Raw genomic sequence first — 139,264 nt, 5'->3', positions numbered from 1 at the left:
GGCTCAATATTAAACCGGTAAATTCTTCGAAAAAATTATTAGTCAAAGAAGTTGAGAATTTGACTGAAAGGATCAAGAAAAAAATAACAAATATATGCACAAAAGATAAGCACTCCGTACCATAACCGAACAAAATAATTGGAACCTCAAAAGAAGATGGTCCAAACACTTGTGCAAATCAAAACCTATGTTCAATATGTATGTTATCTACCTTAGTGATGGAAATTTCCCTACAATTAACATTGAAGGAAAATAGGGTTCACATACCAGCTCCTAGCTTTGGAATTCATGAACCTCCAAGCAGATTCCATAACAACCCACCCACTAATCTGCCCTCTAAAGAGGAGGCACATAAGTTTTTGTTGTGCCCAGCTTTCACATGGAGCATGCTAGACTAGAATGGGCACACTCAAGGCATCTTCTACATGCCTTGCATCTAGCAGGTTTGACCTTCTAGTTTCTCTCCTTGTTTCTTGAGCGATTCTTGATTCGCAGTTTCTTCTTGAAGGGGGTTACTTGCGGAACTGATCAAGGCAGTTTGAGTGTCAATAGTTTGTGTCACACGTGAATGGACGGCAGCCCTTCTCATGAGAGGAACATAGAAGTAGAACAACATTATGCAGATGCTCCATGCACAGGACACCTGACTTCTTCCCATTCTTTAACATCCTCTAAAGGGGCCTCATGTGGAGACTGCAAGAGGCTCTCCTTGAGCTGCAAGGATAAGGAGATGCCTTGGATCGGTCAGATGATACAGAAGCCTTTTGCATTTTGGAATTTGCAGCAGTTACCACCAAACACTACGATATTCTATGTTGTTTAAACAGCAGCAAAAGAATCTAGTTTTCAAGCTCTCTGGTAATAGGCCATCAATCTTAGGCTCAATCTAAATAAATACGACGATAAGCAAAAACTTATATCAGAAGATGAGCTTCCACACACCCAAAAAACACACACAGATAAAGTAGAAGATATACTTGAGCAAGAGAGGGCAAGACACACTTTGTTGGTTAAGTATAGTTATCATCTTTACTAAAGCATATCTCTATTTTTTTTTTTGAAAATAGAAATACATATTTCTACAATGGATGGAGAAAGTTTACACCATTTAAGTAACTAATGCGAAAACAATATCTAGAATTATGGATCCTTTGTACTCGCGTAGTTTAAAACAACATACATAGCGAGCAACACCAATATTTCAAACACAGATCCACCAAAAATGGTGCATACGTACAGCCGTACAGGCTCATTATGCACAATACGGAAGGGCTACCTTGAATTGGAAAGAAGACATCCAGATCTTTTATTTCCACATCCAATTCACATTAAAAAAAAATCAATTACCCTAACATTAGAGTGGCTTTGAAATGACATCAAGTGAAAATTCGTTTTTTGCCTTCAGTGGTTGTGACTTGTCATACTATACGGACCACCAATAGGGTAGCTGAAAGTAATGTTGAAACATTTCATGTCGTTTGTATTCCAGCTTCTGTGATACTAATGGTTTGCTGCTCCATGCGTTAATCAATTGCAACAATATTTCAGATCCTTAAAAAGTTGAAGTTTGAATAATAGAGAGCAAAATGATCTCTAACACTCATTTATCATATTCATCTTTGTTTAGGGGAATATATATAAAGGAATGAATGCATCTTAGAGAAAAAAAATAAAAAAAAAATAAATAAATAAAAGAAAGAAAGGAAAGTAGTATGTCTTTATACGGCTTATGATGGTTAAGAGAAAGGAGAAGTTAACCTTACAACCCAATGAGCAAAAACGAAATGTGTGGAGAGACTTCTGCCACAAATTTCACAGATATGAGACACCCCTTTGTATTTCAGCCACCCTAACCACATCATGATATGAGGACCTCCTTATCTGCACCGACAATCACCCCACACACACAAAATGTATCAAAAACCAAATATGAAAAAAAACATTAAATCTACATTTACATCATACCAAAAATTGAAAATGAGATCATAACAATGTAAGGAAAAAAATCAGAAAATAATGACCTACTTGAATTACATAATGGTCTTTGCGTCTTGATGATCGACAATAGAAGCAAAATGCAGCAGTGCCATTGCAATCCAAACAATACATGTTGCATTCACTTCTTGCAGCATCCCCATGGATACGACATACAGAAAAGAAGTCCGTCGATAACAATGATTCTAGCCATGGAGGAACCAACATTGAGTACGCCTAGATGAACCAAAGAAACACACAGAAATGCATGAATTGAGACAATGTGGACTAATAGTACAAACTAAGAAAAAAATTGTATAAGTAGACCAACAACACTTACCATTATCAAAGACCAAGTGTGTGGTTAAGCTGAGTTCTTGAACCAATGCTGATGATCAATTGACACTGGTTGAATTTTGTTGATGAAGAATTCACAGATAGACGTGAGAGAAAGAGATTTGTAGACCCTTCTAAGTCTACAAACCCATAAATCCATAATACATAGTCATAAACAATAGAACGAAAAAACCAATTAAAATAAGACGAATTAAACTTTTTATTACTGCTGATGAATACGTTGTTATTAGGAGAGAAGTCTAACTTAGTGGGGGAGAAGATACAAGGAGGATCTAAATGTGCATAATTTTTTTTTGTTTATTGAATGCCCATCAATTTGGCTAAATGAATGCTATTACTTTTGCAAAATACTTAAATACTTTCATTGCTAACATCACAGCGTTATCAATAAATAGATTTTACTACTATGAATTCTTTGGTCCAAATGTAGTCATTTTCAAGATGGCTTCCAAAACCAAAATGGAAATGCTTAATATGGGTTTATGTCCAGAGTGCTTGTACAGGTTAGTTGGTTTGCTGGGTATATGTTTCTATGTAGATAGATATAAACTTTGTGTAATAAAAATGGGCTGGGGATACGCAAGGTAGCTGCTTAAGTCATGATATGGTACTGGCTGTCTGAAGCTTTTGTATTTGAGCATGCATACCCATGGAGGCGTGGATGAGCTAACGGAAGTGAAGTTAACTCAAGCAGGTCATTTCTTATACTATAGTACAGTCAGAGAAGTTGTAACCATTTATTAGTATGAAGGTTTTCGTACTCAATTTCTTTGAAAATAAGAAGTAAAGGAACTACAAAACATCTAAAAGAGCAATAGAAAACTAAGCCAGTTTTTCATAACATTGGCTGATACATCATGTATGCCCATCTTTTCTCCTTTGTTTATTTAGCATAAGTTCAATGGATGGTTATCATGCTTCTTCATTGTTCCCACGAAGGAAAGCAATCGAGGTCATACTTGTCGTTATAACATAGCCTAGACACATCTAATATATATATAACGTGTTAAAATGACGAACCTTTATGCCATTATAATTTCTATGCTCAGAAACATAAATAACTTCCAACACGCCGTGCAATCTTGCAGCTAGCATGTCCAAAGGCCTGTAGGTAGAATCATGTGTTTTTTGTGCTTCACAACTTTACAAGCTTCTTCCCCCAACCACCACGTTTCCCAAATGGTCTATGAAGAATATAGATAGCAACCGACACTTTTTATAATAGGCAGATAACTATCAGAGAATCGAGTATTTGAAAAGATTTACACGAACATGAAGTCAAAGTATCATCTTCACTAATTAACTGCCAGGAAGAAGCGAATCTTTAGTTATTGATGTGGGTATAGGGCCATTAACTTCAATGGAGCTACAGCCGGTTGCCTTTTGCACATAACTCTCCTTCATTAACTTTCTCATTGTAACAACTTCATCCCATCTATCTGCGCCTGCATAGGTGTTCGACAAGAGCACATAGTTACTACTATTACTGGGTTCCAATTCGAGAAGCTTTTTCAAGGCAATCTCTGCCAGAATCACATTCCCATGAACCTTACATGCACTGAGTAGTATCCTCCAAACAATGGCATCCGGGGTTATTGGAATACTCGTAATGAACTCATATGCCCTATCCAAAAACCCTGAGCGGCTCAACAGATCCACTATACAGCCATAATGCTTCATTCTTGGCTCTATTCGATGAACCTTCTTCATGCTTTCAAAATACTGCACTCCTTCATCTACCAATCCAGCATGGGTGCAAGCTACTAAGACACCAACGAAAGTCACATCCCTCGGCTGAACACCTTCTTTCAACATATGAGAGAAAAATCTTAGTGCCTCTTTGGCATAGCCATTGACAGCAAGTCCTGTTATAATGGAAGTCCATGACACACTGTCCTTCTCTGCCATCTCTTCAAAAACTCCCAATGCCTTTTTGATACACCCGCACTTAAAATACATATCTATTAGAGCGTTCCCGACATGAAGATCAGCTTTGATAGTATGTGCGTGGATGTAGTTGTGAACGGCCTTCCCAGTATCAAGTGCACCCAAATGCGCACAGGCTGACAGTACATTAGATACAGTTATTTCATCCGGTTTTACCTTAGCCACCATCATCTCTCGGAAAAGCGTCAACGCGTCGGAGAACCTATTGGAGTGTGAGTAACCGGTAATCATAGACGTCCAAGAGATCACATCCTTGACAGGCATCTTATCAAAGAGCTCCTCTCGCAGAGTCTAAAATTCCCGCTTTTGCATAAGAGGTGATCATGGCATTCCAAGAGACAATGTTTTTGTCACTCATTTGATAAAAAACACTCTGAGCGGACTCCACAGATCCACGACGGCCATACAAATCAATAAGAGTGTTCCCCAAGTAAACGTCCATCTCGACGTTGTTGGTTTGAATATAGTGAAAGACATAATCAGCGAATTGCCGGTCGCCCAAGTGGGTAGAAGCTAAAACAACCTTGACCATAGTGACAGCATCAGCCTTGACATTCTCCACTTGCATTGCCTGGAAAAGACTCAGAACCTCGCGAAACTGGTTGTTCTGACTGTAGCCACAAATCAAAGAGTTCCAGGAAACCAAGTCTCTGGCAGGGATACCATCAAACACTTTACGAGAAGAAGGCAAGTCAGCACAGGCAGCATACATATGAATCAAAACGTTAGAAACAAAGAGATGCGAGTGAAAGCCAAGTTTGAGGCAGTGAAGATGAGCCTTGCGGGCGTGGGAAATGTGGTGCAAGCGAGCGCAGGCCTTGAAGAAGAAAATGAAGGTCAATGGGTGAAGAGAGACTCCCCGAATACGCATTTGATCAAACAAATGAAGGGCATCGGCGGGTCGATCGCTTTGCGAGAAGGCGCGGAGTACGGAAGTCCAAAGGAAGGAAATGGGACGGGATTCGTTTGTGTAGTTTACAAGTTGAGAGATTAAACAAGGGTCTGTGTAGAGTCCATTTCGGATTATACGCGCATGGAGCTCCCTTAAAACTTTCATGGAGACGTGGATTTATTTTCTTTTACGAAACGAGAGCGAAGATATATCCTTCCGTCCAAGTCTGTTATAGGACCTGCATGCATGGTAAGCACTTTAAATAATAAAAGTGAATAAATGAAGGAGATGAAGTTGAAATAAGAGGAAGAACGATGCTTAAGAGAGAGACGAAATCAGACGAGACCAGAGAGAAAATATATTTCCCTTCGTAACCCAAAATATAATGGTGATTAAATCGGTCACTCATTAAATTGCATTGGGCAGCCTCCGGTCCAAGTCCGACACCTAAGTCCAACAACAATAGCACAATACACCTCCCACACCTCAACGCATACCGGCTACTCTTTTTTTCAAACCTTTTGTAGCATGTACCATCTCTCTCGCAATATTGCACCCCAAACAAAAACAAAAACAAAAAAACTTCAAGTTTTCTATCGTGTTTATACTTCGAGTGTTGAGTTGTGAATCAACAATGGGAATTGAAGTTGGCGACTTCACCCAATTCGAGTCGTGTCCCGTTTAAGTATATACTCAAACTTAGTTGGGTTGATTAAACTTAATTAGGTTGATTAAATTTGATTGGGTGGAAGATTGGGTTGATTAAACTTAATGATTTCAAACTTGATGTTTTTGAGTTTGGGTGAAAGATTGGGTTGATTAAACTTGAGTTCGAGTTTGCCCAAACTTGATAAAGTCGTTTTCGAGTTTGAGTTCGAGTTTGGGTTGATTAAGTGGAAGTTGATTTTTAAAATGAACATTGTGACAAACAAACCGAATTTTTTAAGTCCAAACGACCCAGCCATGTCACCCAAGAGAGTCCCCAAACGACCCTGCCATGTCGCCCAAAAGAGTGCCCAAACGACCCCGCCATGTCGTCCAAGAGAGTGCCCAAACGACCCCACCATGTCGTCCAAGAGAGTCCCCAAACTACCCCGCCATGTAGTTTAGCAAAAAACCAAAAGTTTTGTCTCAAACGACACACGCAGACCACTTGAGTGTATACTCAAACTACGCGGTGAGGTCGTTTGAGTATACACTCAAACTACGTAGTGAGGTCGTTTCAATGTACACTCAAACTACGTGGTGATCAGGTCGTTTTAGTGTACACTCAAACTACGTGGTGAGGTCGTTTTAGTGTACACTCAAACAACATGGCAAGACCGTTTGATTGTACACTCAAACAACCCAAGGGATTCATTATGGGGAGACCGATTGGATTGGTTTTTGGGCCTGGGCTTTGATGGCAAACTTGTAATATGGCAAATTTGTAATAATCTTTTTTTTTGGGGTTGCCCAATCCAATTTGATGAGTACCCAATACAAGACCCGATATAATTAGTTCCTTTCTTTTGGATATGGTTCTTTTATTTTGAAAATATATGGAACAGAGCCGACGAAAGATTTCTTTAGAAATATATGGTTGTCAGGATATAATGTTTATTTGGAATCAGTTTAGTCTCAAGATTTATGCACAATCTTTCATCGCATCATCTTGGAGCAGCCAATCCAATTCTTCGTTATATTCGGGCAACCAACAGGCTATGGTGTTAGAAAAATGGATTTATACAAATCTATTGAGATATGAATAAGTAATTTGTCTCCTAAGTTACCCCACTTGAGATAAAATGGGTTTCTCTTGAAACAGTATAAGAAAAACCTTTTCTAAATGGTGGACTGGTTCCAAACAGTATATTATGCCGAAAAGGTGCGATATTTTGAAATATGTACTGGTTCGAAACAGTGCATCATGCCAAAAAATATGTCCTTTCGAAATATGCACTAATTCGAAACAGTGTATAACACCCTGCTATTTCTATTTATTATTTTTATAATATATGATTAATATTAATAATAAGAATAAATAAAATAAAATAAAAATGATAAAGATTGGTGGAGATAGGAAAGATAAAGAGATAAACCTCCATCCCTATTTTCGGGGGTTTTGTAAAAAAAAAAAAAAAAAATTACACGAAAATTTTTAACAGAGAGAAAGGAAATGATTATAGGGATTGTTTTATGACGATTGTTACGGTGCGTTATTCGTTCTCAAGTTTTTATTCCTTCACACCGCTCGTAAACATAACAAAGGTGAGTAGATATTTTGTATACGTGTAAATTTATACGTGACTAGCGATGAAACATGATATTTATAACCTGTCGTGAATATATATGTTATGTTGGATGATTATATATTGTCATGTCTGCCGATTATTATTAGTATATATACTTATGATTTATTATCATCACAAATAAATACATACAACTTTAGAGAAACAATTTTAGATCTCGTTAAATTCATGGATTTAATGTATCATTTGTTTTTCTTAAAATTCTCTTTAAGGGATTTGAATGTAATTCCTTTGTTCTTCGATTTAACTGTCGTCAATCTATGTAAATGTATATTTATTATTTGGGTTACAATACTATGTGATGAACTGTTGGGTAGCTTACTGTCGGGTTATTTGTTTGGGTTGATTTTGGTTGTTGGTTGTTGTTTGAATTGGATATTGTGGGTTAATGGTTTGGGTGTTGTTGAAGCTTGAATGAGTTCATTGTTAATGGCGTCGAGATCGAATTTTTGAAGAGTGGTGAAATTGGGGTTTGGTTATAGCAAAATGTTGGGTTTTTTAGGAGGATCAAAACCAATGGTTTTGGTGTGGTGGGGAGTGAGAGTGGTGGTGGCTGATTTCAGTGGAGGTGGCAAGTTGTGAGGAAGAAGAAGAAGAAGGGAGTGATGTTGTTCCTGTTTTTGTTGGGCTTGGGCCGAATTTGAAAGGTGGGCTTGAGTTATTTTATAAATTTTTGGGCTTAAGTAGTTTATGGTTTTGGGCCTTGAGTTGTTGGGCTTGTTTCTATTATTTTTGTGGATCGGGTCCTTTTTATTTCAAGTGTACCGGATTCTATTAATTTAGATGGGCTTTGGGTTAGAGTTTGTTTTGGGCCGAATTTGTGCCTGGTTTGGAATTGAGTTTTCGCCTAATTAGGATTAGATTCAAACTCTCACCAAAACATGAAAAAGTGAGTTTTCTGAGTCTTCTTTCCAACCCAATTGGGCTCGTCGCATTCCGAGGTCTGTGGTGATATATTATGATATGATGCATATAATTTCTTACGAAGGAAGGTGAATATGGTTAGCGTGATATGATGGATATGGTAGTGTGATATAAATATTAGTTAATATTGGTGATATATTATGATATGATGGATATGGTGGTGTGATATGAATGTTAGTTAATATTGGTGATATATTATGATATAATGGATATTATGGTGTGACATGAATGTTAATATTGGCGATATATTATGCCAAATTATATATACCCATGATGGTTGCAATGAGAGTGAAATAGATGTATATTATAAATGATTACGTTTGGAAAATCTAACTTTGTTTTGCAGGAGGGTAGAACTTATTAACTTTTTATGTAGAGACGTTGTCCTACCCTAAGAAGATGTGTTGGCTTAAAGGTAAAGTGTATCAAACTCACATTTAAATAAGTTATCATATATGTATGTAATAAGTGGAATATAAGTGGTAATTATACTGTGAGTTATTTCGGAAAGTGAGAATGATGAATAATGTTATATGAGATTTATTGGAAATATATATTGGGGTTTGAAATCTTATTTGGAAAGAAATTGCATGCCGTTTTGAGAATACGGAACTAAATTGTCTTCCAAGTTGAAATGTTTGTAATAGTATATTTCTTGATTTGAAAGATTGAACATATGCTATACTATTTTATATTTTTAGTCTTACTCATACCAATAAATTCAATTTGCTGACCCATGTTTGTTTTGTTTTGCAACGTGGGTGTGTTATTGGAAATATAGATGGTGGAGTGCAATGGATGAGGACACGTGAGTTGGAGTTGTTCTTGGAGTATTATGGTTTAAGTTTTTCTGAAGTGTACGATTTTGTTTTGAGACAGATATAATAGAGTTGGTTAGTTTCTTTGTAATTTAATAATGTGATTAAAAGATTATTCATTTTGGTTTTAAATTTGATATTATATTTTAATATCGTGGTTGATAATATGTTATTAGGGTTTCATTTCATCTTGGGTTTTCATATGATTGAATAGGGTGATGATTGAAATAATTATATCTTAGATAATTCCCTATTTTAAATTTTCTCTAAATTTGGGGTGTGACACAGTGTTTTATGTCGAAATGGTGTGTCCTTTCGAAACATATGACTTTTCAAAGAGTTGCTTACTTTTTCCTCACTGTGTTGTTTCGAAGAGGCACAACTTACCTATAAATAGTTGATGAATTTGGAGAGAAAGACATCAGATTACACAAAGTAGTTATGATCTTTCTCTTCTCCCTCTGTTCTTAGTCAAATACTATGTTGTGTTCGCTAATTCTATAAAATTGAAGTGCTAGGTTTCTATAGAAGGAAATATGTTCTATCTTGGGAGACAGTTTCTCATCAACCTTCAAGCACCGTGAGGGGGAATATCTATCTTAAGGACATAATGTATCTATACTAGACTTGGATTTAACTAAAAAGTACAAGACAATTACAAGACAAAAAGTTTATATAGTTTGGTAATTAGTGAAGAGTAATTACAATTAAATTGTATATTCCTAACAATATAAACCAGCTCCTCATTTCAGTTTAGTCGAGTCTATTGATAGTGATTGGCCAGGTTTGGTAGATGACCGAAAAAGCACAAGTGGGTTTGTTTTCAGCCTAGGATCAGTAGCTATTGTGGTGGCCAATCTCATAGTTATATCATGGCTCTCAAAAAAGCAAGCGACTATAGTATTGTCATCATCTGAAGCTAAGTACGTGGCAGCATCGTCAGCAACGTGTCAAGCCATTTGGATGCGAAGAGTTTTGGAGGACTTGCACCAAGTACAAGCAACACCAATAGATATTAATTGCGACAACAAAGCTACTATATTCAATGAATAAGACCCAACTTTCTAGGGGAGTACAAAATACATTGAGCCTCGTCATCACTTCATTCGAGATGTAGTTGCAGAAGGAACAATTGTGATGAAGTATTGTCCAACAAATGATCAAGTTGTAGATGGATTTACCAAGGCACTCTCATATCCCAAGTTCTAGAAGTTTTTGCATCAAGGGGAAGTGATAAGAATTGATGTAAAACAAGTGGGTTTAGTGTTTGCAAGTTAGTAGTCTAATTGTCGTGTCTGCAAGCTAATATTCCAAGTGGTAGTCTATGTAATTGGGCGTAGTGTTTGAGTGGTTTCGGAGTTTGTTAGCTATAATTCAAGAGTTGTGCTAGTCTTATGGAGTCTTAGATTGTTGCTCAAGTATAGCCCATGTTGGTTATGATTCTGTTATAAATAAGTCAGAGTCAGTACAACGTAATATCAAGTATATCTTTTAGTTTTCAAAAAACCAATAACAGCTGCAATCTCTTCTCTCTGGTTTGTACTTGTTCTTAAACTTTCTACTGCATTATTCCAAGTTTCCAACAACAACAGCCTCCCCACAACAAGCCAGAGCTCACAATTGAATTTTAGTAACTCTGAAAAAGTTCGGGATATATATTTCCAACTCTTATCTTTGGGATGGAATTTTAGGCATTGTGCTTTCATAGTTGAAAAATAAGTGAAGGTTTCTTACTAGGCTCCTAGCATAGAAGTGTTGTTTTGTTTGACTGTCGTCGTATACCCATTGATCACCATAACTTGGACTAGTTTTTAATGAGTTTGAACAAATTTTATACTTTTTCAATTATCTTATTTTTTATTTTGTCCTCTTGTTTGTGTGTAGGGTGTGCATGGGTATCTGATTACCCGAAACCGATTCAAAACTGGAACTGTTTATAACGATTATGGGTTCTAAAATGTTAGACCCATTAAAAGTTTACTAATATATTGCACTAGAAATGTTAGAACCGAATAGTTAAAAACCCCTAGGTACCCGAACCGAAACCATAACCGATTATTATGATTTTGATATATAAAATTTACTAATATATTGCACTTAACAAATATGAACTCAAACATTATAGTATATTATAGTATTTACTAAAGTGTAAAATTCTATTAAACAGATATAGCATATAATGAATGTGTTGGATGTAAATATATGTTTTATAAGAGATATATTGAATCTGTAGTTTGTGAGTGGTGTATTTTTTAGGTTCACCATGGAATGAATTGGGTTTGCAAGAAGAAGATGACTTAACTTAAAATGAATACTTGAATGAAAACAATGAAATGAAGTGTTGAGAGAAGAGTTGAAATTAAATGAAAACAAACATAAAGACTTGAGATGAAAACTTAAGTGGAATGAAAACATTGATTAAGAACTTGCAAAGCATAGAGAGTTTGATTAAAATTTGGAATGAAGAAGTTGAATGACAATCTTGGAATTAAAAACTTGATAAACAACTTTAGATTTAAGAACTTAATAAACAACAAATTAAATAAAACAAATAAAAGACTTGAATTAAAATTCTACACTACCACTAATGACCATACACTAGTTATAGGTGCTCTTTCTCTTATCACTTTTTAGTTTATATACTACACCTTTTACAAGTTACAAATTTGCTCTCCTCTTTTAGATTTAAGCCACCTTATGAGTTTGATTTATGTTTTTTTCTAAATGCAACTTTTGGTTTTCTTTTTGAGAAAATTTTGGTTGAGCAAGGCTACTTTTGCGACAAGACTATAATCTTAAGTCTTTTGGGTTTGAATCATTAACTGTTGACTTTGATTTTGACTTTTCTACACTTCCTCAGATAAGCTCGAGTATTCCTAAGCAGCGTTATTAGTTTTTTTTTGGCAATAAAGTGTATCTTTTACGATAAGTAGTCTGAAAAAGGCTTGTAATCTGCAAATGGTAGCAAAAACTATGAGTTGTATGTTTATTAATAAGTATAATAATGACATATTTGAAGCATTATAAATATAATAAAATACACATTTGTGTTATGATCATATACTATGAATTAACTAATACACTATATATTTATAGGGCTGGCTACCTTGACATACTATTCTAACATACCATCTTAATATACCCAACCAACCTTCAGATCTTGTATAATCTAACGCCCAAATTTGTGTTTCTAATCAACAAACCAAACAAATAAAAAAGATGGACAAAACTGATCATTTCACCCTTTTCCACAAAAGAAAAACTCTTTTGGTATTCTTCATTCACGTGGGTTTTTTACGTTTTTCTTCACTCACGTTTCTTGCTGATATATAAATGAATAGTTGAATACTTATAAAGTTTCAAATGGTAAAGCTAATGCGGTCATGATGATGTAGTAAGATTGGGTAACAGGGTGAGGTTTGTTGAAAAAGATTATTTTAATTAAGCTCGTATAGAAGAATACTGTAGTTGAGGAGGAGGAGCTCCTATTGAGGACAAGAGCCGCAAACTTCCCAACTAATATAACTGCAATATCCCCACCATATGTCATATTTAGATCGGTAATGGGGACCCGCCCTTCACCTTCCAACGTACCATCACATAACGTCAGCTGACGGAACCCTACATACCTTTCTTAGAGTTGATTGTACCCGGCCAGGGTACGTGGTCAGGAAATAGATACATACGGTGACCTACGATAGACGCAGAATCTGTTCGATAACAAAGATCAAACGGAAGCAGGAGAACTGGGCGATCGATTAAACTGGGGAATTGTTGGCGACCCATTCTTGGGAGACACAATGATCAAAGGGTATCAACCGTATGACATTTTAAGGTGACTGTCAGCGCAGCTGTCGGGCCATCAGCACGTGTTTTGCCAAAGATGTTTGCTAAGAGTCACACGTGATTGGTAGGGGGTCCGGCTTTCATGCAAGAAATCGAGAGAATATTGATGGATATAGCTGTCCGGGGAACCTTCTTTAAGTTTTCTGCTGCACAATCATTAGTAAATCAATTCCATGAAAAAAATATTCGGGGGAAGGGGTGTTAGTCTTTGCTGCAAGTCATCAGTTGACACAAAAGAAAGCTTTGCTTTCAATAGAAAGTATGTTAATGGTTGGAAGCAAATCCCATGAAGCTTTCTTCTCTTCCAATAACAGCACCCCCTCCCCCCAATTTATTGCAGATAATCTTCCCTCAACTTTAACCGTCTCAAGTGTGCCCGCTTCGAGTAGAGGTGTCTATATGTGTTTTTAATTTGTGTCTACATTATTTTACATTCTTGCCTTCAACTAAGCCAATTAAACTACACATGCATTTCCATTTGATCCGGCCACCAATTTCATTTGTCATGTTACTTAAGCAATATTTCAATTTAATACCAAGCCATCTCTAGAATCGATCAATTTAAAAAGAGATAGTTTTTAAGCGACAACGTTATGTGGGTTGTGTAACTGTTCAATGAGAATCTGTGTGACGCATCTCATTGGGTAGGTAAGGTGGTGAACAATTCATGAGGTTCCTGAACTGGTTTATTACACGGAGATAAGAAGTTAAGAACTATCCATGTAAAGGATTGTGTTGACTGTTGAAACATGTAAAACAAACCCCCAATGTCATGTGTGATAGTTCGCAATATTCAACAGCCGATTAAATATAATGGTGCAATGCAACTAATCAAGTCTTTTACTTTTACAACATTATTGCAAATTCTAAGCCTTGGGAATTATCTATAAATGATTATTCCAGCTCACGAGATTCAGTGTCTGTTTTAATATTTGACGGTGACCAAATCACAACAATATATTTATCATGAAAAGTTCAAGTAATTGGGAAAGCCACCAATAACAGAAGTACTAGATTTTCACATTCATTTAAGTTGTTGTTGACATTTCAAGTGAAAAACTGCAATAAGCCTCCCTAACAGGAGCATTGCTAGACGCATTGAGTACCAGCATGAACAAAGAAAATAATCCCTGCAAATTGCTTAGGACTATCATACTAACAAGCAAGTGGGAATTGAGTTGAATCAACCCACTTTTGATAGTTGGAGAAGGGGGGTGGACGACAATTTAATAAATGCACTAAATCGAACAAAAGAATAGATACATGTACATGTACATGGCAATTATATTTCATCGAATCACTCTAGCTAGCTAGTATTCGTTTCTCATCTATAAATTTGAAATTAACTAATTTGTATGGTCTGGATCGGAAATGATGTTCTGAAACCCAACACTTCTATCATGCCAACTGGGTACAGGACAAGTCTTCAGAGAAAGATCTTATGTACAGATGAGATTGATTGAATTCATCTTTATCCTTCAGTAGTTCCACAGACATTCCAAATCGACCACTGGACCAGCTGAAGAAGGACACTCAAAGTCTTCATAAGGCATACTGGCACCCATGTCATGCTTGGATGCCATTGAAGAAATCTCGGTTGTTATATCGGTGCTTAGCCCGGTATCTTGTGAGAGGCTGACCATAGACTGGTTAGATGAGAACTGCTCCACCTTCAATTGCCTCTTCGAATCACAAGTACCACTAGTTACAGCTAGTGCTCTCAAAATCGCTTGGTCAGGATTAGTGATCCCGGAGCTTCTTAAACTTGGAACTAAACTATTCATCTCCTGTTGCAAATAACCAGAATTTGAAGAGCGCGGTAAGAAGAAAAAGGGATTTGAGAATGGAGTATGAGAGTAGCTGCTAGGGGAGTTATTACTGGCCAAGGTATAATTGGTGGATAGTGTGAAATTTTTCTTGTCTTGTTGATGAAAGTTACTGTCCTCCGAGTTTGTGAAGTGGGAGAAATGATTTCCATCTGTTGTTCTCAACAGGGATGATGTTCTTGGTGTTCCATTGAATTTGTTGTCATCGTTGTTGTGGATAAAACTTGGACTAGGCCGGCCTGTATTGAAGTAAGGAGGATCCATGAGAGGCGGGAGTGAAGGAGAATCATAATATTCGCCCCCAAAAGAGTTCATTCCCAACAGACCAGATATGCCAGGACCTCTCTTGGTACCTGTGCTCTTATGAAACACCCTACACACGACCCATTCATCCTGCCACAACAAAACTTGTTTGTTCAGTTTCTTCACAAACAAATGAACAATAAAGAAGGGGCTGGTCCCATATATATCATATAAGATCTCAGTCATGCTATGCCCAACAGAAAGAGAAAAGGGAAAAGCAATCTACCTTTGCAGTTTTAGGGAGGTTGTGATATGAAAATTTTCCTTCTAGCCTGTATTCATGCATGACCCAGTTTGTCTTCTCTCCTTTCGGAGCTCGGCCTGTATAGAAAACAAGGGTCTTCTTCATCCCAACAAGACAATTTCTTCCCTTGTAAATTTCTTTATCCTTTCCTGTGGCCTTCCAGTATCCGGCTTCGGTCGCTCTATTGGTTCTCATACCTGTAGGGTACTTCCTATCTCTTTGGCAGAAGAAATACCACTCCTTTTCCCCCATCCTAGCTCTCTCTGCAAGAAGAAATCACATAAAATCAGTAATTAAGAAACTTGACCAAAATACTTGAAAACAAGAAGAACGAGAAAAAAGGATGCATGATGAATACAAGTAAGAGGAAGAGGCCAAATATATATACTTACTGGGTAGATCCCATGGCTCACACTTATTCAAATCAACTTCTCCAATAGCCCTTGCAGTGAAGCTGATATTCACAACCTTCTCTGATAGATAGTGGGTTATTATCTCTTCATCAGTTGGATGAAATCTAAAACCAGGAGGCAACTCGATTGATTCATCTGAAACATCAACCATGATGAAACCTGTGATTCTATAGCTATAGACTAAGATAAATCCTATGTACGTATATATGTATCTCAAATACCAGCAGTGAAAATAAAGAAGAATAAAGAAAGAGGTTTAATAAATGTGAAAAGGGAAGACAAAAGAGATATGGTTTGTTTGTTAAAGCTGGGGATTGGATGAGCAGTTAAGAAAGAAGAACAATTTTAGGCATGGGAAAGCACTTAAATAAGAGGTTCCTTGGCTTGCAAGGCACTTGTCAAAGAAGACTCTTTGGCCTTCCTCACCTTAATTTTGTTTTCTTTGTATATCTGCTGTTTACATATAATTTACTTAGTTATTCGCTTTGTTACTGTCATGTAGTTTCTTCGTATCTACCAATTTGAATCCGTTGCAAGAATAGACAAAGAAAAATGATATTTTGTAGAAAGGGGGCCATGCTTCCGGTAGCGTTTCACATTTTTAAAAGCTAAAAAGGAATGAGACTTTAGAGAACTGAAAAAGTAACTAGCTAGGGAATATCCATATTCCAGCTCAGCCTCACTAGCTTCACAGTTTCACATTGTCTCTCTCTCTATTATTCGAAGCTCCGAACTAAAAGTTCTGTTTGAGCTCACTAGCTTTAACTGTTATACAATGAAAAATAAAACTTATACAATGAAAATACCAACCTGGTTAGTCAAGACTCAAAAATACACAAAATGTAAAAAGCGGCTAAAGCTTTATTTAGAGTTGAATTTCGTCTCCCATTTCATAATTAGCTCTTGCATTGGATTGGGTTCAGAAAAGATGGAAATGATATGGAAAGTTGCTGGAATTTAAGCGTATCCCCAAATCAAGATTCAACAAAGACTTTATAATCAATAATTCCAGTGAAAGTAATATTGTTGCACTAGTCATTTAAAAATAACTACTTGTTTAGCAAAAAAACACGTTTTATATGAAGGTACTGTTATGCAATAGTATCAAGCGGACAAAAAAGCAAAGCTAGCATCACCAAAAAAATGGTACTTCTGTTTCACTACATGGTTTATGGATGTGAACCGCTGGTTTTTTGGTAGTTCGGCAGATTAAAGAAGCGAGCAGTCCGATTCTGATACGTCATACGTGGTCAGAGTACATCCTGCCACTTGTATTCTTCTTTTTACTTGAATTAATCTCTCTCAAATCAAATATTAAAATATAATCAATCGCATTAAACGGAAGAAGTTTCACAAACTGACCTCCAAAATAAAAATGAAAGGAGGCGTGTGGAACCCACCAAAAGCGCGGATTGGAAGCAGCTTAAAAAAACAACCTAACTAACTACTAAACTTACTATTGACTTTTAGGGCAGCTGAAGAACCTTCTGTAGGTGACCACCCCCTGACGTCATTTATTCAATATCCTCTCTCCCTTAACTTATTACCTGGACATGATAAAATGCTACTGGAATTACGAGCATGCTGTATGAGCCGTCGATGTGCCTGCAGTCTGCAGATGTATAGCTCCTGCGTACAAGTTGATTTGGCTGGATTTCGAATTCAAGAGAAAAACTGCTTCCATCTTCAAAGTTGGCGAATCCATTGAGTCCATCATCCCAAAATATTAGGCCGCAGTCAAGATTTGGCAATAACCAGTTAACCACATGTCCGCATGATGGATTGACTAAGTATTATTTCAAGATGCTTGTTCACCTACTACGTGGTAACTGGTGTCACTCCGAAATCTGATTGTAGATCGGATGGCTTATATTATTTGGCCGGTTATAGGACCCTGACAGCTGGACACTGTCCCCAGGCTACACGGCTCATCAAGACCAAGACCAAAAATCCTGCATGTGATGTGAGGGTTCCATTTGCTTACTCGGTCCTTCCTATAAAAACACCCTGTGCCAATTATATATGTTGGAGCCTTGGAGGTCCCAACTAAGCAAAAAAAAATTATATGATTTTATACTCCTCTTGAGGGCCCACCTTGACAAATTGACAATGTGTTCAGTCGTACTTCCGTTACTCTTAAAAAGTGCATAATTTAATTTTTGTGTGGGTTAATCTGAAGTTCTGAACTGAGACACTGATTGCAGATTTGCAGTGCCATTCATACGTGTTTGAACTTTGGAAGGAATGGCCAATTTAAAACAATTATGCTGTGTATTTTATGACCACAATTAGTTTGTGATTCCGAACGAAACTTTGAAATTTTCGGTTTTTAAAAAAAATGGAATTTCAAATATAGAGTTGAAATATATGAAATTCCAAAATTATTTAAAATTTCAAATGTGATAGGAGTCGAAATTTAATAAATTTCGGATTTTAGATTTATCGGAATTTCAAAAATTCTTAAATTCTGAACTATGACCACAACGTACTCAATTTCTTCTCTATATTTTTTAAAATTTCAACAAATTCACTAGGTCGGAATAATATCCCAACCAATAATAACCAATAAATATTATACACGTGTCTAGTACAATAACACAAACTCACAAGATTGCATCGGGGGAAGACAACCTGTCCAAACAGGTCACCCATTAGATTTGCATACAACATAATGTCATCATCAACTGACCTCAGTCATCCGTCTTACGAGCTCGCTTTAAAATAACTCGAGTCGGTCGGACAATATCTTCAAGAGCGACCTCCACAAAGCCCAGTCTTTTAGGAGCGTTCCATAACGGCCATCAACGTATGCCACAGCTATCACCATCAAGATCAAAGCTCTAGATGCGCACTTCTTTACTCCACGACTACTCACCATCATGACATTTAATGACCTCAAGTCCTGAATTTGACCTGACACGGGAGAAGAAGAAACACAGGCAACTTGCCTATATAAAGAGAATATGAACTACGTCTGACTTGATTTAAGTTACACCAAAAACTTAATACGTAAGCAGTTTGCATCTATCGTGAACTCAGTCAAACTCATATCCAATACACATTCCCATTCACAATCAATACTTGTAAAACATACACCAAATCGAGCTTTTAAATTCACTTTGGAATAGAATCTATTTATTCAACCGGTATTATTTATCCTTGAAATGAAAAGGAAAAATGAAACACCAATAGCATTACAATATAATAATACTAAACATTTATAATAGCTCGATGACCAATCAAGTGTTACAAGATAGGTTTTAATTTATTTTCTAAGTGAAGTTTTACTTACGTATTATACTGATAAAATAAGTATATATTTCTAAGATTCGAACCATGTGGCTAAGTCGACATACAGAATAGACATACACAATTATATCTATCTATGCGATAAAATAAGAGTTGATTTTTTTGGAGATGTGATCTCCGCAACATAGAGATCAAATCCGGAAAAAAATAGCTCATTTTAACATGTCTAACCCAACCAAAAATTGAATTTAAATTCAAAATTTATCTAACAGTCCAGAATTTTAACATTTTTTTGACAAAATTATACACATCTAATTGATTTTTTTTTTTAGAAATACTATTTATGGTAAGAATCTAAAAAAAAAAAAAAAACAGACTTTTAACCAATGTGCAAGTTACGGTTTTAGATTGCGTATGTCATTTTCGTATACAGACGTAGCCAGTGACTAAGATTTGATGTTTATGCCCCGTATAGCCATGTACTGTTTCATAGGATGAGACAGTCTACCACCATTAAGACAGAGGAAGTGCAGAGTAGCTTGCGTGGTTGACTACAAATCCCCCAACACCAGGTCACATGAAGAATAAACAATAACTTAACCGTTAAATAATTCATTTTCGATTTTCCTCGGTGTTTAAAGTCAAAGACGACTTTTAGGTTTGGTAACCTAGTGATATAAGCACAATACCAATTACCACATAAGGTTTTAGGTGAATATTCTCTATTTTTTTTCTCTTTTAATTGTATGAATTACAATATTTGAGACTTGTTAGCATTTAGCAAGATACATTAGCAGTTTTCCACACTAGGCGAGCAAACTGGTTCGGCCCAGAGTCGCTGCAGTCAGAATTTGGATATTTGAAAGCCTAATATTATATTTTTATTTTTTCCTTTGCTTGAGCAGCTTGTAGCGTAATTTTATCTGTACAAACAATTTCCAGTTTCCTTTTCCTGAGTAGCTTGTAGCCATAGTTCGGGATTTCAAAATTTTCGGAATTCCGATAAATTTAAAAATCGAAATCCAATAAATTTCGACCCTATTATATTTGGAATTTCAAATTTTTCTGAAATTTCAAATATTTCAACACTATATTTGGAATTCCGATTTTTTAGAAAACTGAAATTTCAAACGGAATTCCAGAGTTTCGTTCGGAATCACGAACTATGCCTGTAGTGTAATTTTATTTGTACAAACAATTTCCGCCGACTTAGAGCTTTATCTTTAATTTTTTTAAAACAATTCTCCCAGCTCTACCATAACACGATTTTAAGTACGATAATAAGGCCAACATTATACTTTGACACATAAATTTTTCACAAACATGGAATTGCAACCGTTGCTAACTTGTTTTTATTGCAAGTCTACTTTTAAAATAAATGTGAATTATGGTTATGAATAGAGGCATAGGTGTATGCATTTTTTTTTTTTTTCCAGATAATATACATTTTGGGATCAAGAAGTATACATTTTTGTTTTCTTGGTCATCCAAAATGAATCAGCCGATTGAGCCAGTGACAATGAGCTTGTCATTCATATATATATCTTAATATTAAAGCTCCTATAAGAGGTATTTTTCGAGCTTTATTCAAATTCTACGTCATTTCCTATTAAAACCTATATTTTATCTTATTTGAAAATGGAAATTTTTTTTTATAATGAGAATTTATTTCCTATTATAACGGGAATTATTTTCTTATTAAAACAAATTCTAACACTTTTAATTAAAGCGAAAATTCTTTTCCTATTAAAACAGAATGTCTCTCTTAATTGGAAAAACGGATTTTTAAAACTTAATTAAAAATACTTTGTTAGAAAATTATAATAGAATAGTGACTAAAACGGTAGTAAAAAAAATTTAAATGTTTTCAAAAGAGCTGGGGCCTACAAGCTAGTATATATATATATATATGAGCAGATTCTATTTACTATAGTTTATACCATGTCCCATAATTTCACCTACAATGCAAATTATAACTTAATTTTTTATAAATGAGTTCAATAAATATAATTTCTATAAAATTTTAACTTATTTAATAATATATCATATCAGTCTTTGTAAAATTGAAAGAGCGCCAATAATCTCTAGTTCTCTACCATCAAATCCCACCGTACCCCAAATTGGCAGTACATAACTAATTTGAATTTGAAGTGTCCACAGTGTTTGAAATATAATTGAAATAATGTGCGATTTACTTGCAAACGTGACCTGCAGCCCTACACAGTACACACTGCTACACGCAACACGATCGAAAAGAGAAAAACGAAAAAATTAGTGAATCCATGTCTGTTAGAAATACAGAAAATACATCAGCAATGTCAAAGGAATGACACTTGTTGGGCTGTTACACGTCTGACAAAATATGATTTGATCTTCTGCGACCCTCGTAGTGGATATGCTTAAATTATTGGACTTGTGATTACGAGAACGCAAATGATAAAGAGAGATCGATCTCTCCACCAAAAGGAGAGATCTAGTTTGTTCTCCATTGATTTGGCACGTGTCTCAAAAAAAAAACAAAACAAAAAATAACATATTTTTATTATTTGACGAACTATAAAACTAAATTTATGAGTTTATGTATTTTTTTCTTTTTTCTAGTTGCCCAAAATATTGCTAATATATCTAATATATCACCGATATATATCGTTTTTTTAGTACACCAATATAGATATATTGAATATATCTCAACCGAATATTGATTTTTTTTCCGATATATATTACAATTTCCGATATATCCAATATATCCAATATAAATTGTTGACTTTGACTAAAAATTGTTGACTTTGATCGCTATATTAACGATATTTTTTATATAATCGACAATATTTTCGATATATCGACATACAAAACAAAATTTTAACGGGTCAAAAAAAAATATATATCTCTGATATTTTCGATATATTCAGTATATATCGATTTTTGGGTACATTGAAATATTAATCGAATTTGATATTTTGGCCTTGGTTGTCTCCATTTTCAACAATGTCCTCCCATACAATAAAACCAAGTTTTAAATAATCACAAAATCAATAGTTTTAAAATATATTTTCACTCAAATACATAATTGATTGAAACAAGCAAACCCCCATTACCACATTAAGAGATCTTTGATTTGTTTGAAAAGAAAAATGGGTTACATGTATCCTTTTAAATATCATAGCAATATTAACTCCAACTTAATAGAAAAAGAAAAATTGTTTTATACACACTAAGCAAACGCTATTTGAATTTATTTTTAAGAGAGATGGATCGGCAATTGAATTCACTTGTGCGATTTGTCAAAATTGTTTCAGAATCATGACACAATCAATAACACAAAAGAAAGAAGAACATACATTTTATTTTCATTTTAATTTTTCTTAATTTATCCAAAAATCATAAGTGAATTTAAAGGGGTTGTTTGTTTTTTTGAATTTAGAAGCCTCTTAAACTTAAGTTTTAACATTCAGAGAGGTTCAAAACTTGTTTTTTTTTTCACTTTTTTCAAAGACCAAAATTTTTCTTTGAATTCTAATACTTGAAACAAAAAAATCTTTTGCTCTTTCTTTAAGAACCCAATCTTAAGAACCCATCTACTTTTACCTTAACTTTTCCAAAATAGGTTCTTCAAAATTTGATGTTGGCGTCACGGTTTTCATTTTTTTTTTGGTGAATAATATCCACTTTGTTAAAAATAGAATTACATATATATATATATATCGAAAATAAACAAAATATGAAAATAAAGTTAAAATATATTTTGAAAGCATATTTTAAATAAATTTATTTATCATTTTTTGATAATCCATCTCTTCTCCTCAAATATAATATATATTTTGTTTAACAAGAAATCAAGTTAGTGTTTAAAAAAATAAAATTGTCCGAATGATTTATATTTAGCGAGCCAGGTTATTCTAACGAGAAAACAAACATGTTTTTTAGAATTCAGCAATCAGCATTTAGCATTCAGAGGATGAGCCATTCAGCATTCAGCATTCATAGGCTAAGAAAAACAAACGACCCCTTAGTAACTATTAACTTTTGTTCCCTTTTTTTAAGATACGTGCGTGCCCAATCAACAGAGAATAAACTAGATCTCTCGTCTTAGTGGAGAGATAGATCTCCCTTATCAGGACTCTTATGAGAAGAGAATATATTATACTAGGCGGTTTCCTTTTACCTACAATCATCTAAAACATTGAGTCGCCACTGCTGTCACTTTGTCATGCCATTTCCTTGCGTCCAAAGGCTACACATGTTGAACTGCACGCATTTCATCCATTTCGAGTTGGCAAGAGTGCAAGACGTACACATGAGTACATGACACCCATGCATGCAAGAATTAGAATCAGGGTCAGCTACGTGGCTACCCGCATTTTTGCCTCTCTCTAAAACATTCAATCGTAGTTCAACTCGTTTCTAAATAATGGTTCAGAGAACTTACTTAAACTAAAGAGAATGCTCGAGTTAATTTAGAAACAACCATGTCATGAAAAATGGAGAAAGAGTATTGAATTTTGAACTAACACAAGTAACACCACTCAACTCCTCTATTTATAAACCATGCAAAACTCATCACCGGAGAATAGATGTCATGTACATTAATTATCACACTGAAGTTCGTTTGGAAATCGATAGATAAAACACACTAACTCTATATTTGGTCACATTTTCAGCTGAGACTTTTGCACAAATCGACTGAAACTTGAGGAACTTGCCCACATATTTGAACGGTAGAAAATTTCATTCCTATGTTACGGAAATACCAAACCACACTGGGTGCAATACTACAATTACAATTCCTCCGTACAGGCACACACGTTGACCCTTTAATAAGCCTAATTGGCTTATTCAAACCGCTTGATACTCGAATTTAATAGACATTTCAAAGATATGTAACCACGCACCAAAATTTATACGTTGCACTGCCCCTAAAGACCCAGTCCAGAGTTCTTCTCTGACATAGCAAAGTGAAAATGCTCAGTTTGAAACAGTCCCCCCCCCCCAAAATACACAAAGTTCACGTCTTCTACCTCCAGTAAAAGTTTTGACACCATTTACCATTAGTCATTTTGTGAACATCAAAATATCAATCCTTCATAACACACAAGGAGTTTCATTTGAAAGCATGAATATTAATATTCTCCACGTACTGGCTAACTACATTCTCAATGTAATGACATTGCAATTATCCTAACTCATTCTCTAAACTTGCCAACTTGGGTTGGTTCACTTAGTACAGAGTTCTCTAGAAAAAAAACACTTTGGTTTCATCTTGTTTTCAACAAAAACAAATCAAGTAAAATTATGCAGGGACAAGATAAGCTGACAGCGTGTTCGATGTGCAGGTGGGCTAAACACGAAACCAAATTGGTGGACTAAACTCGATCTTGATCCACAACGAGTCAAAGCAGACTGTGGATAGAGTTCAGCTTAGATTTTTATTTCTTGGTTGCAATCAACCCAAATAACTACTGTTTGGTTTGGGATGTCTGGTGAACAGACTAAACCGAATCCCGGCCAAATTGTAATTCTCACTTTTAAATCACCCCTACAACTTTCTAAAGAGAAAATTAATTTTGAATAGTAGTGCCCTTCACTCTAGAGTGATATACCTTTCACACTGTTAGGTAACAATGGACTAACTTTGATGGTGAGAGGTGTATCCACAATGATGGGTCTCATTTCTCCTTTAAAGATCACAGAGCTATTTTATAAAATAAATAAAAATAGACAACAAAAGTTAATGCTTCATGTACATATTTTTCCTTCTAAAACAATTCAATGTTTTACGTCAAACTGCAAAGCACTTAGGCAGTTCTAGTTGTTTCTAATTTCTCAAATGAAAGATGTCTGAGTCAAAGCAATGTGCTCAAAAGAATTGAGAGGAACTATGAAACAAGCCAACAAAAAACATGCACCTGGACTGACCCAACCCTCCCCCTCAATCAAAACTTTGCTGACAGTCTGACACTTGCTAAACTGCTTACATATAGTTGTTTACAAGTAACAACCACATGCATTGCCAGCCGGAAAAGTACGTCAATCTACCAATATATTAACTCTTAACTTCTTAAGTTATCCAATGAAAGTACTAGACAATAGGCTATATATATGTTTCATACATATCAAAACCAGTTATATATTGGGGGGAAATACATCACAGTGTTCACATAGATTAGGAATGAAAGCATAAACGCATAATACTAAAGTACTCACATAGAAAACAGAACAATTAATTCTTCCTCACGCCGATATTAAATAAAGCAAACTCCCATATACATCCTGCATTCAATCCAATACAACAAAAAAAACACATTAGGCACTTTCTTTCTCTCTCTTTTTTTTTAAAAAAGGGAAAAAAGAAACAGGAACAGCCTTGTTTTTCATTCGACAGACACATATTTTCTACAGAGAAAAAATCGGTGGACAATCTGATTTGCACTCTTAGTTCGAGATAACAAAACTTACAATACGGAGCAATCTTCCAGCGCTGGTTATCACCTTTCTTCCACTCCCATAGTACAACAATAGTGCCATCACGGACTCCTCCATGGTTTTTATCTCCATTGAAAGCATCCATGTTCAAGCGAATATTGTTTACCATTCTTATGCATCTGAAGGTATCACCAAGGTCCTTACTTTCTGTCCACAGGATAGACTCATCGAAAACATTTGGATTGTACGGAATTAGCTGTACCTGTTCAGCCACATTAAGAACGCATTAGCTCTGGCAGGAAATTCCACACATACACATAAATAAAATTAAAATAACAGACATCCAACATTCCTTTCTTCTAAATTCTTTATGAAGTTGTAACCTAAAAGTAAATTTTGTTGTAAACACATTGGACTCTGGCTACTCATGTCAAAACACTCTCAAGTAACGAGATCTGAAAGAACCTTTGATAGGTATGAAGGAATGGCCTCCGAACATGGTAGAAACTGATTGGAAAAAGTGAGATACACTGTTCGCCATGTTTCTTGCGAAAAGTCAAGGAGGAATTTTCAGAAATAATTAAAGTTTATAGTTAAAACAAACAAAACAATGACCATCTTATTAGTAAATCAGTAACTGTTCACATGGAGTTGTTTAAGAAATCTTTGCAACCGTACAAGTATTTTCAACAGAGCCAAATAAGGCTATGATGATGATATGGCTTGGTAAGATTGGTGTAGTATCACTATGCCAGTGGTAGTAAAGGTTAAAAATTCAACATTTCAGAGCTTGCTTAACTAGACATCAAAGCTAAGTGTGTAATATTATCTTGTAAGGGAAGAAGCCTTTGGGAACTTGTCTACAATTGAAGATAGATGCAGAAAGGAAAAGGCTTTAACATGCAATTCATCAAAAGATAAAACATTACAGGCTGAGTGGCTCCAAAGGAATGCTTGATGGCCTGACCAGTAGCTTTGTTGACAAGAGCAAAAGAAGGGAAACCCTCAGCGTCCTTGACCCTTATGCCGTGCCTCTCGTCTTTGATCCAGTGCTGCAACAGCCAAGAAACGAAAAGAGATGGAAGTTAATAAGACATCCAAAGAACAGAAACTGGTTGATTGATTGATCGATCGATCGATCCATGCCTGAAAGTCGTCCCTAGGGTCGGACGGTGCGAGGACCACTTGGCCATCTCGAATGGTGAGAGAGTAGCTGTCCTCCGCCTTGGTGTACACCCTCACACTGGGTTTATTACTATTATTATTATCAGGTAGCAGCTCAGGCTCATGGGTGTGATGATGGATGAAAGACGGGATGTGGTGATGGCCGTGCTGCTGCTGACGTGGAGGAGGTTCGTTGTTGATCTCGTGGGACACGTGGTGGACAGCGGGAGGAGGAGGAGCAGGATAACCAGATTCAAAGCGAGGAGGATCACCGTAAGTGTAATTAGAAGAAGGAGGTGGTCCTCCTTGGTATCCGGGGCCTATATCACCTCCGTAGTTGTCGTTGTAATTGGGAGGAGGAGGCATGTAGTGGTGGTGCGCCTGGACTGGGTTGAAATCCTGCTGATAGTTGGGTGGTTGTGGTGGTGGGTAGTTTTCTTCTTCATCGTCTCTGTTGCGATGATGGTGCCTGTTATGATTTGGGTATTCGTCCATGATTACACTCTCTCAGATCAGTGAGAGTGAGTTATTGTTTTCAGATTCCAAATATAGACAAGGCCATATTGTCATTTCTTCCAGGATGTCCCACCAAAAATGATGATCAAATGTCCTTTTCCTATTAACTACATGCCACGTGACCCATTAAAAACGATTCTATTCTCCATCAGTGGCATTTATCGAAAAAAATAAAAAAAATCGGACAGGTAATGCCTGCCTCACATAAATATACGTACTGCGTGATGACATACCTATATAATATCTACTAGCAAACATGCACGCTCGATGAGCGTGGGTGGTATGCAGAGTGGTGTTGCATTCTTAGTCACCAGAATGTCAAGCCGGAGCGGGAGCGCGAGAGTGCCTAAGTTGGAGCTTATATACACTAGTATAATTTATTAATTAATGAGTTACTAAATCATGAATATTAATTATCAATGATTTTTCAATTAATAAAAAAATAAAACAGATTAAAAAAAAAGTGATCAAGGAACAAAAGAACAAAACAATATGCAGTAAATCGTGTAGTATACTACATTTTAACTCTTAAACAGTAATCTATATAATAAAAAACAATGGTGTAGAGCCGCAGGGCTTCCATCCAGTTTGTGGTTGTCATTGTTTTTTAGTAAGTTGTGACATGGCAGATCCAAGTGTTTGGAGAGTTTGTGTAATTTTGTTAAATATAATCAATATCATAGGATCTGTCTAAAAATCAACCAAAAGTCAACAATTGTGGCTGGGCTTATAAATTGTTGGGTTAGCCCATAAACTGTTAGGCCTCCAATTGATTTGGACTTATAAATAATGGGTAATTGAGATGGCCTTGCGGTTGGACTTATAAATTGAGTTGTTTTCACCTGGCTTTAGAAGAATATTTTTGACCTAAGATGCGTGTATGTCTTGCGAACGGCGCGCGATGAATTGTGAGGTAGTGCCGCATGGTAGCGTCGAGGAATCTCATAAACCGTAGGCACGGACATACCCTAGTAACTATATAAGGGACCAGTGGTCCTACAGACTACTAACAATAGTTGTACAACGTACAAGTACTAACTAGTTCTATGTTGGGATGGGGAGTATAGAATAATGGCCTTAGTCATTTTCTCCTAACATTTGCAAATTTAATTTAGAGCAGCTAAATGCATACAAAATACCAATTTGGTTTATTATTTTCCTTCAAAATAACACGGAACTTGTGAAAAAACTCTTGCTAATTAAATATTTATCTCTTCAATTTTTCGATTGGGTTTTAAATCATACATAATTTTGTGGAACTTCAATTTGCTCATTTGGGGTTTAGAATATCTGATAATACTCCAGATTTATAATTATTATTTCTTTAAAAAGATTGATTGGGTTTTAATCCAATTATAAACTTACCAAATTATCAAAAACTTATAAACCTGCATATCTCAGCGTCAATAGCAGCTTTGAAAATTGAGAGCGCGGTTTCAACAAGATTTTGCTCTAAAACCGCCAAACCGCGGTTTGAGATCATGAGCTCCATACCATTACCACGGTTTGTGTGACTAAGGTTGCATTCAATAGTTATTCGTTTTAACTATTGTGTCAACTCCATTAACTTTTTTAACATATCTTAGTTCAAGATTGCAAACTTATTTTTTGCTGTAAAATCTAAATTGAACTGCTGCTTAGTGCCTACAACATCCACTTGCTGACCCACACTAAGTACCAGCTATAACAACTTGGTTCATAATTAATCTAGTCTTCATTCTCATTCCAACTAAATTGAAGAAGAAAAATAGTCTGATCAATAATTCAATAGATTCTGATGAATTTCAAAATTTATAATTTTTTGATTTAATATTGTATTTAAAAAAAAAAAAAAAAAAAAAAAACCCCATTCCAGACGGTATTACCACCAATTTTAATATATTTATAAATATTTTAAGAGAATTGCTACCATCCTTCCTTTAAGGGGGTAGGACCATCCTAAGATTCCTAACCCACATAAAGACAAAATAAATTACCCATTCACTTGTTGAATAAATTGCACTTTAAACTATTTAAACAACAATAAATCACTGAGTTAACTCAATCTTCTTCTTTTCCAAAGTTCAAAACAATAACACGACACATCAACACATGAACCACCCACATGCGATGGCTCCCTCTGCATCAACCAAAGCGGTTTTTATCCAGTGGTGACACTAACAGCGGTTCCCCAAAACATCGTCAGAATCATAATTTTGAATGTATTTACATATAAAAAATTCACAAATATTTTGCTATTAAATTCACAAATGATAGTTGACTACTTCTAATTGAATTAGTTCAATCTAGTGGTTTCATCAGTTTTCTTCTTCATAAATTAAAAACAAGGTAATACATACTACATAGATGAGAAGTTGGTATAATGGGGTTAGTGCAAAATAAAAATTGTTGCCACTTTTGGAATTATACATGGGTTATTTTCACCATTGCCACTTTTAGAACATTAATCCCACTAATTGATAGTTAATTCAATTAAACCAAATTCTATTTCCATTGATTAAACTTGTTAAACTTAATGAGTCAAAACTTGTTATGTGTGTTAGTATTTTGTTCAATTTTGATGTCCAGTCAACCATTTTACTAATTGTGCTGATTTGTTTTACCGGGGAGATTGTGATAACTATTGAGAAGTGAGAACTGGGAAGCGAAAAAAGAGAGGAAAGAAGAAATATTCACTTTTTTAAGGTTGAAGAAACATTACTGAGTCAAGAGTTGTTGTCTATGGGTAACACCCCCACCCCCCATAAGAGATATGTCGCTAGCAATCCTCATATATATATATGGCTGCCATTTTTCTTACCGATGTCGCCATCATTTATTGAATTAGTTATTTTGTGATTGGTTAAACTTCTTGTATATATTTTTATTCACGTATTGTTTTATGTTAATTTGAAAAAAATGAGAAAATATATAGATTAATAATTATGTTTATGCTTGATCATTGTTTCTTTTTAATAAAGTTTTTTGTTGGACTAACCGGTGTCATAAATTTGCCATCTTTATCAACTAAAACATTTATAATGAAACCTTTAAGGGCGGTTAAGGGCTTGGTTAAAGTCAGACCCCTATGTTTTAGAATCTTAAAATATTGGGCCAAAGGCATTTAGGGCGGTTTGAGATTAAACTATGTGAGGGCTTTAACTTTATTTTGTTTAAATCTTTAATTTTACCCAACTTCTCAATCATCTTTTTAAAAATTTAACACATTTTTAATGTCAATCTCTTATATTGTTTTTCTAACTCATTGAACTTCCGCAAAATAGTTTGTAAAGATACATTTTATTTTTGAATATATTCGATTCTATCATCATTTTATCCTCTCATTTTACTTACCGATCTTCTTGTTCTTTTTTCTTTATGTCTTGATGTAGTATGAAAATTGTTTTATTAATTTGTTATAACTTGACTGGTTATGTTTCGTTTGGATGGCATCTTGAAACTGGAAAAATGATAGAAATATTGAATATGAACTCAATTGATCCCAAAAGTCTAACTCATTTGTTCAATAAAGTTTGAAAAAATTTATTTTTAATATTCTCATTGATGGACTTACTTATAGTGCTTTTTTTGTAGTGATCAATTGTTTTATTAAAGATTAATTGAGTATGTAAAAAACGAACCTTTATTGTTGATCTTTAATGGAGTTACAAGAATAATCTTGTTTCTCATGCCAGATATAATAACATATAAGATATAATTTAAAGATATTGATAGAGAAATAAAATTTTCACTCATGTAGGTTACTCATACATTGCTTACAACTTTAATCTCTCATTTGATTAATGGAGACAAATCAAGTCCATATAATAACATATAAGATATAATTTAAAGATATTGATAGAGAAATAAAATTTTCACTCATCATCATTTTAAAGTATGAAAAGTTTTTCGAAGTTGTGATCCCTAACATGATGAACTCATATCTTATAACACCTTGTTAGCATGAGGAGTTTAACAAATACTTCATCTTTGAGAGTACCTTTCAACTCCCAGTTTAACCTTACACATGTCGTTAAAAAATGGGAGTATGATCTTAAAAAAGAGTTGTGGGCGCTACTACAATACGTAGTCGCGATCTGCTACTAAATTTGGAACCCAGGTCTTCAAATTTGGCCAGTTGCTATCATTTTGCGATATGATGTACGATCGATCAAGCTTGAACTCTCTTAGCAAATGACCAAAAGGTAAAAACAAAGTTGGATTTCTCACATGAGCTCCATTAACCCCCTACAAAAGAGAGTTTTAGCTTACGATCTTAGGAAATCAATAACTAAAGAATAATGAAAATGAAGATCGAAGAACTTTTATTCCCATGGAGAGGATTCAATTAACAACTTATAAGGTTTTTCAAAACTAAAACACGATATGATTTATATATTTTAAAAAAACTATCTATCAATACAATAAATTGAATAAATGCTATTTCCATTCTCTTAGTACTCAAATTAGTGCTCTACTTGCCTTTGTCTCCATCAGTGCTAAAATGATGGAAAAACCAAATAAATAATGGGTCCACATGTTTTTACCAGTGATGAGTCTATATGAAGTGACTTTTATAACTCCACATCTTTGTGTAGAGCTGGTCGCACTCATCGTCTTGACAATTTATGTACTGAATTTAGAGTCTATAATCAGAATATATAATCGTCAAATGGCCTACCCCTTGTCTGCACTGTTGTCTATATTTGACTTGTAACTAATCGGTGTTGAGTACATGGGATTTATAATAGTATTTTCGTGCTTCAAATGGGCTGAGAGAGAAGACTCATGTTTAAACACTATTTCGTACAACATTTTCATAATAAAACACATATTTTGCTAGAATAGCTGACTAAAAGATATTTCGTACAACATTTTTCGATAATAACTGACTAAAACATCTGACCATCTCTATTTTGCGTCCAGAGCCTGAGGGTTCACGGGATAAAGTAAAAAAAATGAAAAGAAAGAAAAGGAGGGAGAGTACCCCACTTGCCCAGCAGAGCAGAAGTGAACAGTTAAAAATAAAATAAAAAACAGTAGTCAGTACAACCAGACCGGCCAGTTACACTCAGAACACCAATGCCTCTTTTTTAATTTTTTCTCTATAATAAAAGGCTAAAAGAGAGAGAAGAAATAGAGAGGATTTTGCTGAACAAGTACGATTCGTCGATTCCTCCTACATTTAGAGACAGCACCGACTGCTGAATGATGGAGTAGAAGAAAGAAGACGCACGGAGTCTACATTTATTTAGTATCCCTTTCCTTGATTTAAAAGTTAAAAAGAATAATAACAATAATAATGCCCGCATCAGCACTCTTTGTTGCTGTTCATCTCACATTCTCACCACTATTGGCAGTGCCTGACCTGGCTTAGAGTCCACTCCATCTTCCACTTTCTCCCACTCCCTCTTCAGCTACCCACCACACTAAAACCTATTTCCTACTCCCAGTCTCCCACACTAGAAAACATTATTATTATTATTACAAAGTCCGTGAAGAAAGGAAAGGGGGAAGTGGTTTTTTCTAGGGTTTGGATCTACTCGCATTGATTCTCTTTTCTTTTTTCTACCCCACCGAGGATTTCAGCTCCACTCGACTGCATAAAGGTTCTTCCTTTTTCTCTCTCTGCTCATACATACATACATACATATATTTATGTCAATAGCCAACTGGTTTGATCCGGAAAAATGGATGAACTATACATGTTTTGCTACTGATTTTAGTCAAGTACAACACTCGTCTCATTAACTTTACACTGTTACATTTATTATCTAAATACATTCATGCTTGGAGCTCGGGGTTTCTTTTCTTCTCCTGTTTTAATATGAGATGAAATGCACCAGTGCCAATTACTTTAATGTAGTATCTCCGTAACATGGCACTTGACAGTACTTAAATAAACTGTGATCTCAACATTCTACACATCTTGCAATGCCGTTTGCGAATAAAATTGTAAACTTGGTTATGTTTACCTACTCTCTCTCCCCCCCAGATAATGGATGAAAATGCAGCGGATGTGCATCGATTTAGAAGAATACCACACCAATCCTTCACCAGGAGTTTGGAGCTGGACTCGTTGGTAAGTTTTTCATTTTCATTGTTTTTATGCGAATAACAAGGTTCTCGTACCAGAAAGTCAACATGGATTAAGGAATTTCGTTCCAAGACCATATCAACTCAGTTGGCTTCAGTCGTATTCTATTACTAGTGCTTGTGCACGCACTGTGTGCATGATAATCAGATTATCATTTATGCTGTATAAATATATACTACTATATATTTCACTTAGAAAGTTTCGTGCTTCAGATTGAGTTAGGGAAGACATTATGTAATCTAGGATATTAAATCTTGTTCTATCATATAATAACCTTCACAAAAAGCTCTCCAGCCTGTTCTCATACATATGACATTTCCTCTTGCTAGCTTTGAACTCGAGCATGTGTCATCATTTGGGCCCTAGTGTGAACGTGAATGACTAGCTAGATATACTGAGGCAACACTTTTATTGTTTGCCTTGTGACTTAAGGTATAAAATTGTAATACCAAATAGTGCCTAGGGGATGTTCACTTTCCTTCTGATTTTAGAAGTAGCAAATATGATGTTGTGGCTTGGGGAATTTTTTTGGTCTGTGACCGTGTTCCATGGAGATTTTCTGAAGAATAATGGCTTTGTAACCTTTGTTAGTCTCTTCTAGTGCATGTTGACGCTAGGTCTACATTATCAAATAGATTTTCTTCAATTTATGCATATATATTTTTGTAAACCTACTGTATTATATAACAATATCAAGGTAAAGGATTGATTAAAAATTGGGAAGTACCAAATCCTGCTACTTGTAACTAATTTCCCAAGCGTTTCACTTTATCATTTTCTTTGGTTCATTTGTTTAACACTTGTATCAAGTGTTCACTGAGATCTATCATGTACATGTATTTCATGACACATAGTATGTATTTCAGCCGTGTTAATGCTTTCTTATATCTGAGGAAAAGAATTAATCGGCGTTTCTTTCTCATTGCTTACTCCGTCTTTGTTTTGTTGCCAGCTCATTGAAAATTTAGAACCGTGGCCACATCTGAATGAATTGGTTCAATGTTATAAAGCTGATTGGTTTAAAGACGAAAACAAGTATGGACACTATGAAAGCATTGTTCCTGTTGCATTTCAAAATCAAATTTTTGAGGGCCCTGATACTGACATGGAAACAGGTGAGAATGAGATCTGTGGGATGTCCTTTTGAAATATCTTGGCGAAATATGTAAAGTGAACATTGCACGTAACGCCCATAGCTGTTAGAATGTCCAGATCCAATGGCTTCCAAGGCCCTGAGTGAAATCCGACTGGAATTTAAATATTGCAAGCATTCCTAGATTCTCTTTGTTGGCTACTTTAGAGTTTGTATGCTAGTGCATGTATTAATTGTGGAAAGGTTATATTGTGGATGTTTTCAGAATGCTGTGTTGAGTATTTTAAAAAAGAAAAGAAAAATAAAGGATAAAAAATTAAAATCTCTCAAGCAACTCACTGATGAGTCTCTTGTGCCTTTTGATCCGGTTGCAGAGACATGTCTTGCTAATGCAAGGCAGTCTGGGAATGAAGATGTTACTGATGATGATATACCCACTACTTCAGGAAGACAATCATCTGATGTAAGCTTATCTTTAAAGGAATGCTCAGAAAAATCTAAGTTACATCATTTGAACATAATTTCTTTCTGCATTTTGTTTAAAAAAGTTACATTGAGTTTGATTTGTTTCTTAACAACTAGAAATGTATTGCAGCACTTCGGTGAATCCCCACTGCCTGCTTATGAACCAGCTTTTGATTGGGACACTGAAAGGTCAATGATCTTTGGTCAAAGATCCCCAGAAACTCAACCAACACCATATGGAAGGTTTAGTCTTCTTTCTTTCATCTTTTTCCTTCAACGGTAATGAAGGTTCAGTCATCTACTACCCTATGAAAGTTTTACCGATAAAAAAATAAATAAAAAATCATCTACTACCCTATGTGATACCCCCCTTGCATATAATGTGCATGCTTGATTTTCAAGCTTCATCATGGGTCATTTTGCTTCTGTGTACACTTATTATCTGTTTTTATATCACTTTGTGTGCCTCAGTGGGTTGAAGATTTCTGTGAAGGTTTTGTCCTTAATCTTTCAAGCAGGATTAGTTGGTGAGCATTCTTCCTCAAATCAATGATTATGGTGCACAGTTCTTCTGACTTATATATGCTCCAAATTAGTTACTGCACCGTTACTTGCTCATCACAACGCAGTATCAAATCTCAACTTTGATCTGTTTGTCTTGTAGAGCCCTTTTATGGTACAATTTGCTTATATAATAGAGAGAGAAGAGAGAAGTTGTCAGAGGATTTCTATTTTCGTGTACTACCAAGTGAAATGCAAGATGTAAGCCCTGAATGCGATTATCATAATTATAATTGTTACTATTACTATTTTGCGTAAAATTGAATACATATGGTTGCTTGTCCAGTTATTTGAATTTATTCCAAACTGTAAAAATTTACTTTTCCTATCGTCATTCACCAGGTGAAACTGTCTTCTGAGCATCACAGTATTTTCTCTTTAGATGCTCCATCAGCATCAGTTTGCCTACTTGTGCAGCTAGAAAAGCCTGCCTCAGAAGAAGGCGGGGTTACCCCATCTGTATATTCACGCAAAGAGCCAGTAAGTTTGATCTCCCCCTTGCAGTTTCTTTCACAAATGATCTAGCTTCTTTAAATTGGAATTTTATGGGCGTGGGATTGAAATTCTAGATGAGAGGACATCTAGGTGACAGCGGTCGAAAAGTCTAGGCCTAGATGCCAAACTAAGGATTTGTCTGACTTCTAACCATTTTTTATTTATTTAAATTTCTTAATATAATTTTATGTTTTTACAGGTTCACTTAACTGAAAGAGAAAAACAAAAACTTCAAGTTTGGTCTCGAATTATGCCTTACAAAGAGTCCTTTGCTTGGGCTATGGTTCCATTGTTTGATAACAATGCTTCAGCCTCTGGTGGAGTTGCCTCACCCAGTAGTCCTCTTGCTCCTAGCATATCCGGGTCAAGTTCCCAAGATAGTGTTGCTGAACCTGTTGCAAAAATCACCCTAGACGGGAAGAGGTCCCAATATTCAGATGGAAGTTGTATGGTTGTTGAGATATCGAACCTAAATAAAGTTAAGGAAAGCTATACCGAGGACTCACTTCAGGTGTGGAAACCAGTTCATCTTTTGTGGTCTGCACTTGTTACTTTATGCTTGATTATTCTACCTCTTCGTGATTTTTCAGTGCACACAATGAATGAGGTTAATTTTAGTCAACAAATTTAGGCACCCCTGTTTACCGTTTTACCATGTTTATTGTGATAGTATACTGTTGAATCCCACAACACACATCTTTCCAAGAAGCACAGGAAAAACAACTTGTGATAATTGAATTCAGTCAACCGTTGGCAAAAGCTATGGATAATAATAGCAATATTACCCAGTTGTTTTTATTGTATGTTAAGAAGTTTTACATTTCTTCCTGTAAACAACTGAAAGCTATAATATTTCTCAGATGTTGCCTATGGTGGCAGAAGTGGCTACTCACATATTTCATCCTGCAACTAAGCTGTACTTCTCTGACATAATTTCTGTAAAAAGAATTATTACTTGATATGTTCCTTCTAACTGATACTTGATAGTAAAAAATGTATGTAGAGAAGTGATGTAAGCGTACTGATAGTTTCCATCCACAAATTTGGATAGTTCAGAAGCAGAAAGTGGTACGAACTAGCCTCCTTTAAGAACTTTAAACACAAAATGCAGTCTAATGGCATAATATGGATAATTATTTTAATTTGTCACATTTTCTCCAGTGTGTGAGTACATATAAAGTGTTTCTTCTTATCTATGTATTATATACTAAATGCATATGGAAAAATTTCTTAGCTACAATTACCTTTTCATGTTTATGTATTTATTTACTTGATTCAGCAAAAAAGACAATTACCTTTGCTCAGTTAGGTTGATTTTCTTTGTAATTGGTATTATAACATCCAAAAAAGAGATTTGTGTACTCAAAAAGAAAAATATTACCTGTTATTTTCTGTACTTGATGTTTATTTATTGGCAGGATCCTAAGCGGAAGGTTCATAAACCTGTGAAAGGTGTTTTACGGTTGGAAATTGCGAAGCACCAGACAACCCATGCCGATTTTGATACTATTTCAGAAAGTGGCAGTGTGACCAATGAATCCATTGATGTCGGAGATCATTTTACCGACTCTGCAGTTACAAAAGGTCATAGCAATGGTGACACCGGTTCTCATAGTGGACATTCCAAGTCAAACTTGCTTGAAAGAAAACAAGCAAGGAGAAACGGTTTAAATTTTTCTGGAGATGATTCAGATCTCGGCTCTGATGATGTGAGTAGTAATCCTTTTCTATGAATGTTAATTGATGCAAGATCTATATACCTCAATTGATAATATGACTACATGCTGATGCGAAAAGTGATTAATGCGGTGCAGCATGATATTTATGAGTATTTTTTGGAAGAAACTGACTATGATGATAAGCCCTTGAGTTGTTAGTGTCGAATGAACAATACTTATCTTTGAACAAAGAGTGAGTTTCCTGCTTCTAAGTTCTAACATAGTTTGCAGAGGTAATATAAACCCGTTAGTGTTTTTTCAAAGGATCAGTACGGTCGGGTCGATATATGTTATTTATTAATTTTTGCATGGAAACTGCTGGATTTACGTATATTAATTTGTTTCAGAATAGGGTATGGACTCAGTGCACAGTGAATTGCATTTTTGATATAAAAGAAGAAACAGACACATAATAGGGAGAAAAGGGAAAAATTAGTCATTAGAGTATAAGATACCAAGGAATGGGATTATATATCCCTCCAGAACACAGCATTAAGAACACAGGGTGAACTAAAATTGAGAAAGAATAATAGAATTAAAAGGAATAAAGATAAAATTCCAAATTCTGAACCACAAGGAATACACAGTTTTGTCAAGTTGGTTTCCTGAAACCAGCAAGTGGTTGAAAATTTAATTAACTGATAAAATCTCGGGATTGCTGAGACTAAAGAGTAAAGACTATATAAAGTCTATGTTACCAGGAAATGATCCGTTTCGTACGTGTTGCCTGTGAACCATTCCCACGGGATGGTGTTAACTTTTTTCCTTTTTGTTTTTATTCGGTAGTGGTTTGATATAATTGGTCAACTCCTTTATACGTGAGTTTTGGACTCATCATCATCATCATCTGGACCTTGTTGTATTTACTTGTTGGCTTTATGGAGTATGTATCCCCATTTGTGTATCCTATCCAGGACGACATTCAATTATTTTTTTGAATGCAAACAAGACATTTCCTAAGCTATAAGTAACATTGATATGGGTACAGGAATTGGTATCCGACACGGTGAAGTACCAAAAATTGAGGTACATCACCTTCGTTATGTCCGTGTGCCATATCTGACACACATTTCTTCTTTAAATAAGGAGTGCCTCAGGCGATAATAGTACTTACTTACTGCCTTTTACAAGTACTTGATATGGTTAATTTCTCCTGACCAAATAAAACCAGAACTTTCAGGTCTGGAAAATCCTTAAAAGTCTAGTTTTTCGGACTCACAAATTATTAGCTAACAGTATTATCTTTGTACAAGTGCCATAAGTTCTGACTATTATCTGAATTTAATGTGGCAGTTTCAAGCTTTCGATTTTCGTACTATGACAAGAAGCGAGCCTTTTGCACAGCTTCTTCATTATCTTTATATATATCCATTGACTGTCAGTTTGAGCCGGAAAAGGAATTTGTTTGTACGTGTAGAACTGAGAAAGGATGATGCTGAAGCCCATAAACAACCTTTAGAGGTAATGACAAACTATTTCTTTATTTCTATCCTGATAGAAAAATACTAACATGAGGTATTATTGTACAAGGTGATTTTTCCAAGGGACCAAGGTGCACCACTACAGAAATGGGGTCACACGCAAGTTGCTATTGGAGCTAGGGTGGCTTGCTACCATGATGAAATCAAACTTTGCTTGCCTGCTGTTTTGCTACCACAGCAACACTTGTTATTCACGTTCTTTCATATTGACCTTCAAACTAAAGTAGAAGCTCCAAAACCAGTAAGTGTTTGTAAAGTATTCTTGTAAGTGTTGCAAGTCCAGACTGTTGAGTCAGGATAGACATTATTTGGATATGCATTCTTTTGAATTTACTGCTTTACATTCTTGTGCATACTTTGGTGGTTCTTCAGTTATTTTCGTTATTATTGCATTTGAAAAAAATATATATTGGACATGGGTTTTATTTTCTACTTAAACGACTACCTACTGTGTTACCTGGATACGGCAAAATAGTACTCAACTTTTCATGGATATGATAGCCTTTTTGGATATGTTACCTCATTGCTTCAGTTATTTTTTATGTACTCTCGTACTTCATTTAGTAAATGGTTCTGGCAAATTATATATTGCTGCTGCAATCCAGTGTATGAAATATAGGTTTCTACTTTTCTGTGATTTGAATTTGCAGGTGGTAATTGGATATGCTGCACTCCCATTGTCTACGCATGCTCAGTATGTATTCTTTTCATTTACACCTGATATCTCACTTCTCATAACTTCTGAAGAATATATAAACACGTACTTAGGAACTATAAGGACCATGCTTACTCCCATTGCATTCCCTTCCCTCCTCTCTGGAGCTCGGTAATCTTATGGAGTAAAGTCTGATAGACCCATGCACATTAAATGTCGTTTTGTTTCTAATAGCATTAGATATATTTCTTTCTTACTCACTTCTATGAAACCTTTCTGATTTTCAGAAAGTTTTTAATAGTTAGTGTACTCTGCTAGTTCTTAAGCAGTTTTTCATTTTCTTCTAAGTTGATAAAATTATTAGTTTCTGATATTCTTCGTCCGTGTGGTTGATTTCAGGTCGCGATCTGAAATTTCCTTGCCAATTATGAGAGAGCTGGTTCCGCATTATCTCCAAGATAGTGGCAAGGTATGATTATTATCAAATGATTCAACAATTTCTTTTGTATCCTTTGTATACCTTTCATAATTTGAAGGTGCATAATTTTGAAATTATTTTGGTCGTCCCCTTTTTACTATAGTTATTACAATTCGTTGGCCAATTTCATTGTGTAAAATCTGAAGATCAACCAAATAATTTTTTTTATGTGAATTGTTTTCAGAATTTGTGGACTTGGTTTTTCCATTTCAACACACGCCTTTTATGTTAGTTCCCCCCCTCCGAATTTAAGATTTCTTGTTTTTAGGAGTTAGTCACTTTTTGTCTATCGAAAAGCATAGGTAGTTCTATACTTCTTTGTGCGCGAGATGCGGTCTTAGTTCTTCACTTCAGTTTAACCATTATACACCAGAGACCACATTTAACCATTAAGAATTGTTGTCATATCCATATTCTCCTATACTCCTCCGGAAAGTTTGCACTTGCTTGATAAATGACTTGGAATAGGTGGAATAGCGCACTAAACTCATCGGCTTCTCAATCATATGCTACTTTAATCAGTATATGATCCCAATTCCTAATGGCCATATGCTTGAAGAAATAGTTGGCTTTGCTGGTTCCTTTATTTCCAGCTGTCTTATATGTAGATTCAAATTTTAAGTTGAGCACCTAAGGATATGTCCTCATTAAAGGAGTTGAATATGCCATTCCCGAGTTGATAAAGGATTGTTTTGAATGCTTCCGCATTACCAACAATGCCCCTCCATAAGTGGTGAGGTGAAAAGGATGGAAACATAGTCTAGATTCTTTATGTCAATTATCGGTTGCATATTAGTAGTGATCTATGCCTCTATGGTACTCCAGATGTCATGCATTTTCTCGTACACATGGGGATATTATTTATTATTAGAAGTGTTATGTTTTCACAATCTGATTACCATTTAACTCGATGGATTGTGTCGCAGGAAAGACTGGACTATTTGGAAGATGGGAAAACTGTTTTTAAATTGCGGTTACGATTATGCTCTTCATTGTACCCAATTAATGAGCGTATTAGAGATTTTTTTCTGGAATACGACAGACATACTCTACGTACAAGCCCTCCTTGGGGTTCAGAACTTCTCGAGGTACTTTTCTACTTGTTTTCTTCGTACTGTGCGGTTCATCTTTTATGTTCATCGTGTCAGCATGGGCACCACCACACCATCCTTATGTCTGAATTGTCTGATTCCTGATTAAAGTCGTACAACTTGGATTGAGTCGACAGGTAAATGAAACAATTTGATGTGTTCTTGAAGGTGGACATAACTTCAATTGAACATCAATGATAATTTAAGGCTAATTAAAACCCTATCCTAATTTAGAAGAACCATAAAATCTACATGCTTTAATCCGAAAATCACACTGTTCTTTTCAATAAATCAACCAACTAATTAATGAGGCCATAGGCCTTAGTTATACAAATAAATCCTTGGAGTATAAGGAGTCCTAATTAGAAACCAACTAAAACTTAATTAAATCCGACTATAATGCCAATAACTAAATATAGTATATTTTAAAGATTCTTGCCATTTTAAGATCCTGAAAAAGTGAACTTTTTCTGCCAAGTCTTCATCGTCTTCCTCCATGTTACCATTGAATTTGCTTGCTCCCAACTGTTAGTCACTCTAACAACGGTGCAAGTTCTGATCCTTGGATATCGTAGTGGAAACACCAAGTCCCTGACTTTGAGAACTGTTCATTCAAATTCCTGTCCTGTCATCTCATGTTATTTGTCTTTTATTATTGCGAAATACAAGTACCTGATGGATATAACTCCTGTTTGTTAAATTGCTAATTTCTCCATAAGCTCGAACTCATATGAAATGTCAATTCTATTAATATTTTAGAGTTGGCTCGGAGACACTCATATATGTCAACACTCCCTCTCAGCGGGACACTGAAAATACATAGGTAGAAGGACTGGACATTTTCACTTGGTAAGAGTTGAACTGGATATACACAGGTAGAAAGACTAGACGTCTTTACCTGGCAGGAGTTGAACTCTAGACCTCTCAGAAACCAGTGGTTCCGATACCATGTTAAATGTTAAATTGTCGATCTCTCCATAAGCTCGAACTTATGTGAATGATTAATTCTATTAATATATTAGAGGCTCATTTATGTCAACATTCCCTCTCAGGGGACACGTTGGAAATACACAAGCAAAAAGACTAGACATCTTCATCTGATAGGAGTTGCCGAGACCTCTCAGAAACCAATGACTCTGATACCATGTTAAATTACCAATTTCTCTATAAGCTCGCACTTATGTGAAAGGTCAATTCTATTAATATATTAGAGTAAGCTCGGGGACACTCATAAATGTCAACACTGTTATCCTCACTGTTCATATTGCAGTACTACTATGATTGAGTTATAATTGATTAGTCTGGAGTTTTCAATCATTAACCTTTACATAACACTAAAAGCTATGTGATACAAGACTCTCATTCTCAAATGATAAAGTCACCAACTATGTGTTTCCATTTGAGAACAATATCCTCCAGTCAGTGGATATGGTAAGCATGCATGTTTGGTTTAGAGGTCACAGAGTCCATATAAACTAACAGTGCCGATTAAGACACTTATTTGATTGTCTCCACCAAAAATTTGCTATAGTATGATTTTCTTATTGGTCATTCAACTTGTGTGTATCAAGGAATTGATTTTCTTCTAGTATAAAATAGCTACCATTTGAATAAAAGAGCTTTTGAGTTCCTTCATATTTTCTGTGCGGAGTTATTATAAGGAGAGTACAACTGTTTAATGCAGGCCATCAACAGCTTGAAGAATGTTGATTCGACTGCCTTGCTGCAGTTCCTACAACCAATCTTGAATATGCTTCTCCATCTAATAGGCGATGGCGGTGAAACCCTTCAGGTCTTTTCATATCCCTGTGCTTGTATATTATTTCTGCTTAATTTTAGTCGACTATGTTTTACAATAGTAGTGATTCCATTTCTCCTTTGTTTCTTTGTTTGGGTGCTCTTTTGTATGTATGTTTCAGGCACAACCAAATTGCTTATGTGCATAAGCAATAATCTATTCAAACGTTTTTGTTTTCAATTTTTTTTAAAAAATATCTCGTATATGATTTCACTGTGTAGTAGCTGACTTAATATTCTTACTCTGCATGCATCATTCTGTAATCCCTTAAATTAATCTAAAATGGTCAGTTCACATGATGATGTATATATTTGATCAGTTATCTGTGTTCACTGTGGACGAGTAGTTGCCTTGAGTTTGGAATCCAATATTCTATCTAAATGTTGCTTTCATCTTGTTATTGTTTGTTTCGAATTTAATCAGGTTCCTTCATCTAATTATTTGTTTCTTACAGGTTGCTGCCTTTCGAGCGATGGTCAATATCTTAACTCGGTATGCCTTGGTTATGGTTATTAAATGCATGGCCCGATTTGTTTGAATATGCTTTTCTTTGGGTCGATGTTTTTTGTATTTTGGGCGTTGTTTTTACTGGTGTCTTGTTCTGGGTCTGTTAATTCCCTACTTCTGTCTTTGATAGTTGGGCAATGAGGCAATATCATCATGTATGGGGTAAGGGGTAATGGTCTAAGTCGTTAGCTGCTTCGTGTTGATTTAATTGATCTTTGGCCACATCAGTAATATATCTTCCATCTTTCAAAAAAAAAAAAAAAAAAAAAAAAAAAAATGCATGGCCTGATTTACATCTTCAGGAAAGATATACAAATTCAGTTATATACCGGAACTTGTTTCCAGTGGGATGCTATGTTGACTATTCTAGGAGAGCAGTTGTTGACCAACTTTGACCATTTGAACTGGAGTTTGACATACGTTACCACATGACGTTTATGTGACATTTCTTTTCGGGTGAGGAGCTCAAGCTATTATTATCTCGCTTGTATGCAGGGTTCAACAGGAATCCTCAGATGGTGTTGAGAGAAACCGTTTTCTCGTTAACTATGTTGACTATGCTTTTGATGACTTTGGGGGTCGTCAGCCAGCAGTTTATCCGGGCTTGTCCACTGTTTGGGGAAGTCTTGCCCGCAGTAAGGTGAATTTTAGATTGTTTTCATGCTCATGTTATTTTACCTAAAGAATCGTAATTTTCATTTTCAAACCTCTATAAGTGTCGTCACATGTTTGTCATGTCACTCATGTTTTTATCAATTTCTGAGTGTGACACTCATGTTTGTCATGTCAAATCCTTCTTATCTTAGGATTGGGCCACTCGCTTATGGTTGACATGTTGGCAACTTTGTCTTCTTGTGTTCAACTCCAGCTTGAGTACATTAACAAAATAATAGTATTTGCGTATTTCTATCCACAAGTGATACTTCCTTACCATGGATCTTACAATATCAGCAATCATACCAGGAAAATATATGTTTGGATTGAATGTAGTTAAGTTGATGTTGATGCCCTGGCTCACTAAAGGGTTCTATGGCCTTTTGATCTTACATCCTCAAGAAAAGGGGTTGGTGTCGTCAATTTAAGCACACCCATTAGGTGGCGCTACTTCTGTTGTTGGCGACAACTTCTACTTCCATATCATGTTTATCACCCACAACTTCCTGCTTTTCCAGATTGGTGGTGTGTTTGAGGAGGATAAGGAAGTCATCGCAAATCTTGTTGTACAGTACTATGAGAATCTTTGTAGAGAGCCACGTAGATGGAGACCTTGCCTTGAAGGTATTCATTTAGATAGAATCTCACTAGAGGCTAAAACACGATTGGAGGTTCAAGTATTGGAACATCCACATGCTATCCCCCTCCAAAGGGTTCTCCCATAAGAAAAAGGTACTTTCCCATGCCACTTACTCTCCCCTTGCCCATACTTATCTACCACCACTCTCCTCCAAAGATGGTCTTCCTTCAAAGATGGTCTTCCTCTTCTCCATACCATTATAGCCATTTTGCATACAAAGCTTGGTTGCAAAATGTGTTTACAACCCATTTCCCCCTCTTCCTTTGTAAGACAATCTATCTCATTTTACCATATGCATCTTAGCCTTCCCTTCCTCCCATACCTCAAAAGAATCTCTGACTAATCTTATCCAAGTGTCTAGCAACACCTTTAGGGATCAAAAACAGCGAAAGATAGTAATTTGGAATATTGGCAAGAGCAGACTTCACCAATCTGGTCCTTCCTCCAGCAGAAAGACATTTTGTTTTCCAACTCTATGGTGAAATGAGATATATTGTCTTACAAAGGAAGAGGGGGTAATGGGTTGTAAACACATTTTGCTCGTGAACCAAGCTTTGTATGCAAAATGGCTATAATGGTATGGAGAAGAGGAAGACTGTCTTCGGAGGAGAGTGGTGGTGGATAAGTATGGGCAAGGGGAGTGTAAATGGCATGGGAAAGTACCTTTTCTTATGGAAGAAACCCTTTGGAGGGGCATAGCATGTGGATGTCATAAATTTAAGAAATGTGTTACATTTGTGCCCGGTACCAGAGATACTATTTCCTTTTGGGAGGATGTTTGGATGGTCAGAGCAATTTGCTAATATTTTTAACTTGGTGAGTAGCAAAAATACTTTGGTTTCAGACTATATGGAAAGGGTTAATAATAGTGTGGTGTGGAATACACAACTAAGAAAAGGCCTAAATTATTGGGAGTTAGAGAGCTATGAGGCTTTCTTAGCTTCCAATTACCTAATGCGGAATACTTTTGGGGAGGAGGACGCTAGGAAGTGGCTTTGGGAGGAGAAAGAGGAGTTCACGGTAAAATCCTTCTTCGTAGTCTTTGCCAATTTTTTTTGCTTCGATGTCCCTTGGAGAAGGAGAGGTAATCATTAAATTTTTGTACAAAAGAATTTGGAGGAATACTACTCCCTTCAAAGTTGCATTCTTGTGTTGGCTAGTTTACTTGGGAATGATCAAAACTATTGACAATCTAACTCGGAGAGGATTGAATTTAACAAACCTTTGTGCCCTTTGTAAAGGGGAGGAGGAGAGTGGGGATCATCTTCTTGTGACTTGTCTATTTGCACTTGGAGTTTGGGATACTTTCTTTACGTCTTTCAACAAACCTTGCGTACCGCCCTCAAACATCAAAGAAGCTTTGGTAAGCGATATGATAGCGGGATCACTCACAACCAAAGCTAAGTGGTTAGCATATCATTTTCCAAGCGCAATTGTGTGGACACTTTGGAAGAGGAACTTAAGGATCTTCAAAGCAAAGGAGACGACCTTTCACAAGATAATGGAGGAGATCATAGAGGCTTTGTAGGATTCCTCTTGTGCTTGTCTGATATTTAAAGGGGTGATGTTAGTGATTTCCTATGCAATTGGAACACTCTTGTAACATAGGTGTTCACATTTGAGTGGTCTACTAGCTCTTTGCAACTTAAGACTCATATATAATATTGTATCATGTAACCTTTTATTTTAGATGGAATGAAATGGATTTTATCGGGAAAAAAAAACTTTCTGCTTTTCCTGTGGACACCTGGGGTGCTTCCTTTGCCTGTGTTTTGTGCCAAAAGCAATTCCTGAGCATTGGTTATAATTGAATCAATCTCGGGACCTGTGCTTAACATCCAGGATGGTCTCTCCAATATTCTCTACGTGGGTTGTTTACTACAGGAGGGGGTCCCTTACCTCTTTTCCCAGCCATAGGGATCTTGACAGTGCAGATTGAATTAAAAAGTAACTTTTCAATTCTCCAAGGAGCTATTTTACACTGATACCAAAATTGACAGGAACCCCTTTGCTGGAAGAAATAATAGGGATTAGACCAATGAATTTGGGGTTATGGTTTTGATCTAGATCTCTAATTCAACACAAATAAATAATTATCTCTTTCCAAAAGAATGACACAAAAAAGCACAACTTTCATTTGTAGCTTTATACTTAAAAAGTGCTTGTCAATTTAAGTTACAGGCACTTAATAATAGCGGGGATTCGTTGTGTAATAAGAATCCGAGCGAACAGAAAAGTCTTACTAAAGCTGAAATTTACTGAAAGTAGTTCCTAGCAATAAAATTAAATAACAGTAATGAAAAACTTTGAAGTGTACTTGGACTTGGTTTTCCCGTGCCTCGCTTATCGCAAGTTATGATGACCACATCAACTTGACTATGTTTTAAGTCATCACTTGGTCAATCACTGCCAAAGGAATAGGTAGTAGACTAGCGGCTCGTATCTATGGCCTCACCTATGGACCAGCCAAGAAATTTCAAGAAGCTTGTCCTCAATAAAATCTAATTTTCAGGATCAGAATGGTCTGGAAACGATAGAAAGTCCCATTAGGCAGAAAAATGGATTTTATTGGCAAAATCTTGATGTTACAATCTACTTTTTGTCTTTTTATTGATAGATGTCACAGGCTAGTGGGCTACTCTCTACCACTGCATTTGTTGTATATATTTTCTCTGTGATCTTATACAGAGATTGATATCAAACGACTTTTTGGCTTTTCTTCCCACAGTTGGAACTTCTTGTATTGCATTATTATTAGGATAAAACATTCTATATTAAGGCCTTGTTTATTCCATCAAATTGATTTGTAGAAAGTCTTTAATTTTATGTTATGCAGGCTAAAGGCTACCGTGTGGGGCCAGTTTATGACGATGTCTTGGCAATGGCTTGGTTTTTTTTGGAGCTTATAGTAAAATCAATGGCATTGGAGCAAAATCGCCTTTTCTACCATAGTCTTCCTCTAGGTAATTGTGAATCCCTCAAAATTTTGTACAGTTGATCTGAAAGAATGTTCTTAAATTTGGTGTATGTTACTTAGAGCTCAAATTCTCTTAATTTGTTTTGGTGCTGATTCAAGGGTGTCTAAGGTCTGTTTTGGTTGGCATGATTCCTTTGGTACTGTTGTACGCTGTACCAAAGCTCTCTGCTCCTGTTCTCATATCTGTGCTTTGTTGGCACAATCCTATCTAAGTAACTTAGATAAGGCCTGAGGGTGATAGAACATCTCTTTGATCAGAGAGCTTCGGTTACTAAATGTCACACCAGTGCTTGTTGCACTTTGTTCCCAAGAAGAGTAGTAGGGAAGCTGGAGGGAATATGAGAAACATTTACTGTAGTAGTGTAGTATATGGCGAGGTTTGATATGCCTTAATGCTTATTTCACCTCTTCTCTGTTTTATGTAGGTGAAGATGTTCCACCATTGCAACTGAAAGAAGGTGTGTTCAGATGTATCATGCAGTTGTATGATTGCCTTCTTACAGAGGTGCATGAACGTTGTAAGAAGGGACTAAGCTTAGCAAAACGCTTGAATAGCAGTTTGGCTTTCTTTTGTTATGATCTTTTGTCGATTATAGAGCCCCGTCAAGTCTTTGAACTGGTATGTTCTCTTTGATCAGTCTTTAAATGACTATATGGTAGTGGAATACATGGTTATCTTTTGCTGTAGCCTGTAGGTAAGAATTATGGAACCCTTCACCATATTTCCATTGCTATTATTGAAAACTGGGGTTTAGTATGTGAAGGAATCTGTACTTTCTATTTTATTTTTGAAAAGTTAAGCTGGGGTTAAGGCAGACCCCCACCTTTATATTAAAGCCAAAGCTTGAAGCTTACATTCCTCCCTAAGAGTATATTTATTAGAGGGAGGTACTAGGTATATCAGGTTAAATGTCTTAATGAAAGATGATGATTGTTATTATTATTATTATAGTCGTTATTGTTACTATTATTGTTTTTGTTTTTGTTATTGTTATTGTTAGTATTATTATTATCTTCAACATTTTCAATGGTATGTTGATCAAGTCGATTCTTTTTATGAAGCTGTGGGAAAATGTTATTGGTTGCAGTTGTTTACTTCAGCCTCAATAGTAAGGTCTTCTCATTTTCCACAGGTGTCATTGTACATGGATAAGTTCTCTGGGGTTTGTCAATCAGTTCTGCATGATTGCAAGCTTACATTTCTACAGATAGTATGTGATCATGACCTTTTCGTGGAAATGCCAGGGAGAGATCCTTCAGATAGGTATCTATTGAATGAATCTTCGTCCTATTTTTTCGATACCATTTTTTAGATTTGATTAACAAGCATATTTAAGATCCCTTCATTGGCCAATTTGTATATAGACATATTTTCTTTTGTCGAATCGGGCTTTACAAACTTGCATTTTTTATACTAATAAATCAACAGAGGAAAAAAAAGAAGAAAAAAGAAAATGAACTTGAGACCTAAACAAATTCATCTATCGATCCTGATTCCCAGCTTCTGATGAAGACAATGCAAGATGATCACAACTCAGAATGCATTTGGATAGATCATCATCTTGAAATCATGGGCTTCTGATCTAATCTCACTTATTTATAGTGTAACGTCAATATGCAAGAACTGAGAAGTAAGCATGTTAAGGGCAGAGAGATTTTTTGTTTCCGAAACTCCAAAATACCATATTTGTTTCCGAAACTCCAAAACTACAAGTCAAATTTTTTAGTATAATTGGTATGCTTGGGAAATTCTGAGATCTTTCTACTGAGACATGGTTACCAAACCCCAAGTAGTAGTTGCTAGACTTGTGTATAAGGCTTGCCCAGAGATTTTTCAAGGGTCATGTAATGTGCCTAAAGCGTGCGGATTGTGGACACGTTTCAAAGGCTGGTTAACACGTGTCAACATTGTCATGTTTGTAAACATACTGCTTTTCATATCAAACTCCTTGCTTTTCATATCAAAGTAGATTTACTTTTACGTCTCTTCTTGCAGGAACTATCTTTCATCAATTTTGATTCAGGAATTATTCCTCACGTGGGATCATGACGATGTTTCTCAACGGGCTAAGGTGAATTCACTAGTTGATATGTTTAGGGTCCAAACTAGAAAATATTGGCTAGATTTACCCATATATGTCGTTAATGGGAACTGAGAAAAATATTTACGTATGTTTCTCCCTCTTTTTTATTTCTAATTTTTTGCCTGAATGTAGAAATGTTCCAATCAAGATATATATTGTTTTCTTGGCTTCCAATGTATCAGATTTTATGGATATTTTGAACCTTGAATATGTTCCATCATTTCGGTGTAATCTTTTTCAGTGGATGCGTATATTCTTTAGTAAACATTTTATAAAGTCGATATGGTCTTGTATGATTATTGCTCGTATCTAACACTATAATGTCTCCTTGTCCTCAGGCGGCGCGCATCTTAGTATTTTTGATGTGCAAGCATGAATTTGATGTCCGATACCAGAAGCACGAGGATAAATTATATATTGCTCAGCTATATTTTCCACTAATTGGACAGGTTATATCAAACCATTGAACTCTCTATCACAATCCTTTCATTTTGCATTGTGGCTCATATCTATGTATGCTATGAAAGTTTCATACCTGTTGCACACTATTTCAGAATATTAGCAATAGCATGACTTACAACAGCAATGGATTTTTTATAATCCAGGTTCAAAAAATTTGTTGGCCCTCTGTCCCTGTGTGAATATTTTGAGGGAAAATGTCAGATTTCGCCCATGATGTGTTAAAATATTGGTAAGTAGCAAAAAGAACTAAGAGGGGGATCGGTAGCGTCTAAGAAGAATAGAAGATAATAGATTGGACCTTAGAGTACTCTCGATTTCTTCCTTTTTGAACCTTACTCAAGAATCTTGAGATTTTCACGAGAGTTTGTCAAGTTGTTTTTCTAACCTTCTATTTTAATCAACAAATATCCAAATTGAGAGAGAAATCTCAAGCATTTCCCACTCTGAGGTCTAGAAAGACCATTCACATTTGAATCATCTCGCTGCTATTACTTGGAGAAATGACGAGTTAGAAGTGGATGTGTTTGCGGTTTTGATTTTCTGCTGTCTGAGCTAGAGATTTTGAGAATGATGATTGTGGATTTGGATTATGAAGAAACAAAAGACACTTGGAAGTATGGTTGGCAGCTAGACAAAGGACGCTTGGAAGCCTGGGAGATGATGGTCTGGCAGCAAGAAGATTGAAGGGGATTGTGTGAATCATGTGCCTGTGTTGAGCATCAGTATTCAGTAACCTTTGTTGTACACTTTCTTAACCTTCTCTTGGTGGATTTCCACATCTGTACAAGGCCTCTTTTCCACTCAGTGATTGTTTGTGGGTTGAACTGTCTAGGCTATTTGTTTGAAGGTGAAGTTTTTATTTATTAAGCAAAATATTGAGAACAGTTGTAAACCTTTGAACATATTAAAACTTCACCTTTGCCCCATCCTGAAGTTTTACATATATAGCAGTTGTAAACCTCAAAAAATTGTAAGCTTTGCTTACATCGTCTGAGGATCTCTATGGTAGGTGCTGTAGTGTAGCCTCAAGGTTTGTTCCTGCTCTTTTGAATATGAATACATGAAATAGTAATCTCCTGACTGAAGCTTCTGTTGTAAAAAGTTGAATCCATTGCTTATAGCTTGATTTTTCTTATGTCACTTAGTACAAACGACAAGGAGTAGATTGACACTGCAAACCAGTTGTTTCACTGAGACAATTATTTATCGTACATGTGTGCCATCAAATTATTACATTCCTATTTATTCAGCACTCCTCTAGTTCCTGTAGATTTTCACTCACGTGATTTAATTTTTTGTGCTATTTGTTTGCAGATCCTAGATGAAATGCCAGTCTTTTACAACCTGAATTCTGTTGAGAAGCGTGAAGTACTAATTGTCATTATGCAAATTGTCCGCAACCTGGATGATGCATCACTGGTCAAGGCATGGCAACAAAGTATTGCAAGGACCAGATTATTTTTCAAACTCTTGGAGGAATGCCTTATTCTTTTTGAGGTTACACCTGCGTACAACTTTGACTTCTTTAATATTCAGCTTGAAAATTTAGTTGTAGATTCAATTCTGATTAAATGTGATTTGATTGGAGGTTATGGATTGCCTTTTGTATGGGACGGTAGTATTACTTTCATTTCAACAAAGGTGAAATGCTTGTTTTGAACTTTGGAGCTCGAGCCTAAGTTTCTAACAGTTTTCCTTGAATGTGGATGAACATGTTTCCTATTTAGCCAATAAAAAGTAAGGTGCTCCGTTTCCTTTTTCTTTTCATAAATCTAATTCCATTGGAGTAAAATGTACCCCATCACATTCCTTTCCAAGCCTCCACTTATTCTTCAACTACACAACCTAATTGCTATGAATAGATATATCTGTGTAGATAATGGAGCCACGAACAGTAATTGGCACCTTGGTATTAGTGAGTTGTTTTCCTTCATTTTATGCTATAAACCTTATTACATTTTCCGTTACTTCATATCATCTTTATATGTATTTTTGCCAACTATTTATCCGAGAATTAAAATAGCTTCTATGCTCCTTTCTTTTTATTTTAATATAAACCAAGTTACATTGACACAGATAGGTGTGTCCGTATCCAACATGGATACGTAGTGTTTGACTGTGAAATATAAAAAAATGAGGTATATCACATACAATATGTTTCCGACACGGACACGTGGATACGTATCCGACACGGATTATTTTCAAAATATGGCGTGCCATGTAACATAGCATAACCATTGGGCTCTAAACTATGTTTCAAAGTTCTTGTTTCCTGGATGTTCTCTTTTTGACCTCATTAACCTACACGGCGTTATTTATATAACACTAACTCACTTTAAACCTAAATAGTCTTCAGTTGTAGATGCATTCTCCTTTTGTTCTCTTTCTTCATATCTTTTGTTATATATGTATATATTCTCTTTTGTTACTGCATTTCTGACTGTTAACCTTCATAAAATATTGTATCACATATTTTACAGCACAAAAGACCAGCTGACAGCATGCTTATGGGGTGTAGTTCTCGTAGCCCAGATGGAGAAGGACCTGTTTCACCAAAATACTCTGATAGACTTTCTCCTGCAATAAACAATTATCTTTCTGAGGCATCTCGACAAGAAGTTAGAGTATGTTTGCCTTTTCAGTTTCTTTTCAATTCTGCATACATCCTAAATCTCTTGTTCTTTATCATATTCAAAATTTGTAGACAATAGCTCATGGCTTCATGGTACCCAATACTTAGCAGAGTCATCCATGAGATCAAATTAGAACTCTTCCAAGGATAGCGTAATTGTTATGCTGAATCGTTTCACTAATGTAAAATATTTTTTTTGGTGTTTTAATTTGGTGTATTGGAAGAACCATTCTAAACCTCTTTAACATAGCCTCAGACGACACCGGAGAGCAGTTATTTGTGGCAGAAAGTCAGTCCACAACTAAGTTCGCCCAGCCAACCGTATTCCTTAAGAGAAGCTCTGGCACAGGCACAGTCTTCGAGGATTGGAGCTTCAAGCCGAGCCCTAAGGGAATCATTGCACCCTATATTGAGGCAAAAATTGGTATGCGTTATCATTGTTGTTACTCATTATATTTAGGGTTAGCGAGTATTATGCCCCCACTAGATGGCCACTTAGGGTCTCTCCCCCAAATACGCACAAAAAAAACATGGTCAACCCAATATGACTTTTTTTTGTGTATATTTAGGGGAGGGAATCCTAATTGGCTCATCTAGTGGGGGGGTAATATGCGTTAACCCTTATATTTATTGCGTGTAGTTGGAGCTTAAACACTTGACATATTATCCGTTCATTCAGGAAATGTGGGAAGAGAATTTGAGTGCTGCTGTTAGTCTCCAGATTCTGGAAGTAATGGAGAAATTTTCAGTCGCTGCAGCGTCTCACAGTATTACAACTGATTATGGGAAGTTGGATTGTGTTGCATCCATATTTGTGAGCTTCTTCTCTAGAAGCCAACCTCTAGGTTTTTGGAAGGCATTAGTTCCTGTCTTCAATAGTGTCTTCAGTCTTCATGGGGCAACTTTGATGGCAAGGGAGAATGACAGGTTCCTAAAGCAAATTGCATTTCATCTTCTTCGACTTGGAGTATTTCGTAATGATAATATCAGGAAGTGGGCAGTAATTGGGCTTCAGATACTCATTAGGGTGGGTCATTGATACCTAAAACCATGGTGACTTTGTGTAACTCTTCCTGACTAAAAATCTTTGTGTTCACTCACAGAGTTCTTTCTACTACTTCATGCGAACAACAAGGTTGAGGGTCATGCTGACAATTACCTTATCAGAGTTGATGTCTGATGTACAAGTGACTCAGATGAAGTCTGATGGATCTCTGGAAGAGAGTGGTGAAGCTCGGCGTTTGAGAATGTCTTTGGTTGAAATGGCAGATGAGCTTAGGACTTCTGACCTCTTACAAGAATGTGGACTTCATGGTAGCTCTCTTATGGCAGTTCCTGAAGGTACAACAGAGGATCGATGGTCTTGGTCAGAAGTGAAACATCTATCCAACAATCTTCTTCAGGTCCTTGACGCCAACCTAGAGCATGCCCTTTTGGTAAGTCAAACATATCTTTGCAGTGTTGTCAGCATTAATTCCTATGTGAAAAGTTGTCTAAGTTAATATTGGATCGATTGTCATTTCTCAGGCATCTGTGATGACAGTCGACAGATATGCCGCTGCTGAGAGCTTTTATAGACTAGCGGTTGCATATGCCCCAGTGCCAGATCTTCATATAATGTGGTTACTTCATTTGTGTGATGCACATCAAGAGATGCAATCATGGGCTGAAGCTGCGGAATGTGCAGTTGCTGTTGCAGGTGTTATTATGCAGGTAAAGATAACCTTTTGTTGCAGGTTCTTGTAACCGATATACTTTAAACATGCCTCTTTAAGGCTATAGTGTATTTAAGTTTGGAAAGCTAAGCACTTCACATTATGCTTACAGACACCTTATCCTTTACTTGAAATTTTATATTATTTCTTCAAAGGCCCTTGTGGGAAGAAATGATGCAGTGTGGAACAGAGATCATGTGGCCGCTCTGAGAAAGGTTTGCCCTATGGTCAGTGGTGAGATAACTACTGAAGCTTCTGCTGCTGAGGTAGAGGGTTATGGTGCATCAAAACTCACAGTCGACTCTGCTGTCAAATACCTACAACTTGCAAATAAGCTTTTCTCTCAAGCGGAACTCCATCATTTCTGTGCGAGCATACTGGAGCTCATAATTCCAGTTTATAAAAGCCGCAGGGCTTTTGGGCAGCTTTCGAAATGCCATACATCATTAACCAGCATCTATGAATCAATCCTTGAACAGGAGTCTAGTCCAATACCATTCACCGATGCCACATATTATCGAGTTGGGTTCTATGGAGACCGCTTTAGCAAGCTGGACAAACAGGAATATGTATACAGAGAGCCTCGTGATGTACGGCTGGGTGATATAATGGAGAAGCTTAGTCACATATATGAAGCTAAGATGGATGGCGATCATACCCTGCACATAATTCCCGACTCAAGACAAGTTAATGCTGATGAGTTGGTACCTGGTGTCTGCTATCTGCAAATAACGGCAGTCGACCCTATAATGGAAGATGAGGATCTAGGTAGCAGAAGAGAGAGAATCTTCTCTCTTTCCACTGGAAGCATGCGTGCTCGTGTCTTTGACCGTTTCTTGTTTGACACCCCTTTTACAAAGAATGGTAAGACCCAGGGTGGATTGGAAGACCAATGGAAAAGGCGCACTGTACTACAAACAGACGGTTCGTTTCCTGCCTTGGTGAATCGGCTCTTGGTGATTAAATCTGAATCTCTCGAGTTCTCCCCAGTGGAAAATGCCATCGGGATGATTGAAACTCGGACTGCTGCACTACGAAACGAACTTGAGGAACCTCGCAGCTCTGAAGGTGATCAACTCCCACGTCTCCAGAGTCTACAGAGAATACTCCAAGGCAGTGTTGCAGTTCAGGTAAGCTTCTAAAGTTTTCAAGGTTGACAATAGGAGGTCTATTTCTTGTGATGGTATATATTTAAGCAAGAATCATGCGTCCCTGAATAGACCCTAAAGCTGAAATTCAGCTGGTTGATCTGACTAGTGTTTTTTATATATAAAACTCGCCTAGTTTCACTGAACTGCACAGACCTTCTTCATATGAGATTGACACAAAATAAATTACCTTATTTGCAGGTGAATAGTGGTGTCTTGAGTGTGTGCACTGCTTTTCTTTCGGGCGAGCCTGCGACCAGACTGCGGTCGCAGGAACTACAGCAACTCATTGCTGCACTCCTCGAATTCATGGCAGTTTGCAAGCGTGCAATAAGAGTTCACTTTAGGCTGATTGGCGAGGAAGATCAGGATTTCCACACGCAGCTTGTGAATGGGTTTCAGTCCCTCACAGCAGAGCTCTCTCATTACATACCTGCCATTTTGTCAGAACTCTAATTCCCCGAGGATTCAATACATATTATTTTATTTTTTCTTATATTTTTTGGGCTGTTGGGAAGTTGCTCATATATGCAATAGATTATTTGGTCATGAGTACTTTACGCTACTTCCAAGGTTCTCTGCGTTTGAAATGCGGTAATGTGCTTTTTCTTCAATGCTACTGCTGTTATTGGAAGCATGTCGTAGATTATATGTTTTCTATTCATATATTTTGGAGGAATATTTTGAGTATTCTTCTATTAACTAATCCGTGAGCACGAAAAACCACTTCATACGTGTCACTCTTCTATGTGTCTGTCCGTATTCCTAAATAACCCTTACTTTGTGTCTGATTATACTTCCTTTTTTTCATTTTCCCGTCTTGGCTTTTCCAAACTGTTTTCACAATTTAAGAGTGATTTACACAGTTTCAATTTCTTTCATTCACTCTTTTTTTTCCTCTCTTTTTTCTTTTCAACCAAATCTAACTCTCTCTTCCTACTACAAACTCATTTCTTCTTTTTTCTTCTCCACCTCGGCTCACGCCCCCACTGCCTTGCAGTGGTCTAGTTAACATATGGTGATCACCCTTTTAAAAAGACTTAGCAAAATGAAACCTAAGTTTGGTGGTCAACTGTCGCTCGCAATAACGTAAACGGAAGAAGTGACGTTCCTGATAGCGTCAACTAGCCCAGCACGCCACCACACAATATTGATGTGGCAATCTTCCGGGTTCAGAGGACCTTTGTAAAGTTCCACATGTGGAAATTTAATATTCTCTTCCGAAAACAGATCCAAATCTAAAGCAAGCCGAAAAAAGGCAAGGGGTGACGTATGTGCTTGTATCATTTTTAAATGCTCCTTGGGAGTATGTCTCCTCGTTCATCTCAAGGGACAATTTGAAGGTAAAGACAGCCTGATTACGACACAGTCCTCTTAATATATGGACCACAACACGAAATGAAAAGGAGAACATGAACGTCGGCGGTCTCTGCCTTGACTCTTCCAATGACAAGTCTCAGAATCAAAGGAGCAGCACCTTCGAGGAACGAGGTTGATTCTGTGTTATTCATTCATGCACGTGCGTCTATTCTATATATAAATATATATTCATGCTTCACTGCTGCTTCTTCAACACAGAAACACTGACCAAAGCCAAGTCACATAACAGGAGAAGTATTTGTAGTACTGAGGTGTATACAAAGAGCAATCGTCATGAGAAGGGAAAGAGATGCAGAAGCTGAGTTAAATCTGCCACCGGGGTTCCGATTCCATCCCACCGACGAAGAACTCGTTGTTCACTACCTGTGTCGCAAGATTAGCTATCAGTCCTTACCCGTCCCTATTATAGCCGAGATTGATCTTTACAGATACAATCCATGGCAACTTCCTAGTATGTCTACCAATTTTCATTCTTAAGTTCAATAATGCATTGGTTCTTTTTTGTTTTTGTTTGTTAGAATCTCCTCATTACTAATCTAATGTCATAATGCAAACAAACAGATATGGCATTGTTTGGAACCAAAGAGTGGTACTTCTTCACTCCGAGAGACAGGAAATATCCAAATGGATCCAGACCTAATCGTGCTGCAGGAAGCGGATATTGGAAGGCAACAGGAGCAGATAAGCCTATTCGACCAGCAGGAAGCGCCAGGCATCTTGGAATAAAGAAAGCCCTGGTTTTCTATTCTGGGAAAGCACCAAAAGGGGTCAAAAGTAATTGGATTATGCATGAGTATCGACTTGCAGAACCAAGTCGCCCCATCAACAAAAAGGGCAGCTTAAGGCTGGACGATTGGGTCCTTTGCCGGATTTACAACAAGAAGAACAACTGGCACACTACTCAAAACTTGAAGGAGGAACCATCCACTGAACAAACTATGGACGCCTCGGAACCAGTAGAAGACGGCAGCTCAGAGAGTTTTACTACCACAGAATCTGACATAGATAATGATCCACAAATAGTAATCGATTTTGACAGTATGACCCGAGCCAATACATCTTTAGCCACAAATAGCGTACAACCAACAAAGGCTGAATCAAAGAGGGTATCACAAGTGGGGGAGTTTGTGAAAGAGGAAGACAGTGACTGGTTTATGGATTTGAACCTAGATGATTTGCAGAACTCCCTCGCAGCATTTGGACCAATGGCTACACCAGATTTGAGTTGCCAGGAATACACTTCACTGGGACTCAGTTCTCCACATTTTAGACCGTATCAGACAACCCTACTACCCTTTTGGAGTTCATGATCCATTCACCAATGGTACAATATGGCAGAAAAGTCTCATGAAAGAGAAGAAAACGATTCTTTTGTTATTTCGAATATTGAAATATAAGGAATTTTTAACTCAGTTTGGAACCTCGAGAATATGAGTGATCAAATGTACATAGCATTGCTACATTTACAAATGATTGAAAATATCAACACACATGGCTGTGCATATCTTTCAAACTTGATCTTCAATAGTTCTAGTTATTATTAAGAAGTTATTCAAACTTCACAACAGAGTAGAGGTTCAGTTAACACTGTACCTAACTAAACAGGGGACCTTAGCTTGCCCATTGCACCCAAGTTGCAAAGCTCTTCTTCATCTGAAAAAAAAAATCATCTCGTAGGGGTGGTATAACTAATATTTTTGAAAATGAGAGAGGGGGGTAACACTAATTGCAACTAGGGGGGATAAGTCTAACTAACCCAAAAAAAAAAAAAAACAAACAAAAACAAACAAACTTCTTAAGAGCTTTTAATACTAGAAACAAAATACCTAGAGATAGCAAAAATTGATCCTTGGTCTCAAGGATTAACCTGCTCTCTTAAAGATATACACAGAGTTGGCTCAGCCTGAAATCCCTCTCCCTCTTCTTTGGGGGTAGTACAATCTTTATTCAGGTATTGTGTATGAACTAATATTACAACCACCAATCTCACTCGTCTCTCTCTCGATCTTTTTTCCCTCCCCTCTACTTTTCTCTCTCTATCTCTCTTTTATATCTTTTCTCTTCCATGATCTCTCATCTTTCCACGGTCGCAGTTTACCCCGGCAGTTAAGGTTCCGCCTCCATCACTCCATGTCTCGCAAAGAATTCTGAACGGTTGAGATACCGCGGATCGATGCAGTGCGACACGGCTCCCCGGCCTATACCGCAGATCCGGTCCCCTTGTGCCCACTAACATCCTATGTCATGTATACGCCCTATACAGATGCCTCTCGATGGGTCGTGATTGATGGTCCGCTGAACTCAATGTGGCCGAACTACCCGGCCTCAGGCCATACCCCTTTCTTGGAATACTTCTCTTTTTCGCCCCATCTACTCGTCCCCCTTATCCTCTTTTCCAAGAGCACGTGCTCCACGTGTTTTCTCTCTCGCTAACGGAAATACGGGGCGATGCGCCTCGTTTTCTTGTTTCTTCGAAAATCGAGACCAACACGCGTCCCCATTTCCTTGGTCCTCTTTGTTAATACCATTGTGGCTCCCCGCCTTCAAATCCGGGCTCAAATCTCTCTTCTCTCAAAACCCTCAACACCCTCAAAACCCTCATAACCAGCCAAACCCTTATTACCTCTTCAAATTCCCTTTCTCAAACTCTTTCCTCATCGTTCCCCATACTTTGTTTTCTTCAATAGCTCTCCATTCCGGGTGTTCTACGCCTCCATAGCTTTGGTCCTCTCGTTCTGTGTTTGTCTTCCCCTTTTTAATCGCTTTTCTTTTCCTCTCATTATTTGGTATTCACTATTTTTGGACGATTTGCTTCCATCGGGTTCTTCTTTTCTAAGATTGCGCTTCTATCTTTTTGTAAACTTCCTCCTTAGTAAGATTGTTTCCATTATGTCTTCATCGGAATGTGAGGCTATCTCGCTTCCACCCAATCCTCCGCCACCAAACCCGCGAATCCGGACCTCTACCCATAGATCAAGTCTCCTCCGCGGACCGATCCGAGTCCATGGACCGATCCGATTCTACCGATCCCAATCATTTGTTCCATCTACTGGAAGGAAACCTTCTCGCCACCTCCGCTTCTTACTACCCAGCGGACCAATCTAGACGCCGTTAAAGCGCTTATGGCATACCTAGTGACGTAATTTCGAACACGGTTCGGTGTCACACATTTTCCTCACTTGGTACCACCGCTGGTCCGGTTATCTCGCCGCCATTGTAGGACGATTGCGCCGGGTCATGCGTTCCCCTTGACTCTCCTTGATGTCGAGGTCCAGAACCATTTCAACATTCCTCCCCGCCAAGGCATAGGTAACTTTTGGCGTGTTATGTATGCCGCCAATCACTACAATTTGACTCACTCCCCAAAATCCAACTCCGCGATATCCTTTCCCACTTCTATATAAAAAACACTAAACCGGGGAGTGTGGGATATCAATCCTTCCTCGACTCGCCCCACAAAAGAAGTCTTTCCTTCTTCACATCACCACCTCTCGACAAGGTGTGGCACCCAAGCATCCGTTGTATGTGTCCGGTAGTTTTTTATCCGCGGACCTCCCTCCAGAAGTTTCTTTGAGGCATCTCCATTTTCTAACAAGCGGTAAGTAAGCAGTTTTGAGTCGCGGTATGTAGATTTCACTTGTCGTTAACTTGCCCTTATTCTTGGTGATGTAGGTTGGAGACCCGATTCGCGATCCCAGGTATACAACGATGTTTACTCAGAAATTTTCCAATCCCTCCGCGAACTAGGGAGTGCACAGTGTGAAGTCCTTGGTATCGATCCGGAAAAAGCCACTCCTCTCTTACTTGACCCTTCTCTAAAAGACATTGGCAAATACCAAGGCCCTCTATCGCTGCCGCCCCAAAGAAAGAAAGCCCAAACCATCCCCCTCAAAAGAAAGCGTCCCGCCTACAAGTCATTCAACTATACAACCAAAATCTCTCATTCACGAAGCCGTTGCCTTCAACGTGCGCATACGCCGCCAAAAAATAAGACCCACTACCGCCGAGACGCCTAACCTTTTCGTACTTTCGTGGTCGACCGGGAGGACGAAATTGTTCCTACTTCGCTCCCTCTTCGCCCCTCAAATGGACGTGAACAAGTATAAGCTTTGGGGACGGCGACTCGATGAAGACGCTTCCGGTCGAGATGTCCCACAAGAGCCCTCCCACCAAAAGGGCTAAAGTTTCTTCCACCGCTCCTCCACCTACCTGGCCGCGAATGAATGAACCACCACGGCTGCGCTATATCTTCGCCCGCCCAGACAGAGTCTTCTTCACTGGTCCTTTAACGTCGGCCCCTGTTGAAGTGTGGCATCCCAAGTTCAAGGCTAGGGACCGCGATGTTACTTACGCCGAGACTTCGGCTTTGGACAATCCAAATTGCCGCCGCTCCCTATTCTTCTTCTCATCTTCCGGGGATCAAGCTTACGGAGATTCTCGGGTACCGTTGCTTCCCATAGGGCGCCCATTTACACCGGATGGGAGAAGGTACAGCGTTTTTGACTCTATTGGCCACTATCTTTTGTGTTCTTACTTCATTATCGCTATATTTTTGGTGTTACCCTTTAACCCGGTATGTCTCCGCAGGTTAAGCCTCCAGATATCGGCTATGTGCTTAGCGGCCTTACCCAAAGACAATGGAGAACTTGGGAGGCGGCTAATTTTGGAGATTAATGGTCCCTGATGGTCGGAAAGCGAAGTATGCCCAAACCGAGAAGGAAAGGGATGACTTACGGATCAAGGGTCAAGATCCATAAGGAGCTTCAGCGGCTGAGGACAAGCACCGCGACTACGTAGCTGGTGTCAATTCTAAAATGGACAGCCCAAAGAGAAGGAGAAGCTTCGCCATCCAATCCTTTGAGACAAGGCCGCCCAAGAGGCCGCAGGTCGATTCGAAACCTCGCTACCAAGAAAATTGCACGGAATTAAAACAACAACTTGATCAACTTAGCGCCGCAGCCGCCTTCTCTCCGCCCATTCGTTGCCGATCCCTCCTTGGTATTACCAACCGTGCATCCCGGCCGCCAAGACGCTTCACCGACGACGCGACGACACCTATGACTAGCTACCGACCCTCACCAATGGAAATGAATGAAAACCCCAAAGATGGTCGTTGGTGAAAATGAACATACTTCTGTTGAAGAGCCGGCGACTAATCCTCAACAATGATTTATGTCGGATTTCTTTCTTTGTTGATGCCTTTGGATTTGTTTATTTTGAACCCTTTCTTTATGCGTGTAAGAAACAATGTCCTTTGTGTTTGTGATGAACAATGTCTTTTGTGCTTGATCGAGATATCATTATTGTGTAGTATTTATCAATTGATTTTCCTTGTATTCCTTTTTATTTGCATTTGTATACGATAGCGTAACATTCGCAAGGGTTGCCCCCAGTTTGATTCGGACACGAAGTCCGCGAAGGGCTCTCCCCCCCGATCCTTCAATTGTATAGCGGTGAAGCTACTTAGGGTTGCCCCAAGTTTGATTAGGACACGAAGTCCGCGAAGGGCTCTTCCCCCCCGCTCTCCTCAATTGTATAGCCGCGGAAGCTAATTAGGGTTGCCCCCCGGTTTGATTAGGACACGAAGTCCACGGCGGCTCTTCCCCCTCTCTTCTAATAGCCGTGAAGCTAGTTAGGGTTGCCCCCATTTGATTCGGACACGAAGTTGGGCTCTTCCCCGGCTCTCTTTCATATAGCTGTGAAGCTAGTTAGGGTTGCCCAGTTTGATTCGGACACGAAGTCCGCGAAGGGCTCTTCCCCCCTCTTCATATAGTTTGTGAAGCTAGTTAGGGTTGCCCGGTTTGATTCGGACGAAGTCCGCGAAGGGCTCTTCCCCGCTCTCTTCAATTGTATAGGATTTGTGAAGCTAGTTAGGGTTGCCCCTTGATTCGGACACGAAGTCCGCGAAGCGGCTCTCCCCGCTTTCTTCAATCATATAGGTGTGAAGCTACTTAGGGTTGCCCCAGTTTGATTTGGACACGAAGTCCGCGAAGGGCTTTTCCCCGCTCTCTTCATATAGGCTGTGAAGCTAGTTAGGGTTGCCCCAGTTCGATTCGGACACGAAGTTTGAAGGCGGCTCTTCTCCCCGCTTTCTTCAATTGTTTAGCGTGAAGCTACTTAGGGATTGCCCCGGTTTGATTTGGACGAAGTCCGCGGGCGGCTCTCTTCCCCGCTTTCTTCAATTGTATAGCCGCGGTCGCTTTGTGCGGACAGTTATATTCACCCTTTTATTTCATTCTACTATCTATTTCTAACTCATTTAGAAGAATGCTTGTTTATATCATAGTCAAAAAGTAAACAATACAAATAAAGTACTATCACATGTAAAAGATTAAAGAAAGGTCCTAGACATGGAACTCTTTCAAAGATTCGATATTCCACGGTCTCTCTATCTTTTCTCCCTTTCTGATACCGCAATCCATAAGTTCCCCGATGTACCCTTTTTATCGATGACATATGGACCTTCCCGGTTTGGCCCCAACTTTCCGTCTTTCTCTATTTTGGTGGCCGGAGTAACACGCCGCAAGACATAGTCACCCACATTGAAATTCCGTGGCTTCACTCGTTTATCATATTGTCTCTGCAGAGTCCGGATGGTATTCCTCCAACCGAATCGGGCTATGTCTTTTTTTCTTCAACAACATTCAAATTCAAGCGCCAATATTCTCTCATTCAGGCCACTTTCCACCTCCTTTGTTCTTGTTGTGGATTCTATCATCTCTATTGGTATGACTGCCTCTACTCCATACGCCATTGCGAACGGTGATTCATTAGTAGATGATCGTGGTGTAGTTCGGTATGCCCCACAAAGACATGAGGTAAGTGTTGACCCATGCTCCCCTTCCGCTCCTCTAGTTTTTTCTTAAGGTTATCCATGATAACTTTGTTTGAGGCCTCGCCCGCCCATTCCTTCCGGATTGTAGGGGGCTGAGAACCCCTGCTTCACTTTGAACGCTTGAAGGAATTTCCGAACTTTCTTCCCTGTAAATTGCGTCCCATTATCCGCTATGACTGTATGCGGCAATCCAAACCTGCAAATGATATTCTCCCATAGGAATTTGATCACATTTTCTTCCTTGACTGTTGCGATTGCCGCCCTCAACCCACTTGGTAAAGTAATCATTTGCCGCTAACATGAACCTTCTTTTTACCGCTTGCCATTGGAAGCGCCCAACTATATCCATTGCCCACATTGCGAACGCCAAGGGTATCGAGTATTAATCGCGGTAACATTTCAGCCGGGCGATGAATCCGGTGCAAACCTCGGCATTTTATTTGCGCATTTTTGGCATACTCGTGGCATCTCTTCATGTGTGGCCAAAAGTATCCCCGGGAGAGCAATCGGTGTGTGGTTGTTAAGCCCCGCTGAATGACTTCCACAATCTCCTTCATGCACTTCGCCAAATAGTTCTCGAACATCGCGGCCGCCCTATGCATTTTAGCATAGGTCCACAAAACTTCTCTTATATAGGCTCCGCCTAATAGAGTGTATCTTTGGCTCATCCGTTCCATTCTACGCCTTTCCCTGTGTGTTTTCAATTTCCATCCCCAGGAAAGTTTTGATGGCGCTTATCCGGTCAAGATCAATCTCGGTGGTGAGACAAACATAGTCCCCTTCCGCGGTACTTGGCTTGTCCAACACCCTTTATTTCAATTGATCGCCCCTCGATCCCGGTAATACCGCCAAGAACATAAGCTAATGCATCGGCATGTCGATTTTCTCCGCGATTCAAATGAGTAAATTTGATCTATTGAATTTGCTCGCTTTCCTTTGTAAAGACCTCCGTGTATCTTGCCATCCTCGGCAAATGAGCCACAAAACCCCGTTCTCACTGGCACACCACCGGGTTAGAATCAGAGTAAACAGATAATTCTCTCACGCAGAGGTCACGTGCCAAATCTAATCCCGCTATCACAAGCTTCATACTCGATTCATTGTTTGAAGCTGCGAACCCTAGTTTCATTGACAATTCCAAACCTAGTATTCTCCGGGTCACCGGACTACGCCAATTCCGTTTCTCAGATCCTCAGAAGAGCCATCTGCGAAAAACTCTCCATCCATTCCGTTCATCCCATGGGTCCAAGGGGTCGTGGTTAATCTCTCCTTCGCGGATCCATTACCATCTCCTCACCCCGTTGGGTCCTCGGCTGGGAACTCGCCAATACCTCCGCCATTGCTTGTGCCTTTTCTGCAGATTCGACTTGGTAATGAATTTCATAGCAACTCAAAGCATTACCGCCCATTTTAGCATTCTTCCCGACTTTCTCGCCCCTCAAGGCTTGCTTGAGAGGCAAATTTGTTACGACAACCATCGAGTGTGCCTCAAAATAAGGCTTTAACTTTAAGGCGAGAAAATACCAAAGCCAAAGCGTATTTCAATTCGGGTCAGATCGGCCCTCGCTTCTAACATGGTCTTGCTTTGAAAATACACTGGCTTTTCTACTTTGTCAACCACGCGCACCAAGACCGAACTCACCGCGTACTCCGAAACTCCCAAGTACAGATATAGTTTTTCCCCCTGTTCCGGTCGCGATAATAAAGGTGCTTTCCCTAGATAACTCTTCAACTCTTGGAAGGCTTCTTCACATTCCGCGGTCCAATTGAAGTCTTGTGATTTCCTTAATAATCGATATAGAGGTCGACATTTATCCGAGGACTTCGAAATGAATCGATTAAGTGCCGCGACTCTCCCTGCTAAGCTTTGCACCTCTTTCACATTCTGAGGGGACGGCATTTCTATCGTTGATCCGATCGTTCAGATTTGCCTCTATACCCGGTGTGTAACTATATAACCCAAGAACTTTCCGGAAGTTACCCCAAAAGTACACTTCTCCGGGTTGAGTTTCAGTTTATGTGACTGTAGTATATGAAAAGTTTCCTGCAGACCTTCCAAGTGTTCCTCTTCCGACATACTCTTTTCCACCATATCATCAATATATATCTCCATCCCCTTCCTAATCTTCCCTTGAAACATTCTTTCTCCTAATCTCTGGAAAGTCGCCCCTGCATTTTTTAAACCAAAGGGCATCCTGGTGTAACAGTATGTGCCCCCCTCTACCACGAAAGTGGTCTTTTCCTGATCCGGGCCGTGCATCGCGACCTGATTATATCCCATGGACGCGTCCATGAAAGAGAACACTTTGAACCCTGCTGTTCTGTCCACCAGCTCGTCCACTCGCGGCATCGGGTAACAATCCTTTGGGCACTCCTTGTTCACATCCGTGAAGTCAACACACATCCTGACCTTACCATTCTTTTTCGTGACCGCGACTACGTTAGGACAACCATTCGTGTATTCGACCTCCCTTATTATTCCCGCCCTTTCAATCGTGCCACTTCTTCGCGAATAGCCTCAAAGATATTTGGGACGTAAACTTCTCATTTTCGTCCTAACCGCTTTGGCATTTTCATTCATATGTAAATGGTGGCATGCAAACTCGGGTCTAAACCCTCGATATCCTCAATAAACACTTGAATTTTCTCGTCAAGAATCGCACTAGTTTCTTTTTCCATTCTTCGGGCAAATCAGTCCCTATGGATGTAAATTTCTCTTCAACTTCGACTCCTAAGTTCACTACTTCAATCGCATCCAATGTCTTTGGTCCCAACGGCGATTCACACCCTTTTGTCATCGTCGCTTCCTGTAACTGCTATGAAAATCCTGGTTCCTGTGCTGACCCTTTCATTGTACCTCGAACGAAACTCTTCACCGTGATCTGTTGGATGTTCTGCGCTGCCACTTGATCTCCCCTGATTTCATATGTTCCCCCATTGGTAGGGAAGCGGATCACTTGGTAATATGACGATGGAATGGCTTTCATTTCGTGAATCCATTTTCTTCCTAAAATTGCATTATACTGCGACGCAGTGTCCACCACCATGAATCTAGTGAATACCGTCGACGGGCTGCGATCACCGGTAACAGACTTCCCTATGGGCTCTGTCATACCGCCGTTGAACCCATACAAGTTGGTTTGGGAACTTTCAATGGGGCCGTCGATGTTCATCTCCTCCATGGCCCCTTTAAATAATAAATCAACCGAATCAGCCGCAGATCCTATTAACACCCTTCGAACTAGATAATTCCCCATTGCTATGGTGATTACCAAAGCGCCCCTCACGCGGTGTAATTATCGGCTCCAAATCTTTTGGGGTGAACATAATGATCCCTTCGCCATCGCGGCTCCACTAACTAACAGCGGTACACTCACCACCTCATTAACCCGTGAGGCTTCTTTGTCTTCCTTACCTTTTCCCGTGGGCATTCCTCCCCGAGTCTCTCCACTAAAGATGACATTGATCGTATCTAAAAATTCGCCGGCCGGCACTCTATCGGCTTGACGCACCTCCGCGACAAACTCTCTGAGCATTCCTTTTTCAATCATCCTCTCTACTAACCATTTCAAGGCATAACATTCGTTCGTGGCATGGTTTCGGATTTGATGATACTCGCAAAATGGTTTCCCTTCTATCTCTCTTGGGATACTTCGCGGCCCCTCAAAATTTTGGTGCTCCTTAATGAGAGCCAAGATCTCCTCTAATGGTCGGTTAAGAGGAGTCTGCTCCATTTCGCGGTATGGCCTTCTCTCGCGACCTCTCTTTTGCCCCGATCAAGTTGTTCTCTCGCCCTCTTCCCCCCTCAGAAGATCCTCTTTCTATGTCCTCTACTCTACCTTTACCCCTTCGATCATCTTTCTCAACCTCCTGCACTGCCTTTCCCGACCTCTTCTGTTCCTTAGCAGTTCTCTGCATTATATCCTCATATCGTATATACTTCTCTACCTTCGGGTATAGGGCATGCAATGTAGTAATTTCAATCTTAGACCACGGACTCATGAACTGAACTCGGTCCCCGATCTCAAACCATCTTTGGAAAGCTATGACCGCCGTATGTTCATCCGGTGGTTTCCACTCTCGCGTCTCCTCCTTGAATCTGCATAAAACTCCCTCAATGACTCGCGGCTCTTTGCTTTATGTTAAAGAGGGGCCGCGATATCAACCACTCTTCTCTTCGGTGAATGAAGTGATCAATTCAAGCGTTCGACTCTTGAACCCTTTTATGCTTCAAGGGTTAACCGATAATACCAAACCGGTCAGGCTCCCCCTTAAGGCTGGCCGGGAACATCATACAACGTAGTCCATCATACTTATTCTCTTGCCATAACGGCATCTGTTGCCGAAAATGATGCAAATGATCAGTGGGGTCTCCTTTCCCATCATACCGTTCAAACCTAGGTTGAGAAAACCTCTTAGGAACTTCGGAATTCCATATTGAATCCGCCAGCGGATTTTTGTTGAGGCTAGCCACCTCTTTTCGGTCTGTGTTGCGCTCTGGATCACTCTTTCTGCTACCCGATTCACTTCCCGATCTTTCTCGATCATAGCCTGAACCACCCCTAAAGTAATGCCCACTGTTGGTTCGACGTCCGGTAGTGGGCACTCTATATTCTCCCCTTCCGCTTCACTGCCCCTGGGTTCCCCCTGCTCCGTTCCACCCCGTGTAATCTCCCTCTCCTTTCTCAACTCGTCATTCTCCTCTCTTAACCTAACTATCTCCTCCTGTAAGAGTCTGGTGGCGTCTGCCGCCACATCTGATACTTCTTCTTCTCCTATCACTCCCATCCCAGCACTCTCTACTTCCTCAATTGTTTCTCTGATTGGTCCTTTCTTAGGTCTTCCTACTCCTCTCTTTATTACCGTAGCCATTTTCTTCTCTCCCCACAGACGGCGCCAAAATGTATGAACTAATATTACAACCACCAATCTCACTCGTCTCTCTCTCGATCTTTTTTTCCCTCCCCTACTTTTCTCTCTCTATCTCTCTTTTATATCTTTTCTCTTCCATGATCTCTCCTCTTTCCACGGTCGCTGGCGGTTACCCAGCAGTTAAGGTTCCGCCTCCATCACTCCATGTCTCGCAGCGATTCTGAGAACGGTTGAGATACGCTGGATCTGATTCAGTGCGACTGGCTCCCCATTTATACCGTGATCCGGTCCCCTTGTGCCCACTAACATCCTATGTCATGTATACGTCCTATACATATTGTCACTAGATATCACTTTTTAAAGCCTATTTAATGAAATACTTGCAATTGAGTGCCTCAATCATCTGGACGCGATATCAATATCTTCCATTTCTAGGACCAACTTCTAATAGCCAAGTAGAACTGTAGAAGAAAAAACTAAATCTGAAGTACAAGTTGTAAAGAACAATTTCTTTATGTGAAAAGACAAACTAACGGACTTAAATATGCAAATAACAGTGAGAATCATAGTTAAAAATACTTGCAAAATAATTTGATGAGAAAGTTACGCAAGGTTATATAGCAACAGGAGAGAATAAGTCCCAAGCTCCCAGCGCGAGAAAGTTGAGAAGAACTTCAAAACCATGACAATGACTATAACCTGGCACAAAGGAACACGCACTATGAAGGAAATAAGCCATTAAAGGATAGTCCCAGGTTGACGGAAAGGTCTCCCTCTCAAAGAGCTAAACGCACTGGCCATATTTGGTCTCAGTACGAGCACAATATCCTGACCTCCTAATCATCTAAAGTAACTCATATTAATTTTGACAAACATTCTTGACACAGATTCGTATGTTCTTGACAATCATTCTCGACATAGATCATGTTAATTTTGACAAACATTCATCTCATCTAAATGTAACGCAACTGGCCTCTTAAGTTATAACCACGTTACAGATTGGTGAAAGAACTTCCATCAGGATAAACAATCAATGTTCGTCTGAAATTTCACATTGCGTGTCCAGAATGTTTTGCCTTGATTTCCAATATATATGGAAATCATTTTTTTTTTCGTTAATCATATATAGAAATCACTTGGTTCATTGGTCATACCCTTTTTCCAAATAGTGTGAACATGTCACATTGAGTTTAAACTGCAGTTGCAATGGTTTCAATTCAGAGCAACAAACAAACAAACAGTTAACAAGAAAAAATTCAGAGCAACAAACAAGTATTCTTCGAGTTCGATATTTGTGTATTACAGCCTCATAGGACCCACTCGCGTTAATTTTACTTAGTTTCTTGCTTAGCGGCTTATTTGTACATTTTCCGGCGTGTTTATGTGCTACATGCATCGCTTATTCCAAGTCCTATAAATGTTCGAGCAAGACACTGATGTGTTGAGTTAAAAGAACCCCTCTTTATCCTTCATATACAACAAGTGGATTGTGTATTTTTTAATGGTTGATTGTGAATTAGTCTTAATGATTGTTAGTTATAATCTGCTGATGTTGAGTTGGCTACTACAAACAGTATTATGGATAAGGAGTTCGCAATTTTCTCCAACGCTACCAGAGATTGAGGATATTCTGACACTGTTCTTGAACTCGTCAAATCCAAGCACTAGAATTCCACACTATTTTTTTTTTGGAAGTCAGCTCTACTTAAATTCATATATTTAGCTCAATCCGAGTATTTATCTCAATCTAAGTAATGTTATATGTTTTTTTTATGCTTATGATTTATGAGTAACGAATGACAAGTCTATTTTCGGTGGAGCACTTGCAATCTGCATATTTTTAATGTTTTTTGCACGTCTCCTCCTGCTTGCATGGGATAGGCTCAATAGAATGTTTCCGCATTCAGCATTGGCTCACAAAATAGGATTTTTATTCCGTCTAGGGCCATTTTAGCCACAGGACTTAAATCAAGGCGCCGTTTAAGTAGCAAATTGTGCCCCTACGAAAATGGTTGAAAATTTAAAAACAGGAAGTGACATGAATTTAATTCCTAATGACATTCAATCATCTATTATTAAGAAGCCTGAAAGTGAAGGTTGTGTTGGAAATATGAAGCACGAAAACACGATCTACTCATTTAACACAAAGTACATTTTGTAGATTAAGAGGAGAGAGAAGGTGCTGATAATTAATCCGACATCCCACGAGTGGCAACCAAAAATAAGACATATGACCATTGGAGGACCCCCTCCCCCCCACACACAAAATAGTTGCATGTAATGATATATACGGATTCGTCTTGTCATATATGGCTTTGGTGAAAAGTCTGGCTACACACCCTGCCCCGACCTTTAAAGCCCGAGTCCAATTTCGTTATCACTATGCTGGTACCCAGACGGGTGCGTTGGGTGATAAGTTACCTTTTTTATTGATATGTTTTTTTTTTTGTTTTTATTTCTTCATAAGCTGGAGCCTGAGACTGTCTACTTACTCAAATCACTTTCTCACTTTTTGGCCCGCTTGAGTCTTGATGTCACATGTAACACTGCATAACAAGGGATAGGAAGAGTTAGTGATACAATAATTTATTCTCTAATCATTCATGTTTGAATAATGCATACATATAATGCATACATATTTAAATCCTCAGTGAGAGGGAGATGAAATCATGAAAGGGAGATTTGCAGAGAGACAGAGAGGTTCATATATTTGTGGTGGGGTATCCTCGAAATAGACAGACGAGTCCCCATAGTTTTCATAGTTTTATAATTTTCTGCCCAAGAAGACGTTAGTATATTCATCAACAAACGACATGATTATAATAACCCTAATAACAGTACTAGCAATGCAAATGTTTATAGAGTTAGTCTTCAGTGTGCGAGATGTATGGTGCGTAGGTAATGTGGGCCTTTGGATCAGTACTTTTGTCATGCAATACACACGCACTCCTTGGTATGAGTGGCCCAGATTTGATAACATACCATATAATCTGCGCACCATAGATTTAGCCATGTTTATAAACCTTATTATTAAATTAAAATTAAAAAAAAAAAAAACACTGCAAAGTTTAACAAGAAAATAGTATAGATAGAGGACCAATTTCACGCCAAAAACAACTTTAGAAGACACTATTTTTTTTAGTAACTCATAAGAACAAATTTCATCATTAAGTAACCAATGAACCCGCTATTTTAATTTTAATAAAATATATATATTTTTATTTTTTTTAATATCAGTTTCACCCATCTATATTTTATTATAAAGCATAAAAATTTGGTGATTGTTCTTATCTAAATAGGTGAATATACCTCGTACTCTATATTGATGTAATTGTTCATATTCCAGTAGATGTTTTTTACTGATCACACATTATATGTTGAGGTATGAACAATGATTATTCATACTCCAAATATATATGAACAATGATTATTCATAGTTTATGTTGAGATATGTCCCAAATAGGTTGTTCATAACTTATGTTGAAATATGAACAGTGTTGATGTATGAACTGTGATTGTTCATACCCCAAATAGGTGTTCATACACTATATTGATGTATGAACAATGATTGTTCATACTATATATCTCGGGTCGTTTATTATTTTGCATCAGGATATATTTGATATTTCGTCTACCCGACCCGTTAATTATTTTGCATCAGGGGTATAGTTGATATTTCATCTACCCGAGCCATTTTTTTATTTCGCATCAAGAGTATACTCAACCTTTCATTTACACAGTCCTTGTGAGTGATTAAAAAAAAGTGGTGTTGAGAGTTACTTTTTCAACCGTTTTACCCTTGATAAGATATAGGGGGAAAAGTGAAACTATGTGTTGGAGCAGAAAAATGAAAACTTCAATCTATTATGTCTTTTTGGCGTACTTAATTACAATTATTTTTTGTGGCAATTTCAATTGATAAGTTATGATATTAAAGCTGTTTTTTTTAAAAAAAAAATAAAAAAACATTGTGAGAGAAAGTTAACTGGGGATCATAGTACAATATATCAATATATCATGATATGTGGATATATTGACTTATGAAACTACGATATCAATGATATATCAATAAATATCACCCCAATTGTTGTTACTTTTTGATATATCATCGATGATTCGTTAGAGTTTGGAATCTAATGACAAGTACTTAATTAAATTGTTAGAGTTTGGAATCTAATGACAAGTACTTAATTAAATTGTTGTTGTCAACCACAAATGATATCATCGATATATCCCAAAATATTTATAATACTATGAATTTATTGTGGTATTTATGAATATATCAATAATATTTACAGTGATGAATTCTATAGAGTATCATATTGTGATATACTAATATATCTATGTCTTGAATACTCATCGACACTGAAAATAATATAGTACACATTAAGAGCATTCCCAATACAGGTGACTTTGAAGAGAAATAACAATTTATCACCCTTATAAGCCAAAAACAATGGCTCAATGCAAATGTGACTATAGATGTAACTCTTCACTATGTAATAACGAGGGTAATATTTGCTACTGAGATTATCACTAAGTTGTGAATTTTGGATGGAATCTTTTATTCCGTCTAGTATGTTTTTAATTTAATTTAATTTAATTTTTTATTTTTTTTTGGACGAGATATTTTATTTCATCCTGTATTTTTTTTTTTGTATATTTTTTTTCCGGACGGGAGTCAAACATCTTGTCTTGCGTGTTGTGTGAGTATTTTTTTATTCTTTCAGACCGGATGTTTGATTCCATCTTGGTATAAAATACAATCAGATGGAATAAAACATCTTGTTCGAAGTTTAAATTAAAATCACTTTTGTGTTGGGCAATGTTTGGTAGTTTTTCATCAACAAGATAGTTATGAGGAGAAGAGAAATAGTCTGCGCCTATGTGGAAATAACAAGTTGCTATTTGCATTGGAAATGCTCTAATATACTAGATTTGTAGAGTGTATGATATCGTTGTATGTAGGAGAAAGATACAGCTTTATTTGAAAAGATAAATAAATTTGAAAATAAATAGAAAAGAGATCTAGAGAAATAGAAAATTAGATGAGTCATGGTGTCAGGTGTAAGAACAAAAGACATAAAGGAGAACGTGCATCAATATTTGAAACAGATCTGGATCCACAATCAGACAACCCCACACTCACTCACTCCTGCTGCAAAAGAATTTAAAAGAGACCACCCAAAAAACAAGAAAAAAAAAGTTACAGAGAGAAAGGCAAGAGGACACTTGAAATTTAGAATCTTAAGGAGACCTGACGGAGTAGGTCATCCATCCATCCCATAATCCAATTCACCATTCAGTCAGAAAAGGCCAGGAAGACTGCACGCACTGTATAAAGGTTATCCTTTTGAACTTAAATGCAGTTACTTTTGGTATGGCCTGGTAAATTGCCACTTAAAAATGCATTGCAGTGGACAGTGGTAGATGAGATATCTTAGTTCTCATCACCTCAGCGTCTCAGCAGCAGTACTCCACGCAGAACAAGAAAGGACATGAAGTGTATTTTTCCAACTTCCCTTTCTCTGAACAATTTAACAAGATAAAAATCATAATCATCAGTTCATCACCTTTTTGTATTTCCCATTTCGCACACGAGAATACTCTATCATAAAACTATTTTCATCTCCTCTTTTATCATTTCTTTCCTCTCTCTCTTTTTTTTTTTTTGCCCCTCTCTTTTTCTTTTGCAGTACTGCAGTGAGTCTCAACTTTGAAGTACTGGCAAAAGGAGAGGATGTTAGGTGGGGTTTGAGATATCTCAAGATAAATACATAGATGGTAGCTTCTACTTATCACTTGACTTACTCCCTCTCTGATGCACTCTCCTCACTGCTGAGTAGGTGTTTTGTGTGTGTGAGCTTGTGAAGAAGAGCTCAGAGAGTGTGTGTGTGCACGTGCCGGAGAGGGGTTGTTGCAACCAAACCCATGGATGCCTATGAAGCAACGAGGATAGTGTTCTCAAGGATTCAAAATTTAGACCCAGAAAATGCATCTAAGATCATGGGTCTCCTCCTCATCCAAGACCATGGCGAGAAGGAGATGATTCGTCTTGCTTTTGGTCCCGAAACCCTCGTTCAATCCGTCGTCCTCAAAGCACGCAAAGACCTTGTTCTTTCTCCTTCCACCCCTTCTTCCCCCTCCCCTTTCCTTGCGAACAACAACTCTAATTCCCTCTCTAGACAGAATTCTTCCTCTTTTTCTTCTTCAAGATTGCTCAGCAATCTCTCCCCTTCTTCGGCTTCATGGGCTCCTTCTCCCTCAGCAAACTATTCTGATACTCATAACCTGGACAATCTCATGAGCCCCACAAATTCAACCCCCACCACCACCTCCTCAGCTTCCTACGCAGCAGTAGTAGCAGCAACTGTGAATGGATTCAAGAATACCAAAAGCTCTAATAGCAATATGGTTGTTGGCTCCCATTCTACTTCCCCTTCTGACCTCGTCGACGAGTTCCAAATACAAGATCAATTATCTTTCCTTCATGATCACGGACCCAAGAACTCAAATTCGTTCTACCCAGCACCACAAGCAGCTAGAAGCCCAGCTGGTAGCAATAACAACAGTGATGCCATGCTCTTCCCTCCGTATTGGGAAGCTTCTGGCATGAACGATGGAAACCATAGAAGGAGTTGCTCTGTAACAGATATGTGCATGGGGTCCTCTGATCCCCTGGGTTCCAGCTTGGGGTGGAAACCTTGCCTTTACTTTGCTAGGGGATACTGCAAGAATGGAACCAGTTGCAAGTTTCTTCACGGTGTTCCTGATTCCCCAGATTCCAACTCCCTTGTTGGCTCCCCACTTTCCCAGCTTGATGTCATGGAACAACAGTGTCAAGAGTTACTTCTACTCAGATCCAAGTCCCAACAACAACAACGGCAGCAGCAGCAGCTGAGATCCCAGCTCATGGCTTCTTCCACTTTCCCATACTCTCCTACTAGTGCTGGCAGTAGAAGCATGAATTTATTGCTGCAACAACAGAACGACACTCGGTACGAAAGGATGAAAAAAAAACAATCTTTTTGAAGATTTGGCTTGTGAGAATTTTGCTAATTGTTGTTCGAAGTGTTATCTTTCAGGGCCGCTTTGATGTTAGGTGAAGATGCTCACAAATTCAGCACTAGGAATCGAATCGAAAGAAGCGAATTCTTGAACTCACTTGGAGGAGGGATGATGATGAACCCAGCTTCCAGGCAAATTTACTTAACTTTTCCAGCTGACAGCACCTTCAGGGAGGAAGATGTTTCCAATTACTTCAGGTTTGTTGTTGCTGTTGTTTACATGCATGGATGAACAATATCACTATTTAGATTTTGTTCACTTCATCAAGTGTGGTTCGTATGAACTGATGATAAAGTTTGGATTATTTGGGTTGAAGCATCTATGGACCAGTACAGGATGTGAGGATTCCATACCAACAGAAGCGTATGTTCGGGTTCGTTACTTTCGTCTACGCGGAGACTGTGAAACTCATCCTGGCAAAGGGTAATCCTCATTTTGTCTGCGATGCTCGCGTCCTTGTCAAGCCATACAAGGAGAAGGGCAAAGTCCCAGACAAGTACGGTCACTCAAGTCTCTTTTTTTCCACCTTGTTTGATTAATTACCACCATATTTGACATTCAAATTGTATTGTTTTCTTGATGTGCAGGAAGCAACAACAAATGGAGAGAGGAGAGTTCTCAGTGTGCACTACCCCTAGTGGCCTTGATTCTAGGGATCCTTATGATCTTCAGCTTGGTATGCAAAACAAACCAATTGCTACAAATTGCTTATTATTTTTTCAAATTTTGTCATCATGCATGTCAAATTGGCAGGAGGGAGGATGTTTAACAACACCCAGGATGTGTTGTTGAGAAGAAAGTTGGAAGAACAAGTGGAATTGCAGCAAGCCATAGAGCTACAGAGTCGAAGATTTATGGGTCTACAACTCCTCGATGTTAAGAAGCACCACCAGCGAAACCTCTCTTCCCCTTCCCCAACTCACCCATTTTCTCCTAATATTAGTCATAGTCCCATTCATCAGTCCTCGTCAGATCGAAGTAGTCCCGACCCCAATGAAGGTATGCAATCATGCATTACTCATTTTGTTGTTGTTTGAGATCAATTTAAGGATGTAGAGATATATATTCAAATCAGTCGCAGTAAATTATGTTAGTTCTTTATGGATAATTGTGAATGAGATGAAGAACTCTATGTAATGTTATTGAGTGTAAATTATGTAGAGAACTTCCTAAGCCCTGCAATTGCTGATAAACAAGAGGTGAAATTGATTGTCGAGAAAGAAGAATTCAAGCCAAACGGCACTGGCAATAGCAAGGAGAGCCCCAAAGATGATGAATCCGTTTTCCATAATGGGTAAGACTGAAAGTGAATTATATAGAACCACTCAAAACTAGTAACTGTTGGAACACAAATGAGTTTGATCTAATATAGTTAACGAACAAATACCCCTACGTTCTTCTGTTTTGTTGCATATCCTTTACCAACTTATGCTAATTTTGGTGCTCTACTAATGGTTTTTAATTCCATCTAATTTCGTTTAATGAATGAAGCAGATTGGAACATAACCTCCCTGACAGCCCCTTTGCATCGCCTACAAAATCTGGTGGCGACGCTCCCTCATTCTTTTCCACCACTGTGGCCTCTGCAGCATCCATGTCATCCTCTTCTATTAAGAGTAACAGCCTAATTTCTGCAACATCTTTGCTGCCTGCTACTTCTACTATGGACATGGCTTCTTTCAATGCACGCTTCTTTCAAATTCCAAGGTGCCCAACCTTCCTCACCAGCCGTTATTAGTATTAATATTAGTATTGTGTATATCAAAATTCAACTCCTTTCAGGTTCTCTTCTGATCATGGAGCCATAGCAATGTAGGTGAGGTAATGGTGGACTCCTCGTCAATGTTGGCCAAACCCTTACACAGGTGACTTTTACTGAATCAAACATTGAAGTCGTCCATAAAAACTTTATTTGAATTATGAAGCTTAAGCTCTTTATCACAAGCATGAATTTCTGACATGTTACTTTTTGCAATTGGGATGTTTTTCTTCTTCTTACAGGAAAAGTTGATTAAGAGTAATACCAAATTATAAGTACAAAGATGAGGATAATAAGATCACATCATCCACGCCATCCTCTTCTTCTTTGTCAACAATGTTTGTTCTTGTTGTAGTCGATACTCTACTTACTGAGAATACGAATGCATATACATACACCACTCTCCTACACACAATTATGTAGGTGAAGGTGGACCACAATGGGAATGAGTCAAAGATCCGAAGAGAGTACTAGCAGGTTAGTAGTAATTGTAGTGTAGTAGCTGCAACTACATCATCTGTGGTAGAATCGTAGAAGTAGAGAGCAAGAGAGACAGATAACAGAGGTAGAGCAGAATCGAAGAGAGTGGTAGCTGCAGTAGTCACCCGTGATGAGAGGAATCAATCACAATCCAATTCTTGGTTCAGAAACAGCAGCACTAAGATCATAAGAAACAACCCCAAATACGGAAGTCAAAAAGGGAGGGTGATAATATGCCTACACAGCCTATGATGTAGATTGCATGTTCAGCACCTCCAGCAGTAGCAGCATTGGCGTCAACTTGGACGGAATGATTTTCCACAACTCAACTTTTACTTTTGTTTTTATTGTTTATTAGTAATCACAGTATCATCTATCATCATCAGCCGTGGCCATGAATGATCAAACAAAGATGAAATTTACTTATAATAGGAAAAAAGAATAGAAACAAGTTATGGAATTATGTGCCTTCAAAGGAAAATTAATTTCTCCCTCCCCTTTTTCTAAATATATATATCAATTTAAAAAAATGATTGTCTAGTGGATCTTTTGATGTCTTTGTCTTTTCTTTGTTTCTTTAAAGTAATCAAGTAGCAGTCAGTGGGAGATAGGCTGTTTTTAAGAGGGAGTCACATGGGTGCTGACATTTAGTGGCTCCCCCATGGCCCCATAGCTACCTCTTTGGTTCTTTTCCCTTGCCCTTCTCTAAAGTCTAAGGACCCTCTGCTGTTTTTGGTGGCATCAAAATATTATTAATTTATTTATTACGTATTAAAGTTTGTAAGAGGAGACAAGCCCGAAGTCAGTCAGTACACTTGTGGGCCAACTAGCTAAAACTATAAGGAGCCCATTCCATCTCTCGTTACCACTCTCCCTCTCTGGAGACAGTGGGGCTAAGGGGCTCACATGACATTGGTACTGCAACTTTCTTATAAGTGTTTTCGGAGCACATTTAATTTATATTTATCTCTGTTTGGTAGTAGATATACATGTGTGGTTTCAGAACAAACATTACCCCGTGACGGGAGGTTAGATCCCCTGTGCTATTTAAGGAAGAAAACACTAAGGGGTTGTGCTGGATTTGTGCTGGATGGCCCATCCTCTTAATGCTAATGTTGATTGCTGAATTCTGAAAAACATGTTTGTTTTTTGTTAGAATAATTTGGCTCTGAAGGCTGAATATAAATCATTTGGACAATTTTACTCATGTTATCTATTTTAAACACTAACTTGATTTCTCGTAAAACAAAATATATATTATATTTAAAGAGGAGAGATGGATTATCGAAGAAAAAAAATGATAAATAAATTTATTCAAAATATGTTTTTACAAATATATTTTAATGGTTTATTTTCATATTTTGTTTCTCCAACAAATTTTGAAAAACCTATTTTGAAGCCATAAAGGTCAAGATAAGAAAATAGATGGGTTCTTGAGATTGGATTTTTAAGAAAAGACATCTTCGTTTCAAGTATTAGAATTCAGCATTCATGAGAAACTTTGGTGTTATGCTGAATGTTGAAAGTACTACTAAATACTTAAACTACTTTAAAAAAGCAAACAAATTTTGAGCCTATGAATACTTAAAACTTAAGTTTAAGAAGCTTTGAATGATGGATTTAAAAAAAACAAACAACCCCTAAGTATTTTAGGTTAAATCTTGCTAGATATTTTATGAGAATGGAATTTTCCACACTCACTTTTCAGACTTGTATTGTTAAAGACTTGTATTGTTAAGGAACGTGACCAAAATGCCCTAACATTTTCCCAAACACCAAAAAATCAACCTATCCTCTCTAGTCTGTCACCCACCTTTTTTCTTTAAGACCTTAACAGTTACACCCCAAAAATAAAATCACAATAAATCCTACCTCCATCATAACCCAGTTTTCAAAACCCATAAAAAACGGATTTGTCAACAGAAGAAGAAAAACGTTGAATATGGTGGCTTGAACTCACACCTCAACGTACCTTCATATTCATAAATCACACTATATTAAAGCTTCGTTTAAATAAATGAGGTTTTTTAATTTCGGCGATTGTCCACCCCTAATCATAATTCAAAACCCATAAAAATGGATTTGTGAGAGAAAACTTGAATATGGTGGCTTGAACTTACCTCAACGTACCTTCATTTCATAAATGGTCTAGGCGGAAGAAAACAAGTAGAATGGTGCTTGTTAGCCCAGTTTTCAAATGGTTAGTATTGCTAGCCTTTGTTATTGCTACCTTACTTTCTTGGTGACTAATAAAAAACATAAAATATTGGCAGAGTTTCATCACCCATGGATCGGGATTGCTCAAGTTTGTGAACGTCTTCATCAGTGGAACAAAAATACCTAACCTTCACTGCACGACCCTTATTTCCCTGATTATATTCACAAGTTAAAAAATTAATGTTCTTGCATTGATGGATTGATTAGGTGATCAAAGAATGCTTCAATTAATTAGAAGATGAAAGAAAGGTAATTGCTTGATCGAGTAAGCTTTGGATACCATTCGAGCAGCATCAAATGAAAAATTGATAACCAACTTGAAATAAGAAAATGTTAAAGATGGTGAAGATTTTAACATCAGAATTTTCAGTACAAATGATGATGATGGAGCAGCAGCTAGAGAAATTAAAAGTAAAGACTCAAAAGTCAAAAGTATATTCAGGAAAAAAAAATATATATATATATTATATATAGCCGGTTTCTAAAAGGACCTTAAATAAGTATTAAATCTAAAATACCCACAACTTCACCTACAAAATGATTTAAATCATAATTTTTTGTGCATATGATCTACTAACCATAAAGAACATCTCTACAAAAATTCAACTCGTTTGATATCCTCTAACTTAAATAAAATTGTTTTCCACTTTTGAAAATATATATAAAGTCCCAGAAATTTATAGTTTTTGCAATCATCTTTTGCTAGTGTTAAAAATTATCAAACGAGTTAAATTTTTGTAGAGATGTTATTTATGGTTAGTAGATCATATGCACAAAAAATTATGTTTTAAATCATTTTGTAAGTGAAATTGTAGGTATTTTAGATTTGGTACTTATTTAAAATCTTTATTTAAAGTCCTTTTAGGAGCCAGACTATATATATATATATAATTCTCACTAAATAGTAAATACACAACACGTACTGACCATGCACCTAATAGGTAATGTTGGGTTATTAAACATAAAAATAAGTAGAGAGACAACTGTTGTAGGCGCTTGTAAAAGGTAAGGACATTTGGTCAAGTTGTTTTACAATTCAGGGAAGTGTAAAAAAATGGGTGTGGAAAATTTTATTCCCTATTTTATATTTAAGAAAGTAAATGTGTTTGCACATATATGACTAGCTGAAAATCTTTTAGAGGAAAAATCAACAATGACATTTTATACCTCACAAATAACAAGAAAAGGAAAAGGGAAAATAATTAAAATCGGGATAGTTTCGTCCAACTATCTGAGTAGTAGTGTTGAGTGTGCTCTATTAACTACTCGAGATCAAAAGAAATGAAAGAACTATTAGGTGTTCCTCACAAGAATAGTAAAATTTCAGTTTTTTTTGTTGAACTGAAATTTTGTGGCTCACCGAAATTTTAATATAGTATATAAAAAAAGTTAGGATTTCATACAAAAATAAAAGAGAGAGAGATAGATCAAAATTGAGATAAATCCTTACAAAGAGATAAAGTTGTAATAAGAGAGATACAAAAAGAGAGATCTAGTAAATGCGTTGGAGAGACTTGAGATGAGTGATTGTAATCATCTTTTCCAATTTTATAAAATATTTGTTCTTGTGAAAATATGTATTATTGGCCAAACCACGTTACATCTTGTGTTATGGTTTTACTCTACATTGATATTGTTTATTGTGGTTGTTGATTCCATAGTTTAAGTTTGTGTTGTAGTGAAAGCTTAGATTTGTTAAGAGTTTAAAGTATCCATAGACAAGCTATTTTAGCAGGAAATGATTAGCATTATTTTCTCCAGCAAGAACAAAGTGAGAACATTATATTTTATAGTGCCCACATCATTAAGTGTCGTACTCGTGCAACACTGACCTATTAAAAGCATCGCAAAATAGGAAATGGAGTTTAAATAGATGTAAAGACACTGGTACTGCAACTCCCTCCCCAAATTTAGGTCGTGAAAGTGAGGCATTTCAACTGTATGCCCTTCAATTACCAAAAAAAAAATTGTATTCCCTTCAATTTTCTGATGAAAAAGAGAGAAAACCCAATTTTATGAGCGGAAAAAAAAACATAATACAAGGATGTCTCAAACAATCCAATAAAAGAGAAAATAAATGTGTTACATAGTATAATGATGCTCGACCCATTTTCCACTGCACATTTGCTCCATCAACATTTCAACAAGTCTTCATCTCCACTAAATCAACCTTCTCTGTGCAAAATTCAACATGTCTACGTAGATATCACACAAGTATAGAAAAAAACAACGAACTATTAATTTGTTTGCATAGAGGGCTGCCGTCAAATTGTCGTTCGATCTCCATTGTGGAGAATATTTGAAAACTCCATCAAATTTGGATGATATCTACTTAAAATGAAGCTTCGTTTTTTACCGACATAGTAAAATACCAGTAATGATGCACATACCTACTAATTCTTAACCGATCTACTAATATTAATTAATTATTGTTTTATATAGAGATACATATTCGTGTGTATTGTTATTTAAATAGCGAGTAACATAATAATAGGTCTAAAAAGTAAATCCGTGTAGTAATAATCATGAAATACTAGTTCTTCTCTCAGAAACCCAAATTGCCAAAAGTACCACATCCATAGTCTAAAATCATATCAGGAGGCCCAATACCAACAACGTACAAAAGGCTACCAGGCTGTCATAGAAGTACGGGACCCTCAAGGCTTCAACTACGCAAAGGACGCTCTCATGCTCGGCAAGTTGATTTCTTTGTCGTTGTGTAGTGTTATAGTTTGCTTCCAGCCCAACCAAAGGTGACGCGTGTACAGTTATACACCCAACAACTCAAAACAAAATTAAAAAACTGGTGTCGTTTTGAAATAATAGACTCCTCATTTTGCCCTTGCTTTCGGCCTCCACTGTCTCCCACCACTACCACCACCCAAAACAATTTACTCAGGCGAAAGAAGGGGCTCTTTTAATCCCCATTCAGAGCATATTTTTTTATGCAATTGAGCTCCATTGGAAACTCAATGAAATCCAAAAACCATTCCTCACAAAGATGCTAATATGAGACAAATCAGCCCACAAAGTAAACTTGGGCTTGTTTAAATTCCCATATTGAACCATAAGAACAAGTGTTTTTATTCACCCAATCAAGAATAGTGATCTAAATAGAAGTAAACTCAATTTTATTAACACCCAAAATCCCAATTTGTCACAAATATGCAATTAGCAAACATACACGCATCTTCCAATTGTTTTTTCTTACAGGCGAGAGAAGACGAGGTGGTGGTGGGGACTGGTGGGAGGTGGAAAGCAAGGGCAAACTGGGGAGTTTATTATTTCAAAACAGTACTAGTTTTTCAATTTTGTTTTGGGTTGTTGGGGGTGCATATGTGTCATATTTTTGTTGGACTGGAAGTAAACTAAACATTATAAATGAATCCGTGTTATATACTACTCATTGGCTGAGGACTATAACCATTTTTTTGTTGGGCTCAACTTATACAAATAGAAAAGAGTTAATATATCTAAAAAACATGATAGTCCCGTTTGTTAAGATTATAATTTCACACGGGTGTTTAAAACCTAACAAATCAATATATAAATTCTAGACTGTTCTACTTATTATCAATTGGTTTTAAATTGGATGTCCATTTTTAATATTGTAACCATACAGGCTATTTATTTGGCCCAAAAAGCCCATATTATTTTGTGTCATCTATTTAAAAAATTATCCATGTATTAGAAATTACCCCACAAGTAAAGGAGCGTGTTGAGATTATAATATTTGTCTAAAGCCAAGTCATTCCATATATAAATCATGGACCACACCACTTATCACTAATTGATTTTAAATTAGATGTTCATCTTTAATACCATATTTTATCATTTTTCCCGTTTATCACGTCCAAATATGATGAGAACAATAGCCAATAGATAAAAAGATGGACAAAACTTGAGAAAGGGGTTAGTTGGCAATTTTGGTGCGGTGGTGCATTAAATGGCTTTGATTATGAGTGGTTGATCCGAAATCGTCATGTGCACAAGTAATCACGTTTAGGCTTGAGCTACCACAAAAATATTCTCATAGGAATGAGGGTTCTTGAGACTATTGGATGTGTGATCCAACGGTCCAAAAATCAATTTTTTTTTATTTTCAGACTATTAGATCACACATCCAACGGTCTCGGATCTCGTCGGTATGAGTATATCCTCGGGGTGGGTAGACAAACTCTCACGTTTATCCTCCCAATACAGCTCACACTCCCACGTATGTCGAACAATTAATAACGAAAGCCTGTTAGGTCCTGCGCCGACCAGATATAAAGTCCACTGGAACTTTTTAGAAGAAAGTTTCAACCCAGGATTGACAGTACATTTGTCATTTTTTTTTAACAGAGTGGTGCTTCACCTTCGACTGTGAGTTTGTAAGTTTGATACCTGCGCTTAGAATTAGTTGAAGACTTGAAGAGTAAACTAAAGATGCGGTTGGTTATATATTTTTTTCGCTACAAATGACAAATCTAATTTGTATTTTTCTTTCTTACCAAAAACAGGTCTCGTGGAAACATGGATGCTTACCTGTTTCAATGTTTCATAGTATTCCTCTTCTCCTAGATCCACCTTGTACACTTAGATTTAGATGGTGCTCAGTAACAGCATATTCCTTAGTTATGCTACTCATTCAGATTGCTTCTTATGAGTGTAGTGGACATGCATAGTATTACTTGCGTAGATTACTTGCGAAACAAGTGCATACTCGAAATAAATTAAATGTAGTTTTTGACATAGAAACAATGATCTACTCTTCATACAAGCAACTATAACATCAACCTCGATTTGTTATTGATCATACACTAGAGTGGGATCAGAAATCAGACCTCAGGTGAAGAAATTGAGACGTGCTTGCAACTAAGATTCCAACATAAAATGCTTATCATCATACTCGTAACAAAATGGCACCTACAGCACTTGATAAGCTGACAAAAATGACTAGCGAAAAGCGGTTAATGCTTGGAGCGCCATTGGTTGGTGTACCATTCAATTCTGGCGCGAGTGACGGGGTCATCCCTCCTGCTGGTGAAAGACCTACAATATTTTTTTCAAAAGGCTTTTTATTATCTATCATCTCTAATGTTGAGAAACCTTAAAGTACAAAACAGAGACCAGGATGGTGGTGAAAAGGTTATTAGCAAGTTTTTTTTCTGATCGATCACGTCGCTAACTACTCAAGAGATAAGAAACATGGTGTGGATTTTACTAGTAAATAAACCAGCTTATGCAGGTAAACTACATTCATCATTGACCATAATGAAATGCTGTATAATGAAGTGCCAAGCGCCGATCTGGTAATGCTTATAGATGGTGTTAACTGTTAAGCGCGCAAGCCGAACTGGAGATTGATATGATGCTTTCACATTAACCTTGTTTTTACAATTAATTAAAAATGTTAAACTATATAGGAGAGTAAGTCAAGCAACATGAGCTACCTTAACATATATACATTCAAATCTAATGCTGCTAATGCTGGCAAAGTGTTCCTTTGAAAAACCAGAAAAGATTATGATCGAAGATAGTTACCAGGCATAGTTGGCCCTTCACTTGCGGTGGGAACACTAACAGGAACGCCAACCGCTGCATTTATAAATAAATTAGAGATGGTTTTAGCACAAGCGATATTGAAACAGTCAAATATACAATGGGCTGGTAAGATCAGAGTCTAATTATAAAATTAACACAAAGATTCATTGTACCGACATATACCTTGTAGTTTACGATGATACCCAAGTTAACTGGTACGACAAACTATAAGTTTATTTTTATTTTTACCTTTTTGGTAATTATATCCATTATGTAAACTAAATAACAGATTCATGAGGTCATAGTGCTAGTAGTACCCGGTATAACCTACTAAAGGGGAGGGTTGTAGTAGGGAATTTTAGACAGATGAGAATTGAAAATCAGGATTTTCAAATACCGTTATACTGTATATAGCTATCGATTTTCTAATCATATTACATTGCAATAACAATTATCAAGCACTAATTTCTCATAGTAATTGCTGCTTAAATAACCGGCGCAGTGATAATTCTAATTAAAAGTCCCGAAAACAGAAGTCAATGGTTAACCTGAGCATAAGCTGACCGGAGGAGTAGTAACACGGCAAACCTTGGGGAGATTGAGAGCCTTGCTGACATCAAGTTTGACACCAAAGCTATTAGAGCTGCCGAGAAGCTGACAGAGGCAAATGGGACTGCTCTCCACTAGGCCAGCTAGAGAAGGACAACATCCTTTATCGGGTGCCGTCAGATTGCTACCCAGTTCAACATAAGTCAAGCAATCTGACATGTTTAGTAAGTTGTTGAAGCAATCCAATGATGGAGCTGGTGCTCCTGCTGTTGACCCACCTTCTGGTGCTGGTGCTGCTGGTTGTGCGGACACACCACATAGTATAACAAGAAACACCAGCAGGAAAACACTTGAAGTTGAAGCCATTGCTCTAACTCCACCACACCACATTGAGAGAGATATAGATATAGAGGTAGGAGTGAAGAGGAATCGAACATGAATAGGAACTTCATTTGTATATAAATGTGAATTGGATCGAGAGGCACACTCCATCATAATGGCTCAACGGCCATCAGCATTCGTCATTATGATGATTATAACTGTCCCACTAAAGTCCAAGCGTCGCAATACCGCCCCGAATTTATGTTATCCGCAAAACTATGCCTCCATTGATTTATAGCAATTGAGTTTAACACCCAACCAAATCCTGCTGCTTATGAATAAATCTGGCCTATGGATATCTAGCTGGTGGACCCCTAGATATAGACCAAACATACACAGGATTCACACTGATCTCGTTTAATCAATCGCATACCTTTTTCGTTTTGGAGACTAAAAATAACATTGATGGTATTCTCATTTTATTTTACTTTACTTTTTCTTTTCCTCGTTGTTGCAGAAAATGTCCCATAATAAACGCCAAAAGAGAAAATGAAACGAGTATTGTTTGCTTCCAAAATATGCTTTTATTTTAGATCCCAAAAACAAATACAATTTAGTCTAGGGATTTGGGTTTTATAGATCTCCACATTTCTATTTTGAAACGACATTAGACTTGTCTCTCCAAATTTAGGAAAATTCAACTTGCCCTCCAAAACTCACACACTGAAATTTCTTTTTTATCTCGTGGGGGTGTTTATTTTGTTCTAGGTTTGTATTAGGGGGACAAGTCTAAATAAAATATTAATATTGGGAGTGTTTATCTAATTATAGGTTTATATTGAGGTGCAAGTCTAAATAAAAAGTTAGTAAGTAGTGTAATTCAGGTGTAAGAGCATTTCTAGGTGGTAGTATAACCTGTATTTTTCTTCATATTTGAAGAAAAAGTTTGAAATTTTTCGGAATCCCATCTCTAGGTGGCCTCAAATTCGGTCGCATCACCTGCTTGTTCGCAAATTTGACAATTTGGATGCGGATGCGGAGCGACATTGGTCATGTCGCGCGCCATTGCAAATGTCGCCTTTTTTTTTTTTTTTACTTTGATCAACACCATGCACCAGTGATATTGTTGCGTGTCACTCCTAATGTCGCGTGGGTTGTTTTGGAATTGTACATGTACAACACTCCAACTGTCGCGCGACAGTGGTAATGTCGCATGGGTTGTTTTTTGGTAATCGAATTTGCGACCACCTTAGAATTGATCGAAATTTGCGACCAGCTATTTCAAAAAAATTATTCAAATTTGAAGAGTATGCTACCACCACCTAGAAATGCTCTAATTATTCTAGTTATACTTGCAGTGTGTAAAAGATTTTTGGTCTTGCAATTGTGAACGTTGATTAGAGTGAATAAAATGCTAACACGTGTGCTCTGTTTTTTCTTAAAAAACAACTTGGTCTTTGAAGTAAAGGGGATATATAGGTAATTTTACACATGCAGGGGTATTTAAGACATTTCATTTCAAAATAATAGAGACTTTTTACGGTGTGTGTGAGTTTGGAGGGTAAATCTAATTTTACCGGTGTGTGTGAGTTTGGAGGGTAAATCTAATTTCATTGAATTTTGGGGGAGGGCAAATCTAATTTTGTTTCAAAATAAGAATGGAAATCTATAAAACTCTATATTTTGACCCAGAGATTTAAGCAAATCGTCTTGGTTGCCCAAATTTTACGAACAAAAATCAAAGGAAAATGCTTCAAAACTAGTTTTGCTAATATATTATACATTTAGACTATCAGATCAGATCTCCAAGACTCAAACAATCTAATACAAATTGGATATTTGATTGCATTGATGCACATTCTAAGAGTGTGAGTCTAATTGCAAGGACACAATAATTGTCACCATAGTTTAATTTAGGTTAGTATTCCACTTCTTCATTTTCTTAATGTTAGCATGTGCTTGATTGAACCGGCCGATAATTTTATATGAGAGTAAAGATCTTGTTAGTAAAGATCTTGTTAACTTGTTGGGTTGCAATGCGCTTGCATTTATCGCCCGCAGTCTTTGGTGAATTTTCTGATGAATTATCAAAGTGTCCAAGAACAGATTGCATGCATATGCTTCCCACTGTACAAAAAGTTGAGATGTACTCGTGAGTCGTGACAATTCTTTATGCAATAGAACGCAATTAACAATCTTACACTGTTACACAAGCTAAAAAATACATTTAATCTGTGGCTGCGAACAAATTGGTATTTCGAAACATTTAAATTGCAACACAAGAAATATATATATACTTGCAAGTTGCAACTGGGTGTGGTTTCAGAAGAAGGGTCAACTTGATTGCTTGTGGTCTGAAAATAAATAGTAGAGCAGATGAAAGGGTACACCAGTAAATTGAAATGCCAGATTCAAAGGCGGAGGAGGCATAGCACGTTGGGGACGCGGTTCCGATGGTGTAGGACATAAATGTTGTTCCCTCCAAGGCCATTGTCTACCCGCGTAAAAATAAATTTGTTTATGTTTAAGTTTATAAATTAATTAAGGAAGGTTAATTAAGTAATGGTATTAATGAGTAAAAGTTTGATCAGCCATTATGAGGAGTGACCGCGGTTAATAAAGAAACCTGACCAGAGTTAAATAGACCCATAAAATGGCAAAAGTTACCGACTGTATTTCATATTTTGATTTGAGTCAGAGGATTAGATCGACCCCCCACACACATACTAGATCCTCTCTGGTTGGAGGGGAGGCTTTTCGCTTATTATTATTCTTTATATTATTATTATTACACCAAACAAAAACAAAGAAGAAAGAAGAAAGAAAGAAGACTTTTCTTGTCCTTTAATGGGATCAGCAGCAGCAGCAGCGAAGGCGGGCGATTATCTACTGGTATAGTCTAGATAGAAAGACGTAGGATGTCTGGGTCATACTAGTTCTTCAGGGCTTCTTGTAAGTGATAACCATGCATATTACAACTTTCATTTCTTTCTTTTTATCTTCTTCTTCTCATACATGTACTCTCTGACTAACTCTCTCTGTGTTTTCATATTTATTTCATCATCATAGATCTCTAATTATTATTCTTCTCAGTTTCTACAGTATCAACATGTGCTTTTATTCCTCAACTCATAATAATTATTATTTTGTCTTTCTTTACTTTTGTTTAATCTTCCCATGTTCAGATTCGACGTATTCATTTTTATTTTTTTTATAGATACATGTATACAAGTGTAATTGATCGCCAACTCTTACTGTTCCTGAGTTATTATTGTTCTTCAATTCTATGTTTGCAGGAATAATAAGGTGGTGTCTGTATTTTTGTTTTTTACGTGATTTTCAATTGTTGATTACCGGCGGTGTTTCAAGATGATGGGAATATTTGAAGAAATGGGCTTCTGCGGGAATCTGGATTTCATGTCTAGCATTCCATCTTCTGGGGATGTAGATCTGGCCCGGGAAACTGAACCAGAGGCGACTGTTGAGGAAGACTATACGGATGACGAGATGGATGTTGATGAGCTGGAGAGGAGGATGTGGAAGGACCGTATGCTCTTGAGGCGACTCAAGGAACAGAACAAGGGGAAGGAAGGGGTCGACAATGCTAAGCAGCGACAGTCTCAGGAACAGGCTCGAAGGAAAAAGATGTCACGAGCACAGGATGGGATCCTCAAGTACATGTTGAAGATGATGGAGGTCTGTAAAGCTCAGGGGTTTGTCTATGGGATCATCCCTGAGAAAGGGAAGCCCGTTAGCGGGGCGTCCGACAACCTTCGTGCTTGGTGGAAGGAGAAAGTCAGGTTTGATCGCAATGGCCCCGCTGCGATTGCCAAGTACCAAGCGGATCATGCCATCCCAGGGACGGATGAGGACTGTAACTCTGTGGCGTCAACCCCCCATACCTTGCAAGAACTTCAAGATACTACACTTGGTTCTCTCTTATCGGCTCTGATGCAGCACTGTGATCCACCCCAAAGGCGATTTCCTTTGGAGAAGGGTGTTGCCCCGCCTTGGTGGCCTACTGGCAGTGAAGAATGGTGGCCGCAATTGGGTTTGCCAAAAGATCAAGGCCCTCCGCCATACAAGAAGCCTCATGATCTGAAGAAAGCATGGAAGGTCAGCGTCCTTACGGCTGTCATCAAGCATATGTCCCCTGACATAGCTAAGATCCGCAAGCTTGTGAGGCAGTCCAAGTGCTTGCAGGATAAAATGACAGCCAAGGAGAGTGCAACATGGTTGGCCATCATTAACCAGGAAGAAGCTTTGTCTCGAAAGCTCCATCCTGAGAGCTGTCTTCAATTACCGTCAGGTGGGGGGAGTGGATCGTTTTCAATGAATGAAAGCAGTGAGTATGATGTGGAAGGGGTGGAAGATGATCCTGTCGAGGTGTTGGATTGCAAACCCAGGGACATCAATTTGTTTACTTCTGGAATGGGGGCATCTGAGAGGCCACTGGTTCAGCCACCGCCCTCTTCAATCAAAGGTGAGCTTAGCAATATGGATTTTATAAGGAAGAGGAAACCGTTCGAGGAGCAGGACATGGTCATGGATCATAAGATCTATGTCTGTGAGTATCCTCAATGTCCATACAGTGATTACCGCCTTGGATTTCTTGATAGATCGTCAAGGAACAATCACCAGTCAACATGTCCTTTGCGAACTGTCGCTTCGGGATCAGGAATGTCAACAAATTTTCAGATTAATGAAGACAAACCACAAGTCTTTTCTTTGCCGTTTGCGCAATCCAAACCGGTGGCTGCATCAACAAACTCCAACCCACCATCCTTCAATCTTTCTGGAATTGGACTTCCAGAAGATGGGCAAAAGATGATTAGTGATCTTATGTCCTTTTATGATACTAATCTCCAGCGCAACAAGGGCTCTAACCCTGGAAATCTCGGGGTTATAGAAAATAACGGTTCTCAGCAGCCAAAACTTCAATATAACAACAATTTTTATGACCATGGGGGTGTGATAGGGGTTAACCTCTTTGAAGAAACCAATGGATCCATGAACCAGGCATTATTCCCAAGAGAGGAAATTCAGTTTGATCATTGTAAGGCATTTGATCCACTGATCGAAACTAATCCCAGTGATGTTACTGCTGAATTCAGATACGGATCTCCGTTCAACTTGTCAGCAGTTGATTTTACAGATGTATTACATAGAGGGACAGCAGAAACTATGCCGAAGCAGGACAATTCAGTATGGTTTCTGTGAAGAAAGGAACAACCGTCTGGGGCTCAATCAGTATAACCTTGAAGGTGGTATGTTCATATACTATTCTGTTCTGATCATCTGGAGCTCAGTCAGTATAATCTTGAAGGAGGTATGTTCATATACTATTCTGCTCTGATCAGGTGAAATGTCTTCCTGGTGGTAGTTGTTGGGTGAACCATCGATCTTAAAGCTGATCGTTGACTTGTTTATCTTGATTGTTAAAACTCCTAGGCTAGGAATTCTAGGATTAGCTTTCATTGCAGGTTTGTAACTGGATGTGTTTATGGATTTATCTAATGTGTTCCTGCTCTTGAAAAGGTTATGTAGGCAGCTTGGTGTTGCAAAACTATGTACCGTTGTGTTATAGTTAAAATAACATGTGTAGCTATTTAAACTTCTTCAGTATTATGGTGTTGGTATACTATCTGTTTTGCTCCCAATCTCTGTGGCTTGCTTACTGTTTATATTTCTGCCATTAGAATCCTCTTACCATGTGTTGTGTGCTGTTATTATTAGAAAAAAATGTTTAATATTTGAAATCACTGAAATGGTTAATATTTGAGACTCAGATACTTATATCTATTATAGACAGGAACTTAATGAGTGATTCTTGTGGAGATAACTGGTTGACATGTTCTTTAATCATATAGTCCTGTGTTAGCGCCTTTTAACACTTCTCTTCGTCGCAAGAGAGAAATAGAAATGTATAATGATGAAAGACCATTGAAACGCTTGGACCTTAACCAGAGTAACAGACTCTTTTTCGGGTTAAGAGGTAAAATCAAAGTCGCCCTGACAAATGCGTTGGGCATGACCACTTTTTGGTCATAGCTCCTTGGACTGGAGTCACATAGAGGTTTTTGTTCCGTTTTTTGTTCAATATAACTTCTGATTTTGCTCTACTTCGAATGGTCCTAAACATGTAAACAACAGTATGGATAGAGATGACAGAAGAGGCAAATATGACAAGCTGAGATCATTATTAAATGTTGATTAACATGTGCTTAAAAAGAACTGTGAAGGGGGTTATTAATTATTTTGAAAGCTCACAAAGGTAAGAGGACCCACCATGACATATCCAGAGTTTTGGAAGCTCACAAAAGTCAAGAGCTTCAGACGCCAGATTTGAACAAAGCTCTAGTGTTTTGTGGAGTGTGGACCAACCATGGATTATTATTTAACAGGAAAAGTAGAGAAAAAACAAAGTGTTCTTATCAAGGTGCCAGTTGAGTGGGAAAGTACCAAGACGGCTCATATATATATATATATATATAGTCTTCTGTGTAATGGGTTAGGTGTTGTTTAGGATTTGCAAGAAAAGATAAAAAAGTGTGTCAACTAGGAAGGCAAACTGATAACCGACCATCAGCGAAGTTCTTATTATCACTCAACAAAATAAATAAATCTTTGCTCTGTAGAGAAAACTCAGGTAACAGTACCGTTTGGGTCGGTTGGATTTTTATTTTTCCAATTTTATTCTCATTGTTTTCTTCTATTTACAGCTTCCTATACTGCATCTAGAATGTAAAATCTGATATTTAGTAAAGATACAAATGTCATTAAAATTTAATTCTTTAAATTTCAAGTCAACAATTTCTGCTGCTTTTTATGGACAAGTGTATACAGATACAATAGTATAAATAAATCTATCATGTATTTATGTGATTCGCTGGTAGGAAAATAATACCCGTGGGTTCTATTTTCCCAGGGTCACACCCTATGGGGTATTTTTTACGAAAAGAACTATATTTATTTTTGAAAATTAATCTCAGTGATGACTGATGAGGAGGTGATTTTGGACGGTAGGACATCAATAAAATATCTCTTCTCGAGTTTTTGTGGTTATTTTGTAATCGTTGAGCAGGAAGAACACATTGTAGATTTAGGGGCGCATCAATGATCAATGGAAAGAGACTGGTCATCGGATCTTCATCGTGGTGAAAGATCAATGTCAAATATTGTACCATTTGGCACAATATTAGGATAAAATTGGTTACTTCTGTTTTTTGGGATTTTGAAATTATTGGAAATATGGAAAACCGAAATTTATAATATTTCAACCTATTTTAATTAATTTCGGAATCATCAATATTTCGACCCTATTTTGTTTTTTCTGTTTTTTATAAAAACTGAAATATCCAGTGGAATTCGGACATTCGTTCGGAATCGTGAACACTGGCTCAAACTAAGGGTGGAATTTGGGTCGGGTTAACCTAAGCCCAATGAATTAAAACCCGATTTTTGTTAATCTTGGGTTAACATGTTAGATCAAAACCCAACTCGATTTTGGGTTGGGCTCGGGTTAGAATATCAAAAAATTGAAAAACCCAAGCCTGTGTGCATATATGTACGTATATATTTCATTCTTTCTATTTTTGTAAAAAATAAGATTGAAAATCTCTATTTTAGAGAGAATAATGTAATCAACAAAGTTAGTTTTACTTTCAAACAATCAAATCTCTTTGATTTCATTAGAAGATTTCAATTTCAGTGTTTTGTTTAGGGCTAGCAATGGATTGGATTGGTCCGGATATATGCAAATCCAAAACTGATCCGTTTTTCAACAATACAGACCCAGAACCAGACCCGACTCGAATAGATATTTAAATTAGAGAACCAGAACCGAACCGAAAACATTTTTTTGATTCCTAATCCGATCCGTTCCGAACCAATAAGCTCAATTTCAACCCGGTGAACCGAAGTTTTTTATAATTTGATCATAATTTTTGTTATATAAATATTAAATAATTTTTTGCTAAACACAAAAACAAAGTACGCAAATCCAAAAGGCATAATGAATAATTTAAAATCCAAATTTGTAAGGGAGGATATTTGTTTAGATAGAAACCATATTTTTATTATGTAAAAAAATATCGTAATATTACATATGTATTTTGCATATCTTATTTTGGAACTTTAAATATTGTAATGTTGCATAAGGTAATAAAAATATATGGTAGAGAAAAATTAGGAAGAATAAGACTAAAATTTTAATTGGATCAAGCCCATAATGGTTCGGTACATATTTAATCTAGAAGCAATCCAATAAGAGTCCGGTTCTGATTTTCAAGACCCAGAACCAGTCCAATATGCTAACTATCTGTCTCAGACCCACTTTTATTGGTTCGGACCGGATCGGGTATCGGTTCTTACCGATCCATTGCCAATCATAGTTTTGTTACTCATAATTTCAAAACAAATCTAACCAACCCGATCCAACCCTAATTAGTCGGGTTAAGACTGAAAATTTAAGTACCAACTAGGACTTGGTCTCGACTCGGTTTAAAGCATTTGAAATTTGGGTTGGACTCGGGTTATATCTCAACCCGACCCAAACTGCCCGAGTTCCATCCCTAGGCCTCAAAGAAATGTGTGTTTGATTGTGAAGGACAAAAACCATAACCTGTTTGCGCGAAATTTGAGTGTGTTAGAAGAGGTTGAGACGTTGAGTGGGTGTGTTATGGCGAGTTCTCAAACTTGTAGAAAATATAGGAATGGATCACTTCTGAAGTTTCGGTGTTTTGTTGATACTTGATAGCTCCCGTTCGAAGAAACTCAACTTCATTTCAAAAAGTAGGATTTAAAGCCAGATAGGCTACGATTGGTTTTTGAGAAGCCGACGTGGGGAGAATGGAGATGGTTAGTGTAAGATTGTAAGCTTCGAAAATAAAACCAGAGTCGGATACCCTTTACTCTTGAAAGTCTTGAGGCACTGTGCCCGAATTTTTCTACAAAAAATTACAATGGTGTAATTCTTCTATCAGTTCACAACACATGAACATACATCAATACATGTTGAGATGTAAAATTAAACCACTGCGGCTTGTATGTTATATTATTGTACCAATAAATAAAGTAAACGGCGAAATCTTGGAAAATATGCCCATGACCCTAATTCAAGCTCCAAACAATACGCACACACAGAAGAAATGAGAATGTTAAGAGGAGTCCCCTTATTATTAGACAAAACCCAACCAAGAAAATGAAACGCGTATTTCTTTTCACCAGTTTACACCAGCGGTATAACCTTACGTCCTTGCCATACCTTGTAAACAGCACGCCATGTATAATTAATGGTTGCACAATGTAGTGCTTTCTCAGTGTGTTGTTAGGGCTCGAGACATGCGAGCAGAATGCGACCTTGAAACTGGAATGTGCATGGTGCTTAACCTTGCTGCCTGGATTCTACCTGATTCAACAGGTAACGATGGTGCACCAGCGCAAGACCGTTGGTGATTATTTTGGTCAGGCACATTTCTAACTGGGCGAGGTCCGACGTTAATTGCCTTCTCGCATATACAGCTCATTAATAGCCCTCCATTGCCCCTCCTTTTAGTACCATTGAGCACTACCAGTTTCTTGGAATGATCAGTCTGAATGTCTTGGTAATCCAATGCTGATATGGACGTGTTTGCAACACTGAAACCCTCTGCTGTTGTAACACTCCAATCAATGCTTGCTTCGCTTGGTTCGTACCCCTCGGTTGGTGCTATTGATGGTGTAGTTGTAATTGTCGTCTCATCCAGACTACGTCGACCAAGGAAACGTCTTCCCTCGAAACTTGACAATTCGTCAAGGGAATCTCTTCGACGATACATAGGGTACATTGTCGATTGAGTTGAGAAGCTTTCAATCTCAAATAAGTCCGAACTTGCATCACTCGTTATGTCACCGTCATCATCGCCATCATCAACCAGTGTTGGTTTCCGGGCTTTAGGACTAGTTAAAGCATTGAAGCTCCTCAAGTTGTTGTCTCTGTCTAACGACATTTGGCCACGCCGTTCCATGGACTTCCTTTGGAGTACCGAGTCGTCTGGCAGCCGAAAAACTTCCAGCGACTCCCTAGGTGGATCTTCAAGAATAATACTAATGACTTGCTTCCCACTCTCTTGGTGCAGTTTTCTGGAACTAGCAGCCGGCGGAGGATTTAGAATCGGAAAAGAGAATCCTCCGCTATCACCAAAGGGTCTTCCAGAGGTCACTACTCGATGACCTATCTCAGTGGGAAAATGGTTTTCGGTTGAATATGAATCAGCCGAATGACCAACGAGTACTTGGCCCTCTTCTTCAGAACTGACGGTGACCAATTTCATTATCTTTGGCCTTCCATTATCGTTTCTCAAGTCTTTATCCTCGAACTCCTCTGCTTCCTCTCTGGGTGCTTTATCCACGCTAACCTCCTCTGTTTTGGAGCTCTGTTTGCTGTGGAGATTCAATGCAGCGCTGGAATTACAATTGGAATGTATGGTGATCTTTGGTTCAGAGCATTTCTCCTCAATTTGAACGGATTTCTTACCGGAACAAGGACATCTGCGTCTAAAAAACCATCTACCTGGAGACCCTTTGTTGTTCTTCTTTTTCCCATCTAGACGAAGATTTCTCATAGAAACTGCAATTGAACCAGGAGGATTGGATAACAAACCTGACTGACTGTTCCAACTAGCTTCAGATGAAGCTGTTGGAGTTGCATTAAAAGAACCACTTCTGTAATTCCTTGCATAACCATCAACAGATGAAACCGAAGAGTATCTGGGAATCGTTGAGATGTCGCTTTTCACAACAGCTCTATCAACGTTTGAGTGGCATGTGGCCTTATTGCTCTCCTTGTGATCCTGCCCTTCGTTGAAGTATCTCTCTGCGTCGAAGATGCTAATTTCTGCTTCTTCAATGACTTGTTGGACCAACGGTTTTGGTTGTTCTGGAGGATGATAAGTAGAGAAGGATGCCTCTCTGAGCTGGTGTTTAAGTGGAAATGAAGAGTAAGCAAGAGAAGTGTGCATGCCTTCTAAACTAGGTCGTTTCGAGACTGTAATTCTTTCCATCTTTCTGAACAAGCCTCTTTCTGTATATGCCCAAGTGAAAGAACTTCCTGACCACAACTTATGACAACTGCAAGCAAATTCTACCCTTAGTGGTATATGTAGTTAGTTTTTTTTTTTTTTTTACGCTGTTCACTTTCTTCACTGATTGAACAAGTATGTATATATGAACTAAGAATAAACCTGGAGTTGGATGCCTTTTGTCGGATCAAACTAGAACAGTGTCAACATTAACCATTTTGCTCACGGAGAAATAAGGATTGACATATCAATAACCGTGATATGTGTTTTTGCAAATAATGTTCTCACCGGCCTACACATAAAATCTGTCCACATCATACTTCTATTCATGCCAAGTTGTCAGCTTCTCTGTGATAAGGCCCCTACCAGGTGGATCTAAAGACCAAAAAGAAACACCAAGCATGGGTCTCGAACCCCATCCACCATTCTTCCAGTTAATGTACTCTTCCATGCAAACGTTATACGTCTCCCAGCTTCAAGTTTCATCTTGTCCCATGGTTACCATATATCGCTTAGATTTTTTTTTTTGTTTTTTTTATAGTATACGTGCGTGAGACACACAAAATTCGTTTTGTTCTTCTTCTTTTTTTTTCTATTTAATATGAAAAACATATAGGATATGTGTAGTTTAATTACTTCAATTTGGAGATTAAGAACCCTGATCTTGTCTGGATTAATTACTTCTAAGATCCACAACACGACTCGATAAGTCTGGTATTTGTTGGTAGTTACTAAATGATTTTCCAATAAGACTAGTGCAGGGTTATATTATACGGTGACTACACTTCCAAAAAGAAAATAATAATAGATACTAAAATGTGGATTTTGGGGACCGACCATGAAGATTATGGGATGCTGCAAAAAGAGTCTACAATATACGCATGTTAAATAATGACATACTTTGCACATAGAATGTAAATCTAATATATTGTATTATCTTTACAGTGATTGGCATGCGAGGAACAACGAGGACAACAACCCTCACCACACATTATGTGAAAGCGTCCAAACGTCTATCTGTACGGATACTCCCAAAGGTTCCCCACTTACACCAACACCACATGGTGTGTTGATGTAATCTCTTAATTTCCCCCCTAACCCATAACATGACACGAAGAAAAATGAGTTTTACTAGACACAAAAAAAGATGTTTCCAGATGAAAGTTGAGAGTTTCACATGGTTAATGATGAGATTCCCAAAGGCCAATTGTTTCAATGATAAAGGGCCTGGTTGGGGGCCCGATCCAGGCCCTGGACTTTGATAGGTCGAACCGTTAAAAAACAAAAAGCACGTGGCAGTTCGGGAAGGGTAACACGTGTTAGAAGGAGTAGTAGGGAAAGCAGTAAGTTTGATTGTTTGTTTTCATTTCATGAAATCCCAAAAAAAAAAACAGATTGGCGCTCGAATTCCATCATTTTGTATTTCTAGGGTTTACGTTGTTCAATCAATCGTTTAGGGTTTAAAGCAATAACAAAGATTGAAGAAAATGTCTGCTTCGACGGTCGCAGTGGCTGCGGCAAATCCAAACAGCGCCACCGCATCACTGACAATGGGTACAAGAAAGAGAAATGTGGTCGTCTCCGAAAAGAAAACATCCAACGTGGAAATAATGGTCTCTTCTCAACAAGAACAACAACAGTCCAGTGATCGAAGCCATTCAACATCACTTGTTGACAAACCACCCTCAGCCTTACAAATCAACAACAACAACAACAACAAGAAAATAGGGGGGCTCGTCACTTCCACCGCTTCCCCTCGCCGCACTCGCAAGGCTGTTTCCAAACCACCGGAGAAGCCCAGGTGGCAGATTGTTCTCAGTGTCTTAAGTAAGAATTTCTTGCTTCTTCTTATACTTTTAGGATTAGTCCAGTTGATTCGCAAATTGACTATTGATGCCTCTACAACTACTACTACTACTACTACTCTGTCATCTGCTGGGGTTTCTGATTTCGAAGGCCGAATTGCCGAGGTCGATTCTCTGTTAAAGAAAACCACTAAAATGATGCAGGTTCAGTTGGAAGTTGTTGATCAGAAGATTGAGACTGAGGTTGGCAGTGTCAGGAGGGACTTTATTGAGAAATTTGACCATGTTTTGGAGAGTGGGCTCAAGAAATTGGAGGCCAGGACTGGTGGTTTGGAAAAATCTTTCAGTGAATTCAGGTCTTACAAGTTCTTGACCAAAGACGATCTCCAGCAATTCTCTGACGAATTTAAAGATAGGGCAAAAAGTTCCCATGGAAATCATTTGAGCTTGGATGAGATTAGGGCTGTTGCGAGGGAGATTGTTGAAAAGGAGATAGAAAGGCACGCAGCCGATGGCCTTGCCAGGGTTGACTATGCTTTGGCTTCTGGTGGGGCAAGGGTCGTTTCCTATTCGGAGACACACAGTCATATGAGTAATGGTTATTGGTTTAACTCGGTGAGGAGACAAACTACCGAGACTGCTGCCCAGAAGATGCTCCAGCCCAGTTTTGGAGAACCTGGTCATTGTTTTGCCCTCAAAGGGAGCAATGGTTTTGTGGTGATCAGGCTCAGGCAACCCATCGTACCAGATGCTTTTACGTTGGAACACGTTGCAAAGGTTATTTTCTTTCCCTCCTTTTGTATTTAGGGTTTATGAATCTTGTTGGTAGTTCTATAAGTTTCTGAGGTAGTCCTGTTTATGGTAAGCAACGTATTCCACTATATTCAGTAAAGTTCAGAGGTAGTTGGATGTGGCATTTATAGTTTTGCTATAAATGCAAAAAATGAGAATCCATGTTTTACTTGTTCTGTGACCAAAATCATATAGAGGGGGCGGGGGTTAAGAGATCAACAGTATGACTATATTGAGCAAAAAACAATTCCGCACTTTAAAATTGTTTGTTCATTGCACCGTTCACCTTTGATTGCATACGTTTAAGGAACTATGGTTCGAAGGTAATGAAAACTTTCCAATTTACCATGCTGGGTACATCTACAATCTTACTTACAGCGCGGTCATTGCTTTTGTAATGGATTTAATAGAATTCTAAGAAAATGTTTACACTTGAAAAGTGGTTTGTTTAGTTGTCTCCGTCCTCCTATGCTCATAATAGATCACGGCTTGTATGGTTGCATTTCTTTCTGTTCTATATATATATTCGTAATTGTACACCTTCTTGGCCTACTTTCATTTCTTAATGAAATTTTTGTTTTTACTGTCATTATGATGATTACTATGCAATCATATGATAAATATTTTTATGTATTCGTTGCGCTTATAGTTGATGAAAACATCTCTTATAATTTAGAATGGATTTTGTTTGTTTTAATATAACCAAGTTTGTTTTTCTGAAACTCTCTGTAGTTTTTAAATTGAATTCCTTAAAAATTACACCAGCCATCTCACTACAGAAAACAATTGCAATTTTTTATTTTTTAATTATACTGAAAGTGACGATGATGATCAAAAAGAATTTGGCACTTGGTTTATGAAAGTTATCATTAATGCATATCTTCTGTTGGAGATACTTGTAGCCATGCTGGTGTTTTAGATCTTAGGGATTAAAAGTGTTAACACTTTGCATAATCAACTCATATTTGCTAGGTGTCAAAAGTATAATAGAAAATCCAAAGTTGCTAAGTTTTTGTTGTAGTGAGATTTTTTAGAGTGTATTATTTAGGTAACTCAATTGACAAAATACGTGACAAAACCATGGTGAGTTAAGGAAACACCGAAGCAACTGAGCAGTCGTGTTCTGTTTCTCAAGAAACGCTCATACCAGTGCCCATATATGCCATGTTACGGTTATTTGTTAGTATTTAGAAATGCATTTCACATATTTGTCCTGATTTTGTTGAATCTGTTTAGTTATTTATAATTTTGAAGGAATAGAAAGTGACGTGAGTAGTAGGATCCTCCACTTATAGAAGGGGATGATGAGAAATTATATTTGGAATCTAAGCAGTTAAAATCGGTTTTTGGAGTTAATCGGACATTCGGACCGATTAATTGGCAATTTAATCGGATGTATATATCTGACCTTTTAAAAATTTATAATAATACAATTATACTAAAAATTTCTAAATAGTTATCTAAGATGTAACAAAAAATATCAAATTCTCATAATCACATCCAACCAACTCAATCTTAGAGTACTACGGAGATGTCAAACACAACAATTATGTTAAATATTTAAAGGAATCATGGGTGAGAGAAGAGAGAATATATTTAGAGAGATAATACAAAAGTTTGTATATTTAACTTTCGTTAAGGAGGAGAAAATAAATAAGCTCTTAGCTTTGTGTGTTGATTACGTTATTTTATTGTTAATCTGGTTTAATAATCCAATTTGTTAATTTTCCGTCTTTTTTTTTGTGGGGGACCGATATTTTCAGTGATTTGTTTTCTCGGTTTGGTGAGAAATCGGTCATCTCGGCCAATTAATTGGGTCAATGAGAAAATTTAAAAAATCGGTGAAAAACTAATCGTGCTCCAAGCGATATGCGATTAATCGCCGATATTGATAGCATAGTTTGGAATATGCACAAGAGAGAAGCAAGTTTCTTTTGGATCTTGGGGTAAGGCTTGAAAAAGAGACGGTCTCTGTGATCATCTATTACATGTAAGAAGCCTCCATCTCATAGGATCTTTTGTTAAACAGAAATGTGTGATTGGTGATGAGGCTGTGACTTATTTCCTGAATTTGTTATTTATCACTCTAAAGAGTTAGAAAGCAAAGTAGATGAGTATGGGAGGCTTTTAGTAAATGCTACCTTATTGTAAGTTCAATCTGTGATATCTTTTGTGATGGTGAAAATTGTTTGAATTTTTTTGCTCCATCAACTATCATCATATAGTGATTGTAGACCTGACCTACTTCGCCTTTTTAACGTATTCCAGGACTATGTGTCATTTAGTGTTATATAGACTCTTAACCTAATGATGTTATCTATATGATTTGTTAAATTTGGCTGGTGAAACCTGGTTAAATGCCCCAGGCATTCTCTGGTTGTTTACACTTTCAACCATTGATAAAAGGGAATCAATTGTCAGAGTCTTGTGGAACCTGGTTAGTAGCCATTGAGAAAAGGAATCTATTTTCAGAGTCTGTTTATTATCGGGAACAAGGTTATTAGAGCCAGTCCTTACCTGAGGCTCTCTTTTGTGCTTCTGTACTGAGGCTCTTATCTCTCTTGTCTTTTTCATAGCAATATGATGGCTTGTTAAAGTGGAAGAAAGAGAAAAGAAATAAAAACTTAAACATATGATTTCTTAAGGACTAGGATTAACTCTTAAAGTCTTCCCATTACATCCGTGAATACTTAATTTTATTCTGACAAAACGGACTATCACAGCACGATGCCACACACACACACACATAATGACAGTAAGATTGCCACAACAGCATAGAAGTGGGTATTCCTCCCTTCCCCAACATGCACACGCTACGAAAGTTTGTTATAAAGGACTGTCCATATACGTTATATATGTGCTTCTCTCAAGAAATTCTTAAAATGAAATTATGCCACAAATTCCGTATGCTATCACTCATAGAAATTTGGCGACTGTTCTGTTCCTGAGAGTTGGTATATTGTTTTGTCTTATGTTTCTATTTTGCTGCTATATATGGTGCTTCTCATCATCATGTGTTGATATCTTTGCAGAGTGTAGCCTACGACAGATCTAGTGCTCCAAAAGACTGTCGTATCACTGGATGGCTTCGACGTGAAGATTCTGTGCACTCAAGCCAGGCCGATGATCAGTTTCTGTTGGCAGAATTCACTTATGACCTTGAGAGAAGCAATGCTCAGACTTTCAGTGTGGAGTCAAAAGATTCAAGAATCGTCGATATGGTCAGGCTTGATTTCAACTCCAACCATGGAGCCCCTCACACTTGCATATATCGTCTAAGGGTGCATGGCCATGAGCTTGACTTGGTCGCAATTTCAGCATTGAAGGCTTGAATGCATCCAGACATAAGCTTTTCCGGTTTGTCTAGTTTACTCTCTGTTGCTTTTATGTTTTTTTAGGTCTTTTTTCTTTTGTTGTACTTCCTACTTCTGCAGTTTACTCAAGCATGTAAATCTCTAATTATCTGTCCTGGATTCTTTTCCCCCATAATTTTTTCTGTTTAATCCTTGTAAGGTTTTGGAGGTCGCTATGAGGAAAAGCTGTGTGTAAACTGATTGTGACCCGTTTTTTGTTTATTAAAGGCAGGAAAAACTCAAATCTAGTCAAACCTAAATGGAGTAGTATCTTCTTCTCATTTTATCTGAATGCCACTTTTTCAGCATCGAGCCATATTTGCATCCACACTTAGAATGTAGGTGCTTAAATCTGTGAGTCTGATTGCTTACTCTAGGGAAATTCTTGACAATGTGACACCTCTTTCTTCTAAATTTACCCTAAAGAGATACTGTGTGTTTCTAGTCTGTTGTATATATGATCTAATTCATTAATCAAGTACTGCATAACAACCAAACTTTTGGTTGATGAGTTACGATCAAATTCACTGGGACATTACTCACATTAGACAATGTCGAATGCCAGGATTGGTCCTCAGCTCTAAGCTATTGAGTGATTGGGTGCGAAATATCGGAGCTGTAGCAGCAACTTGCTTGTTCCTCTTGATATTTGTTAAATTGAGATTATTCTAGAGTCTTTTACCATACTGTGGTTTGAATATTGAATAGTAGAAAATTTAATATATCATTTTCTGCAGAAACCTTTATTAGTGTCCAATCTATTCCAGGTTCTTTGACTGTGTTTAGGACACACATAGTGGAATACGTACTGAATAGGTTCTTGCATTAGGGGTAGCTCTTTGTTTTGTGACTTTATTCAGCTAGGGAGATGCTGACAAACAAATGGAGACGCAGAAACCGTTGTTAGCGTCTAACCTGGTCCAGTTCCCTTCAATGTGTTTAAGGAAACACAAAGTGAAATACTGAATTAGGAATTGTGTTTATGCACAGTCTGTGTTTTAACTTTTAACTAGAGAGATGTTAACAAAGAAATGGTGTTACAAGTATCTCTGCATCTGTTTTTGGTTTGTCCTTCGTGGAATTCCGTTTTTTGTGTCAGATAGCCGAGTTTGGTTCTTTAAAAATCGTTGAATAAAAACAGGTTTTGAGCCTTGCACAGTATCGGATGTTTGATCAAGAGACTAACGAAGTTCAGCTGGTTAGGAATTTTGTGGTTGGATTAGTGCTCGTTTTAGTTACTTCTCTATAAGGTCTCTTGCAACCATACAGATTAAGTGAGCAACCAATGCAGATGACAGGCAAACCGTTGAAGCAGTTTGTTATTCTTTTCCTTTATCAAGCTTATCGTGCGGACCTCATAGTAAGCCTGTGTTGACTTGTTGAGTTGCCTTTATCCACTCAAAAAAAAATCTTGTTGAGTGCCCACCTAATCCCTCACCAACTTCAGATGGAACCCAGCTCACCAAACTTGGATTCTTAACTAATACCTAAGTCACCAGCCCAACAGGGCCCCCGTCAAATTCTTGTGCTAAATAGTAAAAGAATGACTGAGAGAGGCGTGATTCTGTGTCGTTGTAGCAATATAAATATATTTTAGTATGGCAACCACAACCATGGATCTGTATGTTGTAAGCTTTTCGGCTTTCCACACCATCCCCTCTGTTTCTATTGGTTAAGAGAAGAGAAGAATCTTTAATCTGTCCATATTGGATTCTGACCACTTGTGTGGTAAAAAAAATAATTGTGAGAGCATTCCAAATGCAAGTCAATATGAGGGGAATTGAGAATTTTCACCCCCAAATATTAAAAATCCTTTGCCCAATGCAAGAGTGACTATGGGGAGTGACTATTTTCCCAAGTCAAAATAATAGTGAAACTTTCCAACCGAGATAGTAGTTGTGAGCTTCAAACGGAATGTTTTATTCCGTCTCGTGTTTTTTAAATTTTGTCGGTTTTTTTTTTTGGACCTTTCGTCTAATGTGTTTTTTCGATTTTTTTTTTTTTTAACTTCAGACGGGATGTTTCATTCTGTCTGGCGCATTTTTTCGATTTTTACATTCAAACAGAATCAAACATTCCGTCCGAGATTAATAGTCACATTTATATTGGGCAGCTTCACTTTATTTTTCACCAAAACGGTGGAAAATAGGGGAAATTGAGTCTACCCTAAAGATGAATAAGTGAATAAGAGTGACTTACATTGAGAATGCTCTCAAAATTGGTGCAGTGTAAATCCTGAAAGTCAATGAAGTCGCATCTCCCTCCCACCAACCCAAGGAAAAATTTAAAAAAAAAAAACAATCAATAAGCCGGTTTGCAGCAGAACAAAAGCTCCTCCACCAACCGCACTACTGCCATATATTCATCAAACTTATATTTAGCTAGCTTCTAAAAGGGTACTAGTACACCAGACACTCTGAATGGCTGTATCTGTATCAGTGGGCTCTGGCCTCATTTTGATCCTCTTCTTTGTTGCTTACAAGCTGTATCAACGTCTGAGGTTCAAGCTCCCACCAGGACCCCGTCCATGGCCCATAGTAGGAAACTTATACGACATCAAACCGGTGCGATTCCGGTGCTTTGCCGAGTGGGCTCAAACATACGGCCCAATCATGTCGGTGTGGTTTGGGTCGATATTGAACGTGGTGGTGTCGAATTCAGAGTTGGCAAAGGAAGTGTTGAAGGAGAATGATCAGCAGTTGGCGGACAGGCATAGAAGTAGATCAGCTGCTAAATTCAGTAGAGATGGTACGGACCTTATATGGGCGGATTATGGGCCTCACTATGTCAAGGTTAGGAAGGTTTGCACTCTTGAGCTCTTTTCTCCTAAGAGAATCGAGTCCCTTAGGCCCATTAGAGAAGATGAAGTCACCGCTATGGTTGAATCCATCTTCAACCATTGCACCAAACCAGGTACTTCTTCATCTCATTCTCTCCCCATTATTATTAATCATAATGCTCCATAAATTTATACTTATTTTGGTTGAACAAGAATCCACTGCATTTAAGCCCCCTGCCTAATGGTATGCCGTTTGGCCAACAATCATGATTCATGACACACTTTCCTTAGTCGCAACTTATTTAGTCTGTTTTTAGTTGGATACATGCCATGCCACAGTATAATCAAATAAATAACAGTATAACTCTATTTTTCTTGAGATTTTTAAACTAAGCCCAACAGAAATGTGTCTTTATGTAAAGCGGAGTGCATCCAACTTTTCATCATGACATAGGCGCATAGCGAATTATCAGGGCGGGTATGTGCTTATGCAAATATTGCCTATTAGACATTTGTGAGTGATATTTCACTATGATTGGTGGTAGTGGATTGAAGCAGAATGTTACCTATTTGAAGATCAAGACAAGGGATGATTTGTGATATGTCAACCGGAAAAATGAAAAATGTAATTAAATATCACTAAGCATGGATTACTGATATGGATGAAACTCATAAAGTTCTGCCTTACCTAAATGACATACATCGATCTGATGACCATCATCTTCAATTAATTTCAAAATACAAGCATTTAGTGCTTACTTCATTTCTTCCTAGTTGTACTCACAATGCTTATTGTTTGTGTAGAAAACTATGGAAAGAGCTTAGTCGTGAAAAATTACTTGAGTACAGTAGCATTCAACAACATAACAAGGCTTGCCTTTGGTAAGCGCTTTGTTAATTCAGAAGGTGTCATGGATGAACAAGGAGTGGAGTTCAAGGCAATTGTAGCCAATGGGTTAAAGCTTGGTGCATCGCTTGCAATGGCTGAACACATTCCATGGCTCCGTTGGATGTTTCCATTGGAGGAGGAGGCCTTTGCCAAGCATGGGGCACGTAGGGACCGTCTTACCAGAGCCATTATGGAAGAACACACACTTGCCCGTCAAAAAGTGGGGGTGCTAAGCAACACTTTGTCGATGCATTGCTCACTCTCCAGGAGAAATACGATCTTAGCGATGATACCATTATCGGTCTTCTATGGGTTAGTTTCGTTTCCTCTCAAGTTTCTTATTGTTCTTTTGATGGCAATTCAGCTATGAAAAGCTATTGAGAAACACTTATTTTCCACCACCACCTCAGCACCATCCCATTTTAGTGCAGCCTCTAGAGGAGGGGGGTTCGACGGACCTACCAGCATATTAATGTTATGAATGTAAAATATAGGAGAGACATAATAAATGCACTCCTAGAGTACTAGATGCTTGCACATACACTTCATTTACTACGGATGAGGTGGTACAATCTGAAAATCACACTCTAAGGTTACCTAGGCCATGTTTATCAAAAAAAATGAGACCATAGACTTTACCTCACCAATGAAGGACGAGCAATGCTTGTAGATGTACCACATTTAGGCATTGATCAAATGCTCAAACATGGAAAAATTGGCAAATGTAGTTGTGCTAAAGATGGTGGATATTTCCCATTTGTGCAGGATATGATCACTGCTGGCATGGACACAACCGCCATATCAGTTGAATGGGCCATGGCCGAACTGATTAAAAATCCTAGGGTGCAAGAAAAAGCCCAGGAGGAACTTGACCGTGTGATTGGCTTAGAACGTATTTTGGCAGAGACCGACTTCTCAAGCCTTCCGTACCTACAGAATGTTGCCAAGGAGGCATTGAGGTTGCATCCCCCAACTCCGCTTATGCTCCCCCACAAGGCCAGTGCCAGTGTAAAAGTTGGTGGCTATGACATCCCAAAGGGGTCTAATGTGCACGTAAATGTATGGGCTGTTGCCCGTGATCCAGCTGTATGGAAAGAACCATTAGAATTTCGACCAGAACGCTTCCTGGAGGAGGATGTAGATATGAAGGGTCATGATTTTCGACTACTACCATTCGGTGCTGGAAGACGGGTCTGTCCTGGTGCACAACTAGGAATCAATTTGGTGACATCCATGTTGGGTCACTTATTGCACCATTTTCGTTGGACTCCATCTGAAGGGATCAAAGCGGAAGAAATCGACATGTCAGAGAATCCTGGTTTGGTCACATACATGAGGACACCATTACAAGCTGTAGCTACACCAAGGTTGCCGTCACATTTGAATAAACGTGTGGCTGTGGATATGTGATATATTTTGGTCATTTGGTTTTTTATTTTACTTGTGCGTGCTTGTAATAGTCTGTCGGACTGACTAATTTGTTTCAATGTTCAATGGATGCCCTGAAGTTGGATATAGAAGATTGTAAGCTGTTAGATACTCTACATAATGCCCATAAACAGAAACAAAATATTTTAATTGCCCATTATTCCCATTAACAACATTCCTTGTATTGGGAAATGGTAGCTAAGGAAGGAGTAACCAGATAATGAGGTAGCTTGGAAGACTACCATTTGGTCTTACAAAATTAACATTGGAGAGTTGTTATTCTGATTATCCCCATTTTACTCACGGGCTCAAAGTAGCCTTAGAAGATGTTGTAACTTGTAACAGATAGATAAATTTCTCTTATAAGAAAGAGAACACCAAAACGATGATGGGGTTAGGCAGTGCGAGTTCGAGCTTCTTCTCGCGCGCACAACCACTCCCACTCTCACCTTTTATCAGCAGTTTGTGCTGTTCTTCTCATCAGCTCAAACCTTCTCCCTCTCCTGATCAAGCATCAACTCTTGCTGCAATCCAAAGCTCTGGTGTCATCGCTTGTCTTCGCGCCCAAAGGTCTTGCTCTTTCTCCATGTTCTACTACTTTACAAGGTCCCTTCTGCCTTAATCATGCATGATAATAAATACTTGATTACATTCATGCCTTATCCAATAAATGCAATCTCACTTATTTCTTCCATTCTACTCTTGTATTTAGCGGGGAGCTGGCAATGGAAGCTGCAAGAGCTGCACTAAATGGAGGCATAGCTGTTGTGAGTCGCCTCTTGAAGTTGCTTCTTCTCTTTGGTAATTGAATCCTCCATGGTGTTGCTAGTAGCTGATTTTTATGTTTATTATCCTTTTCAATGTGTAGCTGGAGATAACAATGACCACCCCGGATGTGTTTGAGGTACTTTTAAACACTTGATTTCATTAACTGTCCGGTTATCATTTGCTATCAGCTTGAGTGGTCATGTGCTTTTACCTCTCCTCTATGCAGGTGTTACAAGGGCTGGTTCAGCAATATCCTTCGTCTGTCCTAGGAGTAATTATTTTCAAAAACAGAAATAGTATATATTATTATATTTGGCTCATTTACATGTTCTGATTGAAGTAACAGCGGATGCTGCAGGTTGGAACAGTTTTGAACGATATGGATGCTAAAAGTGCCATTAAGGCAGGGGCAAGGTTCCTAATGAGTCCTGCTATGGTCAAAGTATGTTAATCTGTAAACATTTTATGGAACTTGGTTTAAGCTGTCTGACTTTTCTTCTTGAGTCAAATTTTTCTCTAATTAAGCTCTGTGAGATCAGGATATTCTGGATGATATAGGTGAAGTTCTCTATATCCCTGGAGTAATGACACCAACAGAAGTAAGAACTTCTACCTGCCTTGTTTGTTTTGTAACCTTTTTTCTTGGAAAGGAAATCTTACACTTCTAGGAAACTCCCCCCCCCCCCAAAAAAAAATCTTACTTCCATTTTTTAAGTTGGACTGTGTTTGTTCTTTCCATGATTAACAGGTATTGAATGCACATAACGCTGGTGCACAAGTTGTGAAGGTAAGCTCGCTCACACTGATAAACTTTTGCCCTTCGGCACCAATTTGAACACACCATTGCAATTTTCATTCTGACGTATATGTAGATTTTATTATCTTTTCCCTTCTTATTCCTGCTGAATTTCTACTCTGAATATTATGATTACACTATTCAAATAAAGTTTAACATCCTGATTGGAGCACTTTCTTACGTTTATTTTTTATTTTGGAAGAAACATTTCCATGCCCATACATGCATAGTTAATGGGATTCTAAACCTTTATGTTATATATAGGTTTATCCTGTTTCAGTATTAGGTGGTGTACAATATATAACGGCACTTAAGAAATCATTTTCCCATATTCCGATGGTTGCTTCCCAAGGCATAACACTAGGTTAGTTGTTTGAGCTTTTAGGTTTTCTCATTTCTAGATCTTATCATTTAATTCTTTCCATTTCTTTCTTTCTGAATGAAGCATTGCGAAATTAGGCTTCTTTCTGCATGACAGTTCATGTCGGAAGTTGGTGATGGATTATCTAATATACTAAATCTGGTCTAAGTTCCTTGTGTTTGAATTATTTGGTTTGCATGATCCAGACTCAATAGGTGCATACATCCATGGAGGTGCATCAGCAGTGCTCTTGTCCGATGCTATATTTGAGAAAGACGCCATGAGAAAAAGAAACTATGACCGAATTCATGAACTTGCTTGTCAGGCAGCACTACAAGGCAAAGAAATCAAATGGTGAGGATCAGTTTCAGCAATTTCAAATTAATTCTAATATGGCATTTTCTTGCTGCAATGCATGCATCTTCAAGATTTAAGTCATTTACGCAGGTACTGACCAGGTCTCGAGGGGCCTTCACCTTCTGCTATTGTTTTCATTTTTTACGCACTTCATTTTTTCCCTGCTGCTTATCAGTTTTGAAAGAGCACAAGTCTCAAAGGGCCCTTCTGGCATTGATTTTCTACAATTGTATACCCTTTATTTTTCCAGCAACTTATCTGTTTTCAATCTCATGTGGTACTTATTCTACTTTCTGTGATGGTTATTAATCAAGTGTCAGTTGTGCTCTTTCACAGCCAGATCCAAAATGATGTTCCCTCACCGTTGCTTGGTTGTAAAGATTAGATTTTGGGGCCCTAGCTGTTTGCAGGAAGAAAGTGATGATAACAGGGAAACGCATTTCCCTTCAAATTCAAGGAGGCATTGAGAATGATTAGTTTCAAGTTCGAAAGTGATGATAACACATTATCAACCAAGAACGGTCCTGTCTAGGATTTTGCACACATTTGCGTTCTCTAATTTATAGTGTAGGAGGCATTTTATACATATGTAAGAAAACAGTTGCTGAGAAATTTACACATCTTGTAATACAAAGTATCCATTTTGTCAACATCCATTTTGTCAACATCATCCGAAGCAGGAATAGCGGAATACAGAAACAAATTGTCACATATTTCGTATGAGAGAGCATTTTCACCATACCCCGCATGAGCAAGACAAACTAGAAATCTAGGATTTATAGATCTATTCAGAAATCTTTTCGAACACACATACATGAAAATAGGCCTCCGCCTCAGCGGACTGAAACGCAAGGAAACTGAAACTCCCGTGACAAATACAATGTTTTTAGATAATTAACTACAGGGCCTACAGGCTACAGCACCACAATGATACCTAAGGGTGCAGGAGTCGCAGAACTTTGACACATGCCAACACAAATATGCAATTTGGAAAACAACCCATAATCTTTAGCAAACAGTTGCACTCAGAAAATTTGCTAATAATACAACACGATAGATAAGACTGATTCCCTCAGCCAAACAAATTCTCTGAAAACAAATATAAAAACCTTATACTTGTCTCAACCGTGAGAATATGCTCCAAAAAGGCTCTCTTAGTTCGTTAGCTCCATGATGGCAGAAACAATATCACCATCAGCAGCCTTGAGCGCCTTCACTGCCTTTGATCTTGACACACCAGCCTGCGTCATCACTAATTCTATGTCTTTTGGCTCTACCCCTGTCTCATCCACATCTTCATCATCCTGAGCCATGGCTGATGACTCTGGTTTGGAGATAACATGACTGAGATCAGGAGCCTTGAACTGCTCCGCAGCCTGGGTCTGCAGTTGCGAGCTCAAATCCTCAATCTTTGCCTCCCCAAATATGACATAGGTATCTGATGTTGGGCTCTTAAATACGTCTGGTTTTGAGATCACAAACAAGATCTGAGACAGCAATGTGAAAAATCATTTAGGAAAGCATTAATAAAAAATAAAATCCAAAATTCACTCGCACTGATAACATTTTTCAAAAGCTTAAGCTAAAGGCATGTGACCAACATTCTTGCTCTTCTTGACTGTGACGCGGCTCACACCAGGGATGGCTTTCATTCCAAGTTTCAACATTGCCTTGCGACTCTTTTTCTCACTTCTGCTCTGCTTTGATCTACCACTGCCATCTCCATGTCCTGCATATAGTGCATTGTAAAGTTTCAAAGAAAGTTTTATCACCTCATCACAAACCATAACGTCTTCAAACAATTTGGTAAATTTAGATAAACGACGAAAAATACATCTTCTATTTTCACGATTTAAATTTATGCCATAATCCATGAGTCAGTGGAGAATGCTACTGTTATGAAAGGAATTTAACTGATAATCCATCTCAAAACACAGTCTATCCAACATTTATGCATACAAGAAATGAAGATTCTGGCCTCATCCATCTGATGCATTTTCAATTCGTGATGAACACTCAACAGATGATATAAAGCAATACAAGGAGAAAAGGATAACTTGCCTTGACCCTCATCATCATCATCATCGTCATCCTCATCGTCGTCGTCGTCGTCATCTTCAACGACAGGCTCATCAGGCTGCAGTGTCAGGAAAGGTGATTATTAGTCTATTTATGTTTATTAGGTCAATATAAGAAGAAGAGACTTATTACATCGATCTTCTGCTGTTCGAGATGAGCGGCGAGGACCTCTTCTTCACTCTGACCACTCATTTTCAGACACCCAAAACCCTAAATTCAATTTCTCACTCCTCTTTTTAAACCAGGCCCAACTCTTCACGCCCAATATATATATATCCCTTTAATTATTATGACACAATAATACTTCATTCCACTAGGGCTCAGCTGTCTAGTCACTAAAAAATTCCTTTGAGAGCATTCCCAATGCAGGGTAACATGAGGGGTTTGTGAAATTATTCATCTCTGATTGTGGAAAACCACTGCCCAATGCAGAGCTAAAGGGATGTTGGATTTCGTCTGGTGTGTTTTTTTTCGATTTCTTTTTGGACTGAATATTTCATTCCGTTTCACATGTTTTTTCGGTTTTTTTAATTTCAAACAAAATACCGGACGGAATGCGTCTCGATCAAAAAGCTTCTAGACGGAATCTAAAATCCCGTCCGATATTTTTTTTTTACCTTTGCATTGTACATTCATCTTGTTTTTGTGGAGGTGATAAGAGAGAATATATTGACTTGCATTGGGAATGCTATGAGGCATTGCCGCATTGGCATTGGCCAATTTTGGGAAATATTTTACATTTATATTTCAACTAGAAAATAATAATCAACGAGTTTTAATCATCCCCTGCAGGAGTGATCTCCAGTACGATTCTTTTACTGAACTAACGTAGACAAGTGTCAATATATATGAAAAACTCTTTGGCATGAATCTACAATACATTTGCTCAAGTGCTCTTTGTTATCTTCCTATCGAACAAAAAAAAAAGTGCTCTTTGTTATCACGAACATCCATCTGTCATCCCAGTGATATACGAGCTTATCTGTACACTACACCTCACGTGAACAGCCTGTTCACAGGGTAAATGACCCATTCAAGTTGTCTGCATGCTGCACCTAGAGTAGACGGTGTTTGCCTACAGTAGTGCTAAAATACCCACTTGTTCAATTTGTCCTCACTCCTCATCCTCAGACGGTCCACAGTTCTACATCCCCAGGAAGATCAACCGTTAAAGCACATCATTGTCTCAAAAAAACCACATATCACAACTGCTGAACCGAATAAGCAACCTTCTGTATTGACAATTTCAATTTCAACCAGTATCTAAAAGAATTGGTACATAATTTTTTTTCTTATTCCTTAATCTATACAGAAACATTTGCCATTCACTACTTAAGCTTCCAAAGGTAGCCGTTCTTGCACAGAAAACAAAACATAGACGTGAAACTTTAAGTGGGTTCACAGACACCCCTAACAAATAGGCAGAAAAATTATAACCATCTGGGATTGCAGCCATCTCATAAGTCATAATCAGCCTAAAATCAGTTCTTCTACAGTCTCATACACATCCTAAATCAGTAGCCGCTAGGAAATTTCAATATCCCTGCTAGTCACTATATAACAGCTCGGCTTATACTACATTCCATAAATGTGCAGAACAACATAATTGCCCAAAAAAAACTCAAAAGTTACTAAGTTATACATTCATACACATTTCTGGAATTCCGATAATTCCAGTCACCAATCAGTATGTGACTGGTTGCTTGTCAAGATATACGGAAGGCAAAATAATCTTGAAGAAAACAAAACAATTTACATAATAGGCACAAAGAAAGCAAACAGCACAAACAAGAACCTAAGATGTACCATTTGAACAAGCCAGATAACAGTTTCTTAAAACACTTTAAACGTCTCCAAACCTCCAAACCGTAAACAGAGTGGAGATAGTAAGTGGTGTGGGACCACAAGACAAAGCAGGGAGATCCTTTAACAAACTGCAGGGAGATCCTTTAACAAACTGACCTTAATAATCAAATGGCCATCCTGAATAGTGCATCTGGTGATTCTCTTCACGCGTTGTAGTTGAAGCACTAGCACCAGGTTCACTGCGGTTAGAGGTTGAATTTGATGAGCGGAAAGGCCACAAGAAAGAGAGCGGATTGCGTCTCCCTTGACTCTCTGTATTGTTCTCTCTCCCACTGGTGTTACTACTTGCACTGCTAGTCCTACTGCTCCTGCTAGAACTCTGATTACTCGGAGCACTAGTGGATCCCTGTGGTGGCAGTTCAAGACGGCATACAGGGCAGGAGTTGTGCTGAACCAACCATGGAACAATACATTCAGCGTGATACATATGGTTACATGGCATCTGGCGTGCTTCAGTTCCCAGCTCAAATTTTTCTTTACAAACAGGGCAGTGTGAATCTGTGCGGAGATGCCTCTGCGAGATCCTTACCGTGGGCATTGCTTCAATGGACGATTGAGCTGCAGGGGGTGGTCCTCTTCGGTCGTTCCTGGTGAGCTGTTCAATAAGTTCATCCAGTCCTGGGCCAACAAAGTAATCACTGACATTAGCTCGCCGCAACCCAACTGTTGGGCCGCCATTCAGAAGGACTTCAATTCCACCGTTTTCGGACATATGGACAGGAATCTGACCGCTGAAGATCAACCAAGGACCAGAGTTCAATCCCAGTCCAGGCTCGGGAGCCACACCAGATCTCCCTCTTATATCATGGTCACGGCTTCTCCCTACCATCCGCTGCCTCATCAAAGCTGAGAAAGCTTCCATTACTCCAAAACGCTGGTCCCGCTCATCATCGGAGTCGATTCCCAAAAAATCAAAAGGACTAATACCCTCGACCTCATTGAGTTCTTGCACAAATCCTCCACTGCAATATGGGCATTCTGTGTCCCGACCACGAAGTCGGATAGGACGCCTGCACCTGTAACACCAATGTGTGTTTCCAGTATTTGACATCCTTTCCCTCTCTCCTTCCACCTGCAATCCCCTTTCAACTGTAAACTGCAGAAAGATAATTTGAAAAATGGAGTTTTATGGTTTGCACATGATGAATGGGCTTTTCACTTGGTTTTCTATAACAATGCAGCACATCTGCGTTGAGCTTAATCTTTGAGACAAATATACAGTTAAACATAAAAGTATATATCTCGTTCTACAATTTGTATAGAAATCGGTTCAAATATTGATACGTTAACGTGTGCTTAAACGCCAAACAAAAAAACCCAATTATAAATGGCACCAACAACTAGAAGTTTCTTCTTCTACCCTATCAAATTGGTGTAATTAGACAATCAACATCTCTACTTAATATAAATAAATGAAATTCAAAAAGTATGTATGAGCTCATCATTTAACATCGGATTGAAAAAAAATAAAAAAGATAGATTTTTTACCTTGCAGAATTAGAAGAGATCTGAAGCTTCCCGAAAACAATAACTAATGGAGATGGAGAGAGAGAGAGAAAATGAGATGATTGGAATTTTGGAAGACTTTTTAATTTTTATAGTCAGTAAAAACAAATGTCAAAATGTTGAGTCTACAATATACGCACCACGAATAATCGCTGCCTCTAGACTTTTCTTCTCGCATGGGTGGACCTGGACGTGCCAAATTGCCAATTACAGAGGGGCTCGACCCATGAGTTGAGCAGTAACATTTTTTTTTTTTGTATTTTTGCCAACCAACTAAACATGGTGAATGTAAGTATTATATATTTATCCGCATTCATAAATCAATTACAAGACAACGCGTGGAAGATAAGTTATCAGTGTTTATCTGTTTAAGTATAGATCTCACGACTTATATAACACAATAGCATTCCCAATGCAATCCACTCTTATTCACCTCCACATCAAATTTATTTTTCCTCTTTTTCTACTATTTTGGTGGAAAAACAAGGTGATGTTTCCCAATACAAATGTGATTATTATTATCGGACGAGATGTTTGATTCCGTTTGAATGTAAAAATAAAAAAAACGCGCCGGACGAAATGAAACATCCCGTCTGAAATTCTTTAAAAAAATCGAAAAAAACGAGATGACGAAATGAAACATTCCATTCGAAAAAATTAAAAAAAAAACACACACACTGAGACGGAATAAAACATCATATCGGAGTTTCCAACTTAACTACTATCTCGATTGAAGGTTTCATTCTCATTTTGACTTGGGGAAAATAGTGACCTTAATATTCACATTTGCATTGCCCAAAGATTTTTGACCATTTGGAAGTGAATATTGTCACATCCCCTTAATATTTATTTGCATTGGGAATGCTTTGAGATATCCTATGCAACTGACCGCCCTACACTGCTCGTAAGTCTACCGGTCCTGAACGCGTCTCTCTATTTAGAATGTTCTCCTTCTCTACACACATAACAACATGGCCTCATCACTTGCCATCATCTATGCACTGCCTCACCAATTAACTACAATCGTCACACTCCTCCACCGACTACAACAACTATGTGTCTCTACCAACTATATTGTTTGGCTAATCACGATTTATCTCCTACAATATTCATGACTAACACCATACATCCACATCTATAAAAAGTGTTGGTTTGATTATAAATTTTTCGTATACAACTTCCACCAAAGAGTTGTCGTTAACAAACACCCTGAACCTTCCCCCAATTACCTATACTTTGTGTAATCATAATCATAATTAGTGTAATATTAGAGTGAGTCTTAAATAGACTCATTTTGGTATTTACAGTGAATGCGCAATCAACATAATGCTCTAAATAATTTTGGGGACGTACTCAATCGTGGATTCGTGGTTAGGGCTTCACAATTTTAGCATTGGCCCTCAAGTCATACGGGCTTTATGGTTTACACCCCTAGTTAGGGCCGGGCTTGATAGGAAACAGGAGGGAAAGTTTTTGGGAAAGGAAATCCGGACACCTGTGTTTCAATTAAAATGAAATTTGTATGATATATAATAGGATTTAAAATTATTAACAGTGATGGATTTAGAGTGATTGGTTTTGATTTCAGACGATGAGGTCTAAGATTGAGAAATCAAATTCACTTATGGGATGGATGTGATCGAATGGGAAGATTACGAGCAAGAGCTAGCACGCTTATGCAGTCTCTCTTCTACCCTCAACAAAGCCAAGGAGAAGAAAATTTTCCTCCAACAAAACCTCCAATCCTTAATTCAGGTAAGATCTGACACTCTCAATAGGTCGAATCACCTCCAAGACCTTCGTCTCAAATTGGAGGGACGGAGTTTCATTCTGGGCAATTTGTTAATGCGTTCAAAGAATGATGCCGAGGACCTCAGGAACCGTCGTGAACGCCTTAATGTCCAAATTAAGACGCTGCTAGTCGCTGGGAAAGCCCTTTCTATTGCTTATCACCACTTGGAGGTGATCTATCATACATCTTTTCATAACTAATTTATTCACTTATCATAGATAATCATCACATCTTAATAAATTGCAGGAAGCAAATAGGTTACTAGCCGGAGAAAGGGGTCATGCACGTCTCAAAGCTTTGCACAAGTTCCTGAGAATGAGGCTTCAGTATATGGTGGCACAAGTTTCTACTTTATATCCTGTAAAGGGCACCAGTGGACCAATACATGCAGAAAACTTTAATTCAGCTTCTACGGGTAATATACTCTAGTACTAAAACAAAACTGTTGAATTGAGAACACTGATTGCGGCTAGAGAAAAGTAGTGAAACAGTCTTGTCCACTATTTCAGTTGTCGGAGAGGTGATTGGAGGTAGGAAAACCACCATGAGTAAGATTTATCAAGGAGAGATCCATTGCCATCCTGAAGCAGTGTTCACAAATGTGATTTTGATGAGGAGTCATCTGGGCTGAAACACCCAGAGGCGTGACAAACTTCAGGCATCGGCTGCCGTGCTAAGACTTATTTTCATTTCCCAACCTAGACAATCACCTTGGATTTGCAGGAATATAAAACCTTCTAGTAGAAAAATGAAATATAACTTTTCCTGGGTTTTCCTGGGTTTATATATGTTCCTCTCTCCCGATAAGTTGAATGTAATTATAAGGTTACCCGGTGAAAAATGTACAGAGTTGTCATATAATTTCTCTGATCAGTTACTTTTCATCTTGGCGTGGTACCTCTTTATAAGGAAATATTCCTCAGAGGAATTCTTATTTCTTTTGCAGATAACTCTGCTGGATCTAAACATGTTAGTCCCAGATCCCTGGCCATTTCAGGTTTGGAACTCACTGCACTTCCTGTAAAGAAGATGAGTTTCTTCACAGATAAGAAAGAAATTCAGCGTTCTGCGACTGCCCTGGGATACATCGCACATGTAAGTTCATGTTGCCTTTCTTAATGTTTTTCAACTTGCACAAGGTTGTTGATAATACAATATTTGGTCTCCTATCTAAATCATCTGTTGACATAAAAGGATTATCAACATTTATTCCTTGTATTTTTATCGATAATGTGACTCGTAACTCTTATTCATCAACTGTTTTGAGATTACTCGATCTCTTGATTTATGTTATTGTCTTTTCATTTTTCACATCATTTGGCTGTGCAGCCGTATAATGGCAATGCACTTTTGTGTCTGATTCATCATTAATCAACATTTTTTTTCACCTTTGCAGGTGGTGCTGCTTATTGGTTCTTACTTAGATGCTCCTTTGCGATACCCTTTGCGTATGGGAGGTTCACGTTCATATATTAATGACTATGCATCTTCAATTGAATCTTCTTCTGATTCATCATCAAATCCTATTTTGTTCACAAATTTCAAGGCTACAGAATTTCCTCTCTTTTTAGATGGTCAGGACACAACCAGAGCAGCTTATGCTATATTCTTGCTGAACAAGGTGGGTTATTCTCTTATTATTTTTATTACGTTATTTAGTGACTACTGAGAAGTCTAAAATGCCTTTTGTTTTTTATTATTTTGCTCAACAAATAAAAAAAAAATGTTGAATTTATATACCGCCCTAGATTCATTTTAAAAATAGGTTATTTAATTGCAGTACTGAGAAGACTGAAACGCTACGTCCTTTATATACAGTATGTTGTCCATTCCATTTATTTACCCGTGAAATTTCAATTTTGTGGTTAAAATGGTCTAGACAAGTGGGCTGCGTTGTGGTACTCGACGGCGTCTTAATTCCTCACTATTGCGTTGTCTTTTGTCTGGAACCTGTCTCATCTCAACAATTAACTGCATATTGTTGATGGAATATAGTTACATGTCATAAGAGGACATAGGAATCCTGTTTCTTGCATGTTCCAGCAAAACACGTTACCGTCCACATCCTTTCAGTTTATGCAAAATAATCATTGATAGTTGTAATGTTTGGTTTAGGTTTTAAGTTGGTATACATGAGCAAAAGGTGCTGTCAACTCATGTTACTCTTTGTGGAGAACCCAACAAGCTCTATTTATTTAAACTTTCTTCCCTTCTCCTTTTTACTGTTGTAGGACTTGGAGCAACTCTTGAATTTTATTGGCGCCCAGAGTTTGGGTCCACGCCATGTATTGGCTAACTTGAAGGAGCTTTTTAGGACCATCCAGTCTCGGGAATTTAATGATTAGTGAGTATCTGATCTTCTATAAACTGCTGAAGTGTAACTGGTTTATGCTCATATGAGTATATTATGAAATGTATTACTGTAGGTGGTTCATTACATCACAATCATAAAGTCTTTAAATGCTTCATTTACACGTACACATCAATTAAGCTTTTTTCAAATGAATGCAGCCTTGTTCTCTTGTTATTGCATTTTATAGTAACATGTTGGTTTTACAGTGATAGTATAAGACTATAAGGTGTTTTTGGACTTCCATTTTGTGAATTTATTTTTAGATAATGCTTGATACTGAATGATTCGAAAACCTGACATTTTCATTGTGTATTTAATAAATACATTACAAGGAATGACAAAATTCGTTTTTCTTACATAATTTGCAATGACAATTTGTGAAGAAGATATCAGGGGAAGAACTTCACATTCACATTGGAAGGAAAGAACAGGAGGTGATTAGAATATTGAATTCAAAATTTTCCCTAAAGTAATTAGGTTGACGTGATATTCATATGACTCTGTAAATTTTCAAACTGGTTAGTGTCTTCATTGGAATCGCCTTTTTCCACTTTACCAGCCGTCCAGCCCTGGCATCCCTCTCTACATCAGGTTTTCACTGCTTGGATAAAGGAAAACATTTCTATCAAAGGTGCTCCTAGCTTGCTAAGTTGTCGAAGTCTTTCAATGTTTCTCTTTGCCCTCATTTGACCCCTACAATTCACCAATGCCTATGGAAATAATTTTTATATGATGAGAAATTTAATAATATTTGGAAAAGGGGTCACCTACAGCAAGATCAAAAGCATAATCCATGAAGCATTCAGGAGTTGACACCATTGTTCTTGTTTGTTTGTTTCTCGCTCTCTTTTTTTGGAACATTCTTCTAGAAGACTCCTTTTCCTTCTTGTTGGATAATACTTAGATGTTCCAAGGAAAATAATCTTTTTCAATGTTAGGTTCTGTCCCATATCTAAACGGTACTTTGATGAAGCTTACTTATAGGCTGTCCTTCATCAAAGGTTTGGATAAAGACGATCCCCAACTTGGTCCACAATAATAAGTAGAAAAAGGGATGCATCTTTATGCCTTATACATGAGAAGCTCTATGATGGAGAATAGAACTTCTTATATAACTCAACAAAATATTATTAGCATAACTGCTTACATGACAAGCTCCTTGGTGGAGAATAGGACTCCCTAATAGAACTCCTGTAAATTACAGCATAACCTCTCTTGGAAGGGTCGTCACTCATCAGTTGATTGTTAGGCTCTTCATCAGTACCTCTAGATACAAATTCAACAATAAAACCTTGTTGATTGTCAAAACCTTCTGGTAGTGTTGTCAGTTATCACCATTGTGAATTTCAACATTTGATGACTTCCCAAGGAGGGCAGCAGGATGCCAAATCAACTAACACTGATATTCTAAGCTGGAGAAGGCAGTGTACTATTCTCTCAACAAATATACCTCCAAGGAGTAAACCTCGCAGATGTAGATATTTTCACATTACTAGGCAGAAAATTGCTCAATACCAAGTATGTTTCTTTGAAAGATATACTCTAGAGTCTAGACAAACTGAGCTTGGCCTTTCTCTACATATACCTTCTTTTCTTTTGTTTGTTTTTTTGGATGTTATTTTTAGTCTCTTTCAAATTTAGCCATTCCTTGTTAAACTGAAACTATCGCCTTCTTTCTCCGAATTTTGAAACCTTTTTTTCCCTATTTCAAGATTTTTGTAACCTCTTCTCTATTAAATCTTGTATCGTTCACTTCATCACTCATCAAAGTAGGAGTCTAATGTTTATCCAAAAGAAAAACAGCAACCAGCGAGTGCGTTGGATTTCTTTCGGTTCTTTATCTAATCCTAGTGTCACCCCTTAGCCCAAGCATCTCGATTTTTTCTTATTGAGCTCCACTTAGAGCATTTGTATTTTCATTTTAAGTATTAAAATGTCTCTTCTGGTGGTTTTTAATTGTCCAAGTCTTAAACATGAGTTTAATGCATACTCATCTTGATTTCACAACTTCGCAGACCTCGATTATATGATCTTATAGACTTTTTGACTTATGGTTCATGCCTTAACTGACATGTTGCACGATCAAGTTTCAGACTCCCAACAGTTTTCTTTGTATAACGACTTAAATGAAAATAATAAATGTCCTCGACAACAGTGGAGCCATGTTATAAATAACAAACATTTTAGTAAGTAGCTTGCTCCTAATTACAATAGCACCTTCTTGCATATCTAGAAATTCCTTACTTCAGAGCATCTCGCCGTATAGTACTGGATATCGATTTCGAGATTTCACTCCCTCCTGTTTTTTATTTTTTTTGCTCGAAGACAATATTGTGGAGCTTGTGGACGGATGTGATGATTTTGTTGCAAAGGTCTGCGATGAGTAATCTGATGAGAACATTGCACTTCTCTGACTTGAATTGCTCAGTGAGTGTACTTCTGTAAAAAGGCTGTCCTGTTCGTTTCCTTCATCACATTGTGATTCTGATATACTGCTAACTGAGTCAGAGTGTGCCGGTGAGAAGTCGACAATACTACAAACAGTGTCCCCAGCTGTTATGTATGTTAGTATGTCTACCACCTGGAGTGCCATGGTCGAAGAGATTGAAAAGTAAGAAACAATGTTTTGCTGAAAAATATGGTCTAAAAGTTTCGTATATATATGAAGATATGTATATACTGCAAGGTAAACTTTGAGAGTTTCCATTAGATTGTTTTTTAATTTATTACAACTTTTTCATTCAGAGAAAACTGGGATTGATCTATTACAGTGCTCGAAAAGCTCAATGTTGTTGTGTGTTCTTAATTTACTATTTGGGGGTGGGGGCGTTCTTGGGGTAAGGATTCCAAGTCAGTTGCAATTATTTTATCAACTGAAGAAATAGGTTGTTTCAGAATATACCTTTTCCATTGATAGCCTTCTGTCAGTATCCTTGGTGAGACATTTTTCAGCTACCTGAACCACCCAAAAGAGTTGGTGAAAATCATGCGTATCTAGGATCCTGGGGTCAATTAAGTCTTGGTACTTCCTTTCCTTCAAAAGTGGTCGTGCCTGTAGAAACATGATCAGAGTTGAATATAAACCTGAGAAAATGACTATTCTTGGCATTGTAGAACCCCTTACCGGTTGTACTTTTACTGACACATGCAAGGGTTGCATGTACTTGGTATAACATTCTGACATGATTATTAAACCTTGTATCTGTGTCCTTCAGTTGATTAACCTAGGATATATTCTGGAGCATGATTGGATGAGTGCGATCATTGTATTTATTGATTTCATTAAGACATTCGAGTATGTAATGACAGATAGAACAGGAACTAAATTACAATTTGGATATATACTCTCATGAGATCAAGTTGATTCAGATTGCTTATTCGCTTCAAGGCTTATCTGGCGCTTAAGATATTTCAGCCCTTAGTTTGTGTAAAGGCATAGAAAATAGAGTATTTATCTCAATTGTATTTTAAATTTGCTGTAACAAGTGTTTTAGCTGTCAGTTATTTGTCATACTGTATTTGTTGGATTCCCGGTGACTATTATAAACTTATCATAAAGGTGTGAAGGAAAAAAATATTCAGTTTCGAACCATTACCCATCCAACCAGACTCTTTTCTCCCAGCTCCTTGTCTATAGTTCTCAGACCAGTAATTAACTCTAATAGAACCACACCAAAGGAGTAAACGTCTGTCTTGGTTGACACTTTCCCACTTTCTGCATATTCTGGTGCCATGTAACCGAAAGTCCCGACGACTCTGGTGTCTGAAGAGTTATCCGACTCTTCATGCTGGGTTCTTGCAAGTCCGAAATCTCCTAGCTAAAAAATTTGAACATGCAAAATGAATGACAATATAAAAACTCAGTGAAGTTGCATTTATGAGGCTTCTAGAGAATCCTAGGTTTAGGTTCCTACCAGTGGTTCGTGGTCATGGGTTACTAGAATGTTGTTCGGCCTCATGTCTCTATGGATGATGTTGTTCTCGTGCAAATATTTCAATCCCCTAGCAGATCCAAGAGCGATCTTCACTCTGTCATCCCAGCTCAAAAGTACAAGGCTGTTCCCTGCATCGTTTAAGCAGAAAACTTTTCAGCTTCATATATACATGCTGATAAGGCAATAACCGTTAATTCTCTAAAGTGAAACAATTTCCATTGAAGGGCATTTTTTAAAATAAAGCATGGCCTTTTGTGGTGACGAAGAACTTGCAATTTCTTACTTGAGATATGCTGATCCAGTGAGCCGTTGCAGACATACTCATAAACAAGCAGCCTTTGATTTCCTTCCGAACACGATCCAAGCAGCATGACTACATTCCTATGTCTGGCCTTGCTGAGTACATCAACTTCTGACTTGAATTCCTTCTCCCCCTGCAAACTTGCATCCTTGTGTTGCTTCACAGCAATATTTAGCCCATCTTTTAGCCTCCCTCTGTATACTGAACCAAATCCCCCTTCAGATAAAAATGTTTCCTCTGAGAACCCGTCTGTAGCTGCCTGAAGTTCGGCATAAGTAAAATCACGTTGCCATCCTATCCTAGGCCGTTCGTTCTGGCAGACTGAACAAATGGAATTCTCAAATGCTTCTGTGGGCCATCCTGGAGCTCCAGGTGCTACCAAATCCTCGTTTGAGTAGCTCAACATCCATTCCTGATCTTGAGTTCTTGTATCATCAAATTCAAATTTGTGCTTTTCTTGAGTATCAGTAGTAAAACTTTGGGACTCCTTTACTGTTTCTGTTTGTGTGCTTGTATCCTCTTCTTCTTCTTGAAGGTGTAAAGGAGAGAGTTTTCCTTCATTCAGACTTGAGGCCTCTATTTTCGATAAGCTTGAACTTGAAACTGATTTTGGCAGCATGAGATGCTCATTTGAAATGGATTTAGAAAGTGGAATCACTTTCCAAGAATTATGCCATGTGGTTTCTTCACCTGTATCAACTTCTTTCTGTTCTTCTAAGATGGTTTTGGAAGGACTTGCAGAATCTGAAATAATAGAAAGATAGTTTCAAACATGCACTGATGCTCCATAGAACGCAAGTCAAATTGAAAGGTAAGTTTAAAAGACACTCCACAAGATCAGTTATGCTTCATCAGCAGTCTGTTGCACAACAGAATTCAAAATGATTGTAGACTTGGTGTATCAGAAACAAAGATGTTGAGATGGATGCGTGGATAGACATTTTGAGATAGAGAAGAAGTAGGAATAAGTGCTTCAAGATAGTGTACTAGAGATAGGTTAAGGGAGCATCGATTGGGTTGAGTTATGCATGTTGAGGGTTCCCAAAAATAGGAGGTGACCAAACATGACATGCATTTGTAAGGAAAACTTTACTCAATTCAACCACCCCTAGACTTTTGGGACAAGCACTATGTTATTGTTACATGACCAAACAGGTTTCCATAAGTAATTTGCTCTGTTATATGTAAAGAATATGAAAGCAAGATATGACTTGGTGAAAACTTTTAGTATGTTGTTTTCTTCTTGTTTGTCAAACATGTTATTATCTGTCTTATTGCTGTAAAAAAAGTAGTAAGAAGTTACGATTCTTGACGGAAACAACAAGCTAATCTTGGCAGCTACTAAATTGCTTCTTTTATTTCCTTGTTCAATAATTGAAAGATTGGCTAGCATATACTTCTTTGGAATGTGTCTTTATTATTTAGAGTATGTACGATGATGGATATTTTAAACTTACTTATAGGAGACAGTTCCAGACTGAAAAGGTCTTCTTCATCTGGGGTTCCTGGTAACATCTCATCATACGTTACATTGCTGCACCTACTTCCTTCATTGAGCGTCTTGTTAATAACTATCACTTTTGGCCCCCTTAGCTGTTCGACACTGTTGTCACGTTTCATCCTTGAGATACCACATGAGAGCTTCTCCATGAAGTATTTCTTATCCTTCTTCATTTGCCTGCGTCACAAGTGGAAGTTTGGTAATCCACTCTTAGGATTGTAGGATAAGTCAGAGTTACTATCTTTGTGTTATAGAGCAAATATTAATCAAATTATGCTGAAGTTATAATTGTATAAAGTTGGATCCTGATTTCCTTTAACCTTCATTTTGGCAGGTACTAGTTTAATATAATTTAACTGATGCTTAAGGTTTTGACTAGGTTGAATGGAAGACAGTTGTAGATGACAAGACTTCTCAGTTATAAGTGACGACATGAGATTTCGAAAAGTTGATACACTTGAGATTTCTTATATTAATGACAGCTTTCTAAACATGAACTTGGACATTTTATGAGTCAGAGGAGCATAGCCTTTAGTGGACATGGTGTTCTGGAGTCTAGAAAACTACAGCCTTCAATAGATTGAGACGTTTATCACAAGAATGCCGATGGTGTTCAAGAAAGCAGAACTAGGAAAGTGCCTAATACCCTCTTTGTTGAGCTTGTCTCCTTGTAATATAGACTATAGTGCTGTCACATGGAGAACATAGAACTAAAGTGGGGTGTGGGTGGGTTTACCCCCATCTGCTTCTGGAGATTGTATTTAGCTCCTTTTGTTCCTAAACAATCTTTGTTCTTTTAGTGAGCTAGGAAACAAGATTTCAGTACGATAGTTCAGAATTATTTAGATAATTGCAGTTAAACATAATCATATTAATGCCATTTCTTAATCGTCTACATCATTTTAGTGGTATAGCACCAGTTAGAAGTTGCTGAGAGAGGTAATATGTTAGAAACTTAAACCACACGAATATGGGAAGAAGGTTAGTGGATCATAGTACCTGTCATTCCATTTAATTATCCTGTCTGTCAGAATTGCGACTTTATTGGGAAATTTTCACATAATAATGCTCACAGTTGTATGGATTCTGACTGACCTGTCCAGTATTACCCATGTTGCCTTTAACCTGTTAGAAGCTTGTATAGCAACTGCCTTTGGTGAAGATCCAGCTATAACTGCTATCATGAACTCAACCTGATAGTTTTGCAGTATGACTTTCTTAGTGAGTTTACAGAGGACACTAATCCAAACTTGCTGATTGTGTTGTTTGCAAGTCGAACTTAAAGGCCATACATGGAAAATAGATAAGCTCTAGTGCTCCTATTAATTTTTTGAGAGTAAGAAAACTTAGGCGATGGATCTGCTGTGGCAATCAGTTCTTATAACCTTCTCTGTTGCATATAGCTCAGCAATCTTCATAAGCTCCGCATTGTTGTGGTATTCCTCTTTTGTCCTAGCCACTTCTTCCTTGACAATATTTTGGTTAATGGAGTCCACTCTGCTCTTGTATCCCACTGAAACAGAAAATGGGGAGAGGGGAAAAAAAGAAAAAAAAAAAAATGTGCGTTAAGTAGATGTTCACTGTAATATATTGGATTGCTTTTTTGACTAATGTCCTTCCTTTGTTTCCTTGTGTTATCGTTTTCTACTTCTGCATAGAAGAAAGCATAAAATCTTACATAGTTTCCCAGCTCCTTTGAAAGATAACGTACTAGGGTTATTAACCTGGTGAAGAACTGCGAGGAGAGTGAGTTTGTCTCCAGGCATTAGCGATAAGCCGTGTATGGCCCACTCAATTGCGCTCGAACTAACATCTTTAGATGCATCCTGGATCACCACCACCCTCTGGCCTTCCGTGGACATTTTGGATCTGATTGAGGGACTACACTTTAGAGCATGTGCTTTTTAGTGCAAACTGCAGAGAATTCAACTGATGCACACACGGTCGATGTTCTATGGTTAAGGACTGTTTCTTTCCACTTCGATGTGCAGAGATTGTGATTTGTAGCAGTTGTCACTATATGAAATATATGTGTACATCCTCTTTTGACGAGATTAAACAGATAATCTAAGAGTACAGATTAGAATGAAGAACAGAAAACTTAGTGTTTATGTTTTTAGATATGATTGTGCTCTGACACTTATGAAACAAGAACACCCAGAAAATCTTAATTAATGTATAACGACTAAAAAGTTTTTAACTGTCACACATATGGAGAAAGTGGAATCACAAAACCAAGTTCGACCCTTGTTGTTTAGAAAAATATTAGCGAGGGAAAGAAATGGAGAGACAGGCTTTTGTTTCAAGCATTAGCGATTCCTAGAAATTCAGATGTTTATTGAATCTCGAATGAATTGAAAGAAGAGAGATAACTGACCATGCGGACTTTAAATACCAGTGAGGCAGTGATTGATGATAAAGCTGCAAGTAAGTAATATTAGAGATCAAAGTAAAAGATAAATCTATAACAAACTAAAACAGTTTCATGTGGGAATCAAAAGCAGGAGACTCTTTTATGTTAATACATGACTAAGAGAGCAGAAGGACGAAAGTGATGTGAAAGGGTGGTGGTGAACCAATGTGATCATCTCCGATGCTAGTTCTGCGCATATTCGGATATCCCACCATTGAATATCTGAATTACCTACTGTTTTAGGAGAGGATTAGTTTAGCTGAGGTGTCAGTTAGATAATTACTATGGATGTTGACAAGACTTGGAATCGTTCCGTAGCTGATTCTGATAAAACAAAGGACTTGGAATCGTTCCGTAGCTGGGAAGTCATTAGTTTAGTAGTGATATATAATTTCATTGTGTTTGCTAGTTGTGAAGTGTGATAGAGTGGTTTTGGGCCTGTCAATGATTCAATGGGGCGCCGGCATACAATTTTTAAAACAGAGGATAGCGTTCCCTATTTTCTTTCCTGGAGAGTTGGTTCTGGATATGGATAATCTGCTTGAAAGCTGGGGAGCACTAGAGCAGCTACACACGCATTCTGAGTGGCTGGACACTATAACGTGTGTGCATTCTGCAGGTCGAAGTTGTTGTATCAAGCATTCAAGTTTGATAACATCCAACAACTTACGGTGCAATCTCTGTGGCAATGTTATTTGTAAGGCGATTCCCTGTCATGGAGGATTGGAAGGATCTGAACCTTGAAACTCTTTTGGCAAATACACTTTCTCACTGTCTTGCATGTTTTTGGTCAAGTTAAAATTATTCCCACGAGCTGACTAACTGCCTGTTTGACTAGTAGTGTGAGAGGCTGAGAGCTTCACCGGAGTCACCATTTTATGGTTTTTAAAAAGTGAGATGTACGTTCAGAATAATTGTCCTTTCATTGATTTGCTGACACTTAATTTGACTTGAACTCTTGGAGAGATGTATCAATCGGAGCTTTGAAATGTCTTATAATCAGTCAACACCTAATTCTCTCATTTTCTTCTTGTTGTACACTTTGTACGGTTGTACCGAGTCAAACTCGTTTTCCCATCGTTCATTTTGAGTTGTAGATAACGGGAAATTAATAATCACCAATTATGAATGACATAGTTTTGGCATGTGCACATCAAAATGTCTATATCGAGTTCAACCTGCCTAACTTTACTTTTCGTTACAAAAGAAATCCATTAAAAAGATCCGCGCAATCTTATACAGAATCACTAGTCATGTGATTTGCTTCCATGAACGATAACTGCAGATTTCAAGTGATTGAATGTTGGTTCCACACTGAAAATCTAGTTTGATGACTCAATGCAATGCCAAGTTGAGAGATTTGAACACTTGTTTGAAGAGAATCGGAGAAATGTCATTAAAAAAAAAACAGAATACGATAATATTACATTTACTACAACAGCCCCTAAGGAATAGAAAAAAACTTGCTAAACTAGACTACTGGTATTTATTAGAAGGAGATCTACTTTGGAGTCAGGGAGGCAGCAAAAGTATTAACAGAGGCAGCCCATTCCTGATTTTTTTGTTTTCCTTTCTTACATTACACGCCACGACTCCAAAGTCGGGAAATTGTGAAAAGTTGCAAAATCTAAACCTGTTCCACCACCTTCCACTGGTTGCTCTTGAGAAGTAGTAGTAGCTGGAGGAGTAGTGGTATGATTGTTATCCAGTAAAAATGCGGACGAGGTGTCGAGAGTAGGCATAACATAGGTCGGAATCCGATTACCAAGTCGCTGAGGGGCTGGTTTCAAAACAGTAGTAGTAAACTGTTGCACGTTTGGTGCATCACCAAACCTGATTCCAGTGACTTGTTGCACCATCTGACGAAAGTTTGAAGGATCTGCTGCTATAAAAGTTGTGGGTGACCTCTTCGAAGCTCTCGATTTCCTCTTGGCGATCCTTCCTCCATTAGTAGTACTAGTACTAATAATCGCGGCGTTGTTTCTTCTTTGTTGTTTCGGAACCATTGTATCTGGGTCCGAAACAGTAGGAAATAATTGCTCATCCTTGACATAAAACTGCTGCTGAAATGTGTCGGTATCGGTTGGGAATGTTTCGGTGCTGTTGGTGTTAGAGGAAAGAGATTTCTGTAGTGCTCTGGTGAGAGTTTCGGTGTCCCGTGAGTAGGCTTCCGAAATCCAGGAGTCGGGAAATGAAGTGCGGAATGACCATGGTTCTAGACTAGCCAAATTATCTGAAGACGCCATCATATAAACTCTCTAATAAGTTCACTCTAATAATAATTGCATTCTCCTCCTGCATACATATACATATACAAATGATAGAAACGAAAAAGATTGGGCAATTGATGAGAGGGTTTGGGTTTTGGTTGGGGGACTGACTAGCTAGGGAGGTGAAGTGGGGTTAAGTAAGAAAGGTCGGTGAGAGAAAGCGCGTTGTCTGTGTACGTGTCACTCTTAAATCGTACAATTCAACTTGTAATTAAAACTCTTTCGAGAGTCAAAGCGATGACTTGTTGGTCAAGCCGTGTCATTCGCTGTCAAATGGATCGGGGTGATGGATAGAATCCGATATTTTTTTAGATTAAAGTAAGCCAAAAGATAAAGTCAAGTATGTAGGGCGTTTGCAGTGTCGTCATTTGCTTACGATCGAGTGATGCGTGCATGACGTTGTTGCTTGCCATTGTGGGAGACATTGCTTCCAGAAAGATAATTTTATTTCCATCATGGTAGCCAGCCTCCACATGATCAAGATTCTCTCTTGGCCTCCATCCCCTTCTTCTTCTTGGAAGTTTATGATCAAGAATTTGCAGCAAACCTAAGAGGAACTGAAATGAATTTTGAACCAACTACTACATTTGGCTTTTTTTTTTAATGTTACATCTTAAAAAAATTTAACTGAATTCTTTAAGTCAAGTCTGATTATTGATTATTGCAAGTCAAAAACGAAATGTCTTGAGTCCAACATATATCAATTTTCTAAATTAAGCAGACCGCAGCACACGCATGTAACGCACTAACGCCCCAATCAATTCAGATATCTCTTTTGAATTTTAAAATTTGGACCGAGTTGATTACTAATCTAAGATTTGCCTAGTTTCCTTCTGTGCAAGAAGTTGCATTGTCTGCCACGCTTACAACCTATTCATTTACTTTTTATTTTGCGACGCCCGTTGCATGGGATTAGACATCTTTGTACTTTGAGGAAATTGCTTGTTTATTTCTCATTTAATAATCACTCTTTATAAAGGGTGTGACGCTTTATCAAAAAAAATAAAGGGTGTGGGCCAAGAAAAGTGTTATATTTCATCACTACTCCCTCACTGATCCTGTAGACAGGAGTCCAGGACTAGGTAATTTCAACACATTAACACAAGTCAGTGTGCGGAGAACTGATTAGATCCTGGACGCTGGGACACAATCACAGAACTAACCTAGTCCCTGAACTGCTGAGTGCTGAGTATAACAAACGTGAGCATAATAAAATAGTCCCATGAAAAAGGATATAGGGAAAGTAAGGGATTAGGAACTTAAATATTGGCCTAACATGATATAACACCCCTCTTTTATTTATTCTTCTTTTTAATTAAATATACATAATTTAAGTAATAATAATAAGAAAATAAGATAAAGATAAAAGAAGAGAGAGAAAAGGAATTTAGTTATAAACCGAACTATCTTTTGCTAGGGATTTCAAAAAAATAAAAATAAAGTTAATAAAACAAAAAGAGACATAAAGAGTGAAAATAGATGAATAGAGTGCCTTGAGAGTGGTAAAAAGATGGTTTCAAAGGAGAAAGACTATTTTAATGCCGGTTTTCGAGTTTACCTGATTTTGAGTTTATTACGTAAACTAGCGTTTTTGCTTTTCGATTAATTCCGGTGAATAGTCTAAACTTGTTTAGTTATTTTGAAATTTTATTGTTTGATTATCACATAATTTGTAGTAGTTATGCATTTTATTTAATAGATTTAGAGATTTAAAAAGATATTAATTAATTTTATCAAATTCATATATTGTATATTATATGTTACTTAGTAAGGTTGACAATTTGACATATTATCCTTCTGTAGCAAGGTTCACAGTTGCTTGATAAAGATTTTTCTCGGATTATTAAGTGGTCTTGGTAGTCTTGAAGATGTTGATTGCTTTTTATGGTTTATTAGAACCTTTGGATTGTTTAAAAGGTTGTCTAAAGCTACGCTAAAAACATTATAAATTACTATTTTAACTAAAGGGTATTGTTTGATTTTGATGCATGAGATAAGTACATACGCCAAGATTTCCTTGTTGATATACGTGTTTTGATGGATATTTTCCATGTTAGTTTCCTATTAGCAAATTTCATATGCTAGTTTCTAGTGGTGGGTTCTCTAACTTCTTTTTTGTTATGTATATATATATTGTCTAATTTGTGGCTAAGAATTATTAACTTCAATTAAATAGGAATGTGTGGATTTGGTTATTACATTAAAACAAGTCATGATATATGATTTCCATGCATGGGAGAAACGAGTTTTAAATACCAGGAGGTCAACACCTTTTGTATTTCTCCCCACCTAATAATTTTGCAAGGTCACAAGTCTGACTTTAATGTGCTGCGCGAGCATAGCCTATCTAATAGTTTTTAACCATTTTCTTAGTGTATAAGGATACTACATGAATACGAACCCTTCTATTAAATTTGATAAGTACTCAAATTGGCATACATTTTGTCCCAATATTGGTGCGTGTTGTTTGGTCATGTTCAAGTCATGAATTTTGTCTGATTTGAAGATGAATTTTAGTGTGTTTAGAGATTGATTCTAGGTTTCTTTAAAGCACGTTAAGTAAGTGTTATCCGCGCTCTTTCAAACTCAAAAAGCCCCATAACATTTCGGTTTATGTAGAAGGAGTTACCTCCTTTGGAAGTTGGCACGTCAGAATTTTCTAACTGCAGAAATCCGGTATGTGTCTGGTTTGGAATCGAGTTTTCACATACTTAGGGTTAGATTCAAACTCTCGCCAAAACATAAAAAAGTGAGTTTTCTGAGTCTTCTTTCCAACCCAATTGGCCTCGTCGCATTCCGAGGTCTGTGGATATAGATACAATGCTTGGAAGTTTGGTTGATATAAATCAGTTTCTGTGCACTGTATTCAAGTCCAATTTTAAAATAATTAGGGTGAGAGTTAGAATTTTTATAAAACGTAAAAGAGTAAGATCTGGAAGTCTGCTTTCTATTCCAATTGGCCTCATTGCATTCAAAGGCCTGTGTAATTAATTATGACGTCTGAAAGTTTGATTGGCAGAAAATAGTGCGTCATAAATTAGTTTTTGTGCACTGTGTTCAAGCCTAGTTTTGGCACATTTAGAATGAGATTGAGTATTTTTGTAAAACGTAAGAAAGTAAGTTATGCATGTTAGCTTTTCAACACAAAAAGCCTCGATGCATTTTGGATACCTATGGAAAGAGTTGTGTCATTCGGAAGATAGTTCGTCAGAAATCTAGTTTGCTGAAAATTATGATTTTTACCGTTTTTGAGCTAAGTTTTCTTCTAGATGGGCTGAGGTTAAGACTTCAAGTTCTACATGAAGAAGTAAGTATACATATCATAGTTTTCCCTAGTTTTCAAATAATCAAGTGGTGTATCATTTGAATGACTGTAGAAAAAGTTATTGCTTTGACAAGTTGGCTAGAAAACCTACCGTGCTATCCTTTATGGGCATGAACCTGTTTTAGAAAATACGTCTAGTAATGAACTAAGATTCTCTTAAACTCTTCTTAGATGTTTTATATAGTGTTTGTAGCCTACTTTTAGACTGTGGTTTTATTTGGAACCGACATGGTTCATAAAATTGTTTTTTTTTTAGAATAAAAAATAGATAAATATCCATTTGTGAGTTTTTCAATTTAAAAGTTTATAGTATATCTCTGGGTATGAAACTTTACGTATATGATTGTGAGAGTATTTGAAACTTATTGTATGTGATTATATATATTATAAATTGTTGTTTTCATTAAAGGTACATACAAGGATGTTGATATTTATTGGTTAAGAGCTACGTAAGGTTTGATTCTAATCTTGAAAGATTGGATACGTAGGCAGCCTTATGTACAGGTGCAACTACTATATTATATATTAGTTTTTGTATAACTACATGTGTATAATGTTAATATTTAATTGTGTACGTGATTGTGGATGTTTGAATTGTATTTGATTGATGATCATTCGTGTTGCGTTCAATGATATTTAAATGCGTGATTAATTTGCATTTATGCGTGAAAATAACTTTTTACACGTGTGATCAATTGTTGTGCATGATTAATGCTAGTACAATGATAAGTGAGTTGAGAATAATATTTTCAATGAGTCGACCACATCTTTAGAACTCTCTATGCCTCAGGATTTGGTAATGATATATTATGACTTGAGATGTCATTGATAGAAATATATTCATTGAATGTACCATGAATGACATGTTAGTGTTATGATGGGTATTCCTTGAATGTGGCGAAAATGACCCAAGGTATTCATTGAATGTGCCATGAATGACTTGTTAGTGTTACGATAGATATTATTTGAATGTGGCGGGAATGACCCAAGGTATTCATTGAATGTGACATGAATGACCTGTTAGTGTATGATGGGTATTCCTTGAATGTGGTGGGAATGATCCAAGGTATTTACACCCGAGATATTGAATGCCCATAAGAGCTAGGTTGTGATTATATGAATGGAAAACCCAAAGATGGCTATGACTCACAAGTTACGAGTTTACAAAATGTAAATATGTTTCTGGAGGCGATATTCCCGCTTGGGACTTATGTCTTGTAGTGGTACTCGGTGTGAGAGAGACACACGGGTATGCGTGATTTGGCAAATGTGTGAAGTGCAAATCGTGGAGTAGGAACTAAATGTGATGTCAGTAAAGAAGTGATTAATAAACAATATGCATTGTGGAATTGAATGAACTAAAAGTATGTGAATTTGTATGATGTTATGGATGTGAAGTGTGACTGTGAATAATATTAGTGAATGTTGGTGATCTTTTGTGAAATTGCGAAATAACTATAACTTGATATGTTATTATGAAAATATTAATGACTTGTGATAGTTTGAGATCTATGGTTATGCACGCATAAACTTTATGATGTAATGATGTCATGTGAATGACTACCCTTGATAAAAGTATTATGATAAGTGGTATTCCCCGAATATGCGTGACGAACCAAGTTATATAAATTAGACTTAAATGTCTTAAATGAGGTTTGATTATGAATAAAAATTTGACTGGCTGAGATGAATCATTTTATTGTGATGTCTAACTCTGTTTTGCAAGAGGGTAAGATCTATTAAACTTTTATGCATGGACGTAAATATCCTACCCTAAGACGACGTGTTGGCTTAAAGGTAAGGTGTATCAAACTCATATTTAATTAGGTTATCATATGTGTATTTACTAATTGGAATGTAATTGGTATTTATGTTGTGAGTTATTTTTGGAAAGTGGGAATGATGAGTACTGTTATATGAGATTCTTGAAATTGTATATTAGGGATGAAATCTTACTTGAGAAGAAACTACATACCGTTTTGAGAAAACGGGACTAACTTGTCTTCCAAGCTTAAATGATTGTAATAGTATATTTTTTTATTTGAAATATTGAACATATTGTTTTTATATTTAGTCATACTCATACTTGACAAATTTAATTTGTTGTCTCATGTTTGCTTTGTTTTGCAACGTGGGTGTGTTCTTGGAAACATAGATGGTGGAGTGCAGTGGATGAGGACACGTGATTTGGATTTGCTCTTAGAGTCTTCTAGTTTAAGTTTTCTGAAGTGGAAAGTTTTGATTCATAACAGATGTAATAGAGTTGGTTAGTTATTTTTTTATTCGTGAATGAAGAGTTGTTATTTTGACCTAATTTGTTCTCAAATATTTAATATTGTGTTTCATAATGGGTTATTAAGGTTTCATTTCATTATGAGTTTTCAGATGATTGAATAGGGTGACGATTGAGATATTTATAACTTGGATAATTTCCTATTTTAAATTTTCTGACAATTTGGGGTGTGACAGTTTGGCATCATAGCATAGGTTAGACTAGAATAAGAAGGTCTAGGTGATATTCGGATTGTGATAATGGGTGATAAGAGTGTATTTCTTTTTGGTGTTAAGTTTTATTGTTGTTTTCATGTTTGTTTTGTTCTCATTTTGAATTTTGGTCTTATACATTGTTTTTAAAGGGTGGTGCATCTCATTATGTGGTTTGTATCTATGTATGTCCACATGTAAGATTATATGATATTGTATACGTATATTCCTTTTAAGGTGTGTATACTTGGGTATACACTTATATCTCTTTTATGATATTTGTTTACTATGACCTTTGGGTGCAAGCTATAAATAACGTGTTTAATTAATTTTGCTGACATGTTTTAAATTATTTCTTGAAACTTAGTTGTTGGGATAAAATATGTTAACTTTAGGCTCTATAAAGATTTATTATTTGGGGTAGTGTTTGTTTTGAATGATTCTACATTCTCGGGACGAGATTTCCTAGAATATTATAAGAGGACAAGATTCCTTCAAATTTAAGGTGTGTATATTATAACACCTAGGTGGTTCATTATTTTTTTATTCTCATTTTTAATTAAATATATGAAGTTAAGTAATAATAATAAGAAAATAAGATAAAGATAAAAGAAGATAGAAGAAAATGTGGGGAGAGAGAGAAAATGGGTTTAGTTACAAACCGAACCCTCTTTTGCTCCCTCTTGGATATTTCCAGGGGTTTCAAGAGAAAAATAATAATAAAAGGAAAGTTAATAATAAAAAAAAAGAAAAGATAAAAGAGAGAAAAAAATGAGAGGGATAAAATGGGTTTAGTTACAAACCGAACCCTCTTTTGCTCCCTCTTGGATATTTCGAGGGGTTTCAAGAAAAAAAATGGTAAAGAGATAGTTAAAGAAAACAAAAAAGGAAGGAGAAATACTCTCTTAAGTAGTAAAGAGATGGTTTTTGAGTTTGTTATGTAAATTAACGTTTTCACTTTTCGATTAATTCCGGTGAGTAGTCTAAATCTGTTTAATTCTTTTCAAATTTTATTGTTTGATTATTACATAATTTGTAGTAGTTATGCATTTTATTTAATGGATTTGGAGATTTAAAAGGTATTAATTAATTTTATCAAATTCATATATTGTATATTATATGTTACTTAGCAAGGTTGATAATTTGACATACTGTCCTTCTATTGCAAGGTTCACAATTGCTTGATAAAGATTTTTCACGGATTGTTAAGTGGTCTTTGGTAGTCTGCAAGATGTTGATTGCTTTGAATGGTTTATTAGAACTTTTTGATTGTTTAAAAAGTTGTCTAAAGTTATGTTAAAAACATTATATTTACTATTTTAACTAAAGGGTATTATTTTATTTAGATGCATGAGATAAGTACAGACGCCAAAATTCCCTTGTTGATATATGTGTTTTGATGGGTATTTTCCATGCTAGTTTCCTGTTAGCAAATTTTACATGCTAGTTTTTGGTGGTGGGTTATCTAACTTCTTTTTTTTATATATATATATATATATATTGTCTAATTTGTGGCTAAGAATTGTTAACTTCAATTAAATAGGAATGTGTGGATTTGATTATTATATTAAAATAAGTCATGAGGTACCATGAGGTACAATACCCTTTGTATTTCTCCCCACCTAATAATTTTGCAAGGTTACAAGTCTAACTTTAATGTGTCGCGTGAGCATAGCCTATCTATTAGTTTTGAACCATTTTCTTAGTGTATAAGGATATTATATGAACACGGACCCTTCTATTAAATTTGATAAGTACTCAAATGGGCATACATTTTGTTCAAATATTGGTGCGTGTTGTTTGGTCTTGTTCAAGTAATGAATTTTGTCTGATTTGGAGACGAATTTCAATGTGTTTAGAAATTGATTTTGGTTTTATTTAAAGCACGTTAAGTAAGTGTTATCCGCGCTCATTCAAACTTAAAAAGCCCTATAGCATTTCGGTTTATGTAGAAAGAGTTACACCATTCGGAAATTGACACGTCATAATTTTCTGACTGTAGAAATCTAGTATGTGCCTGGTTGCGCATAACAGTTTTTGAGGACGCCACCTGAGAAGACTGGACTCATATTGCAACCAACTTCCCAAATTTTAATCCTTGAGGGCAAGGATGTTTAAAGGGGAAGGTAT

General features: G+C 37.5%; 18 protein-coding genes, 1 long non-coding RNA gene and 1 pseudogene across 35 annotated transcripts in view; 9 read left to right on the top strand and 11 right to left on the bottom strand.

The window, feature by feature from the left end:
- LOC147473883 (uncharacterized) overlaps nt 1–885 on the bottom strand; it is a 3,518-nt gene extending 2,633 nt beyond the window's left edge. For all 3 annotated transcript variants that reach the window (XR_015210259.1, XM_086586958.1, XM_086586959.1), the window contains exon 1: nt 268–885. The gene's annotated coding sequence lies outside the window, so the exon portion shown is untranslated. The remainder of the gene's footprint in view (nt 1–267) is intronic.
- A 2,163-nt stretch (nt 886–3,048) lies between these two features.
- LOC147473882 (pentatricopeptide repeat-containing protein At2g22410, mitochondrial pseudogene) lies at nt 3,049–5,683 on the bottom strand (annotated as a pseudogene). Its single transcript, XR_015210258.1, has one exon. The product of XR_015210258.1 is annotated as a pentatricopeptide repeat-containing protein At2g22410, mitochondrial pseudogene (transcript).
- Nucleotides 5,684–14,264: 8,581 nt separating this feature from the next.
- LOC147473881 (NAC domain-containing protein 100-like) lies at nt 14,265–16,808 on the bottom strand. The gene is made up of 3 exons (XM_086586939.1): nt 15,815–16,808; nt 15,405–15,685; nt 14,265–15,268 (listed from the first exon to the last, which is right to left on the bottom strand). The coding sequence occupies exons 1-3, from the start codon at nt 15,984–15,986 to the stop codon at nt 14,528–14,530; spliced, it is 1,194 nt and encodes a 397-aa protein (XP_086443065.1). The 5' UTR covers nt 15,987–16,808; the 3' UTR covers nt 14,265–14,527.
- Nucleotides 16,809–21,667: 4,859 nt separating this feature from the next.
- On the top strand, nt 21,668–24,808 carry LOC147473880 (uncharacterized). Its single transcript, XR_015210256.1, has 2 exons — nt 21,668–22,489; nt 23,095–24,808. It is a non-coding gene; the product is annotated as an uncharacterized LOC147473880 (long non-coding RNA).
- Nucleotides 24,809–25,104: 296 nt separating this feature from the next.
- On the bottom strand, nt 25,105–27,396 carry EULS3 (hydroxyproline-rich glycoprotein family protein). Its single transcript, XM_086586940.1, has 4 exons — nt 26,651–27,396; nt 26,434–26,556; nt 25,538–25,766; nt 25,105–25,351 (listed from the first exon to the last, which is right to left on the bottom strand). Coding segments are annotated over exons 1-4 (867 nt in total). The 5' UTR covers nt 27,164–27,396; the 3' UTR covers nt 25,105–25,349.
- Nucleotides 27,397–32,258: 4,862 nt separating this feature from the next.
- SPK1 (guanyl-nucleotide exchange factor) lies at nt 32,259–56,528 on the top strand. 2 transcript variants are annotated; one of them, XM_086586955.1, is made up of 31 exons: nt 32,259–32,772; nt 33,159–33,245; nt 34,213–34,375; nt 34,728–34,816; nt 34,949–35,061; nt 35,290–35,345; nt 35,483–35,580; nt 35,722–35,859; nt 36,074–36,385; nt 37,293–37,583; nt 38,886–39,053; nt 39,123–39,314; nt 39,724–39,767; nt 40,128–40,197; nt 41,133–41,294; nt 42,982–43,089; nt 43,550–43,587; nt 44,098–44,242; nt 47,733–47,859; nt 48,299–48,492; nt 49,007–49,137; nt 49,870–49,945; nt 50,296–50,406; nt 51,734–51,916; nt 52,900–53,043; nt 53,308–53,475; nt 53,731–54,078; nt 54,155–54,487; nt 54,579–54,764; nt 54,922–55,896; nt 56,116–56,528. In XM_086586955.1, the coding sequence occupies exons 2-31, from the start codon at nt 33,162–33,164 to the stop codon at nt 56,368–56,370; spliced, it is 5,502 nt and encodes a 1,833-aa protein (XP_086443081.1). In that variant the 5' UTR covers nt 32,259–32,772; nt 33,159–33,161; the 3' UTR covers nt 56,371–56,528. The 2 variants fall into 2 exon arrangements, with proteins under 2 accessions (XP_086443081.1, XP_086443079.1); XM_086586953.1 differs by having other exon boundaries at nt 53,302–53,475.
- A 791-nt stretch (nt 56,529–57,319) lies between these two features.
- On the top strand, nt 57,320–58,807 carry LOC147473877 (NAC domain-containing protein 68-like). The gene is made up of 2 exons (XM_086586956.1): nt 57,320–57,745; nt 57,856–58,807. Exons 1-2 carry the CDS (start codon nt 57,568–57,570, stop codon nt 58,602–58,604), a joined length of 927 nt encoding a protein of 308 aa, XP_086443082.1. The 5' UTR covers nt 57,320–57,567; the 3' UTR covers nt 58,605–58,807.
- An 8,138-nt stretch (nt 58,808–66,945) lies between these two features.
- Nucleotides 66,946–67,386, bottom strand: LOC147473876 (uncharacterized). Its single transcript, XM_086586916.1, has one exon. The coding sequence runs from the start codon at nt 67,384–67,386 to the stop codon at nt 66,946–66,948; it is 441 nt and encodes a 146-aa protein (XP_086443042.1).
- A 6,808-nt stretch (nt 67,387–74,194) lies between these two features.
- Nucleotides 74,195–78,690, top strand: LOC147473875 (zinc finger CCCH domain-containing protein 53-like). 2 transcript variants are annotated; one of them, XM_086586918.1, is made up of 9 exons: nt 74,195–75,999; nt 76,087–76,266; nt 76,386–76,565; nt 76,657–76,745; nt 76,823–77,068; nt 77,231–77,363; nt 77,564–77,776; nt 77,852–77,934; nt 78,071–78,690. In XM_086586918.1, the coding sequence occupies exons 1-8, from the start codon at nt 74,933–74,935 to the stop codon at nt 77,883–77,885; spliced, it is 2,142 nt and encodes a 713-aa protein (XP_086443044.1). In that variant the 5' UTR covers nt 74,195–74,932; the 3' UTR covers nt 77,886–77,934; nt 78,071–78,690. The 2 variants fall into 2 exon arrangements, with proteins under 2 accessions (XP_086443044.1, XP_086443043.1); XM_086586917.1 differs by having other exon boundaries at nt 74,420–75,999; nt 77,561–77,776.
- A 6,517-nt stretch (nt 78,691–85,207) lies between these two features.
- On the bottom strand, nt 85,208–87,241 carry LOC147473874 (non-specific lipid transfer protein GPI-anchored 12-like). The gene is made up of 3 exons (XM_086586952.1): nt 86,600–87,241; nt 86,052–86,105; nt 85,208–85,559 (listed from the first exon to the last, which is right to left on the bottom strand). Exons 1-3 carry the CDS (start codon nt 87,093–87,095, stop codon nt 85,411–85,413), a joined length of 699 nt encoding a protein of 232 aa, XP_086443078.1. The 5' UTR covers nt 87,096–87,241; the 3' UTR covers nt 85,208–85,410.
- Nucleotides 87,242–89,482: 2,241 nt separating this feature from the next.
- On the top strand, nt 89,483–92,581 carry LOC147473873 (ETHYLENE INSENSITIVE 3-like 1 protein). Of its 2 annotated transcripts, none has more exons than XM_086586941.1 (2): nt 89,483–89,873; nt 90,218–92,581. In XM_086586941.1, exon 2 carries the CDS (start codon nt 90,291–90,293, stop codon nt 92,139–92,141), a length of 1,851 nt encoding a protein of 616 aa, XP_086443067.1. In that variant the 5' UTR covers nt 89,483–89,873; nt 90,218–90,290; the 3' UTR covers nt 92,142–92,581. The 2 variants fall into 2 exon arrangements, with proteins under 2 accessions (XP_086443067.1, XP_086443069.1); XM_086586943.1 differs by having other exon boundaries at nt 89,864–89,938.
- A 3,363-nt stretch (nt 92,582–95,944) lies between these two features.
- PKS4 (phytochrome kinase substrate 4) lies at nt 95,945–98,452 on the bottom strand. The gene has a single exon (XM_086586944.1). It carries the CDS (start codon nt 97,961–97,963, stop codon nt 96,239–96,241), a length of 1,725 nt encoding a protein of 574 aa, XP_086443070.1. The 5' UTR covers nt 97,964–98,452; the 3' UTR covers nt 95,945–96,238.
- Nucleotides 98,453–99,295: 843 nt separating this feature from the next.
- Nucleotides 99,296–104,212, top strand: LOC147473871 (SUN domain-containing protein 1-like). Its single transcript, XM_086586946.1, has 2 exons — nt 99,296–100,563; nt 103,611–104,212. The coding sequence occupies exons 1-2, from the start codon at nt 99,469–99,471 to the stop codon at nt 103,908–103,910; spliced, it is 1,395 nt and encodes a 464-aa protein (XP_086443072.1). The 5' UTR covers nt 99,296–99,468; the 3' UTR covers nt 103,911–104,212.
- Nucleotides 104,213–106,245: 2,033 nt separating this feature from the next.
- On the top strand, nt 106,246–109,119 carry LOC147473870 (cytochrome P450 98A2-like). Its single transcript, XM_086586945.1, is given in 4 exon segments — nt 106,246–106,844; nt 107,515–107,817; nt 107,820–107,911; nt 108,365–109,119. Coding segments are annotated over 4 exon segments (1,533 nt in total). The 5' UTR covers nt 106,246–106,351; the 3' UTR covers nt 109,010–109,119.
- A 159-nt stretch (nt 109,120–109,278) lies between these two features.
- LOC147473869 (uncharacterized) lies at nt 109,279–111,959 on the top strand. Of its 2 annotated transcripts, none has more exons than XM_086586950.1 (10): nt 109,279–109,597; nt 109,740–109,794; nt 109,896–109,931; nt 110,022–110,066; nt 110,154–110,237; nt 110,335–110,394; nt 110,544–110,582; nt 110,856–110,955; nt 111,159–111,306; nt 111,646–111,959. In XM_086586950.1, the coding sequence occupies exons 1-10, from the start codon at nt 109,413–109,415 to the stop codon at nt 111,692–111,694; spliced, it is 801 nt and encodes a 266-aa protein (XP_086443076.1). In that variant the 5' UTR covers nt 109,279–109,412; the 3' UTR covers nt 111,695–111,959. The 2 variants fall into 2 exon arrangements, with proteins under 2 accessions (XP_086443076.1, XP_086443075.1); XM_086586949.1 differs by having other exon boundaries at nt 109,305–109,597; nt 110,142–110,237.
- A 109-nt stretch (nt 111,960–112,068) lies between these two features.
- Nucleotides 112,069–113,898, bottom strand: LOC147473868 (nascent polypeptide-associated complex subunit alpha-like protein). The gene is made up of 4 exons (XM_086586951.1): nt 113,521–113,898; nt 113,371–113,446; nt 112,911–113,038; nt 112,069–112,796 (listed from the first exon to the last, which is right to left on the bottom strand). The coding sequence occupies exons 1-4, from the start codon at nt 113,578–113,580 to the stop codon at nt 112,464–112,466; spliced, it is 597 nt and encodes a 198-aa protein (XP_086443077.1). The 5' UTR covers nt 113,581–113,898; the 3' UTR covers nt 112,069–112,463.
- Nucleotides 113,899–114,994: 1,096 nt separating this feature from the next.
- RHC1A (RING-H2 finger C1A) lies at nt 114,995–116,954 on the bottom strand. Of its 2 annotated transcripts, none has more exons than XM_086586948.1 (2): nt 116,743–116,954; nt 114,995–116,326 (listed from the first exon to the last, which is right to left on the bottom strand). In XM_086586948.1, exon 2 carries the CDS (start codon nt 116,303–116,305, stop codon nt 115,352–115,354), a length of 954 nt encoding a protein of 317 aa, XP_086443074.1. In that variant the 5' UTR covers nt 116,306–116,326; nt 116,743–116,954; the 3' UTR covers nt 114,995–115,351. The 2 variants fall into 2 exon arrangements, with proteins under 2 accessions (XP_086443074.1, XP_086443073.1); XM_086586947.1 differs by having other exon boundaries at nt 114,995–116,350; nt 116,743–116,902.
- A 1,245-nt stretch (nt 116,955–118,199) lies between these two features.
- Nucleotides 118,200–127,437, top strand: LOC147473866 (UV radiation resistance-associated protein). Of its 5 annotated transcripts, none has more exons than XM_086586934.1 (7): nt 118,200–118,722; nt 118,799–118,967; nt 119,499–119,647; nt 119,949–120,173; nt 120,784–120,896; nt 126,605–126,649; nt 126,977–127,437. In XM_086586934.1, coding segments are annotated over exons 1-6 (990 nt in total). In that variant the 5' UTR covers nt 118,200–118,389; the 3' UTR covers nt 126,606–126,649; nt 126,977–127,437. The 5 variants fall into 5 exon arrangements, with proteins under 5 accessions (XP_086443060.1, XP_086443062.1, XP_086443059.1 ...); XM_086586936.1 differs by having other exon boundaries at nt 127,022–127,100; XM_086586933.1 differs by lacking the exon at nt 126,605–126,649 and having other exon boundaries at nt 127,022–127,437.
- On the bottom strand, nt 122,993–129,269 carry LOC147473865 (putative serine/threonine-protein kinase PBL21). Of its 5 annotated transcripts, XM_086586921.1 has the most exons (11): nt 129,168–129,264; nt 129,020–129,063; nt 128,321–128,511; nt 128,028–128,155; nt 127,738–127,835; nt 126,599–126,819; nt 125,124–125,885; nt 124,820–124,968; nt 124,502–124,723; nt 123,808–123,957; nt 122,993–123,486 (listed from the first exon to the last, which is right to left on the bottom strand). In XM_086586921.1, exons 3-11 carry the CDS (start codon nt 128,502–128,504, stop codon nt 123,151–123,153), a joined length of 2,250 nt encoding a protein of 749 aa, XP_086443047.1. In that variant the 5' UTR covers nt 128,505–128,511; nt 129,020–129,063; nt 129,168–129,264; the 3' UTR covers nt 122,993–123,150. The 5 variants fall into 5 exon arrangements, with proteins under 5 accessions (XP_086443047.1, XP_086443048.1, XP_086443051.1 ...); XM_086586922.1 differs by lacking the exon at nt 129,168–129,264 and having other exon boundaries at nt 129,020–129,159; XM_086586925.1 differs by having other exon boundaries at nt 127,642–127,835; nt 128,321–129,269.
- Nucleotides 129,270–130,426: 1,157 nt separating this feature from the next.
- LOC147473864 (VQ motif-containing protein) lies at nt 130,427–131,443 on the bottom strand. The gene has a single exon (XM_086586937.1). It carries the CDS (start codon nt 131,302–131,304, stop codon nt 130,630–130,632), a length of 675 nt encoding a protein of 224 aa, XP_086443063.1. The 5' UTR covers nt 131,305–131,443; the 3' UTR covers nt 130,427–130,629.
- Between the last annotated feature and the right edge of the window lie 7,821 nt (nt 131,444–139,264).

Source organism: Coptis chinensis, unplaced genomic scaffold (assembly GCF_015680905.1).
Source record: "Coptis chinensis isolate HL-2020 unplaced genomic scaffold, ASM1568090v1 utg1700_pilon_pilon, whole genome shotgun sequence".
In the NCBI taxonomy this organism is placed as follows: Eukaryota; Viridiplantae; Streptophyta; class Magnoliopsida; order Ranunculales; family Ranunculaceae; genus Coptis; species Coptis chinensis.
This window is presented reverse-complemented; position numbering and strand designations above follow the sequence as displayed.

Bases quoted from the DNA above. Each gene is read 5' to 3' on its own strand.
- RHC1A (XM_086586948.1), bottom strand. From the start codon at position 116,305: ATGTCAAATACTGGAAACACACATTGGTGTTACAGGTGCAGGCGTCCT.
- LOC147473869 (XM_086586949.1), top strand. From the start codon at position 109,413: ATGATGGGGTTAGGCAGTGCGAGTTCGAGCTTCTTCTCGCGCGCACAA. The intron at 110,583-110,855 runs GTAAGCTCGCTC...TGTTATATATAG, and splicing joins CTGGTGCACAAGTTGTGAAG to GTTTATCCTGTTTCAGTATT. The intron at 111,307-111,645 runs GTGAGGATCAGT...GCTCTTTCACAG, and splicing joins CAAGGCAAAGAAATCAAATG to CCAGATCCAAAATGATGTTC.
- LOC147473866 (XM_086586933.1), top strand. From the start codon at position 118,390: ATGGATGTGATCGAATGGGAAGATTACGAGCAAGAGCTAGCACGCTTA. The intron at 118,723-118,798 runs GTGATCTATCAT...AATAAATTGCAG, and splicing joins TTGCTTATCACCACTTGGAG to GAAGCAAATAGGTTACTAGC. The intron at 119,648-119,948 runs GTAAGTTCATGT...TCACCTTTGCAG, and splicing joins CCCTGGGATACATCGCACAT to GTGGTGCTGCTTATTGGTTC.
- LOC147473864 (XM_086586937.1), bottom strand. From the start codon at position 131,304: ATGATGGCGTCTTCAGATAATTTGGCTAGTCTAGAACCATGGTCATTC.
- LOC147473873 (XM_086586941.1), top strand. From the start codon at position 90,291: ATGATGGGAATATTTGAAGAAATGGGCTTCTGCGGGAATCTGGATTTC.
- PKS4 (XM_086586944.1), bottom strand. From the start codon at position 97,963: ATGGAAAGAATTACAGTCTCGAAACGACCTAGTTTAGAAGGCATGCAC.
- LOC147473874 (XM_086586952.1), bottom strand. From the start codon at position 87,095: ATGATGGAGTGTGCCTCTCGATCCAATTCACATTTATATACAAATGAA. The intron at 86,106-86,599 runs GTTAACCATTGA...TTATAAATGCAG, and splicing joins TCCGGTCAGCTTATGCTCAG to CGGTTGGCGTTCCTGTTAGT. The intron at 85,560-86,051 runs GTAACTATCTTC...AAAATATTGTAG, and splicing joins TGAAGGGCCAACTATGCCTG to GTCTTTCACCAGCAGGAGGG.
- LOC147473871 (XM_086586946.1), top strand. From the start codon at position 99,469: ATGTCTGCTTCGACGGTCGCAGTGGCTGCGGCAAATCCAAACAGCGCC. The intron at 100,564-103,610 runs GTTATTTTCTTT...ATATCTTTGCAG, and splicing joins CGTTGGAACACGTTGCAAAG to AGTGTAGCCTACGACAGATC.
- LOC147473865 (XM_086586921.1), bottom strand. From the start codon at position 128,504: ATGTCCACGGAAGGCCAGAGGGTGGTGGTGATCCAGGATGCATCTAAA. The intron at 124,969-125,123 runs GTAAGAAATTGC...TAAACGATGCAG, and splicing joins ACTGGATCAGCATATCTCAA to GGAACAGCCTTGTACTTTTG. The intron at 123,958-124,501 runs GTAATGGTTCGA...ATGTTTCTACAG, and splicing joins AAAAGAGTCTGGTTGGATGG to GCACGACCACTTTTGAAGGA.
- LOC147473876 (XM_086586916.1), bottom strand. From the start codon at position 67,386: ATGGGGAATTATCTAGTTCGAAGGGTGTTAATAGGATCTGCGGCTGAT.
- LOC147473868 (XM_086586951.1), bottom strand. From the start codon at position 113,580: ATGAGTGGTCAGAGTGAAGAAGAGGTCCTCGCCGCTCATCTCGAACAG. The intron at 113,447-113,520 runs GTAATAAGTCTC...CTGACACTGCAG, and splicing joins TCGAACAGCAGAAGATCGAT to CCTGATGAGCCTGTCGTTGA. The intron at 113,039-113,370 runs GCAAGTTATCCT...CACTATATGCAG, and splicing joins TGATGATGATGAGGGTCAAG to GACATGGAGATGGCAGTGGT.
- SPK1 (XM_086586953.1), top strand. From the start codon at position 33,162: ATGGATGAAAATGCAGCGGATGTGCATCGATTTAGAAGAATACCACAC. The intron at 37,584-38,885 runs GTGAGTAGTAAT...TTAATGTGGCAG, and splicing joins CAGATCTCGGCTCTGATGAT to TTTCAAGCTTTCGATTTTCG. The intron at 53,476-53,730 runs GTATGCGTTATC...CCGTTCATTCAG, and splicing joins CTATATTGAGGCAAAAATTG to GAAATGTGGGAAGAGAATTT.
- LOC147473877 (XM_086586956.1), top strand. From the start codon at position 57,568: ATGAGAAGGGAAAGAGATGCAGAAGCTGAGTTAAATCTGCCACCGGGG. The intron at 57,746-57,855 runs GTATGTCTACCA...GCAAACAAACAG, and splicing joins CAATCCATGGCAACTTCCTA to ATATGGCATTGTTTGGAACC.
- LOC147473875 (XM_086586917.1), top strand. From the start codon at position 74,933: ATGGATGCCTATGAAGCAACGAGGATAGTGTTCTCAAGGATTCAAAAT. The intron at 77,069-77,230 runs GTATGCAATCAT...TAAATTATGTAG, and splicing joins TAGTCCCGACCCCAATGAAG to AGAACTTCCTAAGCCCTGCA. The intron at 77,777-77,851 runs GTGCCCAACCTT...AACTCCTTTCAG, and splicing joins CGCTTCTTTCAAATTCCAAG to GTTCTCTTCTGATCATGGAG.
- LOC147473881 (XM_086586939.1), bottom strand. From the start codon at position 15,986: ATGGTTGATGTTTCAGATGAATCAATCGAGTTGCCTCCTGGTTTTAGA. The intron at 15,686-15,814 runs GTAAGTATATAT...TTCTTCTTGCAG, and splicing joins TGAGCCATGGGATCTACCCA to AGAGAGCTAGGATGGGGGAA. The intron at 15,269-15,404 runs GTAGATTGCTTT...TTGTTGTGGCAG, and splicing joins ACCTCCCTAAAACTGCAAAG to GATGAATGGGTCGTGTGTAG.
- EULS3 (XM_086586940.1), bottom strand. From the start codon at position 27,163: ATGGACGAATACCCAAATCATAACAGGCACCATCATCGCAACAGAGAC. The intron at 26,557-26,650 runs GCATGGATCGAT...TGGCTGTTGCAG, and splicing joins ACCCTAGGGACGACTTTCAG to CACTGGATCAAAGACGAGAG. The intron at 25,767-26,433 runs GTAATGTTTTAT...GTGGCTGAACAG, and splicing joins CCTTTGGAGCCACTCAGCCT to GTACAGCTAATTCCGTACAA.